Raw genomic sequence first — 144,179 nt, 5'->3', positions numbered from 1 at the left:
GACAAGAAGTGGGTATATTTCTTCCCTTAGAAAACTGTACAGCAGTAGAAAGAACCATTTCTTCCATCACTCAGGTCCTATCTGCCCAACATATTGTCAGATGTTCAAGATGAAAATCAGTATACTGAGTTATCTTTGTGTTTCATTAGTCAACAGTAGATGGTGTAACTGGTATTTCAGTTGAATGTGTTCTATCTTTTCCAGATGTCAGTAGCTCTTTTACTAAATCCTCCTTAATTCAGGGGAGTCCCATGAGAGGAGATATGCAGCTAACGCTGTCTGAATGATAGCTGGAAGGCCTTGAATTTCAACTTGTCACTGAGTTCAGACAGAACTCCTGAAGCCCAAGCCTCTCATAACTCTGGGGCTACATCTGCACTGTCCCACCGTGCTATCAGCCTTTGGTGGCTACTCAGTATTTGAAATGCGGCTGATCCCAACTGAGATGAGCTATAAGTGTAAGATGCCTACCAGATTTCTAAGACTTGGTATGAAAAAAAACCCAAACATCTCAATTTTTCATATTGATTATATATTGAAATAATACTTGGGATGTATTGAATAATATATACTATAAATACATTAGGTGCGGGGGCACCTGACTGGCTCGGTTGGAAGAGCATGCAACTCTTGATCTCGGGGTCATGAGTTTGAGCCCCATGTTGGACATAGAGACTACTTAAAAAAAAACTTTAATAAAATAAATAAATCTATTGGTTGTATAAGAATTATATATTGAATAAAATGTATTAGATAAAAATAAAATATATTATGAATATTAATTTCACCTGTCTCTTACTTTTTTAATGTGGCCACTAAGAAATTTGAAATTATATTTGTGGTTCACATTATATTTCTACAAAACAGTACTGATGAGTCATTTTGAACTGACGTTTGCAAAATTGGGTCTTTGTAAAAATGTCAAAAAAATAGCAGATGGTCTGTACCTCTCTGCTTAAAGCCCAGCCTGGCATGATAACATTCTCATGTTTTATGAATCAACTGAAATGTCTCTGACCTTTCACACCCAGACACCTAAGAGCTGTCGCCTTTCCAGTGATTTTGTCTTTTAAGAACCAGTGCAACATTGAGGCAGGTGAAGTTGTCCAAGTAGGCATAGGTATGCAAGGAGGCTTTGGGCAGAGACTGACATCATTCTGAGAGTCAGATGACATAACCCTGATCAGACAGGATCTCAGCTTTCCAGGGCAGGGGCTGTGTCTCCGCTTTCCTACTGCCTACTGGTCAGGAACAGAAGTATTTTTCTTTTTCCCCAGTTATATGTGTGCTCCCTGTAGCAGCTTGTGACTGAGGCTTAGCACTTCCTCCTAAATTTAGCTTTAAGTCCCCACAGGTGAGATCAGAGTACTGTGATTAGCAGCACATAGTCACTGTCAATCTGTAAAACCAAGGTGTGAAGCCCGTCCTCACTTTCAAGTAAAAATGGGGGAAATGTACCTTCCATCCCTAACTTTCATGTTGCAAGGATAACCAGATTAACCTGGACAAAGAGATTCTCGTACCTATTAAGAAATGGACTATGTATTCCCCGAGGTCTCTTCAAGCCACAAACAGTGATTCTCTTCCACTCTCCCAGTGCTCATTTACTCAGTAAGCGTATGCTTGCTCCACAGACATGCTGAAGAGCGTGGGGAGTGGAGATGGAGATGAGCTACAGGTGGGAGGGAGAATTCATCCATCCAGCCGGCCAAAACCTCTACCGGTCTTCTGATCAGCTTAAGACATATCAGCAGGAGAGAAAACTAGAATCGGGCGGAAGCCACAAACTAGTAACCCAGAGGTGAGTTCTTTTTGGCCTAAATAGCATTTTTAGCAATTTCGAATTCAGAGGCAATACTCAAATACCAGGAGATATTGCTTACAAATCCAAATTTTCACTTCTCTTGAAAAATCCCCAATCTGATAATAAAGTCTATATTTCTCGGTTGGAGCAGAAAAATATCTCCCCCTGTACCCTCACCCCCTCCAGAAGGGACATGTATCTTCCAGTCTGTGAGTTACTTCCTATTCTGCCTTATTCCTTATGCTATCTGTCTGGCCCTGGCTGATGTCTGAGTCTGCAACCCAGAGGAGCTCTTAAACCCTTGTGTAGTTCTTGGGTGCAGTGTCACCAGGGTCCTGTTAGACATGAGTCATTAGATTTTAACCAGTGTCCCTGAGGCTGTCTCAAAGGACATCAAAAGACCCCAGGGCACAGTCAGTGATAAGGGGAGGCTAGAATTGCCATGGCCACAAAGTAAGGGCTGAGCAGGCAAGCAGAATCCGACATTCAACAGCTCTTCCTAAGCAATTACAGTTCTTTGATGACCTAGTATGGCAGACCCCACACTTTTGCATCCATCTGGTAAACGAAACAAAGAGAAGGGAGATAGTGAGATGGGTCTGCCCAGAGGAGCTGCCTTTTGTCCCTGCCTGAAGATTCATTCTGTTTGTACACATTCCCTGTAATGGCTGGAAAAGAAAGTTGGGGAGAAATTCAGAAAGAGATGTCTAGGCTGGGATTGGTAGGGAAGCTTCCTCCCATTGTTCATGGGGCCCTTGCAGACTCAGGTCCCCACATCTACTATAATTACCCTGAAGCCTCCAATGGTGGACTGAGTCCTGCTAGGTTACTCTTTTGGTCAATTGCCAATACTTGTTTTTACCATTTTATGTATGAGGGCTCATGTGCAGCAATAGCAAGAGTATTCTCCTGCAACAAGAGATTTTGGAGGTGACAAGAAAAAAAAAAAAAAGATCACCATTCCCAGCCTCACTAAAAATTTAAAAGCAGAGAAGGTGTTGAAGAGAACAGTGGTTTTTGGATTTGTTTGCATCAGTTTGACTTCATGTATAAAGGAGGCAGCATAGGGGCGCCTGGGTGGCTCAGTTGGTTAAGCATCCAACTTCAGCTCAGGTCATGATCTCTCAGTTCATGAGTTCAAGCTCCACATCAGATTCTGTGCTGAGAGCTCAGAGCCTGGAGTCTGCTTCAGATTCTGTGCCTCCCTCTCTCTCTCTCTCTGCCCTCCCTACTCATTCTCTCTCTCTCTCTCTCTCTCTCAAAAATAAATAAATGTTAAAAAAAATTTAAAAGAGACAGCATAGTTTTGAAAAATTGATCTTTTAATGTCAATGCCCAATGGATACTGCTTGCATTACTGTTCAGATTTTGTCTTCGACAGAAGTTGATTTGTATAGAGAATACATCCCACTCTAGATTCAGAAAGTCATTGCTCTGACTCACTGAATGCTCTGCTTTTACCCTCCCCTTTTTAGTTCTCAGGCCTAACCTCTACCATTTGGTAGTACCTCCCATTCTAATCAGCTGTAAATGAAAATGGCTTAAACAATCTGTCGTGTAAAGAGGGCAGAAGTTTCCAAGTCGCCCTGCAAGCTTCTAACTTCTCACTGTCAGAAGAGCAGAAGGCAGGGAGAAGAATAATTAAGATCTACTTCTATCTTTTTGTCTTCCAACACTCCCAGAACACTTAACCCCTACTACCTAATAACAAATAAGCGCTCCCCACACCTCCCTCCACCCAAGTAAAAGCCTGTTCTAAAAATCCAAACTCTGGAACCAAGGAATTTAAGAACTGATAGACATCTCAAAGACTATCATTGAGTTCAACTCCCTTATTTTACTTTGAGAAAATAAGCCCAGAAAGGCAAGAGGTCTTTCCCCATGGTCACATAGCTATTAAGTGGCAGATTGGGACTAGAAGCCATATCTTCTATCTCCTCAGATACTAGTCTAGTTTGTACTCTTTCCATTGCATTACCCACTCCCCTGATTCTCCCCTCATTTGGAGGTGAAGTGGAAGCTGAAGTGGAGCAAGCAGGAGGAAGGATCACCTGAGGGACAAAGATCTCCTGCAGTGTAGGACACTTACTCTTTTTCAGGACTTGGCGACACTCAGGGGTGATGGGTGGAGCATTGGACTTCGACAGGGCATTTGAGAGGACCTCGATGATGCAGCGAGTCACCTGGGGGGAAACCCAAAAGCAGGTTGGCAAAAGCTGGTGTCACTGGGATGATGGCCTAACCCAAACCAGAGCTGCTGTAGAGAGAGGGTCGGCTCTGTGGCCTATACTGGTGTGGGATCCTTGGGGCAGAAATGTAGATTTACAGGACCATCATGAAATATCCCAGGCTTTTCCACAGAACACTGCACAATGGCACTGGGTCAAGATTACACAAGAGAAGAGAACTACCTCCCCCCACCCCCACCATTTCTTGCAGATCCAAAGGAAAATAGTGATGACAGCTATCCTCAGGAGCACTGAAGACACTGGGAAGGAAGTGAGATCCCAAGGCAGGAGGGACATCCTTTGCCCCCATTCCCTTAGGGATGAAAACCTGGCTTTGTAACACTATTTTGTAGGTTTTTTATTCTTGTTGTTTCTTTTGTTTGTTTGTTTGGTATGATAAGGAGTGGGAGAATCTAGAGTCTAGATCAAAGTCTACATTCTAGACTTCCATTTCAACTTACCATTTCTTCATTGTGGTTCCTGTTATCCACTGGCATAGAACTGACTGCTTTGAAGGAGAAAAAGAAAAGGGAAATGACTTGAGCTGATTTTTGGAAGCTGTGTGACCCCAAACTCACAAAATCACTCCCACTCCCTGCACATTACTTGGAAAGAGTGGCAGAGTCACAGCTGAGCAGAGTGGAGATAGCTGGGTAAGATTGGTCCAGGAGCCACAATTGCCCCAGTTGCTCATGTACACACACACACACGCACACACACACACACACACACACACACACACACACACACACACACCTGTTTTCCCTAGCAATGTCTTAAACATGATTTAGAAATGAATACTATCTTATATGCAGTATAAATCAAATCCAGACCACAGACAAGGAGAGCTTCTGAGATACTGGCAATGTTCTGTTTCTTGATTGCGGTACTGATTACGCAGATGTGCTCAATGAGAGAAAAATTCATTAATCCATATACTTATGATCTGTGCAGTTTTCTAATTGGATATTATACTTCAATAAAAAATTGAAAACCTACTTTAAATGAAACCAGGGTACCCTCCTCAACCCTTATGCCTACCCAAAATGGGCAAAGATTTGTGATTCCCTCTACCTATTGCTGTCCCCACCAAAATATCCTCCCCACAACTCATTTCATTTTTGAAGTCATGGTTGTGACTATTTTACATAACTAATTACCTTGTTTTTACCCCCAGTCCTTTTTCTGAACAAGCTTGTTTATGCATGTGTATCAGTGTTGTGTTTCCCTTTCCCCATGTTGGCTGTAAACAGCAGGGGAGGGATCTGATTCTAGTTAATAATATCATATATGAAATAGGTGTTTAAAACTGGCTTATCAGAATATTTTTAAACAGTAAATTTTAATTTATTTAAATTAAATTTCATAAGATTTTGCTTGTTTTGAACCAGCGATTAAAGTGTCTTTGTCTTCTTAGGAAATGCTTCAAGTGCTTTTAATTTTCCAATGTCATTTTTTTTTTCTTTCAAAGCTGCTTTGATTCTTTTATCTTTCGCATTGACTCTGTTCTGTCTAAGCCCTTTCCATTGGAGAAGCTCAAAGCATTTACATGTAGGCCCATCTCCACAGTTCTCCTGACACTCCCTGGAGTGGACAGCTGCCATTATGGCTGAAGAAGCTCAGTGCACAAAATTCTTCTAGGTCCCTGAGACAAGAAAAGAGCTAGCTGAAGGAAGAGCAAAACTCAGACATCAGAGATGAAAGCTACTCAAATGCAATTTATTTTTAACCAGCAATCTGACCTCTCCTCCCCAAATGTTTACTCTCCAAGTCTCTTTAACTACCTGTCTCTAATCAGTTACACATCATCCCAGGCTCAACCTAGGAATAAAACACCTATTTCATGTACTTACCTTACTTAATTTTCTTTTTTAAAGCATGACTTGGGATATACTTCAATTGTTTCAAGAAGTCCAAAGCTATCCAGCATATTAAAACCATTTGAAAAATGTTTGAGAAGTGCCTAACAAGGTAAAAAGACCCCACTATCTTTCTAAAACATAGTTCAGACAAGATCCAGATGTCCTACCTTTGGCACCCAGGGCCCAATATACTGGCTAGATCATTATTTTATCTCCCAAATGGTTGTTATTGGGAAACATTTTTACTTTGGCATTTATTCTTTGCACCCGAATCTGTAAAATTCTCTAGAAAGAAATGACTGAATTACTCCTCTAATAAACTAGAAGGTGCCTTTTTAAAATCTAGCATTACTACACCTTCTTTGGTAATGCAGTTTCTTGCTAATAACTTTTCTTTTTTTCTCCATATATGTAAAATAGGTGCTTTTATTAACTACTGGCATTGCCAAAGTATTAGCAGTTATCATATTTGGGAGGAGATAAATATTTTTCTTTTATCACTCTAAACAATTTTTGGTATATGTGCTGCTGAAGCGAGCACTCACTCTAAACAATTTATAGCTCATGTTTGTTATTGCAAACAGTCCTATTTCTCTGATTGAGGCTCTTCAGATTTATTTTTGATGGAAAGGAACTAAGGTCTCCTTATAAAAGTGCATTACGCACCTTGATGAGACACCTAAGTTCCACTGTATTTTTTCCAATGGAATCTGTAACAGCAAAGTGATAGTTAAACACACATTGATTCCCCTAAAGCAGTTTAACTTATTTTTGTATAAAGATTCAGGAGGCACCAAAGAAAACCCAATAATTATGATAAAAGTGAAGTAATCAGATGATAGAAAATCTTCAAATAATATTGTATGATAAACCTGAGAATAACTTGAAACGTATGATATTTCATAAGACTATCAAACTAAGGTTTGATTCCAGAATAAAAATACAGCTAAAATTTTTAAAAGTTAAGCAACTTCATCTGAATGAAGAAACCATTTTACCCAGTATAATATAGATATCATGTAGTAACTTCACTTATATTAATTTTTAGAGTGCACATGTAGCTACTATGGAAAGGTATGGATCTCCCTTCAGAAGCTCTTAAGGGGAGGAAATGAACCAAATGGTTTCCTGAGGTTTTCTTCATCCCTGTGATTTTGCTAAATAACAAACTTTGCTTGAAAGCTACCATGTTTCATTTCCAGGCATTTGTGGATGGCAGGAATGGGCACAGGGGTTTCTTTCTAGAGTAATGAAAAACTTCTGACATTTGATAGTGATTACACAATGTCAGAATATACTCAATTCTGCCCTTTAAAAATGTGGGTTTTATGGCATGTGAATTATAGCTCAATAATTTTTTTGAAGAATGTGATGTCTCCATTTTAGCTGATATTAAAATATGAACCCATCTTAAAATATTCTCTTGCATAGGAGAGCTCTAAGTGTTTTACCACTATAATAAAATAAATCTCTGTTTTGTTGTCTCTAGCACAATGTATATAGCATAGCAATAGCATTTTAAGCAATTTGTTTCTGAAAATATTTAAATTAAGAACATTTATAGGTAATTTATAAGAGTGACAAGAATGTTAGAAAATTTGAAATGCTTGTAGCTTGCAGTAAAATAAATTACCACTGGCTTTCATTTTATGTTTTTACATTTGGTATCCAACAATTGCTGTCAATGAAAGCTTTATATTCATGGATGGCAATACTTCAATTCCAGGTAGGAATCTCAATCTCAGATAAAGAACAATATCCTATGGAGTCATTAAAATAGCCACAGAAAACCTCCAGTTTAATCTGGTGGTGCATATTTACCTCCCAATGGTCTCAATACTCATAGAAATTTTACTTCAATACACATAAATACACACACACACACACACACACACACACACCCCACACATTTTTTCCAATCTCCAGAGATCATTTCTTCAAGATTCAAAGTAGTTTGAAAGATTAATCCTGCAGTCTTCCACACATAAAGAGACACTGTCAGATATCTACTACTTTAAGTTTCATCCTCCCAAATTGACTAAAATGATTTTTTTAACTTCTCCAAGGATATTTTGTGGTTATTTTATACTTGTTATTTTCCTGCAGTACAAAAGACAAAATATCTACTGCACTTTCCATTCATAACTTAAAAATGGATTAATTTGGGTATGAAATTACCTCTTCCCAGAAATGGAACTATAAAATAAAAAAAAATTACATTAAGTTTGTACATAACATATACATGAACACACACATATAGATGAACATGTTAATTAAAAGATATAAGAACACATACGAGACTTACTTTCATCTCATCATGTTTAAATAATAATAATAAAGGAAATTACACAGGTGCCAACTAATATATAATACATGGACTCTTGTGTCTCTGTAGTCCTCTGGCTTTAAAAAAAAACAAAGAAATACTCCATTCCAGTTACATATTAAGGCTTTAACAGCGTCTAGACAGGTACAGATAGAGTGACATTTTAGGAGGTAGCACAAAATGTGGGGTTTCCGCGGAGACACTGCACGTTTTCTTTCTATCTACAGGAAAACTCAGATATGAAAAGACTGAGACTCTTCTGGCTGGGCTAAGAAGACCTCTGGCTTTTTCCAAGTCAGACGATGAAGCGGGGAGTTGAAGGAAAATATCCAGCCAAGAGAAGAAATTAAGAATGTCAACCAAGATGGAAAAACCTTCCTTCCACTCAACCAACCCTTCCTCTCCCCCAGTGTCTACAAGCCAAGACTCCCGGAGCGCCCTGGAGGACCAAGGCTAGCGCTGTCCGCGGTGCTGAACAGCCCGCCGAGCCCACTCACCGGCCACCACTGTCGCTGCCAGGAGGCCCAGCAACACGGCCGGCCGCATGGCCCCGCTCTCCCGAATCTGCGCGGAGAAGAGGATGGCGACTGGACCGGTGAGTGGGATGCGAGCGGAAGGCGAGATAAAGATGCTCCGGGAAAGCAGCTGTGCGTCCAGGTCCCCGCGGTGTGGCGCGGTTGGCGCAGGCCCCGCTCTTTTAAAGGGCAAGCCAGGGCCGCAGGGCCGGGAGGGGCGGGAATCCAGGAGGCTGCGCCCCCTCCGCTCAGCGCTGACGTCAGGAGGCGGCCCCGGGGCCCGCGGCGCAAGTGGGAGGAAATCTACGCCAGTCCAGTCTCCCGGGTGCTCGAGGTCTGGAGCGGGTGTGGGAGTGAGGCGGACGTCGGAATGAAAGTTTGAGGGGAGGCAGTGCAAATCTGACGCGAGGGGAGAGGCAGAGGTCCCGCATAGATTGCCCCAGCTTGTTCCTCATCTCGCTCCACGCCACCTTCAATGAGGCTGTGTATCGTGTGCAGTTTTGTTGAGAGTGTATCTAGGACTAAGTCTGGTTTGTGTCGCCACTACCCAGTGAAGTATCAATAAGACTCCTGCTAACTAGAGAGTACTAAACGGTGGGGGACATGGAAGGAGCAATGATGGCTTTAAAAATAAAAGGTGCAGAGGGAGAATATGGAACCTGCTGTTCTTTTAAAATTTTAGTCTTAAATCTATCTACCCATTTTTCCATCTATCCGTATCTATCTACCTTTCTGCCTACCTACCTATGTACTATTTGTGATTATCTCTCTCTCTGAACACATAACATACACACACAGTGAAAAAAATTTTAAGTCACATGGCACAAAAGAGTTTACTAGAAACATCTCCCTTCTACTTCTATTTCCCCGCATTCCTAATTAACCCCCTGCAGAGTCTACTCTACCTAACCACTTTCTGTTGTTTAGGCTTAATTTATTTTGGAGCGTATATAGCTACATCTTCTTTCAGATGGCGGCACTATATTACATTGACTGTATTAACTGGAGTTTATTTAACCAGTTCCCTTTCTGATGGGCATTCATTTAGGTTATTACCCTTTGGCCTTTAATTACTCTTTTACAACAGAGCCCTAGTGTCAGGGGCAGGTAATGTAATAACCTGCTTGTAGAATCTAGTATATCTCATAAGCACTGTTCATCCTCTCTGGCTTTAAAATTGAAATAGGAAGGCATTCTGTTTTATGTGAGAGGAAGGTGAAAACATCTTCCAGGATATTTTTAATGTGACTTCTCTTAATCTAATGAGGAATCAGGAAAAAGAAGCAGGCATATGGGCACCAAAGAGAAACAGCTCAGAATCTTCTCTGATAACACAGGCTTTGAGGAATAGAGTGAACCATCATGTGGGGTCTTTTTTAGAGAAGGCAGATGTCTGCATGTACAACTAAAAGGAAGTTTCAGTGTCTTTTTCCTGAAAATCAATGAGGCTCAAATTCTTTATGCATGAACTACATCTTCCTGAAAAGGCTGGGAATGGTTTCCCCAGGACCATGGCTGCAGGATATTTAAGAGAATAGTCTTAAAAAGGATATTAGTGGAGCAGTTGGTAAAATTTGAATAAGATCTGTAGATTACATGATAAATATTGTGTCATTACAATACAATACAGTGTTAATTTCCTGATCTTGAGAATTGTTCTTGTGATTATGTAAGAGAATGTCTTTGTTTTTAGGAAAGGCATGTTGAAGTAGCTAGAGATAAAAGGTGTCATATATACAACTTACCCCCAAATGTTTTAGAAAAATATAGAGTTAGAAGGAGGAAAAGAAAGAAAGAATACTAAGGCAAGCAGGGCAACATTTGGGAAATTGGGGTGAAAGGTATATGGGAATTTTTAATACTATTTTTGCATTTTTCTGAAATCTGATATTATTTTCAAACAAACAGAAAAGAATATTCTTGGCACAAAAGAGTCTTATAAAACCTCTGTAAAGAAGTGGGTACAGAAAAAGAAGGTGTTGAGTAAAGGCCTTTCTTTGAGTGCTGATCTGGGGGAAATTCTTCTACTATTATTGAAATTATATAAGGGTTCCAACTGCTGTTTAAAATGCACTGATTGCCAATAGTACTTAAACATTGCCACCTTCCAGGAGCATCTACATTCCAGTATTTCATCAATTTCCCTTTTATCTTGCTTTCTCATAAAGTACAGGGTTAAAAATATTAATGTCATCTTGTGGCTTCTCAGACAGGGCTTGGGCTGAGTTTATTACTCATCAAGAAAAGTCTTTTCATTATTGTGAATTGGCCCACAGCCAGTTCCTATATTCAGACTTACCTTTCTTTGTTCTCATTATTTGACAAACTTTTTATTATTTTGCCTTTCACATTTAGATCTCGATGTACTAAGGAAAAAAAAAAACCACTTGGCAGGAGCGTTTCTAAGGAATTCTTTCAAAGCAGGATGACAGAGGAAAACATATTTTCCTTAGGAACCAGGGCTTACAATAAACATGGAATGAGATAGGGGTACAGTCACACTTTTTACTGCTTTGCCACTTAATTGTTCTGAGAATTTTTTTACTGACCATCCTTACCCACCTGCTGTTTAGTGTCACTGAACACACACACACACACACACACACACACACACACACACACACCACACACACACAACCCTAGAGTTCATCATCTCATTGGTCTATTTGTTTATGCTTGGAGAAGTATCACACTTTCTCTATCACCACAGCTTTTTAAGAAGTCTTGATATCTGGTGGAAAAGGTCTTCCCACCCTGTTTTTCTTCAGGAGAGTATCTGTTATTCTTGGCCTTCTGCATTTTCATGTAAATTTTAGAATCAGTTTTCTATCAATTGCATGAGAAAAATCTGTTAGGATTTTGATAGGAATTGCATCAAATCTATGGATCAATTTGGGAGCAGCTGACATCTTTACCATATTGGGCAGACTTAGCTTTTTGATTACTGATAATGTTCTGGATATAATCTTATCTCAAGTAGTATAAATACTGTTACCACAGGAAAAGAAAAGAACCCATGGGGAAGAGCATTTCTCAGGAATGCTCTCAAAGAAAAATAAGGGGGAAATATATATCTTTTAGGAACCAGTGTCTAGAATAAACCATGGTTTTATACATGGCTTCCGAAATAGGTTATCCATCAGGGTCCAGCCAGTAAAAAGAAATGACTAGAAGGAATTTATTTTGTTTATTTTTTTAGAGAAAGAGAGAGAGAGAAAGAGAGAGAGAGAGAGAATATGTGCACAGGGTGGGCAGGGGAGGGAGGAAGAGAGAGAGAAAGAGAGAGTATCTTAAGCAGGCTCCATGCCCAATGTGGAACCCACGTGGGGCTCAATCTCACTACCCTGAGATTATGACCTAAGCGGAAATCAAGAGCCAGATACTTAACCAACTGAGCCACCCAGGTACCCCTAGAAGGAATTTAATAAAGGAAATAATGCACAGGAATTAAAAAAGCTGAAATAGCAAATAGGGAAAGAAGAGGAAACCCAAAGATTGGTAAATACAGGCAGCTGCTACACCCCTCGGGAATGGCAGGATAAAAAAGAATGTGTCCACATGGAGCCCAGAAACATGAATCACTTGGTAAGAATGGAAAGTTCTACAGGCTAGGAAGGCAGAATTTGAGCCATGGAGGAAGGGTTGTCTGGTAAGAACTAGACCCACAGAAGAGAAGCAGCCTCTGCTACCCATGCATCCCCCTCTTCCAGTGGAGAGAAAGGGGGAGAACTATTTTGGCTTCTCTTTTCTTTCAGTGTATATGCCTCTTAGTGGCTGAACATACCTGGGTATGACTGACAGGGAAGCCTGAGCAACATAATTTTCAAGGAACAGTTCCTCTAGTGATACAGAACAGAGCATGGAATCAGAAAGCAGACAGACAAATGAATGGCATATAGGTCAAAACCACCTAGCAGTACAGTCACTGAATTTATGTTTTCCCTCAAAACTCATCAGTTAATTTTATTTGTGCATATATATCCTTACTACATGTCAAGCCCTGTGGTACATGCATATTACTTTGTCTATAACAAATTATGTGGTCAATCCCAACATTAATGGCAAAAGGAGATATATTCCATCCACTCTAGCAGAGTTCACCAGGCAGTCAAGGAAAAAAGGTGGGAGAGGTGTAGGGTAGACTCCAGGACTGCGGAGGAGGGTGAGAGAGCATGACATGCCAGGAAAATGGCACTACCATGGAGACTGCTGCCTTGCAAATGTACATCTCTAGAATTCTGAGATTTCCCCCAGACTCCCAGATCCCTCTGAGGTATGTGTTCCACACAGGCTCTGAGAGTTTCCTGGTGGGACTCAGCTTTAGTTACCCACAGTGGAAACTTCCTTGATAGCAAGCTCTTTACAGCTCTCTTTCTTTCCCTGTTTTACTTCTTGTCACTGTTTCCTGGAATTATCTCCAAAATAAATTATTTCCAGTCATATTTTTGTTTCAGGGTCAACTTTTGGAGGAAATTGAATGATGACGCATATATTCACAAACCCATTGCAGGCTGTTCAATAGAATTTTTCTTAGTATGTCCAACTTTTGGTTAATGCCTCAGAGTGAGAGAACATGGATTTTAAGTGCTCCCATGATCCAAAGAGAAGAGTCAGGCACCTCACTATGAGATTCACTAACACAGGCACAGTGAAGTGGCACAGTGACTGTCACAACGTCTGTGTGAAGGAGAACTAGAAATGCAAGAGGGACTGGTTGGAGAAGGAATCTATTTGCTACGGAGCCCTGTACTGTTTTATGATGGTTCTTCCTACCTTAGCCAGGTGAAAGACCCCTAGAAAATAGTTCACAAAAAATGGGGCTGTCTGAAGGAAGAGAGATGACATCTCATTTCCTGGCTGGATGCTTACTGAGCTGCAGCTATAATGCTACTAGAGGAGAGTGGGAAGGGACCATACGGCAATTTTAAATGAGAGTTCAAGAGTTAAGTGAAGATGGAGGCAGTGCGAGGTCAGCTGGAGCAGCTTGCAGTGGCAGGTTGGGGAGGACAGTGGTTGGAGCATCTGCATATCTAGAGCTCTTCCCTGGCAAGTGGACTACATGCACCCAAAAAGGCCCCTGCTTGCTGGAGCAAGGGAACTCCAGGTATGTACTGATTATGGTAGCTGAGAGGTGTTGTAAAAGGCCAGACAGGGAGCATCACCTCTGTCAGGAATTGGTGGAGTGAGGAGGTTGCCATGAGGACTCCAAAGAATTGATAAAGGTCTCTAATGAAAGGGCAAGGCAGCATCTGGACATCCTCTGGGGAACTACAGAGGACACTGGCAACCTCTGATCCCTTCTTGGACTTCTTTAATCTTCCACCCTGTTCCAAACCAGAAGGAGCTAGGTGGAGGGGGTGGAGGGTGGGGTGGTTATGATAGGAAAGAAAGAAACCAGGAGAACAAAAGAATGAGCCCATCCTTTCCCTCTTTTCCATGATTGGTTCTGAGTCAGGCAGCAGCTGGGCGCTGAAGGAGCTTTGAAGTGGGTGAAAAATAGAAGTCTGTACTGTTATAATGGTCCAGAGTTAATGAAAAGCTGTCGTTCCTGCCTAAGATATTGTTCAAGGACCAGGAAAGGAGATCTGACAGAGCATGCTTGAAGGCAGTTGTGAAAGAAGATTGAAGCTGTTTCCTGAGTGTACCTTCCAAGTTCAGCATGTTCAAAATGATATACGTGCAATATAAGATTGAAAAATGCTTCCACATTGTTTACATATATGAGTGCTGCAGTATAAGAGGGAATGCTCCTGCTGGGCCAGAAATCATGAGGAATCCCCAAAAGATGAAAGCAGATGGGTTCAGAGTGAAGGAGAAAATTCACATCCCCTAAAATAGAACTAATGCAAAAGATTGGAGTTGCTTTGAGGTTCCTCCAAGCCTAGAAGCAGGAGGGAATCTGTGAGTAACTGTTGAGGGGTATGAACGGAGTACCTGGTGGAAGCACATAGGTGGTGTGACCCTCCCGTCCTCCAGCACTTGTGCCAAGCAGTGGGTAGCAGAGATGTCAGGACCTGCCTCCTGTTCTGTTGAGTTCTTTCCACTCTTAGTAGCAACTTCTCTCCACCTTGATGCCTTGACGCCCACAGTCTCTTTGTCCTCTTCCCATCAGAAAGTCTTCTGTCTGTGGCACTCTTCATAGGCATTTTTGAAATTTGTTCTCAAAAATATGTATTTCGGTTTCTGGAATTTCCAGCACCAAGCCAGAAATGGTGGTCATAACCTTGAAGTCATACCACCCTCGGGCCAGCCTGGCTGTTACTGGACCAGTCCTTTGCAGGGTGTTTTAAGGTCTTACTCTTGTGCTGTCTGCTGCATTCCCCTGGCCCTTCTCTCTGCACTCATCCTCAGGAGTCATGAAATGTAGGTTGGTTCTGCCTCTGTGATTCTGAAAAATCTGGCAGACTTAATAAGCCTTCTTTGCACTGGGAGGAGTCATTCTTCTGCTGATGCTGAATTTTTAATTATTTATGGTGAAATTCGAGCACATCAACTCCCAGGCAGGTCTCTTCTCTACAAAAATGTATTCTGTGGATGTAAACTCTGGGAAAACTCCATGTAGGCTAATTTCGGTTTAACACCTATGAATATTTTATTTCCCAATAATTCATAATGGTCCTCCAGGAGCCATTACTATTAAGTTCATATATATAGTCCCAAACCTCCCAAGATGTAATTGTCCATGTTTTTCTTCTGGGTAACAAAGATATATATATATATATATATATATATATATATATATATATATAGTGGGTCACTTCTCATAGGTTTTATTAAAGGATTGCTCTTCACCTCTTTTTCACTCTCCCCTAGCTGCCTTTTCTTTCTTTTGTACTCAGTCATAAGGCAGAGAAAAGAGCACCAAATAGTGATGATGATGATGATGATGATGATAATAATAATAATAATACCATATAAACATGGTACTACCTGGAACTATAAAGTACCAGTGGATGAGCCACTCTCAACTCAAATCTTTTTGTTTTTCAGAAGGCATATTATCCTATCAGGTATGAAAATAAGCATTGGAACATTTACGGGATTTGGTCTTTTCCCCCTAGAAGTATAGTGAAGCAGACTTTATAGCTAATTTAGGAAAAGAGAAAGAACTTTTGCTGGAATATGACCTGAGGGACAGAGTAGTACCCTAAGTCCTGCACACTAAAGCAGAAGCCTCAGTTCATTGGACCTGCATCTCCTGGAACATGGGCCAGTTCTTGGCCTGGAGATGGAAGAGGAAATAAAAGGGCATCCAAAAGACCTCACTGAATCCATAGCCTAAGAAAATGTTGGAGAAAGGTCAGAGCAGCACAGGAGTTGCCTCAGGGGAGATGGTTTAGTCACTGAAAAGTGAACCTGAATCCTTCAACTCATGAATTCACCCAAGGACTTCATGAAATGGATAGACAACGTTCTTCAAAATCTAGAGCAATGGTTTGTTTGCATAATAATTCATTGTCTTATTATGATACTCTGGACACTGTTTTGACAGTGGGGATGTGGAGGGAGAAAAAACCCAGGAAGAATATATAAGAGGCAGAGTATCATATGCACAAGTTCCTACCCCTGCTCTAGGTAAACCCACATGGTGGCATTCTTGGATGCTGCTACTTCCTCATTTGGGGGAAAAGGGCACATTGGAGGTAACTCAAGCCTCAGAGCAGGCAACAAAATGCCAAGTCAGTCAATGGCCCCCAGTCCTCTCCTTTCCATACCCCTTTTCCATTTCTCCTTATCCCTCCAGATTAAAGAGAAAAACCAAAAGAACTTTGGGTGGCGAGGGGGAACTGACTCAGGCACCATGTTCTGTCTTCTTGTCATTCTGCTCTAGAGTAAGTAAGCATTCACATGGCTCAGCTTCCATCTTTTGTCTGTCTTTCCAGTACATGATTAACATCCTACCATACCAGATTTAAAATTGAAGAGGTAATTTGTACAAAATATTCTATTACAAAGTGCTAATGAATGCTGGGAGACTCCAAACCAGTATTACCCCTGGGGACATTTCAGAACAATTCGTCCCTTGGGCGCCTGGGTGGCTCAGTTGGTTAAGCATCCAATCCTTGATCTTAGCTCAGGTCTTGATTTCAGGGTCATGAGTTCAGACCTTGTGTGGGGCTCTGTGCTGAGCATGAAGCCTACTTAAAAAAAGACAAGAAAAGAAAAGAAAGAAAAGAAAAGAAAAAAGAAAAGAAAAGAAAAGAAGAACAACTCATCCCTGAAGACATCCAAGAGGAGGAAGTCTATGAGTGGAATTTCACCACAGTGCAGCGGTTCCCCAGAAACCCACTTCAGTTAAGAACCTTCTTGGGATCCCTTAGCTCATACATTACCTGTGAATCAAGGCCCACTCAGTGGACCAACTCTTCTCTTACTGACCATAAAAAAAAATAGCTCCCATGATAACATTCTTGGGATCGGGGGCTGCTGCTGAAGTGAACATTTATGTGAACACTGGTGGTTTGGAAGACTTTCCAGAACTCCTGGAAGGAGGGTGCAAGTCTTTTTTTTTTTTTTTTTTAAATCTCAGACCTTGACAGCATCTTGCCCAACCTTAGTGGGGTAAGGAGGTGTTGATCTTGAAGTGTCTTTTGACTGCCTGTTGCTCTCAGTCTACAAGTAACACGCTTTACCCTGTGCTCAACCTTGAGCATAGCTAACACACTTTACTCTGTGCCTATGGGCTCAACATTGCCTGAGTCTTTGGACCTCCCTTTGCCCCTATTAAGAGAGAAGCACAGAGTTCAGCATCAGGCCACATTTCTTGTTGGTCGAGCCCAATCTGGAGTCTGACTTCTTGTGACTGGTCTTGTTTCTGATTCATCTCTGACCTTCCTGAGCCACCTCTACTATAACCCAAGATTATCTAATGTATGATAAGAGTTTGGGACCTCATCCCAGTAAAGGATGTCTCTATACTTGCAGGTACTCAGCCACAAGCCTGAACATCACCCTTAACTCCTCTTTTCTCTTACATCCAACAGCTGATCTTTTGGAAAATCCTGAAGACTCAGACTTGAAAATATGTCCAGAATCTAACTGCTGATTTCCAACTCTAACTCCTACCACCACTGCTGCAAATCACCATCTTCTCTCAGCTAGATAAATGAATGGCCTCCTCACTGGTCTCCCTGCTTCTCCCCTGTCTCAATAGTCCATCCTCCATACTGCAGCCAGACAGTGAGACTAAAATGTCTATTCAGGTCATGTCGTATCTCTGTTCAAAATGCCCCAAGGTCTCTCAGCTCACGCACAAAGCCAGAATCTTACATTGGCCACCAGCCTTTTGTGATTTGGCTCCCTTTACCTCTCTCACTTTTCCTGCCATGCACCCCCATGCACTCTGCTCCAGCCATGCTAGTTTCTGTGTTGTTCTTAAAACATGCCAAGCATCCTTCTGCCTCAGGTCCTTTGCGTTTACTGTGTCCACATGGCAAAGGCTTGGCCTGTTTCCTTTTATACTCTATTCCTCGTACCCAGAACAATACCTGCATATAGTGGCTGCTCAGTGCATATTGTTGAATGAATGAATGAATGATGCATAACCAGATATGGAACCATTGTTAGGGAGGACATCCAACCAACAGGAGAGTAGGTGGTCTGCTTTTGGGGACACTAAAATGACATTGTTTAGTTCTGGGAAGGATACACTCAGTGCCTGCTGTGAGCATAGCAGTGAGAAAGACGAAACAAGATATAGGCCCTGACCCTTTCCCTCAATTTGACCATTGAGCAACTGCTGAGTCTAACATTGTGTGAGTTGCTGGGACTCACGGACGGTTAGGACAAACCATAACTTCCCCCAACGAGCCTATCAGGAGGTTTGTCCTAACTCAGGAGTTCAGAGGTGCAAATAAATAACTATAATACAGGGTTCTGAGTGCTTCCTTAGAGGAAATATAAAGTAGGGCCAATAAAGAATTCCAACAATTGGCAGGGGGGCCCCAAGGCTTCCACTAGAGCTGATTTTAAGCTGGCTTTTAAGTAAACATATGCCAGAGAAGCTTATTATTTCATAGGATGATGAATAACTTTAAAGACAAAACAGCAGTTACAAGGCACTGTGCCACTCATGCTGGAGCTAGCTTGTTCGGTTCATGAGGGGTGATTGTTAAATTTTCAGGAATTTCAAGAGAGTTGGCTGATATTACATTGGCAGCTTGAACTCAGCCACGGTGGGCATATTACAGCACAGAAACCATATGTATATATGATTTCTATATATATCTGGTCTCTGTCTCCCTCTGTATATCAGATCTTCCCTTCCCCAAGAGAGGTGGTTGCTAAACACCCAGGAACATACCAGCAGGCACAGAGCAGACACGACCCTAGGTTTCATATGAGGGGATGGCCATAGCAGCTGTCACAGTCAAGGACTGTGGTGATGGTAAATGAGCTAGGCCTTCACAGAGGATGAGATTTGGATGTGCCAAAGTGAATGTACTGGGTGAAATAATGTCCCCCCCCCATTCATTTCCACATGGAACCTCAGAATTTAACTTTATTTTGGAAATAGGGTGTTTGCAGATGTAGTTAGTTCAGTTACAGTGAGGTCATACTGAATTCAGGTGTGCCTGAAATCCAGTGACTGGTTTCTTTACAAGAGATAGGAGAGGGAGATTTGGGTATGGAGAGAAAAGACCTGGGAAGAAGGCATGTGAGGAGAGACACAGAAGTGGGGCAGATACAATTTAAGGAGTGCCAAAGATTGCTGTAAACCACTGGGAAGTAGGAAGAGGCAAGGAAAGAGTCTTCCCTACAGGATTCAGAGGGAGCATGGCCCTACTGACACCTTGATTTTGGACTCCTAGTTCCAGGACTGTGAGACAATAAATGCCTGTTGTCTTAAGCCACTAAGGTTATGGTAATCTGTTACCATATTAAGAACTAGGTTACCATATTGGGAAACTAATACAGAACTACATGAACAAAGAGAATGAGGTGGGATGTGCACGAGATATCTGAAGGAGAGGAAAAGTAAGAACTGTTGTCATTCATTTATTGAGGGCTTTATATGCTTCCTCCATTCCTACGGTCAGCATCATTTCTGTTAATCCTTAAAATAATCCTATGAGGTAGGGTTCATTATCCTCGTTTTGAAGATAAGAACTTCAAAATTCAGAGAAGTCAAGTTATTGCACAAGAGTACACAGAAATTAATAACAGAACTTAGACTTAAAAAGCAAGCTTGTCTGGGGCACTTGGGTGGTTCAGCCAGTTAAGCAACCAACTCTTGATTTCAGCGCAGGTCATGATCTCACAGTTGTGATATGGAGCCCCGTGTTGGGCTCTGTGTTCGGCATGGAGCCTGCTTAAGCTTCTCTTTTTCTCCCTCTCTCTCTGCCCCTCTCACCCTCTCATGCTTGCTCTCTCTCTCAAAAACAAAACAAAACAAAACAAACCCCAAAAAACAAGCTTGTCGAGCTTTTAATGCTCACCTTCATGTTCTCTCCCAAGTGGGCAAGAACCATCTCAACAATCATAAATGATGGAGACAGTGATAAGATATTAAAATCCTCATTATCTACATCAAGGAAGCAGGGCAAGGAGATTTTAGGATCCAAGTAGAGTTCAACACATTTTGCACTGTAAAAAGTATTGATCTGGTAGAAAGACCCAGATGTCATTTTTAAAATGGAATTTTAAATACAGACATGCTAAGAAAAATGCTATAAGAGAACTGAGACCCTTTATGTGGAAGGAAACCACCATCACAGTCAGAAGAGATCCAAGTGGCTGACATTTACATTGGTTAGAATCTTTTCTCCCCCCAAATCGTGCCTTTTATCTGGCATCATGGTTTGAACTTAAAGAAATAAAGATCTAGCTACTAGAAAAACAGTCAATAGTCACATAACATTCTACACATTTGTACACTTTAGACAAGCTTTGGTTTAAAAATAAAAATAAATCCAGGGGCACCTGGGTGGCTCAATCAGTTAAGTGTCAGACTCTTGGTTTTGGCTCAGGTCATGATTTCACAGTTTGTGGGTTTGAGCCCTATGTCAGGTTCTGTGCTGACAGCACAGAGACTGCTTGGGATTCTCTCTCTCCCTCTCTTTCTGCCCTTCCCCCACTCTCTCTCTCTCTCAAAAATAAATAAATGAACTTAAAAAAAATAATTCCACCAGCGTTTTAAGGGAAGATCACATTGAACAATTGCAGCTATATTACCAATGAGTCCCCTTCCCCCCACCTCAAGTAGATTCATGTAAAAATGTTTCTAGGTTATATAATACTAGGATTGTGTTTGAACTTGTATATTGATAAAGATAGTCAACCAGTTATCTAATAAAAGGGAACTTACTAACATAAGTGCAATAGTTGAATGGTGGAGAATATAATGGGTTCTATACATTACCTTGTTTACAAAAACACAGCCTTCATATGAGATATAATATTCTCATATGATTATTCAATTTATTAAAAGTCTAAGATTAAAAACGTCATTTTGCCTACTTGGTTTTTGAAAATTATTATTGCTTCTAAATTGTGGTTGGTTAGGATCTTTTATTGATTTATTTTTAATGTTTATTTATTTATTTTGAGAGAGAGAGAGTTTGCAAATTGGGAGAGGGGCACCTGGGTGGCTGGGTCAAGCGTAAGACTCTTGATTTCACCTCAGGTCATGATCTCACAGTTGTGAGATTGAGAACGACATCAGGCACTGTGCTGACAGCACAGAGCTTGCTTGATTAGGATCTTTTAATCTGTGACTTTAATTGTTGAGAGCTGAAGTCAGCCTAGCAACTGGAATTGATTTCCGTTAGGTCCATACTTCGTAAAAGGCTATGCCTGTATTTCACTGACTCTGCATTCTAGCCTTTGGGAAAATACTGTCCTCAGTCTTTTGAGGTGTGACTGCGAATGCAGGGTGCACCTACCCCAGGGACACTAGGCCCCACTGAAGCATTCAGTGCAGAGATCCCAAACTGGCAGAGCCTGGGCCTCAGTGGATGGTTTGACTTATACCAGTTGGTTGTTTTAAATATTTGAATTTGAATACTTTTATTTTCATTATTTTTTTTTAATGTTTATTTATTTTTGAGAGGGAGAGAGACAGAATGAGAGTGGGGGAAGGGCAGGAAGAAAGGGAGACAGAATCCAAAGCAGGCTCCAGGCTCTGAGCTGGCAGCAGAGTGAACTCGCAAACCGTGAGATCATGACCTGAGCCAAAGTCAGACGCTTAACCACTTACCTGACTGAGCCACCCAGGCTTCCCTGAATTCGAATACTTTTAATTGAGGCTTGCACTCTCCTGTTTGGCCACTCCCAGTCTCCACCACTTCTGGTTTAATTCTTAGCCCAGTTCCCACAGTTTATCACCTTTGTGTCCCTTGGAAGCATTTGCTTCTGTGATCCTTGGAAAGAATGCCTTGTACTATTTTTCCCACACTTGCAGAAAGTTTTCCATTCTCTTGATTGTGCTTCTAACCCCCATGGGAGATATATTAGTTCTTCACATCCCAGGATGAAATCGTTCAATCAGATTGCTTCCCTCCTGAAGCCTAACACCAACCCAGAGAGAATTGAAGTTTTGCTGGTGGGGAGTGTGTATCTTTGAAGCTTAAATGATATAGGAGAAAGGGCAGGTTTAGTGGGATCGGGTAGAAAGGGGCTGTGGGTAGTCAGAGGGTACAAGAGGTAGTACCCACTGAGGAGCTGCTAAGTAATGTTTCCATGAGGGAATTCCTTCCCAGAGTTTCTTAGACAATTTATATACTTTCCAAATAGAAATTGGGAAAACAGGAGACGGTATTACAATTCTCCTGTATGAATTAAAGCTTAACAATGAGCAGAGAGATATGACTGGTCTAAAGGGATCCACTGAAAGACCAGGAGCCACCAGAGCCCAGGAGTTGAAGGTTAATGTAAACATTTTTGGAGAATGTCACAGAGAAGTCACAGTTTGATGGGTCTGCCTGTGTGTAGCTGTTACTGTGTGTACTGTGTTCCTGGTCCTATCTGCTAACTGAGAGACACTCTTGCAAACAAAATAAATATCAATACCTTTATACTTATTATGGTGTACTTTATACAGATCCTAAGAAATAACAACTTTTGAAAGCAAAGTAAGCCCATAAATTAGTGATTTTGAATTGTGATTTTTGGGTGATGATGTCTATATTGCTGGATTACATTCAAATGTTAGATTATTTAAGAACTACTCAATTATGTTCACTGGCATTTTATAATGTTTGGATATTTGCTATGGGCTACAATTTTTTTTACATATATAAGCTGTGTATTTCTTATTTATTAAAAATATTTTAATAAATAGGAGTACCTGGCTGGCTAAGTCAGTAGAGCATGTGACTCTTGACCTTGGGGTCATGAGATCAAACCCCACGTTGGGCATAGAGTTTACTTTAATATATATATATATATATATTTTTTTTTTTTTTTAAATAAATCCATAATAATGAGTAAGGAATTTTGGATTTTTTACTTCCAAGTCCCCAGGATTCATATGTTTTTGAGAATTTAGAAACACTACAATGTTGAGGATTTTAAACGGTGGAGAGAGTCTGTTTTGAAATTCTGCCCAGGGCCAATCTTACTCCCGGAGGAAAAATAATGGTCGCCAAGAGGTAGAGGTTCGCAGGGAAGCAAAGTTATTTGGTAAATGTCACAGGCTACAGAAGCCACAGGGATTTGCTGTTGTTTGTCTTATCCCCCATGTTCTCGATTTCACCTAGAAACATCATTTCACTTTTGTCTTAGCTGACAAGTCCACTTATATGCCTAAGGAGGCTTAAATGAATGTGGCAACCTGAGGTGCAGTTTGGTAGTTTGGTCCAGAATCCGAGGTCTTTTAACTATTTAGCTATAGGTAAAGCACTCAACCACATAGCATCAGCCGTTTCCCTTGTCCCAACTGCTTGTGTTCCAACCAAGATCAGTTCAGGTTGAACCAGATGTGATCAAACCATGTCAAGTTATCGGCACTGATTGCTCTTTTGAGAAGTTATTCTGTATCACCCTGTTATAGACAATAGTGTCTGTACCAGATGAACCTCTGATTCTGGAGACTGGCAAGCAAAGAGAGGGCATGGATGAAATTCATCAGGCACAAGCTTAACTTCTCATTTCAGTCCAACTCAAAATGGAAGCCTCTTTGACTTCTACTAGCAGAAATCAAAGTTGTCCTTTGAAGCCAGGACAAAGCCAGTAAAGAGCTCATGCCTCTTATACTTTAAGGAGTGTGATCAGTAATGGTCGACCTCTGTTCCACTCACATTTTTGTATGTGGCCAGAGGAGGGGAGAATTAAAATTCTCATTCTGATGTAACAAATAAGCTCTGAGCTGCTAGTTAGATATACAGGTAGGTGTAGAAGTAAAAGATGTACGTCACATAGATGTAGATGTTGTATATGTTCAAGTAGGTGATGTTGATGTAGATATTGCAGATGCTGTGATGTGATGTAGCTGTCAGTGACACAGATATAAATGCAGATGTAGCTGATGTCAATATAAATATAGATGTACATAGAGTAGATGTCAATATAGATGTAGATGTGATTGGCATAGCTGTAAACATGGATGTAGTTGATGTGGATAATGTGGATTAGGGTTTCTCAACCTCAGCACTATTGTCATTTGGGGCTGAATAATTCTTTATTTTCAGGGACTGTCTTGTGCATCATAGGATGATTAGCAGCATCTCTGGCCTCTACTCACTAGATTCCAGGGGCACGCCTTTCCCGCCCAGAGTTGTGACAATCAAAAATGTTTCTGGATGTTGCCAAATGTCCCCTGGGTACAAAGCGGCTCTGGTTGAGAACCACCAATTTAGACAACGTAGATGTAAATCGAGGTAGACGTTGATGTGGATGTGAGCATAGATGTAGATGATGTAGACGATGAACAAGAAAGTGTAGCTGTAGGTAATATAGACACAAACATAGATGTTGGTAAAGAATATGTAAATACAGACAGAGGAGATGATGTAAGAGGAAATATAAATGCTATTGGTCTAAACATAGGTGTGGATGACATATTTGATATAGCTAATGTTGATGGTCTAAATGTAAATTTTATGATCTGGGCAGAAAAATGCTGGTGTTGATGATGCAGATGACATAGATTAGGTATAATGAAGAGTTTAGGTATATGAGATATATATCTAGATAGATCAATATAAAAAGAATGTTCCCAACATGAATTTAAAATTTTGAAGATGGGAATCATATCTATATATTCATATCTCCCAGAGTAATTTGGAGGTACTCATTAACGATCTGTTGATTGTTTCATTAGTTCTACCCCTTAGGAGCCATTGAAGTTATCTCTTATATTCAAGTATATTTTCAATTGTGAAAACAGATTGTCTTCAAGAAAGTTTGTGGTTATTTAAATCTCCAAGTTATAAATAAAAGTACGTGGGTAGACACTTAAATACTCAAAATATATCCTGCATATATTTTCCTAACATTTTGTTGTGAAAAATTTCAAACATACAGAAGACTTGATAAAAACTTACAAATAAGACCTTTATACCCACTGCTGAGACTTTACCATTAACATTTACTATACCATTAACATTTACTTTACTATACATATAACATTTACCATACATTTGCTCTACTATGTCTTGTGTCTTCTGTCTGTCCATCTATCCATCCATCATTCCATCTTATTTGTTGATGCATTTCAAAGCAAATCCTACATGTTTTTCACTGATTCTCTAGAAGACTAAATTTCCCCCAAATACCACTTTTGACTTCCTATAATTATATACTGTCATCTAGCGTAGGATGCTCATAGGTCACTGGGATGTTTTGCAGAATATCTCTTTGTAGGATTTAGGAGATCATCATGACATTTGTTAAAAACATGAAGCAAAAGTTCAAACAAAGATAAGCCCAGAGTTTATTAAGGAGAGACATTGAGAACAGGCGGCTGTGGCATTTCTCCCACTTTTCTTTCAAGAGAGTCTTCAGACCACACAGAAGCAGCATCCTGTCAGGAATGGTTTAAGTGTGATGTTGCCTGAAGGCAGAGAAACTGCCTCGTGATCTTTTAAGGTCCTTTCGATAGAGCCAGCTGATTCTGAGATCTCTCATTCTCTACTAAAGACTGATACTCAGATTGAAAAAAGAAAAAAAAATGATGAAAACCAGAAAGCCGTTACTTCAAGATATAGGTAGCTTCATTAGTACAAGATCACATGACAAGCCTCAGATGGTCTTGCAACTCAACTCATTCAGTAAACCACAGGAGGATGTTCATACACCAGACAACAAGTGAGTAAATGTTTCTGCTTTCCTGACGTCTTTGCCTTTCTCACAGACATTTCCAAGTTGCCAGCTCACAGCTGGCTGAACCACAGTTGAAGCAAGTGCTATTCATAGTCCTGAGGAACCTGACCTCTTTCCCTAGAAACGAGCAACATATATTCTTTAGAATCACAGTTCTTTTTTTTTTAATTTTTTTAAAAAATGTTTTTATTTATTTTTGAAGGAGAGAGAGACCGAGCGTGAGCAGGGAGGAGCAGAGAGAGAGGGAGACACAGAATTTGAAGCAGGCTCCAGGCTCTGAGCTGTCAGCACAGAGCCCGATGCGGGACTCAAACTCACAAACTGTGAGATCATGACCTGAGCCGAAGTCGGACGCTTAGCCGACTGAGCCACCCAGGCGCCCCTAGAATCACAGTTCTTTATACACCCCAAACTCATTATGTTTAGCAAATTGTAAATCTCTCCAAAACATCAAAGCTGACGAGAACCTACACAAAGTACATTGGCTGTGGACTGCCGTGATTCCAAGTATCCAAGAAGATGTTCACTGAATGGAAGGGTCAGTCTGTGAAGTTTGTTCAGTTGTTGCAGGGCCATGGTCAGTGTGAGCTGCTAACACGTTACCAGGCAGGGTTAAAGAGGACTAGATGCAGAATGACCCTGTGACATGTGTGGAGAGCTACCAAATAGCAAATGGTGAAATAAATAATCTGTACCAATTAGAAATTTGGTTTGGGGTGGCAGAGGAAGTGCATCCCCTGTTTGATTCTGGGAGAGTTTACTTTGGACTTTGAATTGGTGGGGAACAGAAAGTTTGCCCACAAGTCTGGAGGATGAGAGAACACAGAGTAGCAGATGCTGTAGATGCCCTGGCCCTATCTCCTTGGGCTTTGACGTTGCATGTATACCAGCCTAACTTCCAACGGCCAGCATCTGCCCTCTTTACTGGAGGGCTCTGTTGGGTGGCCAGGGTCTGCTCTGCCCATAGACACAGCAGGCCAGACATGCTGGAGATTTAATGCCTTCCTGGTTGCTGCCTTTTACCAAAGACTGATGGGAACTGGTGCTTACAGACCGCCCCCCCACTCTCTCTCTCTTCTGGCGCAGGATAACTGAGGCTTGCGTTCTGCCCTGGCCCCCTGAGTTCTGCGGTAGGATTGAGTTCCAGTTGTGCACAGTAGCAACTTGCTTGATAATGTACCACCTATTGGCTTGCTTTTCTCCCATCTCAGTTCCCCACTCCTCCACTCAAATAAACTACTTGCACTTGAATTTGTGCCCCAGAATCTGTTTCTGAGGGGATCTAAAACTAAGCCACATAGGCAGTGGACAAATGCTCTGAACGTCCCTCTGGCTCATTATTTTCCATCTTGTAATCCGTCAAGGCAATCAGAAAGCAGAGAAGATAGGGCCTGCCAAACACTCTTACCTCAGCCCAGAAAACTCAAGGGCATCTTTTCCTAGTAACAAAGAAATCCTGTGCCTTTGGGAACAGCTGTCACAGTGTCAGCTCTGGCTTCATATTACTTAACCACACACCACTGCTTCCCATTATGGAATTTGAAAGCTGTTAGAAATACTGAGGGAACAGAGGCAGAATCCTGGCTGTTGCCTGAACAAATCTCCTATGTCCCAGTTCATCTTTGCCCCAGTCTGATATGTAGCAGCATGGGATACTTTCAAGTGCAAGTCCAGTCACTAATGGAACTCGGAGAAGTTTTAATGCCCCTGGAAGCCACTGTGATTACATTGAGCATCTGAGTGAAAGTCGAGTGGACAGATTGGTCTTTGGCTTCCCCCCACCAGAGATTAGGCCAAGAGACAATCACTGAAACACCAAGGCACAGAAGAAACTGTTAACGTACCTCTTCAGTGAGGTTAAAGCCTTTACAAACTCGGTGCTTAAAAAAGTGCTGTTTCTCTGACAATGTAATCCATTTTGGAGGGTAGGAAATCTCTCCGTATTTTGTTGAAATAAAATAACTACTGTTGTCTATGTCTATATACTAACAGAAGTCCACATGGGGAGATGGGTGGGCCATTTGCTGTTTTCAGGGAATGCTTAGCATCCTAATTCCTTTCCTCTATGATGTGGCAAATGGTGAGAAGCAGGATTCACCCCCTACTATACAAGGGAGCCACACCTGATGACCCTTTCCCTGATCCCTGACTGCTAGAGGACAGTCACATGATCCAGCCTCAGCAAATCAGATGTTCCGACCCAGGGCTTAATTTAGACTCGGGCACAGTGCAGAATTTAGTGCAGCAGTGGCACCTAGGCTCCTGGCCACAGCTGCAGTCGTATCCAACAGCCAGAGTGGCAGCAGGGCCAGACTTAGGAACATTCCATCCAGTCTGTCCCTGAAGTATGACCTCAGCTGTGTTCCTGCTGCCCATCCTCCCTCAGATGCTGCCCATTTTCAAAACCTGATTATCCAGACTTCTGGTCAGTTCTGTTTGCCACCCATTAGCCAACCTTCTACTAAAGGCAGCTAGAGTCCACTTTTGTTGTGTGCAATCCAGAACTCTGACTGTACAGAAAGTGATATCTCTTAGTATACAGAGTCACCCCTGGAGGTCAGAGACCTGGGAGACTCTTGTCCAGGGGGCATTTAGATATCTAGATAACTAGACAAAGGGGTCTTTCTCTCCTTCCCTGCAAAGGGCTTGACTACATGATTGCTGAGTTTCCTTTGCTGTTCAAAGTCTATGATTTTTTAAAAATTTTTTTAATGTTTATTTTTGAGAGAGAAAGACAGAGTGTGAGCAGGGGAGGGGCACAGAGAGAGGGAGACAGAATCTGTAGTGGGCTTCAGGCTCTGAGCTGTCAGCACAGAGCCTGACGTGGGGCTCAAACTCATAACTGTGAGATCATGACCCAAGCCAGTCAGACACAACTGACTGAGCCACCCAGGCACCCCTCAAAGTCTATGATTCTAAGTGAAGTGTTGACCAGTAAAGAACCAAAGCTACTTGAGTTTCTGCATCCTTAGCGATAGGGAAAGTGTGTCTGGAAAAAGATGCCACTCTGAAACCCACAGATAGATCTGGTCCAAGTCAAATAATCAAAGAGTATCTCAAGCCACTATCCTGTATGCACAGGTCCCCAGAGAGGTGAATGTATCTGGTAAACACTGCTTTGGGCATGTCAAGGCAAAGAAAATCCATGGTTCACTTAACACTGTTCACAAGCGTCTCCCACTGGGGACAAAGAAAATCAGAGAGAAGACAGAGTGATTGACACTTTTGTGTATGCAGTAATCTAAATAATTTTGTAGCCATGAAAACAAGTCTGGGGCGTGGGAAAGGTGGTCATAACAATCCATAGCATAGATTATGGATTTTTAGGGGGAGAGCAGAGTTCATTTGTTTTGAAGCCCTTTTGCACTAAACAAATGCAGGAAAAAAACCATTTGAAACATTACGGGTCAGGAAAACTTTTGCATTTAATGATAAACCAATTTATTTGGATGGTAGTTCCAAATAGTTTTTATGAGAGAGGGAGGCTAGTGTAGATTGAAAGAGGTTTAAGAGATACAAATGCAGGGTGCCTGGGTGGCTCAGTTGGTTAAGCGTTTGATTCTTGATTTCAGCTCATGATTTCATGATTCATGGGATCATTTTTCTCTCCCTCTCTCTCTGTCCCTCCCCCCTTCTCAAAAGGAATAAACTTTAAAAAATTAAATTATAAAAAAAGATACAAATGCAATCGTAGATCCTTGTTTTAACCCAGATTCAAATGCTGTAAGAAGGCATTTTTGAGAAAGTTGGGAAACATTGAACACGGACTGAATATTAATGGTCATGTGATGCTTTGTTTTGTTTTGTTGAGTCCTTATCCATTAGTGACAGATGTTCAATTCACAGGTGAAATAAAAGAATGCCCTGGATTTGCTTTAAAATACTGTAGCGTAGGGGCACCTGGGTGGTTCAGTCAGTTGCATGGCTGATTCTTGATTTCGGCTTAGGTCATGGTCTCCGGGTCATAGGATGGAGCTGTGCATTGAGCTGAGCATGGAGACTGCTTGGGATTCTTTCTCTCTTTCCCTCTGCCCCTCTCCCCCACTTGCGCACATTCTCTCTCTCCTTAAAATAAAAATTAAAAGCAAAAACACTCTAGTGTAGTACTACTCAAGTTGTGGTCTGTGGATCAATGCCAGTTTGCAGATTGTGTGCTATTGGTCCGTGATAAGTGCAGACATTGACACTATGTATTTAGAAACTGTTACAACACTTTGTGTTGTCATAGCCATCCAAGCAGGGATTAGTGTCTCATTGGCCTGGGAAGAGCCCAGTCTGGGTATTGTTGAACTTGCATGGTGAGCTGCGTGTGCATGAGCACAAGCTGTGTGCTTGAGTGGTCCATGAGAGACTGGAAATTAAGCAAAAAGTCCTTTGCCATTGATAGCTTCTGCAATGCTTTAGCACACACACAAAAAGCAGGTGGAGGAGATTGATGAAAAAGAATGGCAGAAAGCTAATGGCTGTTGAAGCTAGGTGATGGGCACATAGCACAATTCTCTCTACTTTTGTGAAAGTTGGAAAATCTATATCATTTGATTTAATAAAAAGTTTTAAAAAATCTAGCCAAGGGAGATATTTTAAATATGTACATTTTCAATACATCTCATATACTTATATCTAAGCGTATATAGTACCTATACAATATGTATGTGTTTCAAATAAAATAATACGGAAATGACCCACAGAATACATAGTCTGCATAGGGATTATATGTAATGATTCAGGTCAAACTTTATTTTACAGAAGAAGTCGTGGGTAAACAAACAAAGCAATTTGCTAGATCATGAGCTTGGTGAGCTTTTATTATATAATAAATTCTGATTATATAATAAACTCCTTGAAGCCAAGGTTCCTGTGAGATACCACTCTGTGTCTCCACAGGATTCAACACAGGGTAAATGTTGAGTAAATGGTGCTTAATAAATACTGGCTGATAGGCTAAACTCAGGAAATAAATTGCTATGAAAAACAGTTTAACTCTCCATGCAGTCACGCCATACAGCTCAATCAATTTGAAAATCAGTTTCCCGAATCCACCCTTGTGGAGGTTTGTCACAGAATGTTTGAGCCTGAGAGGGACTTGGAGCTTTGCTAATGTCCTCATTTTGCAGATGGAAATGAGGCCTGGAGGAGTTTGAACTCCTGGAGGAGTTCCTTGTTAATGACAGCATTGTTGCCTCTGATGCCTACAACTGGACTCTCTCTCCAGCCATGATGTTTCCCAAAAGGGATAAAGCCACCTCCTATTCCCTGTCCTTTACTCCTGGTTTAAGATTATATGGTTTCAGTTGCAGGAAAGGGAAAGAGTTGTCAAGCTGGCTCTACCAGGAGGCTAAACAGAAGAGGAGACTACAGAACAAGCTCATTTCATAATCAGTATTTACCCAGGACTGGTCTGTGTCTAGTCCAGCTAAGAGAAGCTCCCTGACCTTTAGGAACTTCCCATCTCTTTTGGGAAAGAAGATGTATATATGTTAATAGCTACAGGGAGGTCCTACTGTGTAAGATTAAAGTATAAATGAGTGGTTGGGTAGAGCCGTCAGGGCTAGAGAAGGGATGGGATATTCTGGAGGCCATGGATCTTGGGTATAAGGTCTGAGGGCTGAGAAAAGGGCAGAACACCTAGGTTAGAATAGTATGGACCTGGTTTGTGCTTCACCCTGCTGGTATTAAGGGCCTTGGGAAGTTTCTGTGGGAGGTGGGATGGGATCCAGTGTTGACTAGATTTAGGAAGACCAATATGGTAGCAACAGTGTGGGGAACGGCTGAAAGCAGGAACTTTAAGGAGGTCCTTAAGGAGATGAAAGCTTGGAGCAGGCGATGGCAGTGAGAAGAGAAAGAAGAGGCAAATGTAAGAATTTCAATTTTTAAGCAACCCCTCACCCCCAAAAAACCAATGCTACCTGCTGGGTGCTATTCTAAATACCATAACAAATCTGAATTCATGTGAGTATCCTGAATTAGACATGATTGTTATTTCTGTTTTACAGATGAGGAAACTGAGGCACAGTTAGGTCAAGTAACATGCCCAAGGACACATGCTAATAAATGGTAGAAGCAAGATTCATATCCAGGCAGGGGAGCTCCCAGGTCTGTTCTTAACAACCACTGTGTGCTACAGTGGAATGTTTAGAAGTAAAAGTCATGATGAATCCAAAGTTTTTCAAGCCTGAATGACTTAGCATCAAATAGGAGTATTATTAGCCTGTGGGAAAGAAGATACCTTTGGTTTTTTAATACATTTTGTTTAAGGTGACAAGGATGCATCTGAGTAGAATGTTCCATGGTAAATTACAACAGGACAAGCTTGGGAAAGATATGGCTGCCAGTTTTTTTTTCTTTCAGCCCTTGAAAATGTTGTACCATCTCCTTCTGTCCTCCATGATTTCAGATGCAAAATCTGTTCTTATTTGAATTGGTGTTTGCCTATAATTAAGGCATGCATCATTTCTCTCTGATTGCTCTTAAGATTTTTTTTTGTTAGTTTCCAGAAGTTTAATTATGCTGTTTTGATGAGCATTTCTTTAGATTTATCTTAGTTCAAGTTCACATAGCCCTTGAATCTGTAGTTTTCATCTTTTGCCAAATGGAAGTTTTCAGCCATTATTTCTTTGAATATTTGTTTAGCCCCACAATCTTGCTCATCTCCTTCTGGGATTCTGGTGATAGCCATGTCACTATCTTTTATTACTGTTTCACAGATTCCTTTTCTTCCCCCCAGTCTCTTTCCTCTATGTTTGTCAGATTAGTACATTTGATTGATCAGTTCTCAGTTCAGTGATCCCATCTCTTGTCATCTCCACTCTACCACTGAACCCATCCAGTGAGGGTGTTTTTGTTTGTTTTTTGTGGTTGTGCTTTCAGTTCTGTAATTTCCACCTGGTTCTTTCTTATAACTTCTATTTCTTTGACGAGGTTTTATAATTTTTCATATGGTTCAAGGGATTTCATAATTATTTTAAAGCATTTTGAAATGCTTTAAAGTCTCAACCAGATAGGGTTCCCTGGGTGGCTCAGTCAGCTAAGCGTCTGATTTCAGCCCAGGCCATGATCTTGCAGTCTGTGGGTTCCAGGCCCGTGTAGGGATCTGTGCTGACAGCTCAGAGCCTGGAGCCTGCTTCAGATTCTGTGTCTCCCTCTCTCTCTACCCCTCCCCAGCTCATGCTCTGTCTCTCAAAAAAAAAAAATAAAAATGTGAAAAAATAAAATCTCTGCCAGATAGTTTCAACATCTGATTCAACTCACTGTTGGTGTCAGTTGACTATCTTGTCTCACTCGTATTGTGATTTTCCTGGTTCTTGGTAAGACAAGTGATTTTTTACTGTGTTCTGAACTTTTGCATATTACATTAGGAGACCCTTAATCTTTCTTTTTTTTTTCTTTTATTTTAGTGTTTATTTATTTTTGAAGGAGAGAGAGACAGAGGTGAGTGGGTGAGGGGCAGAGAGAGAGGGGGACACAGAATCCAAAGCAGACTCCAGGGTCTGCACTGTCAGCACAGAGCCCAATGCAGGGTTTGAACTCACAAGCCATGAGGTTATGACCTGAGCTGAAGTTGGACATTTAACTGACTGAGCCATCCAGGCATCCTAGGAGACTCTTAATCTTATATAAATCTTCTATTTTAGTCGGCAGCCACCCTGTTTTTGTTTTTAAGGTTTACTTTTGTAGTCTGTAGTTTCAGTGACAACTTTCTGAGCCCTTGCAATGCTGTTCTGGTCTACTATGGTCTGGCTTTGTTTAGGCTCCCACCAGATCCCTGCATGTGATGCCTACATGGGTATCCTTGGGCAGATGTAGGGGGTGCCCTAAGTCACCATCTATCATTGCATGGAGGGCTGGGAGACACTGGGCCTGAAGCCACTACTAGTGCAGCTGCATGTATCTATAGCATTCATTTTTTATTCTAGAATTTTATGATTTTTATCTTTTTACCTGAAAAAATTTGGGGGGGACACCTGGGTGGTTCAGTCAGTGAAGTGTCCAACATCAGCTCAGGTCATGATCTCGTGGCTTGCAAGTTTGAGCCCCGAGTCAGGCTCTGTGATGGCAGCTCAGCACAGCGAGATTCTGTGTCTCGCTCTCTGTCTCTCTCTCTCTCTGCCCCTCCCCAGCTCACACCCTCTCTCCCTCCCTCTCTCTCGGGGGGGGGGGGGGAGAGAGAGAGAGAGAGAGAGAGAGAGAGAGAGAGAGAGAATCCAAAGCAGGCTCCACACTGCCAGAGTAGAGCCCCATACAGGGCTCAAACCCATGAATCGTGCAATCATGACCTGAGCTAAAATCAAGAGTTGGAAGCTTAACCAACTGAGCCACTCAGGTGCCCCTTACTTTAAAATTTTAATCCACCTAAAATTCATTTGGATATCAAGAATGAGGCGAAGAATTTAGCCTTTTTTTTACTCTCCTCCCCCAGTTGGGGAGCCAATTATTCTAAAACCATTTGCTAAGGGGCACCTGGGTGGCTCAGTCAGTTTAGCATCCAACTTCGGCTCAGGTCATGATCTCGCGGCTCGTGAGTTCAAGCCCTGCATCGGCTCCCCACTGACAGTGCAGAGCCTGCTTGGGCTTCTCTCTCAGCCTCTCCCCGACTTGCATGCTCTCTTTCTCAAAATAATAAATAAATAAACTAAAAAAATAAATAAATAAATAAAACCATTTGCTAAAAACTCCACCTTCCCTTGCAAATTTGAAATGTTACCTTCATCAAATACTCCATTTACACATACATTTAGGTCTATGGGCTGAATGCTTTTTTCTTTGATTTGTCTACTTTGGTTTTGTTGTTGCTTTAGTTACTGTAAGTTAAAAACGTCTTCATATTTGACAAGGCTAGTCCCTTCTCTTTAATTTTCTGGCTATTCACATCTGTTTGCTTTTTAAAAGGGTTTGCAACACAGCTGCAGGGTAAAGAGAGGCAAAGGATAGGGCGCCTGGGTGGCTCAGTTGGTTAAGCAACCAGCTCTTGATTTTTATTAAGGTCATGATCTCACTGTTCATGGGATCGAGCCCTGAGTTGGGCTCTGCGCTGTGTGAGGAGCCTGCTTGGGATTCTCTTTGGGCCCCTTCCCTGATCATTCTTGCTCTCTCAATAAATAAACATTAAAAAAAACCTTAAAAACTAAATAGAAGCAAAGGAAGATGTGGGTTGACCTGATGGAAGCTTCCTGCAGTATTCCCGGAGAGAAACGGGGGATACAGAAGGTAGAATAGATTCTCTCTCCCCTTATATCCCAAATTTCAATCATTTCCTGGTATACCACCTTTATAATTTTTGACATATCTGTATATTGTCGACAGCATTAACTTTTTCACTAATTCACTTTAAAATTTTAAATATATTAGGCTTGTCCTACATGCTGTCTGTAAAAGCACAGATTCAACGTGGTAGTTATATATTTTTCTAACACATTAAACAAAATAGATAACCATGAAGATAAACATTGTTCGTCCATGTGGCACCTACAGTTATTTTGTATACTACCAGCAGCTCTGGAAACGAGTAGTTTGAGCAAACCATCCCCATCTGTTCTCCAGATGAAAATTCTCTCTCAGCAAGGAGCCACCTGGGCTGGCTGGTGATCTCCATATTGTCTTGTGCTAATTGCTGGTAATAAGATCTACAGCATGTGTTCTCACGTAGGTCATGTAAAGAAATGACTAGTGAAGTCATACACATACAAGACACTGGTAGCAGTTTCTCTTCTTTGGAGTTCTGATGTTCCTGCGAGCAAATCCTCCCTCGCAGAGACCTCTGAAAAGGGCCACAGATGATATCATAGGCCAGTGAGAATGTTCACGGGATGATAAGACGGTGAAGTGATCAGGAGGGCAGAGACAGACAATAATGCCAAAGGCCAGAGCCTTAACACCCTTATCTCTTAGTCTTTATTAAAGGTAAACAGGGATAAATGGAAAATGCCATCCCAACGTTGTGAAGAAGATCAAATTAGAGAGCGAGACTGCAGGGAATCAAATATCTTGTACTGACCTGTCACAAGCACTTACTCAGATACAAGCAAACACACACCACACTCTTTTTTTCCTCTTTTTTTTTTTTTTTTTCCTTCACCCTAAGGTGATTCTGGCTTCCAGGTTTCTAAATGCTCTGGTTTCAGGATCTACCTCTTTTTACTGAGCACCCTCAGCACTGATGATAATAAAGGTTACAAAATTACCAATACTAAAATCTCGGTGCCAAACAGAAGCGGCTGCTTCTGGCATGGAGATTGGAATAGCTTCCATCTTCTGTGTTATAAAAACAGTATAAAATAATCCGGTTTCCTTCTGTTGGTGGCCATGGAAACTAATCTCCAATATTCCTTTCAGTGAATGAATAATTCTGAAATCTACAGCATTCTTCAGTTGCGTCTATTAATTTGCTCCACCTTAAAAAACAATAAAACTACGGACCTTAAAATTCAACCTGCACATTTTCAATTGTAAGGCCCACTGGTTTACGAGTAATTTGGGGGTGTTGCATAGGAGAAGCTCCTGGGGAAAGACTCACATGATTGCTTGTCAGAGGAAAACGCAGAGTATTGTTTCCTTCAGTATCTCTCAAAGACCTCCCCATTTCCTAGTTCCTATCATTTAGGTCTCTTCCAAGGGGCTTCTGCACTGCAGTGTGAAACACTGTTTCTTACCTCTGCTCTTCCCGGCACTGGAAGCCTTGGTATGTAATCCCTGACCTTTCAAGCAAAATCCCCACTCTTGCTCGGAGAGTCCCCAAGAGACCTGCCTGAGAGGGCTCACTCACTCTTCATGCGCGCCTCGAGGCCGATCCGTTTGCAAACTCTGCTTTCTGGCAAGCTTATGGAGCCTTAGGCCAATGAAATTTCACCTCGAGTTTCTCAAAATCTAACTGCACAGTGTTGCCAGCCTCATCTTGTTGTTCCCCCAAACAAACGATAGCCCTCTTTCTGCCAACGTAATTTATTTCAAGGGCTGTCGAGGCAGGGATTAGCACGAGGCCTCCGGTTACAGCTTCCAAGAGCTCGGTGCCAGGTGACGTCATTCTACCACCCGAGTCTCAAAGGGGGTTTCAGGACACGGCCGTGGAGCAGGGCCTCTGCCGGCGCAAGCCGGCGCTGGCTATTTAAAGCCACTCCCTGGCGGAGCAAGGACGGGACAGGGGTGAGGGGCCAACTGTTCAGAGGGTGACAGAGGGTACAGGCAGAAGGCAAAAATGACAGGGAGGAGTCCACTTGGGCAAAGGATTCCTTACTCTCTTCCACCACAAACTGCCAAGGCCGCGTCCCGTCAGCCTCGCGGCGCGTCCTTCGGTAGGTGGCGCACATTTGTTTTCTTCACACCTTCCACACTGCCAATCTGGTGGAGACCGAGAGCCCCGCCCCCCCTTCTTTTCATTTGCAAATCTTAGCTCTTATTTTAGATGATCCAAATGTTCCTTCCACACCCTGTTAGAATGACAAAACAGGGAATTCTGGCTTTGGAGAGGCAAGGGTATGAGGAAGATGTGATGCACTTTTGGGAACCGTATTTAAATCTTTATGTTATTTTGGGAAATACATGCGCAGTCACATGGTCTCAGTTCTACAACTTGGTACAATTCTTATACTTGCTTTGGCGCAAAGCTTTAAATCCTTTAAAAAACTCATGTAACAAAGAAAGCCTGTTCCCTTAGGTTGGGTTCTCCCAGAAGTAGATTCTGAGTCAAGGATCCAGGTACAAGAGATATATTAAGGAAAGGCCCCTGGGAGACACCAGTAGATGAATGGGAGGACAGGGAAACGGCAGGTGCTGAGCAAGGGAGTGATTTCGTGTGAAGTCCCAGTCTTGGCCTGATCCAGAGGGGAGCTCTGGAGAATAATTTATGCCTCAGAGCATGTCCTTCCTTCCTTGGGGCAAGGAAGATGTGCTTCTGGGCTCCACAATCAGTCAGTCACTGGCCTTAAGTCAAAGGGAGTGGTAGGGTGGGGTGGGAGGTGGTATGGACACAGGGGCCAGACACACAGGGGGCTGGACACACAGAGCGGGCAAGAGGGGCTGGAGGGGAAGTGGGTGTGCACTAACAGCGTTGGCCACCGGACCACCCTCCACACTGCCTGCTCTTACCACCAGGCACTACTTAGAGGTCTTTCATCACATTCTGCTGCAAGAGGAAATGAATGATATCTTTTGAAAGTCCCGGGGTTGGCTTTTCATCATCCAGAGACACACTTCCTTCTCCCGATGGGTAGAAGTGGACATCCCTGGAATGCCTCTGTAAGACCGAGCAGCCATCCCGGTTGAAGATGACCCGGGCCATTTGGAAACTGCGGAGGGCATACTTTCGGCTCTCCTGGCCCTTCAGTTCGTTGATTTTCTGAGACAGGCACTGGCACACTGCTGCGGGGAGTGCATTTCCAGAGGCCGGCTGTGGACAGCCAAACACTTCATAGAATCTATCCAGGGATTTCCGAAGCCCATCATCCTCTGCCTTGGTCTTCACCTGGCCCTTCACAGAAGGGTCCAGCCAGAAGTTCTCAGAGGTCCAGGAATCATTTTGTTCGGAATTTAGGTTACTGGTATCTGCAAGACAAAACACATTCCAGTACTTGAACACACATTCAAAAAGGCCAGAAGCAGATGATGTCTCTTCAAGTCACCTGCTGCTCCTGGGTGACTGGTCTGGGCAGGACTGGCCGATTTTGGGATCGATCCCCACCATCCTGGGGGTTATGCCACTTGTTTGCTCCAAACAAGAACATCTTATGTGCATGTTTCAGGAGTTCTTATCTATGGTCTTTGTACAGAAGTTCAGGGTAGTTGTGAATTTGGGTAGGGAGAAAACTTGTATCTTTATTTTCACTACCCTCGATCAAAAATTAAGCATTCCCTTCCATAATAAATGTAAGCAACAAACCTACTAGCAGCAGTACGTATGACTTTGTTGCCAATAGCTCACAGCTATTTTCATACCACATTACAGTCTGCAGAAGATGTTTCAAAATATCATTTATGCCATCTCTATGCCCTGGACTGAAGTGTGGCCTCCAAAATTCACAGTTGAAGCCCTAGTCCCTAACGTGACTGGATCTGGAGATGGGGCATTTAGGAGGTTACTAAGGTTAAATGAGGTCATAAGGGGTGGGTGCCTAATCTGATAGGAGTGGTGGCCTTATAAAAAGAGGAAGAGATCTCTCTCGCTTTTTTTCTCTCTCTTGTCTGTCCAGGTGCAAGACTGGGGAAAGGCAATGAGAGGACACGATGAGAAGGTGGCCTTCTCTAAGCCAGGAAGCCCTTCCCAGACCTCAACCATGCTGGCACCATGATCTCAGACTTCCAGTCTCTGGAACTCTGAGAAAATAAATTTCTGTTGTTTAGGCCACCCGGTCTATGGTATTTTGTTATGGTGGCCCAAGTACACTAAGACACAGTTATTGGTCCTGATACTAGAACTTATTATTTAAACATTAATTAAAAAATATTCATTATAATATTGTAAATTTGTTCTTTAACTAACTTAATAACTACATTTCAATATTTTTCCCTTGATCATCCCATACATTTCAATTTTTTCACTTAAAACATTATCTAAGAAAGGGTGGGAAGGCTTCACCAGATGCCAAAAGGATCCATGGCACAGATACAGTAAAGACTCCTAATATAGACAGTGCTGGGCATTTACACAGTTCAGCCATTTTCTTTTTCTACTCCTTACAGTAATCCTATGGACTCTTTCTCTCTCAATTAAAATCACCACCTTTCTGTTTTTTAAAGGAGTAACAAATAAACTGATTTAATAATAGACAATAAGAAGCCAGAACTGGAGCCAAATCCTAGTCCGTGATCTAACTTTCTGTACCTCTTTGGGAACCTTAATTCTTTCTTTTTTTTATGTTTATTTATTTTTGAGAGAGAGAGAGAGCATACATGCACATGTGTGCAAGCATGAGCGGGGGAGGAGCAGAGAGAGAGGGAGACAGAGAATCCCAAGCTGACAATGTGTTCTAGAAAAGATTCCCCACAAATAATTTACAGAATTCCTTCTACACCAACCAGTTTTAATTTTTAAAATTGTATACATTAAATCAAAATATATTTTCCTTTTTTGCTCTGATATAAGCTTTAATAAATTACTAGCTTTAATTCCACACATACACCCCTCACTCCATTAACTCAACTAGTAGCTATGATAAAAATATTTGCACTCACTAACGATTAAAAAAGTTGTGTGATGCAGTGGATGGTTATAGAAAAAGAGAAGAGATTTACGGTTTTGACTCCAGTTTTGCTACCAGCTAGACACCATACCACCTTGCTGAGCTTTGGAGTTCTCATCTACAAGAGTTTTAGTAAATGATCTCTCTTCTAGAACTTCTATGGTAAGACAAGGAACAGAGGAGTAGTTAATCCAAAGCACCCAAGAAGGATGTGGACATATGGTGTGAGACACACGCAGCCCACACATGGACGAGCATTCACTGGTCCACCACACAAGTAGCCCAAAAACAGAGCACTCAGCCACCTTGAAGAATGGCGATTCCAGGCTGATTAAGGACAGTACAAGATGGGCCTGGTGCATCTTACTATCTAGAATGCTCAAATATTGATGGAGGCTTGTCAAGGGGGAGCAGAGGCCAGCTCCAAAGGGATCACCTGGCCACATCTGGAACAACTTAAGCATCAAAATAAATTATGAGAGTACCTGTAACTGATGGTAGCCCATTTATTAAAATATAAAACCTTAAATCCATAAAATAATTGCAAGTTTGCTGAGGAACAGTCTCAGAGCACTTCCCCATAAAATACTTACTAGTTACAAATGGGAAAAAAATAACTTCAGAGTGGAGAATCATGGCACATATCACCTTAATCAAGTGACCTAAGTGAGTATCACCAGTAATGGGACAAATCGAAACCCTGTTGACACCTGACCAGATGCAGGAGGAAGACCCAATACCACTTCTCTGATAGTCCTGCCGAAGGTGCAGCCCCTGAACCCAATTATGAGGGAGCGACAGATAAAACCAAACCGACAGATGTTCTACAAACTGACTGGCCTGTACTCTTCAGAAGTGCCATGGTCATGAAAACCCAGAAAAGACGGAGCAAAAGACGGTACACTGAAGAGTACCAAAGAGTCATGACAACTGAAAGCAACACATGATTTTCAACTAGATCTTTTTGCTATAAAGAACGTTACTGGGATTGCCTGAGTGGGGCCTGACGATTAGATGGTAGTAATGTACCCTGTGAACTTCCTCATTTTGATAGTTTCATTCGGTTATGTAGGAGAATGTCCTTGTTTATTGGAAAATCAGGGGTGGTGGGCATCAGGCTGGCAACTTACTCTCAAATAATTCCAGAAAATAAAAAATTCTTTGTATTATACTTGCAAATTTTCTATGAGTTTGAGATTCTTTCAAGAAAAATAATTAAATAATTACAGAATTATTTAATTAAGTCATTAAATTCCTCCTCTGGAAGAATAACTGTTAAAATTTCCTTTGGTGGCCTACTTTAATACTAACACAAACAAACAAAAGCCTTAGCCCAGGGCTTGGTGAACAGTACTTGCCTAATAAACGGTACTATTGGAGAACCAAGGGGAGAAGGGGGTGGGCAAGGGGTCCCACAATGGCTAGATGAGGTGTCCCTTCCCACTTGCTTCCACAAAGATGATCTGGTCCTGGGGAAGTAAGGCAGGAAGACAGGGGCTGAGAAAGGTCAATGGGAAGAGTGAAAGAGAGAGGGAAGGTCCTCAGCAGTAACACTGAAAAGGCTGGAGAGTTCCTGAAACTGCCCATCGAGGTAGCCATTTATACAGAACCCTCCAAGTAGCATAGCATGTACTTATTAAGGAACTGGTCAATAACTTTGATTTGAGCCTAAAGAGCCTAAAAAACTAGTGTGGCTCCTCTGTTTTTCATGTAAATATCAAGCAGGTTGCAACTCATCTTAAAGAAACCCTCCTTCCCTTTTCCAGAAAAGCAATGACAACATGGGTTGAGTTATTTACCATATCAGTTCTTTTGAACACTGTCTCCAGCTCATTTCAGTCTTTGATTTCCTTTTAAAGTCTGCTTTACCAACAACAACGAAGCCATCTCTCTAATCATGTGGCTGTTGTGGCCTTTCTGATACCTGGGATTTCTTTTCCAGCAAATAGAGCTAATCGCTTTTCTTTTCCTCATGAACCTACATGTGTACAGAATGATGATCTTTGATAACTCAGTTCCTGCTCAGTGGTGCATCCTCACAGTTATGTTCAAACTTCAATCTTACATTAATAGTTCAAACTTACATTAAAGTTCAAACTTTAATCTTACATTAATATAGGCCAGACTTGTAAGGCTCTCAACTTGGGATGGTAATATCTACTCTAGGGACAGTCTGGGGATGTTTTTGTGTTAGTGATTGGAAAATGGTTGTACTTAATGAGTGGGATCAAGGATGGAAACATCCTGTAATGCACAGAACAATCCCATACAACAAAGAGTCATCCTCCCCAAAATCACAATTATGCCTCCTATCCCTTGAGAGGAACAGTGGCTCAAAGGATGGATTCTGGAAAGAGTGGGAAGTGAATGGTGAATCCCACTGCATTGTAATATATTGAATTGCGTTGGGCTTCCCAAGGCACCTTTGCTATTGATCCCTGCACAATCAATGCCTTTCTTGCTGGCATCCATTTGTACCATGCATTCCTCCCTTCTCAGACCTCGAGATGGCATTTTATTTTTCTCAGCAAGGGCCCCAGTCCCAATCATTTTGGCATTGTCTAAATTGAGTGGAATTTCCCTTTTTGTTCCCTTTTTGTTCCAATTTCTTTAGGAATTGACAAGAAGAAAGGGAGGAAGGTGGCACTTGGTATGGCCATACTTTTGCATGCATTTTCAAGGTCACCTATCTACCAGAGCATCCATTTGTTAAATTCTCTTTTGATGAGAGAGAAAACAGATAACATAGATGTTTAAGATTCTTACAAATCTAAAGCCATTTTTATATGTTTAGGAGTCATAGATGGCAATTCTAGGCAATCAATTTGCATGAGGATTTGAGATGAATGGTTGCATTCTGTGAGATGCCATCAGCTTTTAGAAACCCAGATGTTTAATGGGGGTTTCTTCCAGAGAATCTTCCACGACTACTTCTGTGGTTGATAAATGCACAGCAGGATTTTATCTCTGTGAAACATTTAGCTTTCAACTTTAACAAGTTTTTTCCTAAATGGATTTGATATTTTGAATTCTGTCTCCCTCATGCATCAGCCTCAATAGCCGCCCACTCTGCCTTATTTGTTCAGACTCTCTTTTACTAGTGACTACTAATTGGGAGGATCTGTGGTTTCAAGGCTGCACAGAGCCAAAAGAAATCGAAGGCTTTATATTTAAAAAAAAGAGAATTATCAGGATTTAAGGAAAGAAGGAACATGTGGTTCATATAGTCTCCTTTCATGTTGCTCAAAGGGAAAGCAGCCCTTTTTCAGGGCAGTGCACCGTCTGCTAAGAGTGGTCCTTCTGCCTTGGTTTGTCTGTTGGAGGTTCCTTGGAGTCTGTGTGGCTCTAAGAAAGTCAGGGGTGTAAGAACAAGGTGAGTGGGGAAGGGGCGTGTCGTGGTTATTAGTGCTCACTGATTAGCACACTTTGGATTCACAGACTCATCTCCTTTATGACAGCAGTAAGACTTCAGAGGCCTCACAGGCTCTCTATGTGGGTGACACTATGATCTATAATATATGAGTGGCTAGTGCCCATGATCTGGAGCCCTGCTCTGCTAGGTTGCATCTCTCTGCCCAGATCTTTCTTTTCCTTCTTACCCTCGTCTGTCCCTATCACTCCTGCCATTCCACTCCATGCTCTGCAGAGATAAAAAGGAGTGGCAGCATCGCCGGGTGAACAAGACTAAGTCCTGTCTCCAGCCCCACAGGGTGCATGAAAATCTGACTGGTGCAATACCTCTGCATCATTGCCTTGAGAAGTCTGGCTTCGTTTCTGATCCTTGCAAGCTCCCTCTTCAGAAGCTTTGCACTTGCTGTTCCTCTGTGTGGAACATGCTTTCTCTACACATCTGTATGATTGGTTCCCTCACCTCCTCAGGTCTCTGTTCAGATGTTATCTTTTCAGTGAGGGCTTCTGTATCAGTCAGGTTATGCTACATAACAAGCGAGTGCCAAGTCTCAGGGGCATAAAAGAACAAAGGATTATTTCTCACTACTTACAGCTCTGTGTCATACAAGCAGGTCTGTATCATCCTTGCCTTCATGCCAGACCCTAGGCCAACGGAGCAGCCACTATCTCAACATTGCTTAGTGACTGCGGCAGAGGGAAAAGAGCATGACAGAGCAGGCGGTGACTGGGAGGGCTTTGTCACTTCTGTTCACATATCATTGGCCAATGCTAACTAATCTCAAGAGAATGAGGATGCAAAATTCTCCCGTAGGAGGCAGAGAGTATTGGTGAACAATAATTCAGTCTACCAAACCATCCCTGAGCATACAACTAAAAATTGCATTTCCCTACAAATCAAAACCACAATGAGATACAACCTCACACCTGTCAGAATGGCTAACATGAACAACTCAGGCAACAACAGATGTTGGAGAGGATGCGGAGAAAGAGGATCTCTTTTGCACTGCTGGTGGGAATGCAAACTGGCGCAGCCACTCTGGAAAACAGTATGGAGGTTCCTTCCTCAAAAAATTAAAAATAGAACTACCCTACGACCCAGCAATTGCACTACCAGGTATCCAAGGGATACAGGTGTGCTGTTTCAAAGGGGCACAAGCACCCCAATGTTTACAGCAGCACTATCAACAATAGCCAAAGTATGGAAAGAGCCCAAATGTCCATTGACGGATGAATGGATATATATACACAATGGAGTATTACTCAGCAATCAAAAAGAATGAAATCTTGCCATTTGCAACTACGTGGATGGAACTAGAGGGTATTATGCTAAGTGAAACTAGTCAGAGAAAGACAAATATCATATGACTTTACTCATATGAGGAATTTAAGATACAAAACAGATGAACAGAAGGGAAGGGAAGCAAAAATAATAGAGAAACAGGGAAGGAGACAAAACATAAAAGACTTAAATTTAGAGAACAAACAGAGGGTTGTGGAGGGGTTGTGGGGGGGGGGATGGGCTAAATGGGTAAATGGGTAAAGGGCATTAAGGAATCTACTCCTGAAATCATTGTTGCACTATATGCTAACTAATTTGGATGTAAATTAAAAAGTAAATTATTGATAAAAAAAGAAAAGAAAGAAAGAAAATTCTATTTCCCTTACTCCCCTAGGCCCTGGCTGTCCCTGTCTCCCTTATCTGCCTTATATTTCCATATAAACATACCAACATCTAATAACATGTGATTTGTTTATTGTCTAGCTTCTGCTCATGGATTTTTGTTTCTCTTGATACCTGTTGTACCCTCAGGGCCTAAAACAGTGCTAGCACATGGTAGATGCATTTAAATTTTTTTGATGTTTTATTATTTAATGAATTTCATTTTCTTTTCTTTTAAAAAATTTATTTTATTATTATTTTTAAATGTTTATTCATATTTGAGAGATAGAGACAGAGTGCAAGCAGGAGAGAGGCAGAGACAGAAACAGAATCTGAAGCAGGCTCCAGGCTCTGAGCTGTCAGCACAGAGCCCAATGTGAAGCTTGAACCCACAAACCGTGAGATCATGAGCTGAACCAAAGTTGGACACTTAACCAGTTGAGCCATCCAGGTGCCCCTAAAGATTTTATTTTTAAGTAATCTCTACACCCAACATGGGGCTTGAATTCACAACACCGAGATCAAGAGTCACATGCTGCACCGACCGAACCAGACAGGCACCCCTGATGAGTTTCATTTACAAAGATGTAAATGTGCATGATTACTGGGTGACCAGTACTCACTAGGGTGACTAGGAGGTTTGCCCAGGACGACCCCAGTTTATGCCTGTTGTCCCAACTAATTATTAATAGCACCTTCTTTCACTCTCAAAAGGGCCCTGATCACATAATTCATTACATGTATACGTGTATCATGATACATCACATATAAGTTCCTGTCATACATCCCTATGTCACAGGAGGGCTGAGTTTTGATGCCAGAAATAATCTGGTCTGTGGGTTAATAATAAGATGCCTACACACTTTTGTTTTTCTCCTATTTTTTTTTAAATTTTATTTATCTTTTTTGAGACAGAGAGTGAGTACAAAAAGGGAAGGGGCAGAGAAAGAGGGAGACACAATCCCAAGCAGGCTCCATGCTGTCAGTGCAGAGCCCAATGTGGGACTTGATCTCAGGAACCAAGAGATGATGACCTGAGCCAAAATCAAGGGCGGGCTGGTTAACCAACTGGGCCACCCAGGTACCCCCCTAAACTTTCTATTCTCCTGTCCTCCGAGACAGTCCTCCTTTCCTTTCCCTCTGCTTCCACAGGAATCATTTTTCACCTACCCCCTGGCTGGGCAAGGACCTTTTGGTTTCGGCCCTGCGAGTGATACGGGCCTCAATTTACTTCATCCCATCAGTAATTCACTTTGATATCTTTCTCTGGTTTTATCTGGCTTTCCACCACTGTACAGTAACAGCAGCCCTAGAGTTCTAAGGTACCTTACTCTCTGTCTTATTAATAACATAAAATTAATGACAAAAAAAAAAAATCAGTAAGCTTACGCCTCCTTTAGCCAGATAGCAGCCTGCCATCTGCGGTTTGTGCATTTTAGAATCTGCAACTGTTCCTTTAAAGGACAAAACCCACAGACTCACAAAGGGGTGTGGGCGGGGTGTGGATATCAAGATATTTAACCCAAATGAACACTTCAAAAGATGGATGATACTGTCAGGTGTTTCCGAAACCTCAGCCTAAGTCTGTACTTGTTTATATCTGAAAGCTAATCCAGATGAATCACCCTGAGAGGAGGTGGCCTATGCTGTCACCCTTCATCCTAATGACGAACAGATGCAATGGGAAAAAGCTAGGGTCCTCTAAAAGGCAACTGCTGAGAAAGAAAATAATGCTGGGGGAAAAAACCCAAAAATTTGTGTGATCGGCAAAAAGCCCTAAAATTAAGTGCTCAGGGCAATTAAGAAGGCTCATCTTTGCTGTCTGATCTGTCAGCTGCCTTACTTTTACCTTGGCATTTTATATTTGTCTTAAGAAATTAAAATGTGCTGAAAATTACACAGGAACTGGAATATCCAAATTCACGCCTTTAACATATTGTCATATTTGCTTCAAGTCTCTTTTCTTATTAAAGAAGGAAACATTTTAGGGATGGGGTTTAAGGAGTGCATTTGTGATGAGCACTGGGTGACATAAGGAGTAGCTGAATCACTATATTGCACACCTGAAATGAATATAATACTGTAAGTGAACCATACTGGAATTACTTTTTTTAATATAATTTATTGTCAAGTTGGTTTCCATACAATACCCAGTACTCATCCCAAGTGCCCTCCTCAATGCCCATCACCCATTTTCCCCTCTCCCCTACCCCCCATCAACCCTCAGTTTGTTCTCTGTATTTAAGAGTCTCTTATGGTTTGCCTCCCTTCCTCTTTGTAACTTTTCCCCCCCTTCCATTCCCCCATGGTTCTGTTAAGTTTCTCAGGATCCACATATGAGTGAAAACATATGATATCTGTCTTTCTCTGACTGACCTATTTCACTTAGCACAATACCCTCCAGTTCCATCCACATTGCTGCAAATGGCCAGATTTCATTCTTTCTCATTGCCAAGTAGTATTCCATTGTATATATAAACCACATCTTCTTTATCCATTCATCAGTTGATGGACATTTAGGCTCTTTCCATAACTGGGCTATTGTTGAAAGCACCACTGTAAACATTGGGGTACATGTGCCCCTATGCATCAGCACTCCTGTATCCCGTGAGTAAACTGCTAGCAGTGCTAATTGCTGGGTCGTAGGGTAGTTCATTTTTAATTTTTTGAGGAACCTCCACACTGTTTTCCAGAGTGGCTGCACCAGTTTGCATTCCCACCAACAGTGCAAGAGGGTTCCCGTTTCTCCACATCCTTGCCAGCATCTATAGTCTCCTGACTTGTTCATTTTAGCCACTCTGACCGGCATGAGGTGGTATCAGTGTGGCTTTGATTGTATTTCCCTGATGATGAGTGACATTGAGTATCTTTTCATGTGTCTGTTGGCCATCTGGATGTCTTCTTTGAAAAAGTGTCTATTCATGTCTTCTGCCTATTTCTTCACTGGATTGTTTTTCAGATGTGGAGTTTGGTGAGTTCTTTATAGATTGAACCATACTGGAATTAAAATAAAAACAAACAACAAAAAAAGAAGTAAATCTTTTAATTAAAATTGACCATTTCTATATAGAAATTTATTCCTTCATCCCATGTTTAAAATGTTTTAATAATTTTTTAAAGACTTTATTTTATTTTTTAAAGTGTTTTTTAGTGTTTATTTATTTATTTTGAGAGAGAGACAGAAAGCATGCACAGGGGAGGGGCAGAGAGAGAGGAAGAGAGAATCCCAAGCAGGCTCTGCATTGTCAGTACAGAGCCCGGCATGGGGCTCCATCCCACAAACTGCGAGATCACGACCTGAGCCAAAATCAAGACTTCGATGCTCAACCGACTGAGCTACCCTGGTGCCCCTTAAGATTTTATTTTTAAGTAATTTCTACACCCAACGTGGGGCTTGAACTCATGACCCCAAGATCAAGAATCGCATGCTCCACCAACTGAGCCGGCCAGGCACCCCTTCTGGCACATTTTTATACTTTATACCAATGTTCCCATAATACATGTGTGAGTATCATCTTAATTTTACTTCCCATATACAAAGTTTTGCATTTTTTCACTTAACTTTGACTTTTTACTTCAGCCATTGTTGATATTATGTATGAATCTGCTTTACAATATTCTAATATAAGAACATACTGCATTGGGGCATCTGGGTGGCTCAGTGGGTTAAGCATCTGATCATGTCATGATCTTGCGGTTTGTGAGACTGAGCCCCACCCTGGGCTCTGTGCTGACAGCACACAGCTTGCTTGGAATTCTCTCTCACTCTCTCTCTGCCCTTCCTCATCACTGTCTCTCTCAAAATAAATAAATAAACTTTAAAAAAAAAAAAAGAACATACTGCATTATTTTTCATCTATTGCATTCTCTTGCTGGTAGACACGTAGATTGTGTCTGATTTTTTCCCCATCACAAACAAGGCCTCAGTGAACCCCCAGTGCCTGCCTCCCGGTGTACTTGCAGAGACACTCTCTGGAATTACATCCAGTAGCGGAACTGCTTAGTCCAAGGGAACGTGGGTGTTCAATTTCACCAGAACCTGCCAAATCGCTCTCCAACTGGCTGTGGCAATCCCCCCAGCAGTATCTGTTGTATTTTCCTGTTTCTCCACAGCCTTGCCAAACTCTGATACTGTCAGGCATTTTAAATGGTATCTCCTTACTCAGATTCACATTTCCCTTAACACTCAATGTGGCTAAGCTGCTTTTCATACGCTTCGTGCCCACTTCTTTGCCATTCATATTCATATTCTTTACCATTTTTCTACTGGGCTTTGTCCCTTTTCTATCTTCTTTTTATTTTATTTTAAAAAAATTTTTAATGCTTATTTATTTTTAACAGAGAGAGACAGAACACCAGTGGGGGAGAGGCAGAGAGAGAGGGAGACACAGCATCTGAAGCAGGCTCCAGGCTCCGAGCTGTCAGCACAGAGACCAATGTGGGGCTCGAACCCAGGAACTGTGAGATCACGACCTGAGCCAGTCGGATGCTTAACTGACTGAGCCACCCAGGCGCCCCTCTACCTTCTTTTTAATGGCACACAAAATAAATTACAGAGAAAACAATATCTTTGTTTGACTTTTCTCCACTTGATCTCATGACTAGATTATCCCTGTCTGAGGCTGGACAAAAGATCTTGAGGTTTGTTTTTGCTTTAATGGCAGATCTCAAGTAAAACAACTTTCACAGTGTCGCTTCCAAAAATAATACTGTGTCTCCACTCCATTTAGTAAAAAAAAAAGTCACGCACCAAGCTGGATCCAGGGGCAGGGAAAACATCTGGCTTCCGGAGTCTCATTTGCCAGGCAAGAAAATTGAGACAAAGACCAAGTCTCCAGAATCACTTCATGAAGGGCCTGGAAAATAGACCATGGAAAAGGCTAATCTGCTTATTAATTTTCTTAATTAAAATGCTCTTCATGTGGCTAACATTTGCCATAATTAGGAACAATGATAGCTTTACATGTTGGCCGTGAGGAGCCAGTCAGGGGAGTTCGAGGGCCTCCCTAGATGATTCAGGTAATACAAATTTAGGAATCACAGGCCTGGATCTTAAAAATGCTTAACAATTCTCTTCTTTCCTAGAAGATTAAGGCTTAGCCCGAGGCTTGATTTAAAACAGCTTGGTTTTGCATTTTGTTAAGTAATAACCAAATTAAAGGATCAGAACCTGAGCCCCCCTTTACAGTAGAAAAGCCATGGGGAATTATCTAGACTTTGAGGACCACAGTCTGATAGCTAGAACTGGAACAAGAACGGCGATCCCCCGACCCTGTCCAGGTTCTGGGGTACTTCACCACCCAGAACCGCAAGAGGGGACTGAGTGGTGAGGCTGTCAGACAAGGGAACCTGAGAGAGAATCTCCTTCAGGAGCCACTGGGAATTAGGAGCTTCCTGTAACACTTAAAGCAATCATTTAAAAATGTTTTCCCCCCTAAATGTTTTCTTTTAAATCTCATTTTACACGGGATGTTTCTGCGGATTTGTCTCACATCATGGCCTAGATAGTAAGGTACAATCGTGAGCAGAAAAGAAAATCAAACGATTCTGATCTAGGTTGCTATGGTAACATTGCTATTTTGAATACGACTGTTTACTTTGGCAGAGTTAAGTTGAATGCGAGCAGCTAATTAAGATGAGGCTTGAAACTTTAACCTTAACCTTCACTGTAAGAAAAAAAAAAGCACTTTAAAAATGATGCTTGAAGTGTTGCTGGAGACATTTTTAGCAGCGGGATCATCTCCCTTTGCTGTGGAAGCAGCAAACTGATTTTTTTCCTGAAGAAGAATGGGGGCCTACTCACAATCTGTCCAAATCCACAAGTTAGTATTTCCTAATTTGAAGATATAAAGAGGAACAGAATCCTATCAAAACAGAGCCAGTTCCAGTGTTGACATCAGCAGAGTTTATAAGATTGTGATAGACAAGGAAAGTCTGATGTCTTTCTAAACACAGTAGTATTTTCCTTAAATGCATATTTGTATAAACAGACTTCACATCAAATCAATTTATCTAAGAAGTAACAGATTGAACTGTAAACAAATACAGCAGAATGTGAATATATAGCTGAGTGCTCTCCCCTTCAAACTAATCATCCTGGGAGGCCAAGCTCTCATTTTCAAAATGCTGACATCACTGAGAACATGCTGGAGCCTCCTAGGAAGTGTCTCCACTCCCCCTGAAAGCTTCTTCTGAATGTCCTCATTGGTGGCAAATCTCCATCCTCAGAGGACAGAATTACCTTTTTGGAAATTGTCAAAAGGTATTAGGAGTAAAATCTGATAAATAATGTAGGTGATCAAGTAGGGTAACATGGAATGGAATAAAAAGCAAAGTTTATCTCCAAAAAGAAATCGCTTGGGGCGCCTGGGTGGCTCAGTCGGTTGGGCATCCAACTTTGGCTCACGTCATAATCTTGGGGTAAGTTCAAGCCCTGCGTCGGGCTCTGTGCTGACAGCTCGGAGCCTGGAGCCTGCTTTGGATTCTGTGTCTCCCTCTCTCTCTGCCCCTCCCCTGCTCATGCACTGTCTCTGTCTCTCTCTCTCAAAAATAAATAATAAAATAGTTAAAAATTTGTTTTTCTTATGTTTCACACACTGGCTCTGAAAGCAGTTCTTACAAAGGACTCCAAAACCAATGGTGCATAATGGCAGGCAGCATGGTGTTATACACTTTCAAATTTGTTACTTTAAAGGACATAACTGGTTGCAACAGCCTCTCCTCTGCTGTCCTGCCTGCCGCTCCCTGGAGGTATATTCAATGAATTTCTATCTTTTTTATAAATAAATATATAAGTAAGAAAGTAAGTAAGTAAAGGACAGAATTAACGTGAATTTAAGTTCTGGCTTCTGTAAAACAGCTCATAGTCATAGATCAGAAATCTGACTGTTTCTGTCCTGATAGATGAAATGCTTACGAGCACGGGCTGGGTTTGGAAGGCTTGCGTTTGAGTCCCAGCATGGCCACTTACTGGCTGTGTGACCTTGGGCAAGTCACTTAACATCTCTGAATCATCATGTCCTCATCTGTAAAATGAGGATGATAATGGTCATGCCTTGCAGGACAGTTGTGAGAATTAATGATTTATTAGCATAAAGCCTAGCTCACGGTTCACACTCAGGAAATAAAAGCTACTTGGTAATTATTATCATAGTGACAAGAGCAGCACCAGCAGCAGTGATGTTACATGTAAATATTTAAGAAATTTGTCATTTAACATCCAAGGTTTTAAGAAGTGAATTGTAAATGCTCTTGTATGTCTCCGTGCAGTGGCAGATACATATCACAAGGAAAGTCCAGATAAACAAGCGTTCATTCCTGACTGGAAGGAACATCACCTTTATCAACAGCCTGTGCCTCATCCTGGTATCAGAGTTGCTGGGATGAATCACAGTAAACAGTACCCATCTCACGGTTAGGACTGACTACGGAGAGGTCCCAAGTGCATACTCTACAAAGCAAATATGATCCCAGTGTGGGTGGAAACAGCAGGTTCCTCAGTGTGGGGGAGTGTCAAACACAGAAGCCCAGACTGGGGGGGGGGGCGCCTCCAGCTGTCCCCCGACATGTCTCCCCAAGGGGGACCAGCACCAGGGTGTGGGTGGGATTGTAGTGACTCAACCTCCAGGGGCCTGATGGCAGTGGTGGTTTCATAGTTGATAGAAACTATGAATCAAGTGAAAAGCTTCAGGGAAAAGTTTAGGTTAGTAAATATATTGAAGAAGGAGAAACAGACTGCATCAAAAAAATTAAAAAAAAAGAGATCGGGAAGTTAGGCAGAAAAGATCTAATGTTCACAGAATGACTGCTGGCTGAGTCAGAATTGTAGGGCTAAGTTAAAGTTTAAAAGGCAAGGTAAGACTGGGAAATACACTGAAAACAGTCATAGGAGTTAATCTTTCCCTTTCCCCCTGCACTCCCCCATTTACCGTTGAAGTTGAAGAAGGGCAAAGCTTTGAGCCCTCTTTTCTGGAGCAAATAACATCAGAAAACATAGAAAGCTCAGAAACTGGGGAAGCCATAGGGGGCGTCTGTGTGGCTCAGTCAATTAGACTCTCGGTTTTGGCTCAGGTCATGATCTCATAGTTTTGTGAGTTCAAGGCCTGCATCAGGCTCTGAGCATGCTTGGGATTTTCTCTCTCCCTCTCTGCCCCTTCCCCACTCGGTCTCTCAAAATAAACAAATAAACTTAAAAAAATTAAAAGAAAAAAAAAAGAAGAAACTGGGGAAGCCATAAACACTTAAAAACAGCATGACTGGAGTGCCTGGGTGGCTCAGTTGGTTGAGCATTTGACTTCGGCTCAGGTCATGATCTCATTGCTTGTGAGTTCGAGCCCCTCATAGGGCTCTCTGCTGTCAGTGCAGAGCCTGCTTCACATCTTCTGTCCCCGTCTCTCTCTCTGCCCCACCCCCGCTGGTTTTCTTTCTGTCTCTCTCAAAATAATTTAATTTAATTTAAAAAAAACCAGCTGTGATACAACCTATGCAGAAAAGGTCTTATAGACAGTAGAGAAGTAAAAGCTGGGGCTGACTGAATGACAAAAATATTAGACATGAGGGGTTTAGGATGTATTTGTGTTGAAAATGTTTCTAGCATGAATTATTAAGAGCTAGTAGTGGAGGCAAATATGGAATTGAATTTCTATCTTTACAAGGACATCTCTAGTAGGACTGCAGAGATAGTTACATATTTTTGACTAAAAAAAATGTGGTGGTAACAAAATCCTTCTTGTTACCAAATATCTAAAAATTCTGGGTAAATTTTCTTTTTAATCTTTTAAAATGCATGACTGAGCTGGAATAAAGTAAAGGAAATCCTCAGAGACCAAAAGTCAAGATGGGGTGCTTGAAAGGACATCACTGCATAAAGCTGAGAGCCCTGAAGTCACACACTTGGAGAAAAGATGAACTAGGAAAAAAAAAAAAAAAAGCTTTGCAAAGGGTCCCAATAGGAAACTTGTTTGTCTTGGCTTTGGCCCTGGGTAGAGAAAACTAAAAAAAAAAAACAACAACAACAAACATCTTTCTGGAGATTTAACTATGAGCCAGACCTCACATGTGTTTGTGGCCTAAATTGGACTATTTTTGTGGTCTAAAGACCTCCAAGTCAGGAATTTATTTTAGTATATTTCCAGAATAATGTGCCATTATATGTTTAGAAAAGCAGATGAGAATCCTCTCCAGAGGAATGTACCTTCACTCAAGTGTCATAAGAAACCCCTCAAATAAAATTCCACTGAATAGGAGCTCACAATAAAAACGGTACTCACAAAATACACACTGAAAACAAGGCACTGGAGCCAGCCTCAGATTGAGACTCACAGAAACTTTGGATACCAGTTAATGGTCACAGAATATAAAACAAGTACGTTTACTATGTCAAAGAAATAAAATAGGGGGGCCCCTGGGTGGCTCAGTCAGTTGAGCGTCCGACTTTGACTCAGGTCATGATCTCGCGGTTTGTGAGTTCGAGCCCTGTGTCGGGCTCTGTGCTGACAGCTCAGAGCCTGGAGTCTGCTTCAGATTCTGTGTCTCCGTCTCTCTCTGCCCCTCCCCTGCTCATGCTCTGCTCTGCTCTCTCTCTCTCTCTCTCTCTGTCAAAAATAAACATTAAAAAAAAAAAAGAAAATAGGAAATAGAAAGTTTGAGTTAAGAACAAGAGACTACAAAAAAATAAGCAGGTAAATTAGAAAAAGAAACAAAAATAACTTAGAAAACTAGAAAATTATAATAATAGGTATTTATCCCTCTGTAGATGGGTAAAACAGATTAAACACCAGTGGAAAGAGAATTAGAGAATAGAAATCAGATTTGAAGATATTACTCAGAATTTAGCAGAGAGAGACAAAGAAATGGAGAAAACAAAACAATTAAGAGATACATAAGTCAAAGTGAAATGGTCCAACATGCACCTAATTCGAATTTCAGAGATAAGAGAGGGAATGGGGGAAAGACAATGCACAATGAGTTAATGGGTGAAGATGTTCTACAACTGGTGAAAGCATGAATTGTCCAGTTTAGCAATCACAGGGTTTTGCAAGCAGGATAAATAAAAAGAACCTTATTGCTAGGCATGAGATAAAACTGCAGATTATCAAAGGCAAAAACAAAAATTCTAAAATCACCCAGTAAGAAAAGACAGATTGCCTATAAATGAATGACAATTAAGTTGATGGTTGATGTCTCGACAGCAGCAATAGAAACAAGAAGGCAGGGGAAGTTCTAACCTAGGGTCACTAAGGAAATGGTGAGGAAATTAAGACATTCTCTTACCTGGCCAGATCAACAGAATAATAAATGTCATAGCCAGACTGCCTTCCTGTCCAAAGTTTATTCTTTTAAGAATGCTCAAAATGGACAATATTCATATCACCTAAGTCAATTTATGGAGATTTTTCCTGAAGGCAGAGAAATGAGCTACATAGAATCTTCATGTTTTCTATTCCTTTGGTGATGGGAGTCTATTTAATTCACTAATAGGGTCCCAGCTATCCTTGAAACAGGGTCCCAATGCTAGACCTTGATCCCAAATCACACGTGATCACCTTAAAAGTATAATTCATGTCCACCTTATATTTTGTTTCTGAAAGTTTCATTCTGTAATGAGCCAATTATGCAAAACAATTCAACATCAAAGTTGTTCTAGTTGGTTTTATAAAAAAAGGCAGATGCTCTCAATGTTTTGCTGATGACATTTTCTCTCTCTGTAATCAACTATTTCCATTTGCTTTTCATATAATTACTAACTTTATCTTCCTAACTCAGCTCATGCCTGCTGCTCTAGTGGCCTCAGCCTTGCAATTTTAATTATGCAGTCATTGGCTCCAAACACTCTTTTGAAAAAAAAGGAAAATAATTATTTTTACTTTCATGATATTCACTCTCTTGGAAGAGATCACATGAAAGAAGCTGTATAGGTTAGTTTTAAGAAAGCAGTTAAGCTTTCTTTTAGTAAAAAAACTGTGCCAATCACTTATAAGAAGATAAACAGAGTCAGAGGTTTTGAATCACAAAGTTACCACTGATAATATTTACTGCCTTATTGATATTTTGCGATTTTCTCTTATTTAATTAAGTGAAATTAATTTCACTTCATGTATAAACGAAATCGTTTTCTGCCATAAATCTAGAAAGGACAACAAACTTGTAGAGGACTATGAAAAATAAAAGGGAAAAGTAACCTGATTATACTGATTATTCCAGAGGACTAAATTTTTTTTGACCTCTGAGTGGCAAAATCTCAAATGCATTTGAAACTTCAGCTTCTAAAAAAAGCTCCCTCAAATCCATACACACAATAAATCTTTCATGAACACTTCTGTTTCTCTGTATCTTGACCTGGGTAGTGGTTAATTGGGTGTATACATATGGAAAAATCCACCAAGCTATAACACATAAAATTTGTGTACTTTACTTTATGAAAATAATATCTCAATTAAGAAAATATCTACACACACACACTCCCTGTCTCCAGTAAGTCCCAGAGGTGGCACAGAAATTAAGTTTTTTAAAAAATGTTCTCAGATAGGGGCACCTGGGTGGCTCAGTCGGTTAAGCATCCGACTCTTGATTCCAGCTCAAGTCATGATCTCATGTTTCTTGGTTTCAAGTCCCAAGTCGGGTTCTGTGCTGACAGCACCGAGCCTGCTTGGGATTTGCTCTCCCTCTCTCTCTGCCCCTCCCCACTTCACATGCTCTTTCTCTCTCAAAACTAAATAAACATTAGGGGCATCTGGGTGGCTCAGTCGGTTAAGCGTCCGACTTCGGCTCAGGTCATGATCTCGCTGTCCGTGAGTTCCAGCCCTGCGCCAGGCTCTGTGCTGACAGTTCAGAGCCTGGAGCCTGCTTCAGATTCTGTGTCTCCCTCTCTCTCTGCCCCTCTCCCACTCACACTCTGTCTCTTGCTCTCAAAAAATAAATAAATAAAAAAAAAGATTCCCAGAAGGTTCTAATGTTCAGTTAGGTTGGTAACCACTATCCTAGGGCAGCTGGGGCAAACTCTTGATTAGCATAGACTTTCAGCAAATATTTGTTTCAATGAATGTATGAATAAATAAATGAATGAATGAATGAATGAACGAACCAACAAGCTAATAAATATCTGGTTATTATGGTTGTAGGTGTACCATTGACTAGGGCCAGAAAAAGTCCTAGGCATGTTTAAAAAAGAAAAAGCACACCAGATGTTCTAAACACTGTAAATGCTTTCTTATTAACTCAACAACTCGATAAGGTAAGTGGACCGTTCTTACTCTTCAGGTGCAGCCGATGTAAATCACTTTGGCTACTTAAGAAGTATAGCAGGGGCGCCTGGGTGTCTCAGTTGGTTAAGCGACCGACTTCGGTTTAGGTCATGATCTTGCAGTTTGAGCCCCGTGTCGGGCTCTGTGCTGACAGCCAGAGCCTGGAGCCTGCTTCGGATTCTGTGTCTCCCCCTCTCTCTACCACTCCCCTGCTCATGCTCTGTGTCTCTGTCTCTCAATAATAAATAAACATTTTTAAAAAATGAAAAAAAAAAGTATACCATAGTATATATTGCTGTTGGAAGGGCTGCACAAATGGACTCTAGGCTGAGCTTTTACAAATTACTACTCAAATCAGCCAAAGAGGCTGCTGGCTCTATCATTATTTGAAAGCTAAACAATTAGAGAGCTGCTACAGATGCTGCTCCAAGTTAGTTTCTGCTACAACCTGGAAGCTTCCCAATCAGGAAGCCATCACTAAAGTTGCTAGTTCCAGACCATGCTGCCTCTGCCATTACCCACCCCAGCCAAAAATGAATGTCCCATGCCCCATCCCTCTTCCCACATAATCTAGGTCTGAATCCACATGTTTATGGGAATGCATTTGATTAGCAGATCTAACTCACATCCAGAATACTAGCTATAAGAGATTCTGAAAGGGGGAACTTCCATACTCTGTAAGAAGAGGAGGCTGGAATAGGCATTGAGTGAGCTAACTGATACACTCATGAAGAATGACACTGAGGCATGAAGATTAAGAAACTTGGTCAAAGACACAGAGCTAGTAAGGAGCAAGATCAGGATTCAAACTCAGGAAGTATGGCCCCAAACACTAAGAAGGCACATAAGAGGATAATGATATGGTGCACAGGCAAGCTCATGGCTGTGGGGCCTCCAGTCTTGACGTACAAATTTTCGTGCTTATGTCACAACGAGCAACTTTCGATCGACTGTACTCATTGATCCTGACATCGCCTCTAGAATTTTAGGTCTCACAGTTTCTCATCTTCAAAATTCAAAAATATATTAATTTCCTTGACCATTTTATTTTTGGTTTGGGAAGTGTTCTCAAGTGTTGACAAGGGAGGGTTGTCGAAAAGTTTCTATGACCAAATAGTGACCTACGACATCCATACCCAGGCTTCAATAACCAGGCTTCCAGCTGCAGCTCCTCACATTAGTTCCATGGTACAAATTAAAAGAACATCTACAAGTATCCTGAAGTTATTTCAGGACTTTCTAATGGAACATCTTGTTAATTCCACTTTCATCATAAAGTCTGGGAAACTATGTTGATGTCATAGAATGATGGTTATTTAGCCTCTTCTTGGAAAGCTACTACATAGCTCTTATGAAGTGGAAATCTTAAGACTAAAGCTTGTGATGTGTTCTCTGTTATCTGAAACTGTATTTCCACACACGCTTAGTACAGTTTGGCCTCTCAGTCTATCTACCTATTTATCTATCTATCTACCTACCTATCTATCATCTTTCATCTATCTCTCTATCCATCCATCCCTCCCTCCCCCTACTCACCCATTGCTCTATGCAAATGACCCAGATAACAGAATAAAAACATTAAACTGTATCCAAAATAAATATATCAATAAATACAAAGATTGAGAGGAGTGAGAAGGGTCAGTTCCAAATAAGATGGAAATGTTGAAAGCTCCCCACAAAGACAATGTGTCAGCTATTTTTAAATGATTATAATTTTGAACAGAGATCCTTCTAGGAGCAGGGGAAAGAGAAAATGCTTCATTTGACATGACAAGCTATAAATTGCAAATCTGCCAGTTTGGGAAAGGTAAATATTTGCTGAAGATTAAGTGCATGGCAGAGGGATGTCATTAAACCTACAGTAATTAAAAAGTTCAATTTAGTGCCACGTGCATCTACTCCAGTTTTAATGAGCATACAGCCGCAACAACCCCGAGCCATAGTCCAATCTACCTCCATGGTGTAGAAAGAAATGATAAATGTCTTCAGCATGACTTCCAACAAAGTGAGTCTGAGTTAATTACTCTGTGTGCAAGTGAAAATGGACTTGGTTAAACAAATGGGCCTACCAGCCAAGGACATCAGCCACATGCTGGACTAAATTTCATATTAATCAAATACACATCAAACTCTATCAGAGACATGTGCACAGCCAGAGGGCTGCTTGAAGCTTATATTTTAATTCCTAACTAATTTTTGGTTATCAAAGTAATATATGCTCATAGCTTTCAAAAGTCAGATGAGGCTAAAAGTCTTACAATGAACAATAGTGCTCTGTCTCCCCCAGCCTCCTTCCCATTCCTCAGTCTACGTCTCAACTTGCTATTCCCTCTCGTTTTAAAAATTCTGTATATCTAATTAATATAACAATAATGTAGTTTATCGGTTTTAGACGTCCTATGTTCATATCCACATTCTATGTTCATATCCTCAGGCCTCAGGTGCACACTCATACACGCACACGTACACAGAGGCTTACCTTCCCCCATTCTCTAAATACAGTTATGTTGATTTTTTATTAAAGCCACAGTCAGTGTTTATGTTATTATAACTATATAAAGTTGATCACTGCTAAATGTAGTAAGAGAATGTTTCCTTTATTGTACAATATTATTGTTTTTGTAGTTAATAGTTCTTTTTTTCTGCATTTGCTTGATTGGCTTTGTAACCATCTCTAACTCTACCCACACCCTCAAAGAGCCTCTTGGTATCATTTTTCCTGTGTCAAACTGGCAGGACAGCCTCTTGATTCCCCAGCACTCCTGGTCACCTCCCCCTGACAGCCCTCCACCTTTCTGCTGCCATTGACTAGGTTGCTCTCCAGGCCTGCTCCCCAGCTATTGGCTTAGGTGTCCCCTCTGTCACTCTCACTCTCCTGAATTACTTGTATTATTTCCATGATGATTTCCTCTGCCCCATTTTCTGTTTTGTGCATGTGTACATGTGTGGGTGTACGTATTTCTTCTGTTTCATCATTGTCTCTGTTTCTTCCAAGTTCTTCATTTCTTATTAGTCTGAGTCTCTATGTGTTGTGATGGAGGATTCCTGCAAATATCTGGTGATTTTTGGCTATGTGTTCATAATTTCAGGGTGTGGCATGAAAATCTAATGTCCAGCTTATAGGTTGGTGGGCTTTGTATAAGATGACTGATAATTCATTCAGGTTTTCCAGAGAGGGATCCCCTCATCTCCAAACTGGCCAGAACAATGAATGAAGACACTGTTTTGTTTTTTAACTTTTTAAAGTTTTATTTATTTTGAGAGAGAGCGAGCATGAGCAGGGGAGGGGCACAGAGAAAGGGAGAGAGAGAGAATCCTAAGCAGTCTCTGCACCGTCAGCACAGAGCTTGACGTGCGGCCAAACCCATGAACCATGGGATCATGACCCGAGCCAAAACCAGGAGTTGGACACTCAACCGACTGAGCCACCTGGGCGCTCTGAAGATCCTGTTTTAGACAGGAAGGTCCAGAAAGTCCTCTTGGAAGAGGTGGCGTTTAACAAGAGCCATGAATGCAACAAGGAAGGAAGCAATGCCAGTATCTGAGCAGCTAAGTTCCAGACAGAGGAAACAGAAGATCCCTGAGATGGAAACAGGTTTAACAAGGATAAGAACCAACCAGGAAGCCAATGGGGCCGGAGCCCATGAGCAAAGAGGAGACAGAAGGAACCATGTGCATTTATAATGTATGGAAACAATTTTCCACATAGACCTTGTTGCAGACTTTAAAAGCCTAATATTAAAATATTTAGCGATATCTTATAAAAATGAATTTGAATCATTTTTACAGTATTTGACATCAAACAAAAAAAATCACTATGACTTGCCTTTTGTGTTTAATCAGGCAGGCTAACGGTTATGTGAAATTATTTATCACTTTTCAACCCTGTGAAGACTGTGGAAAACAAAAAAAATCTATACCTCATAAACACGCTAGAGACTCTGAATAAGATAGAAATCTGTGCACAAGTCTGAGCTAAATCAAAGGAAGCAGCTCATGTTGTTGAGAGAAATCAAAAGCATAAAAAAAAAAAAACCAAGGAGTTGCCAAGGCAACGAAAAAATCATTCGACAGAAAATACAGTTTCCATCTTAAGCACATTCACACTGAGAAGCCAAGTACCTTCTGGCCCTGCTTTGGGGGTTTTATGTAACCTTTATCCAGTCATTTGTGGAGATGGGGCAAGACTTGAGAAGCCACCGCACTGGGACCTTGGTCAAAGCTGGACAGGCGGGCAACTCACCAGTAAAAAGCCAGTCAGGAGAGTGATGGTAAACCCAGTGGTTCGCAGACTAAGGCACGAGAACCCTTTTCTTCTCTTGAAATCATTCTGTCACTTTTCCTATATCCTCCAATTTTACAGAGCTCCCATTTATGAGCTAGACCCAATGGTTATTGAGAGACTAGAAGGTCACAGATCTGGCTGGAGGGCTTCCAAATCCTTCCCCCTGAATTTCTGTAATTTCAAAGAGTGACTCAGAGCTGACTTTAAACACCATCTGTGCTCCTCACTGGGCATCCTGCTCAAAGCCTGGCCACTTGCACACTGCCAAATATGGTCTCAACTCTCCCTTGGCTGGCCTTCTCTACCTGGAGACTCCACTGCTCCTGGGGGACCCTGTGCCCATGCCCCTCCCCGCTGTTCCCCAGGTGGAGCTGGCTGGGCCCTCCCCCAGGGCCCACAGTGCTCAGGACATGGTATTCGGCGTCTCCTTCCTTGCACTACTAAAAGCTTGTGTGTGGCTGTTTTCATGTCCGATTGTGACTTCCTAGACATGGGGTCCCTGTCCTATCTTTAGTGGGACACCAGGGCTGAGGCAACTGGTTTTAGTGAACCAGAAAAAATGAATTAATATCCTGCTCTCGGTTTTAATGTGGAAGGACGCATTAAATCACCATCAACACAACTAGCATGAAGCATCTGAAAGCTGGTAGGTGGTAGAGGGAGGCAGCGTGTCTGGTCCCAGTTCAGGCCCTTGCTGGTGAGACCACTGACCTCTCCTTTTCCGAATAGTATCTGCAGAACACCACCTGCGTCCTGAGAGATGGCAGCAGGTGTTCATGAAAAGGGGTACTTGGTTTTCAATAAGTTCAAGATGGGAGGGTTGAAACATTAACCGGATTTATTTTGCCATAGACCTTTGCACAGTGGTACCTCACCCACAGAACTAGAGGAGGATGAAATGAAGCAAAATGGGGAAGCACGACTGAGTGCTTGATAAATGCTAACTGTTGTTTTCATTATTGTTACCCTTCTCATCCATCTATACTCAGTAGATTTTTCTTCATAATGACTACACATTACTTTTAATTTAAAAATGAGAAAGCCAAAAAAAAAAAAACCCCAAGAAAGCTATTTTACTCAAAGAATTAGTCAAATTAGAACACAACCCAGCTGGATAAGTCTGTAATATATATATATATATATATATATATATATATATATATATATATATATTTTTTTTTTTTCTGTATCATGATAGAAATGATCCCGTTCCCAGTTATTCCTCTGTATAAAAGTTATAAACTGTTAATTTCTCCATCAAAAAATTTTTTTTAACTTCAGAAACTCATGTTTGAAGAAAAGGACTCACAGGATAGGAGAACCACTCACCCAGAGGCAGAAAGGCTCCACCATACATACACCTCCCTCCTGGCAGGCAGCTTGGTTCTGGGCCTCCAAGAGAAGGCTCGGACATGGGTGGGAATTGCCCATTTGCTTTCCCAAACGTTGAGCACTGCCTTTCCAATACGAACACAAACATCACGTCTTGAACGTGAACTTGCCCTCAGCAGGTATCTGCATTCCAAGGGTCACCAACTTGAAGGGTATCAAGTATAAACACATGTGAAGTCCTGTCTCCTCAAGGCCGAGGACAGCAGGGGCATCTAATAGGAGGATTATAGAGCCACTTCAGGTAACTGAACATAGGCCAAGAGTCAGTCAAGATGGAAACGGTAAAGGTGCAAATCCAAACTATGCCCATTCTCTTCTCTTTTCTATAACTATTTTGGTAACTAGATTTTCTAAAATTATTCTCTCTCTCTCTGTTTCCTGTCTCTGTCTCTCTGTCACACATGCACACTATAGAGCAGGGGACTCCCTTTAGATGGATTCTGATCAGGACAATCATTTATAGCAACACAGTTAAGTACAGGCTTAGATATAATGCAAATGTCACATGGAGACCAACCAGAGCAGAGCTGAACAAACAAAACAATGTGCCTATTAAGCTGTTTTAAAGGTCAAGAGAAACAGACTGTCAGTATTATGGGGGTGATTTTTCTTCTTACCAATGAATAATCTCATTTAAATGAGTATTATTTAAATACTTCAGGATTCTAAAGAGAAACTAGGGACAAAGCTTTGAGGAGTCTGGAGGAAAAGCCGGAAGTCAAGAAGGAGAGAAGCACAGGAGTCTATTTTAGGAGAAAAAGCAAGAGTGCAAACACCACATGGCGTGTGTACCCGGGGAACATGACAGATGGGGAGCTCCAGGTCATGACAAGGAAGACAGGCGTGTCAGCCACACAGAGCTGATGGAGGGAAGGTGATCACCCTCTGGTTCCAGAAACAGAAAGAACAGCTCAGCCCAGGACAAAAGCCCAGAAATGGCTACCTGGAGAGGCAACTCTTTTGTTCAGATTCTCAGGCAGAGAAATAGGATTCATGGGATTTTCAGGGTCTGAGAGATGTTGAAGTCTAAGACATTTAAAAGCTCTCATCCTGCTTTTGGGATGAGATTGAGGGCAGTAATATTAGTAAACATAATAGTTCTATCCTGGAAAAAACTCTAAGTTCTTTTTAGAGATTTGGAGTATAATGCATGCACCAGCCAAGCTAATCTAAAAAGCTTAAGCAGGGGATAAGAGAAGCCTGAGTTACATCTTCTGTTATATTATTCTGTAGCAAGGCATGAGAGCCCGGCTCTTAAGCTAAGTCACACTTTCATATATGGAGAGTAAGGAAAACTGAGGCAGTAACACACCTAGTTTCTAACCTACCTGAGTACCCTTTAAAAATGTGAAGCAGTAAAAAAAAAAAAAAAAAAAGTGGAGCAGTTTCTATCCTGGATTCACTCCCATCCCTCTCCAGAAATGAAAGAAAGCAGCGGGGAGGGGAGGGAGCATGAAAGCAATGGCATTATAGCAAAAGCAAAAGAAAAAACACAGCAGAACAGTAAAAGAGTTTTTCTTCGGAGTAGGAAGTATTATGGGTGTTTCTCTTTTACTTCTGTGTGCTTTTTCATAATTTCCAACCATGTAAACAAGAAAATGTTAAAGAGAGAGAAAAAGATATCAAAGGGATTTGAGAAATCAAATTGAGATGATTCAAAGCAACACAATTATTGCCACTTAATCTACCCCCAAAACCAAGAGCACACGGTACACACTGTATGTTAGCCAATTTGACAATAAATTATATTTAAAAAAAAAAAAAAGCAAATGCTTGCTCTGCCTTAGGCAGAGCCTCTGTTCATCTTCTTGTGTCTTCAAGAGCAATGGTCATTTGTCAGATATTTATCAAAGGTCCACAAATGCCTGACCCCGGATGGAGAAATGAAAGGTGGAGCTGGTGGCCTTGATAAACTCGCAGTCAAGAAAGAATCAAAAGAAACAAAACGCCTAGAGTACTATTGACTTCTAACCCAGTTCCAATGGTGGCTGTGATCAGAGCTTATAAGAGAACAGAGGTCAGAGGTGCCATAAAGATTTCCCTGAACTGGAACACCAGAGCTGGCCCCTAAAGGAACTGGGGGTTTGGATAAGCTCCCATGGTTCTCTGCAAACAAAATCATGGCTAGGTTGAAGTGTCCCATTCATTTGGTTTCATTTGGTAGATAATATGGTTCTGCCTAAAGACAGTGCAGTACAGGACTTGTGTGCCCTTGAACCTTTGTCAGAGTTGCACTGTATACTGTGCCTTTCTAATGAGTCAGCTTGGAAAATTACAGCAATGTCCAATTTGCAAGTTGATATATTTGTAACTTTTTATTAAATTATAATATCATATAAAAAAGTGCCTAAATAATGGCTCTGCTACTTTTCACAAACTGAACAGACCCAGTTTAACCAGCACCCAGATTACGAAACAGAGCAGTGCCAGAAGCCCAGGAGCCCTTCTCGTGTCCCCCTTCCGGCAACTACCCTTCCAACAGTTACTGCCTTTTTGACCTCTAACACCTAGATTGCTTTGTCTGTTTTCTGCTGCAAGCAGATGGAATTATACAGTGGGTACTCTTTGGCATCTGACTTCTTCCACTCAACCCTATATTTTTGTGAGACTCATCTCACTGTTATATAGGGTAGCAGTTTGTTCATTTTCAACGATGTATGGTATTCCACCACATGAATACATAACCACTTATTTCTCCATTCTACCGATGATGGGCATTTGGGTAGGAACTAATTATGGCTGTTATAACTGGCACCACTATGACTGTTTCAGGGCACGTCTTTCCATGAACATAAGAATGCATTTCTGTTAGGTATGTTATCTGGGAGCAGAAATGCTGGATTGCAGGATATCAATGTTTGGCTTTTGGAGATATTGCTTATCTGAGTATTAAGGGCCCATCACTGCTTTTGCCTGTTTCTGGCTCTAATTAGGATGTTCTATATCAAACCTGGTCCAAATCTGACCTTCTGTCATGTAAGATTGAGAGCTCCCAAACCATTTTATTTTCATCACCTTAAAAATATTATCTTCAGGGGTGCTTGGGTGGCTCAGTCGGTTGAGCATCTGACTCTTGATTTCAGCTCAGGTCATGATCTCAAGGCCATGAAATCAAGCTCTATGCTGTTAGCGCAGAGCCTGCTTGGGATTCTGTCTCCTTTCTCTCTGCCCCTCCCCCTGCTCATGCTCTCTCTCTCTCAAAATAAATAAATAAATAAATTTTAAAAAATTATCTTCAAGATATTGCCTATGCGTATTTTTTTCCTAAAGTAAAGGCTGATAACCAGAAGGGTGGAAGAAATTATATTGTAGTTAAAGGCAAATTATATTATGAAGGACAAGCTGTCTAGTAAAACACAACTTAGAACTGCAACTATCTTCAAAATAAATCAATCATTTATATAAAACCAACCACTCACTGGTAAATTAATGAAAAATATAACAGTGTTGAGCTTTTAATTGCTTCTGTCACAAAACCCCCAAACTTAAACGTCCATTATCAGGCAGAAAAGAGGCAACTAGTTTACAACAGAAGCATCAGTAAAACCTGTTACAACATGGCCCCACAGTTAATATTCTCCAAGTTTATGAAGTACATCTGTCCAATTTTTTCAGGTTTTCACTTTAGACAATCCAACTTAGTCCCTCTAAAACTAACCGCTTTTTTTTTTTTTTAATCAGGATCTTTTTCTAATATCTCCAGTATATAAGCTTTGTAAAGAGTCCTGTTATCTCAAACCTCAAGTTTAATTTCCTCTCCAGGACATTTTTTTTTTCAGAATATTAAACGTCAGAAAAACGGCAGATGAAAAGATTACTGAGCAATGATAGAGCTTAAATAAATTAAGGCTCCCAGGCTGTGTTGCTACTTCCCGTTTCCAAAAAGTAATCTTTTTTGAGGATATTAAACATCATCATTTGTGACCTTTAAAGAGAACTCCCTGAAGTCATTCATTGATAATAAAATCTGGTTAGACTGTCACAATAGTCAATAAGATAAAATGATGCCAATTTTCAATTACAAGACTTGATAATGCCCTATGACACATTTTCAAGAATAGGTTTGAAATGGCCCAAATAACAATCAAATATATTTTATTTGGCACCATCAGATTAATAAACTACAAATAAACACAATCAGGGGAGAAATGAGAAATAGGATAATTTCAGAAAAAACAATTCCCCCAAACACATTATATTCCCTATGGAGTTTGAAGGAAAAGGGAATTTGCCCTTGGTACAAGACTGCTCCTGTACAAGTGGAAAGGGTGGCTGCTGTAATGATGAGGGGGGAGGATCATAAAGAAATGACCCCTTCGAGGCACAAGAAATGACTTGAAGGGTATGAAACTAGAATCCCCACTCTGCTGGACTCTTGAAGTTATGACATGTCATGGGTATTATGACCAACACATTTATTCATTCAACAAACATTTGTGAAGGATCTAGTGTGTACCATATACTGTTCTAAGGTTTGGAGATGTTGTGAAGAACAACACAGATATGGTCCCTGTCCTCATGGACCTAAAGATCTAGAAGATCTAGAAGGAATAAATGACTACAAAGATAAATTCTAAACAGTGACGTATAGGGTGCCCCCAAAGAATATGACAGCAACTAAAGCTGGATGCGGGGACAGGGGGTCAGAGAGTGACTTGGTTATGCACAACATATGATACAGTTAGCCAGTGTTAAATATGTTGAATCCAGGGGTGACTGGTGGCTCAGTCAGTCAAGCGTCTGACTCTGGATTTTGACTCAGGCCATAATCTCACACTTCCATGGGATCGAGCCCCATGTCAGTCTCTGCATTGAGAGCACAGAGCTGTCCCTCTCCAGCTCGTGGGTGCTCTCCCTCTCTCTCTCTCAAAAATAAAGAAACTTAAAGAATTAAAAAAAAATCTGAATCCATTATTCATAACACCACCTTTAGCCGCGTTAAGTGGTATTTATTGCATCTTTCCAACTAGTCGTTTCAATGCAATTGACTTTTTGAGCATTTTTATTTCAACCACTTGGAGGCACCACAAAGGAATGCAGAGAAGAGTATGGCACAGTCTCTCCTCAAAGAAAGGGTGATCTAGGGGCACCTGGGTGGCTCAGTCGGTTGAGCGTCCCACTTCGGCTCAGGGCATGATCTCACAGTCCATGAGTTCGAGCCCCACATCAGGTTCTGTGCCGACAGCTCAGAGCCTGGAGCCTGCTTCACATTCTGTGTCTCCCTGTCTCTCGGCCCCTCCCCTGCTCATGCTCTGTCTCTCTCTGCCTCTCGATAATAAACATTGAAAAAATCTTTTTTAATAAAAAAAAAGAGAGGGTGATCTAGTCTACAGAGGAGGCAGTCCCACAGGTAAGGCTCTAAAGCACATGCAGTGCAGCAGGGATACATGCAGAGCCAGCCTAACAGGCAACCTAACAGGAGGCAGTGAAGACTGCAGAGAGCAAGGGTATCTGGACTGGATACTGTAAGCATGCTGCACTTCTCCAGGCCTAGAAGGAGGGAAGGGCACCCTGTGACAAGTTGAAGAGCGGCACAGAGGTCGGGTGTGTTTGCTGAGCCGCCTGCAGACTGGCCATGTGGCAGGGTTAGAGACCACAGCGGTAGGTACCGGGCAGAGCTCCACGAGGGGCGATGTATGAAGGCCAGACCACCGGGGGCCATGACTCTAGCTGAGTGGGGGCCGCAGACCAGGGCCTCAGGGCAGTAGGCTGGTATTTTCCCCCTCTCCTCTGGTCTAAATCCACTCTCCAGCTGGCTCTGCCCTGCTCTGCCCTGCTCTGCCCTGGGAGGTGACTCCATGCACTGCAGGCACGGATGAGTGTCTTTGCTCTCCGTCTTGGAGCTGAGAACCAGGGGGTGGCGCTTGGCAGGAGAATCAAGGAGAGAAAAAGGTGAGGTCAGATTCCTTACCTCCCTGCTTGTCTTCCAGGGCGGTTGCCATGGGCTGGCTGCATCCTTCTACCAAGCTCGCTGGCCCCTGCCAGGCAGCCCTCTCCACACAGCTCCTGTGAGCATGCTCTCTCGGGGTTGCCAAGGCCTGGGCATTGTGCTTCCCCTGTGGTCTCCTCATGCATGCTCACACCTTTGCCCGTGCCCTCTTTATTAAGCTTTCCTCAAATTACCTGGTTGGACAGTGTTATCTGTGCCGCCCCTAGGACCTGAACAGAAACAGTCCCGCAGCGAAGATTTCAGGGAGGAGGTGCTGGTGGAAGCATGAGAGGTAAATGCAGACAGGGAGTTGCCTGTGGGAGAGATGGGGAAGGGAGTGCGGAAGGTCATGGTGATGGGGGAGGTGGTGTGACAGACTAGCCACAGACTACAGCACTTATGAGAAACCTACCCCGTGCCAGGCGCCATTCCACAGGCTTTAACATAACTCACTGAACTCTTGAAACTTTCTTGTGAAGCATCCCCTTGAATGGGTGAGGAAAATGAGGCCCAGAGAGGCCCAGTGAGTTTCTCAAGGTTCCAGCTACTTATGTGGTGGAGCTCAGATTCAAACCCAGGGAGGTCTAGTACCAGAGTCCAGTTCTCAGCCTCTGTGCTAGACTGACCACTCTGGCTGGGGCAAAGAAGGGGCCTTCAGCATTTACGACTTTGCAGAAGGCAAGACACTGGTGATGAAATTCTTGGGACAGACACATGTGTAGATTGCTGAAGTAAAGCTGTTTGAAGAAAATCTTGCTACCCTACACAAACTCTGCCTCAGTGACAATGCAGAATCATGTAAAGGTATCAGAATGGAAGAAATCCTAAAAAAAAAAAAACCAAAAAACAAAAACCAAAAAACATACCCAAACAAATTACAGTCACTCATGCTATAAAATTACACTTATATTCCTAAGAAACATTATCAAAAAACATATACAAATAGTTACTTCAAGATGGGAAAAGGAGGGCTATGGTTACAGAGGATTGATAAAGCTAAATAATTTTCCTGTAGGAGCTTTGATAACAAAGAGTTTAATTACTTTTTGTCGCCATCTGAAAATAATAAATGGCTTGATCACAGACCAACAAAAGAGAACCGTGAACAGCACAGAAACATAACCTGCTGTCAAGTTCACACCCACTGACGATAAAGAAAAGCCCAGGGCTCCCTCCGATGGTGCCTAAATCACAACCCCTAGTGGCCCAGAAAATGCAAACCATGCTTCCCACATGGACAGGTGCATAATAACCAGTTCTTGAGATGAAAGGTTCTGCCACAAGGAAAATATCCATCAGTGATGTTTGTACAAGGTCTCTTGCAGCAGATAAGATCATGAAAAGCACAGTGTTCTGGAAAATGAGGAGGAAAATGAGAGACAGGTGACAACAGCACGTGCCTCCGTTATGGTTTTAAATGGCACCTCACCTTCCTAACTGAGGCTGTCTGTCTTCCTTTGGCCAGCCAAGCCAGGCCATCATGTTCCTATGAATATCAGAAATAGCTTCCACAGCAATCACTTTCCTTTCCTTCAGAAGAAAGACAGGAAGGGAAACGCTCCCTGAGTCAGACTCCTATATTTTTCATTTGCACTGTGGGCTGCCAAGCGTGCCAGCCCTGCCGAGGCTGTATTGAGGAATCCGATAACAAGCTCCTAAAACACCGGCTGGGGGCCTGCAGCCACATGGGGGGGGGGGTGTTGCATAACAGCTAGAACTGTACTGACCAGCCCCTGCCTTATTCCGTTCTTCCTGAATATCCTCTTGCTGGGTCCCACGCATGGTAGAGACAGGACTACAGAGAATGGTTCATTTCCACAGTTGGTCACTCCACATCCAGGGCAGGCTGCCGTGATTGTGTGAACGCTCAGCTTTTCCATGCAAGAGGGGTGGCCGGAGATGACACTTGTTAATCAGTGACGTTCCATCCATTCGTACAACAGGAGCCAAGAAAAGCTGGCGCTATGGCGAGTATTTATCCTTTCATTTGTTTTAAAGGAGTGCACCCTCTCTTTTGGGTACAGCAGAAGGAGAGATTTGATGAAGCACTTTGGAAGGGACGTGGCTTAGCTAAATGTGCTGTTAATTTTTGTAAGTTCCCATTTTTCTGATGCCTCAACATCCCCCCACAAGCATGCTGTGAGCACCTGCCCAGGCAACCAGGTACACCAGTGTGATAAGGCTGGTCCCTGCTACAGCTCCTCTTCTTTCTCCCCCCTGACTCTGACCAAGTGACACTCAAACACACCAGTAAAATGCCCTCCCACCTTTGCTGGTCGACCCCTCCGTGACCACCACAAAGGCACTTGCCCTGGGGTGTGCTCCCCCACAGCCTGGTTGAGTCTTCTCCCTGGCTGCTCCTCCCACGTGGCTCCCCTTCCTCTAGGCCCGGAGAGTACAATAGACCCTTTCATCTCTGTAATTTCTGTGGCTGTGCTGGAATCATCCTTAAAGACCCCATAAGGGAGAGGAGCCTGGGTGACTCAGTCAGCTGAGCATCTGTCTGGCATCTGTCTGACTCTTGATTTTGGCTCAGGTGACGATCGTAGGGTCATGGGATCGAGCCCCAAGTTAAGCTCGTATTGGGCTGCATGCTGAGCACAGAGCCTGATTAAGATTCTCTCTCTACATCTGCCCCTCTCCCCTGCTCATACGTGCTCTTTCTCTCTTTCTCAAATAATAATAGTAATAATAGTAATAATAAAAAGATCCACAATGGGAGACTTACTCCCCCACTTAGTCCAGTGGTTTTGGAAAGGAAGCTAAGGCCTCTGATGACCGTGAAGATGGAGATATGTATACAGGCCACAGGGATTGATCCACAATTTTTGGTTTGAAAAATGCAATCTGAACATTAGGATTTGGAAAAGGCAATCTAAATTTTAGGATCTTCAAATAAAATTGGAAAGACACAAGCTCCAGTCCACATTGCAGAAAACTGGAGATTTCATCAGAAAATTGTTCCTGGATACTAGATACATTTTTCCCTTAAAAAATGCAAACTTCATGGGGCACCTGGGGGGCTCAGTTGGTTAAGCCTCTGACTCTTGATCTCAGCTCAGGTCTTGATCTCAAGGTCCTGAGTTCAAGCCCTGCGTTGGGCTACTAAAAAAAAAAAAAAATGCAACCTTCATGACAACTGATGAACCAGCTGCACTGATATATTAGGTGCAAGTTGTAAAGCAAAATAGCTATGTGTTGTGCTTGGTTAACAAATGTATAATTGTAGCCCTTTCGCGTGATCGAATTCAAGCTGTTTATAAAAAACAAAAAATGCTAGTGGAGAAAACTGCCTTCCTGATAGAAATATAGAATAGCAAGGTTGATGGATATCACAAATAAAGAATCCAATTCTTTACATAAAAACAAAAAAAGCAGCTTTCATCTTCTGAAGTCAAGATCGGAAGCCAGCCGCCGAAAGCACCTTTGCTGGTCTGCTCTGCCCTCCCGCTAGACAAAGAGCAGCCCTGCCCCTGCGGGCTGGGCCTGCGCTATTCATAGCCGCCGTGTTCTTTACATTCTTCGGTTAAGGTTCCCGTGGAGGAGAGCGTGCATTCACATCCGGCCCCATTGAACTGCGCGTAGTGGCTCTGAAATAGTTCCCTCTTCCCCCTCACATTGCTCTACCTGTTCCCCCACCCCCAATCCTGTGTCCCCTTCTCTGAGCACACAGCTAGGCTGCATTGCCAGCCTCCTTTGCTGCCAAGTGTGGCCACATGACTTAAGTTCGTAACAGCAGTGGTGGAGTGTATGTGGGGGCGGGGGTGGGGTGGAGGTGGTGGTCAGTGGGGAGCGGGGAGTGGGGAGGGGAGGCACTAGCCTGGCTGGGGGGGATTGGAGAGGAATTGGGAAGGAAAGAAGGGAGAGAGTGAGTATGGACAAATTAGACACATCTTTCACAGCCCTTTGCTGGAAAAAGGAACAGAGAAGTGGGGCAGGAGCCCAAGAGCAATATGGGGTCAAGGGAGGACTTCTTTTTTTAAGATGAGGGACATTGCAGCATGTTTTGTGTTGCTAAGAATAAGCCAGTCAAGAGGGGAAAATCAATAATGCAGGAGAGAGGAGATAAGTGGAGGTGTGATATACGTGACTGGGAGAGAGGAGATGGGGACAGCATACCTTAGGAGGGACCAGCCTTAAATAGGAGCAGAGACAATGTACTCGCTCTAACAGATGGGGGCCTATGGGGACAGGGGCAGGTGTCAGGGCCATGAGAAAGTTCTTTTTCTGTTGCTTGAATTTCCTGGTAAAATAAGCAAGAAGCAAGGTTTGGGGCTCATGGGGTGCTCCTGAGAAGAGGTAGAAACAGGGGCGCCTGCGGGGTTCAGTTGGTCAAGTGTCCAGCTCTTGGTTTTGGCTCAGGTCATGATCTCAAGGTTTGTGGTTCAAGCCTCACATCGGGCTCCATGCCAACAGCACAGAGCCTGCTTGGGATTCTCTCCCTTTCTCTTTCTCTCTGTCTCTCTGCCCCTTCCCATCTGTCTGTTTGTTTCTCTCTCTCTCAAAATAAATAAAAAACCTCAAAATCAATTAAAAAAAACAAAGAGGTAGAAACAACCCAGTTTCCTCTAGGCCTGGGCAACAAGCAGCTTCGGGCTGGACCAGTGGGGGCACCAAAGCTCACCCTGAGGCCTGCTGAGCCATTTTTTCTTTCCTTCTCTCTTTCTCTCTTTTTTCAAAAATTATTTATTTACATATCGTCACTGCAGGGCACATTCATGTCGTAAACTGTGACTTAGTTTCAGCAAAACAATATAATGCATAACATTAAATTAATGCTGTTAATTTACTAGTTTTGTTGTTTACTGTCTTGGCTTTATAGCTGTATAAGCACCATAAGCCTAGGGCATTTTTTGATCTTAAGTGTTCTCAACACACACACACACACACACACACACACACGAGTTAACTACTTAAGGTGATGGATGTGTTAATTACTTTGATCTTGGTAATTATTTTACAACAAATCATCCTGTTGTACACTTTAGATACATACAATTTTGTCAATTGTTCTTCAGTAAAGCTGTAAAAAAAAAAAATACTGAGCCCATTTCTAAGGAGAGGAAACAGTTGGGAGATCGCAGCTTAGAAACCAGGAGGGGATAAAAGAAGGCAAATCTCTCCAGAATCAAGACTAGGCAGAGAAAACCCACCAATCTTAACAGTGCTTAAAAAACGAAAAATCCTTGATCCAGTCACTCTCAACTTTCCTAGGAAACTCTTCCCACTCCATGAGAAAAAGACTAATGTCCCGATAGGAAATATAGGCTGAGGACATTTTAAAAGAATTGATAGGTGAAGAAATGTGAATGGCCAATACATATGAAAATATTGCATTTCATCCATACAGGCAGAAAATAGAATGTGGATGCCGGGGGCTGGGGAAAGAGGTATGGGGAGTTAGCATCTGATGGGGACAGAGTTTCAGTTTGGGAAGATAGAAAAGTTCTGGAGATGGATGGTGGTGATGCCTACGCAATACGTAAATGTAGTCTAATGCCACTGGTAAATATGGTAAATTTTATGTAATATGTGTATATTGCCACAGCTTTTAAAATATTACATTTCAGGGGCACCTGGGTGGCTCAGTCAGTTAAGCGGCCGACTTCAGCTCAGGTCATGATCTCGCGGTCCGTGAGTTCAAGCCCCGCGTCGGGCTCTGTGCTGACAGCTCAGAGCCTGGAGCCTGTTTCACATTCTGTGTCTCCCTCTCTCTGACCCTCCCCCATTCATGCTCTGTCTCTCTCTGTCTCAAAAATAAATAAACGTTAAAAAAAAATTTTAAAAAAATATTACATTTCATTATAAATTATTTGCAAATAAATGCAAATTAAAACAATGAGATGACACTTTGAACCCATAGGGTATTCTCAGTGAGGACACACAGTGGGCATCAGTACTGGTGGAATGAGTAAATATTACCAGGATGTGGGGAGATGAGCCCCTTCCCAGCCTGCTGGGTGGGGGATAAGCAGGTGTCATTTTCCCAGAGGGCCAAGGGACTCAGATACTTTAATCCTGTAATTTATCTGCCAGGAGTCTATTCTCAAGAAAGAATCAGCAGACAGGCTCAGAATCCCCAAGTGCACACCTGTCAATCCACTACATGCTGGAAGGCGAGGAGGGCACCTCCAGTGGACAACTTGCAGGAAGGCCAGCTAGAGCATGAAACCCAAAGGTGCCACATACCCACACTCCACCCAGCTGAAAGAAGGTGGCTCACAAAAAGTGAGTTTCCCAGCAGAAACCTGAAATGATCCTACAGTCAGAAACATGAGGAGGTGGAAGGAGAAAGGGTGGGGAAAGGGGCTGGTAGGAGGTGACATCTGGCTGGGTGTCATTTAAAGGGATTAGAACAGTTGAGCCTGGTTGCTCCCTAACACATAGCACAAACCTGCCTCTTCTCAGAATTGTCAGCTCTGGTGTGTGTGTGAGCAGGGTGCAACACAAAACACATGGGACATTTATGTTCACAGTGGCACTGTTTGTAAGATGTGCATGTGACATGTGCATGCCCTTCAAAGCAGGCATTCCACTTCTAGGACCCTATTCTACATAGGGAAAAAGAGGCAGCATGCAAAACCATACAGAGAGTATGATCTTTCTTTGGTGAACAATAAAAAGCTACAAGTAAATCACAAAAATGGGAACAATGATTAATGATTACCTCCAGGTTTTAAACAGGAGACTGTGTTCTCCTCTGCATTGCTTTTTAAAAATATATGAAGGGGCACCTGGGTGGCCCAGTGGGTTAAACGACAGATTCTCCGTTTCGGCTCAGGTCATGATCTCACGGTTCTGTGAGTTTGAGCCCTGCGTTGGGCTCTGTACTGATGGTGCAGAGCCTGCTTGGGATTCTCTCTTTCCCTCTCTCTCAAAATAAATAAATAAACTTAAAAAAAAAAACATATGAAATATCCAAATGAGCAGGAAACAATCAAAGCAAATACAGCAAACCAACCAGAGTAAACTAACATGAAGTTTTAAGACAGTATATCATTAGATATATTTGAACACCATCCCAACTTCTTTCCACCCTTTTCCTTCTAGAGTTTCTTCTTCCTAAGCTTTCTTCTTGAAGTTTTTCTGTATTTACAATGAAAACCTATTATCCTCATTACAACCATAACCCTTTGGAAAAAGCATTGAGTGCAAACAGGCAGATAGCTTGCACATTGCTCAGGATGTCCAAAAGGTTCTGGTAATTCCCCCTGACTACTTGTTATTGTAGAAACTGCTATTATCAGGTACCTCCCCTCGCATGCCATAAGACTGGCTCATTTAAGGCTCTGAGTTGAAATAAAAGGCCGTTTGGGAACCAGTAGCTTTCACATTTGAATGCCCAGGTGATTCTTCATTGGAACAATAGCTGGTAAAATGCCAGTTGCAACATGACTTAGCCACGTACTGTACTCATTACCTTTCTTTCTAGTCCTACCACTTTGGTACTGTTACAGAATTTAATACAGAGCAAGCATGTGACTTGCTCAAGACCAGACCTCAGGTCTCCTATGGGGGAGAATAAAGGAAGGGCTCCACGAACAAGATGGTACTGGGTCCCTTTCTTTCCCTTTTGGAAAATGAGCACTGAAAGGAGCACAGACCATGGCCTGGAGAAGGTGTTTCCAGGATGTTGCACTGAAGAAAGGTTCCCTCCTCAGATTTCCTACAACTTAAGCCTAGTCAGTGCCCCCATCAGTGAACAAAACAGATGGGGCTTCTCCTTTGTACTGGATCACTGGTCTTATTCAGGTTGAGATTTATTCACGCAAACTCGAAAGTCTTTTGGTGATCAATTCCTGCCTCTCAGGTGTCAGCTCTTTGGCCCTATAATATGACAAGGAATTGTACAATTGGCTGAGACTTAGGGACATACACACACACACACACAACCCCATGGCTCTGGGTTTTCACTTTTATATCTCTCAAGAAGATACAACCAACATGATAGACTTTTAAATGGAACTTTGCTGAACTGTGGCACACAGTAGGTGCTCACTGAATATTGGAATTTACTTTCCATCTTAACATAGCCCATGTGGTAGCCAGCCTCCAAGATGGCTCCCAAGGATGGCCCTCTCCTGATATGCACACTCTTGTGTAGTCTCCTCCCATGCTGTAGTGGGATTGGTCTGTGTGACCCATAGAATAGGCAGACGTGATGGTCTGTCACTTCTCAGATTAGGTTTTGAAAGGCACTGTGGCTTCTGTTTTGAACCCCTCCCCCTCCAAGTCTCTCTCCTCACTCAGGCAGAAGTCAGCTGTCATGTCTTGAGGACACAAGCCTGTGTCCCGTGAAGAGGCCCATGTGGACAGCCACAAACTCCAGCCAAGAGTCCCATGAGTGAATCTTCTTGGAAGCAGATTCTCTAGCTCTAGTCAAGGCTTCAGCTTGATTGCAACCTCATGAGACCCTGAACCAGAACCCTCCGGCTAAGCCACCCAGACTTCTGCCCCCAGAAGCTATGAGATAATAAATGTTTATTGTTTTAAGCCACTGAGTCGTGGGGTAATTTGTTATTACTCCCGATAGATACCTAAGCTCCCTACCCATCAATATCCAGCATGTTATAACAGTAACTATAGTTTTAGTAAACTGTATTTTAGAGGTTAAAAAATGTTGGCTACAGATTTTCAATAAATTTTAAAGCCCCTTACTTAATATATTCATAATTAATGGATTTTTCAGTTTTCTCTGTTGATTGAACTCAGATAGTAAAAGAATTTTCAAAGGCCTACAAATTGCTGCCATAACATCCAATACCCAAGCAAATTGTGTATTTCAAAGAAGGATTAGGAAGGTCTTTATTTTACGAGGCTTTAGGGAAGCTGCCTTCCCAGCAGGCTCTCCCTGAGCACCTGCTGAAATCCTCTGTGCGGCTCTCAGACTGCTCCGATCTAGGACAACACAGGGGCTTTTAGGTAAGGCCTGGCAGGCTTTGTCATCCCTGGTCTCTTTCTCTAGAACACTGTAAATCAAAGGCTCTGGCTAAAGCTTATACATCAAACATGGAGATGAAAAGAAGACAAGACCAAAAGAGACATAAATAAAACCTTTCCCTGTGAAACAGTATGGCAGCTGGCTAAGCTATCACTGAATGTCAGCCTCAAGTAACATTTTCCCTTCTTTATTTTATGAACTTAGCCTGATCTTTCACAACTATTCTTTTTTAAGCCTACCCATGACAAACAACTCCAAGTTTGCCTAGTAAAAATACCACTGTAGGAGAATGTCTTCTAATGGGAACGTTTCAGAGGCTGATTTCTTGGGTTTTCTATTGCTAGAGGGTAAGTTCCAAGATAGAAGAGACCGTATCTAGCTCACACTTCATTTCCAGGAATTAGCACAGTGCCTGGCACACAGAAGGTGCTCACTGAATATTGGAATTTACTTGCCATCTCTGAAGGCCTATCAATCAATCAAAGGGTATCTGTTGAGTGGCTATGGGTATAGCACAGTGCAAGGAGCTGTAAGGACCACGAACTTAACATAACATATACATACCTGAAGCACTTAAAGAGACTATCAAGTCCTCATTGTGTATCCACTGGAATCCAGTAGTTCTTTACATATAAACACAAAGCTCTGACTTTCTTAACAAGTTACATGACGTTTTAAATATTCTATGTAGTTCCTGTGGTATCTGAAATCAATAACATTCACTGGGTACTCACTGATGAAAGCGAAGGTGAGTATTTCAGTTAATAAGCCAAGTTTGGGACTGGAAATAATTATACGTATAAGGGTGAGAGTATAGATGGCTTTTTTTTTTCCCTTCTAATGTTCTGTATATTCAGTATCTCCTACAATTAACATGTATTAGTTTAAAGTCAGAGGAAAATAAATGTACTCTTAAAGGGGTGGAATGAGGTGGAAGGAGGAAAAACATCAGGCAAATCAACAAGTCAGGGAAAGGCAATCTGTGATGAAGAGCACAGGCTTTGGAGTCTGCAGATCTGGGTTCAAGTCTCAGCACTGCTGCAGTCTCAGCTGTGTCTCTGGGCGGAGAAGAGCCTTTCTGAGCCTCAGTTTCCTAATCTGTCAAATAAGGATAATAGTGTCTTTTTTGGGTAGAGCACGAAGATAAATGAGATAATACATTGAAAGCTCTCAGCAAAATGGTAAGGATGGAGCCAATGGTGGCTATTATTTCTATATTGTCATGAGTGACAGTGAGTGATATCTGAGGCAACTCTTGGGGTAACTGTAGAAGCCCCAATTTCTACCCCGAAAGACAGCTAAAGAACTTTCCTCTCCCCGCGCTTCGACCACTGTCCTGTTTTACCCTTTCTTCTCTTTTCTCCACTGCTTTGGTCTCTGCCTGTAACACCCACTGGCATGTGTCGGTCTGCAGGTGGGATCTAGGTTAGTGAGGCAAGGTTGAGTCATGTGATCCAGGATCCTGCCATCCTACCAACTCTGCGTGTGATTTCAAGCCTCTTAAGCACTCTTGGCAACTCTGTGTCATCTAACCTATAAAATGGTGACAGGACCCCTGCCTTTACTTACTGTAGAAAAATATTAGAAGGAAAAAATCCAAGTAAACAGTCTCCAGCAATGATACAGTAACTGGTACCAGACTTGCCCTTCTGCTGTAAAACAACTGGAAAGCTGGACAAAACAACGTTTTTCAGTTATTGAACACAGGGAGTTCAGGAGAGAGAAGGGAAGCAAGTAAAATGTGCCTACGACTGCCCCAACTTTCTGCGTGGAGTCACTGTAGGGACCACAGTGCAAGGAGGGGGAATCCAAGCAGGGCACAGAGATTGGAATTTGAGGTGCCTGAAATTTATGAAGCCAAGTCCTGTAGAGGAGGGAGCCGCACAGAGATAAAACTCCAGAAATAAGCATAGAGATTATTCTTTTGAGTCTTTCACTGGACACTAAGCTGTACATTAAAAAAAATTTTTTTTAATGTTTATTTTTGGCAGAGAGACAGAGCATGAGTGGGGGAGGGGCAGAGAGAGAGGGAGACACAGAATCTGAAGCAGGCTCCAGGCTCTGAGCTGTCAGCACAGAGCCCAACCCGGGGCTCAAACTCACGGACTGTGAGATCATGACCTGAGCCAAAGTCGGACACTTAACCGACTAAGCCACCCAGGTGCCCCTAAGCTGTGCATATTTAGAGCAAAAGTCTATAAAGCCAGGCAAAGCCAGGGCCGTTATGACCTGGCCACCTTTTAGAACTCACACAGGGCTGGGGGACACAGCCAGAGTTTTGACAGCCAGAGTGGAGAGTCCTTGTTGAACAACTGGGGTATTCAATAAGAGAGCCAGAAAGGGACACACCTCGGTAGGAAGCCAGACTAGCGATACGTAAAGGCTGCCCTAAAATCTCCCTAACAAGCTTACAAACAAGCCTTGAAAGGATCAAGTTTACCAGCAAGTAATCTACCAGTTACGCCATTACTTTTATATAAAATAAATTCCTGAGTATAGGAAAAAAAGTGGTGCCTGGGTCCTATAAAGTGGGATATTACTAAGAAGGGATTTTTCAGTGGTTATAGGGAGCTTTATCAAAAGTCCTTTTAGAGCAGGAGTCAGCAAATTTTTTTCCTGTAAAGGGCCAAAAGGCTATGCAAAATCAGCCCTTGGGTCAGATTTGTCTGGCAACCTCTGCTCTACAGTCTTACTCAGGTGTCCCTGGTCTTTGCACGTCATACTCGACTGAATTAGAATCTGCACTTTAACCAGATCCCTGAGTGACTGATACACACATTACATTTTGAAAAGCGCTGCACTAAAGCAGGGGTTTTTAAAGCTTGGCTGCATATGAGAACCACCTAGGGAGCTTTTGAAAAATTCTGATTTCCCCAGGCTGCCCTCCTTACTTATTAAATCAGAGCTTCTAGAGGTGGGTCCTAGACATCAGTATCATTAAAACTCCGTCCAAGTGATTCCAATGTGCAGCTAAGGCTAAGAATCAAGGTTGAAAAGGCTTACTTAGTACAGTCAAACTGTCAAGCTCATCTGCTAGCAGAGAAAGCAGCCTCCCTCTTAGAGACAGATGGATTCCAGAATCACAGAAACTCCCAAGGAGCATGAGTGGTGAAAAAGAACATTAGAGCTAATGCTTTTTTTTCTTTTTTTTTTTTTAAAGTTCATTTGTTTATTTTGGGGGAGAGAGAGAGAGTGAGCAGGGCAGGGGCAGAGAGAGAGGGAAAGATTCACTTAACTGACTGAGCCACCCAGGAGCCCCAGATACTTTTTTTTTTTTAATTGAAGTATAGTTGACATACAATGTTACATTAGTTTCAGATGTACAACATAGTGATTCCACAATTCTATACCTTATGCTATGCTCACCACAAGTGTAGCTGTTGTTACCATACAACCTATTAGAGCTAGTTCTGGATGTCTCTTTCCAGTCCTCTGGTGGTGAGTGCCACTAAAAAAACATAATCTTAGAGGGGTGCCTGGGCGGCTCAGTCAGTTAAGAGTCCGACTTTGGTTCAGGTCACGATCTCACAGCTCATAGGTTTGAGCCCTGCATCAGGCTCTGTGCTGACAGCTCAGAGCCTGGAGCCCGCTTCAGATTCTGTGTCTCCCTCTCCCCTCCCCCACTCACGCTCTATCTCTCAAAAATAAATAAACATTAAAATTTAAAAAAAAGTAATCTTGGAAGTGCATAACATATTTAAAAAGATGTTACCAATTTCAGTCTCAAAAGTTAAACATTTAGCTAAAAGTAGACAACTTACTAATCTTTTTTGACTTTGGGATTATGTTAAGGAATCAATTCTAGAGGGCTGAGTTTAGAGGCATTTTAAATTCAGTAATGTTTAAGAGAAAATATACAGATATTCCTAAATAAACCACCAATGAGTGTTCAGTACTTTTCTTCAAGATTCTTGGGTCCCAAACAACAATTTCACAGATGAGACTTACTTTTTCCAGTGTTAATAAATATTTAACACCTTTAAAGATGCTTTCTGGATCAATACTCAGGATGCCACGAAAGAGAGGCAGTAATAGGTGTTTTGAGAAAAGCTGGCTCATTTCTTGGTATAAAGTCCAAAACAACCATTTGACTCAGTTCTTTTTGTTTGTTTCTCTGCCTTTTCCTCTTCTGAGGAAATAGTGTCGTAAATATATGATTCTCTTTCCAACTGCTCTTTTACAATATTTGCATTTTCTCCCACCCATAGGAAAGTACAGAAGCTCTTTATCCCATAATTACAAGCTTATAAGCAAGAAAAATGTATTAATTTACTCCATTAATACTAAAATTCTTCCAGACTCTCCTCACAAGTCACCTATCCAAGAGGTCTTTCCTGGCCATGGTGCTTAAATCACACCCCCATCTCTTACATTTCATCCCCTTTCTTCATAGCACCAGCTGATAGATTATTTGTTTTGTTATCTCTCTACCCCTTGTGTACCCCCTCCAATCATGAGGGCAGTAACTAGAGTAAAAGCTCCTTGAAGGCAAGACCTTTATCTGTTTTGTTCACTGTGTATCCCCAGGGTCAAGCACGGGGCTTGGCACATAGTAGGTACTCAAAAATCATTTCTTGAATGAACAAACAACATCCACTGCATTTTTAAAGAGCCTAGTCCTCAGGGGTTCAGGTAAACAACCCAATTCAACATGGAGAGAACTGAAAGAACTCAGTATATTGCTGAGGGATAATGCCTGGTGAGAGTGACGCATAGGGCATCGTTGCCTCCCATCGGTGTAATGATTTACTCTGAAAGGCAGAGAAACGGTGTAACTGAGCTTGAAGCTTGGTATAATCTACTAAAAATATGATCCATAAGCTCTACAAAAATCTCTCCACCAAAGGAAACTTTTAATACACAGAAAAGAATAGCCTTGCTGTCTTACAAGAGGCCATCCATTCACTTGTTCAATGATACCAGAATTTTCAGAAATGGAAGGAAGGGCTCTTAAATTTCATGCAGCAGCATCTCTAAGCAATAGTTATGATTCATACTACTACCATTTTCCAGTTGCCTGTTAAGCATCAGGGAACTGTAAACAGTGCTTTCTGTACTATGTATGCCAAGCATCCCAAGCACTGGCCTCTGACTCATGGTAGGCCATGATGAAATTCTCACCAGTCCATGGCCAAGTGAGAAAACTAGCAACCACATGAGGCTGATCTTTATTTGGGGATTAGGTCCTCCTTCTATTTTGGAAATTAAATTAGCTTTTCTTTTATGAAATGAAGGTAGATTTGTGGAATCAGTGGTATAGGCTGCTTTCAACGTGTTTCCTTGGCAAAATAAAAGTGGGGCCAATCTATGTTGGTCCTCAAAAAAGGAGGGGAGGGAGAAGGAGGAGGAGAAGGGGAACCAAAAATGTATCCAAACATTGCCAAACATCTCTAGGGTGAGGAGGGTAAAATCATCCCTGGTTGAGAAATGTGGTGTAAATACTTGAGTTACCTACACAAAAGAGGGAGGATGGATGCAGTTGCTATCAAACATGATAGTGGTAGTTAGAAAACTTGTCCGGGCTGTGGCTGCCAATGCCAAGGGCCAATGGCACTGACTCATACTTGCTGGAAGAATGGCACTCCACTCAGGTGTATGCTGAGCTGTGGAACCGGGGACCCACTCACACAAGGCAAACAGCATTTGCTACATGGATGATGGCAATCAGACACCTGATCACATGCATGTACCTTTAAAGGGAAATAGGGGGCGCCTGGGTGGCTCAGTCGGCTAAGTGTCCAACTTCGGTCTAGGTCATGATCTCACCATTCCCGAGTTTGAGCCCCATGCCGGGCTCTGTGCTGACAGCTCAGAGCCCAGAGCCTGTTTCAGATTCTGTGTCTTCCTCTCTCTCTCTGCCCCTCCCCAGCTTGCACTCTGTCTCTATCTCTTGCAAATAAATAAACATTAAAAAAAATTTTAAGGGAAATAGGGAGGGGCGCCTGGATGCCTCAGCCGGTTAAGCGTCTAACTCTTGGTTCCAGCTCAGGTCATGATCTCACAGTTTGTGAGTTCAAGCCCCACATTGGGCTCCATGCTGACAGTGCAGAGCCTGCTTGGGATTCTCTCTCTCCCTCGCTCTTTGCCCCTCCTCCACTCTCTCTCTCTGTCTCTCTCAAAATAAATAAACTTAAAAAAAAATTTTAATAAAAAAAAAAAAAAAAAGAGGGGCGCCTGGGTGGCTCAGTCGGTTAAGTGTCCGACTTCGGCTCAGGTCACGAACTCGCAGTCTGTGAGTTCGAGCCCCGTGTCAGGCTCTGGGCTGACAGCTCAGAGCCTGAAGCCTGTTTCAGATTCTGTGTCTCCCTCTCTTTTCTGACCCTCCCCCATTCATGCTATGTCTCTCTCTGTCTCATAAATAAATAAACATTAAAAAATTTTTTTTTAAATAAAGAGAAATAGGGATTTAACTGTGAATTCAGAGCAAATCAATCTAAGAATCTACTTACAGAGAGCTATATCTGTTAATGCCAGCAAGATGGACTCTAACCAGTAAATATTCATTTCATGGAATCAAAATGGATTGCCTATTTTTGTGCAAACATGAACATTCAGATCCTTTCTATTAGGCATACATCTAGTTCTTTGATGACTTTTTAAAAGCTGTCATTTTAATCACTTATGAAAACTGTTTTATAAAGAAAAATCCACCCCCAAAATTTCTCACCTCCTCTTATGAGAAATTATTCTGTTTTAATTCCACCTATGGAAGCATATTCTAAGGATGTATGTGTCACAGTGCTGTATCTGCCACTATGGCAACTCGTTAAAAAATGCCACCCCCTTAAATTCCTTCATGGCGTATTAATTTGATGTTCTAAAACAAATATCTTATCATGAATTAATTCCTAGTGAATAATAAGATTAACCTAACTAAACTGGCTTCTATAACACTTCCACTATTTGTAAATGTGTTTCTTGCACTTTTTAAAAAATATTTTTTAATGTTTATTTATTTCTGAGAGAGAGAGACAGAACGTGAACGCTGGGAGGGGTGGGGGCAGAGAGAGAGGGGGAGACACAGAATCCGAAGCAGGCTCCAGGCTCCAAGCGGTCAGCATAGAGCCCAAGGCAGGGCTCGAACCCATGAACCGTGAGATCATGACCTAAGCCAAAATTGGATGCTCAACTGACTGAGCCCCCCAGGCGCCCCTCTTGGACTTTTTTAAGGAGATTTTTTGCCAGGCTTCATTATAAATATTCTCTGCTAAAATCTACTAAATCACTAATACAGGTATCCCCTACTTTTCCAAAGTTCATGTCTCACCACTTTGCTTTTACAAAAGACCTTCATTAGTACCTATTTTCACTAACCAAAAGAAATCCAAAGAGGGTTTTCACTTTGATCAAAAATGGCAAAATAGCATTCACTGCTTATATACCGAGGCAGCTGTACCTGAGAAGCCAGAGTGGCCCCACCAAGCTCCTTCCTGGGAACTACACTCATAATCTCTGCGTCGAGCCACCATAACTTTGACCTGTGTCTGTGGACATCTGTACTTCATCTCAATTTATTATGTGCATCTGTTAACAAGGTGTGTCCTAAGGTGTCAGAAATGCCTAAAAGAGGTTATTTTTGGAGTCTGGGAAAGCTCAAAAAATTTTCCATATAAATTAATGATAATTGCATCTTCACTTTATGCCATTTTGGCTGATGAAAGCTTTCACAGGAACACTCTACTTATGTATATAGCACAAGAAACCTATACTTAAAATATAGCAATATAGTTCTCAAGATGTGATTCAACTGAGAGTATGCATTCACCAAATGCACTGGGTAAGATATCACTGAGAAAACCCACTACAAGATTGTTTGTGAGACTAAAAGAGTAGGAACCACCTCAACATCCATCAATAGACACCACATTAAATAAATTATGGTCCGACCATACAACAGAATATGACGTAGCCACTAAAAATATGAGATCTGCGTGTACTAATATGGCAAGATGCCTTGATATAGCATTAAGTGAAAAGAGTAAGATACAAAATGGTAGGTACAATAAAATTCCATTTGCATTTCTAAAAAACAGATACATGTGCTGTTTTGTGTGTGCAATATATGTGTATATGTACGTATGTGTATGTATAGCTATATCAATATTTATGCTTATAATTGCATAGAAAATATCTAGGAAGATACACAAAAGTTATTCACAATTACCTCTAGGGAGAAGCACTGAGGAGACACAAGACTTTTATATTTTATTGTGTACCTTCTGTACTATTTATTTTCCCAAACTTTTCTTTTAAAAGGATCACTACTGGGGCGCCTGGGTGGCTCAGTCTGTTGAGTGTCTGACTTCGGCTCAGGTCATGATCTCAGTTTGTAGGTTCGAGCCCCATGTCAGGCTCTGTGCTGACAGCTCAGAGCCTGGAGCCTGCTTCAGATTCTGTGTCTCCCTCTCTCTCTCTGCCCCTCCCCTGCTTGTGCTCTGTCTCTGTCTCTGTCTCTCTCTCAAAAATAAATAAACATTTAAAACAATTAAAAAAAAAAAGGATCACTATTGCCTTCATCACAAGGGGACCTGCCTTCAAAGACAAGTTGCAGTAAGTATTCAACAAAAAGAAAGATATGGTTTGGATTTATTCTCTATAGCTCTTTGCCTGAAATCCCTAATGGCTTCTAGGGAACATGAATCCTGAAGCCTACAAAGAAAGGCTATATCCTCAAAAAGGAAGTCTAAGGGGAGCCTCTTTTCCAGCAATGTTAAAATAATTCTAGGGCATGTGACTTGCCAAAATGGGAACATTCCACAAAAATAGGACTCTAACTTACAAAGCTGCTTTGAATAATGCAGTGTTTTATATATATAGGGATATATAGGGATGGATATTATTTTCGGAAATATTTTCGGAAGTCAAGAGTTTATATTATATTTCTGGATTAAAAATTTTTTTAAACCAATGATATCATCGTGCCAGTTTTGAATCACAGTTCAAGCACAATCAAATGTGGCCAAGAGCTGCCCTCGGCCCAGCAGAGGAGAGGGACAGGAGGCAAAGCCTGACTGATGAGAGGCACAGCCCCATGGGGCTCCAGCTGAGAGAGGTGGGCACTGTCCTGGCACGCAGCTGCCAGCCAGTGGATTCCTAAGCCAGTGTGTTCACGAGCAAAATGAGAACTCTGGACAGAAAATCACCGGGAATGGTTACAAGACCACTTACTCTCAGACACTAAAAGCAAGTCTTGTAACAGAAAGATACAATAGGGGCGCCTGGATGGCTCAGTCAGTTTAGCGTCTGACTTCAGCTCAGGTGACGATCTCGTGGTTCATGAGTTCGAGTCCCACGTCAGGCTCTGTGCTGACAGCTCAGAGCCTGCAGCCTGCTTTGGACTCTGTTTCTCTCTCACACAAACACAAAAATAAACATTACCAAAAAAAAATTAAAAAAAAAAAAAAAAAAAAGAAAGATACATGTGGCAACCATCACAGCCACCACTCTGCACCCTCCCCTGCCCCAGGTTACCTCGTTCACATGTCCTGCTCACACCAAAACACAAGCACGGGCTGTGACAAGGCATGTTGGTATCCGGACTCAGCAGCATGTCACGGGCAGGCCAACTCTCCCATCATTCTGCAGTGACAGGGAGACGCTGAATCTCCCCGTCCATGGCCAGAAGCAGAGGCCAGTAATCTCAACCAGTCCCTGGGACAATGCCACGCTTCTCCTAATCTAACTCCTTCAGCACTTGGGAAGTAGTTTACCAAAACTGCCTGCCTGACTGTAAGAGTGGAAACAGACTGGGGCACTTATTGCAGAGAATCTGTTTCCTCACAGTAATACAGGAAATGATCACTGCTTCTTAATCATCATAAGGGATGGGATATAGGAATGGAAGAAGAGGCAAATTTTTTCATTTCCAACGGGGAGGAAGAAGATATAATCCGTAAGTGCATACATCATAGACCACCGAGCCTGATGCTTAAAGAGTTTAAAGTGTGGGGTGGGACTGTCATGTGTGACACCTTTGTGTGCCCAACTCCCTTGGGTAGGTATCGTTATCCCCACAAAACAGATTTTAAAACTGAGGCTCAGACAAGTTCTTTAACACACCTAGGGACACCAAGTAAAAAGTCGCAAAGCCCTTCAAACCCCAAAGGCTGTACTCTCTCCCCGTTCGACTGAGAAACCGAGGCCACCCAGGCCCAGCCATGAGTCCTACCATGTTAGACCCACCTCTGTCTGATCACAAATTTATTAGAAAGTTCAAGTACTTACATCCCTATTTTGTTGTCTGTCCCAAATAATCTACCTTTTACCCTTTTTTTTAAGGAATTGAACGGATGTTACCTAGACTTCTTACGGTGATCATTTTGCAGTGGATACATATACTGAATCATTATGTTGTACATCTGAAACTACTATAACCTTATATGTCAATCACATCTCAATTTTTAGAAAGGTTTACATAAAGGGGCGCCTGAGTGGCGTTAGGCGTCCAACTCTTGATTTCGGCTCAGGTTATGATCTCCTGCTTTGTGAGATCGAGCCCCACAACGGGCTCTGCACTGACCGCATGGAGCCTGCTGGCTTTCCCTCTCTCTCTGCCCCTCCCCTGCTTGCACTCATTCGTGCTCCCTCTCTCTCTCAAAATAAATAAACTTTTTTTTTAAAAAAAAGATACTACATAAAAAAGAAAGTGATGCAATGTACTGCTGTAGAAGGGCCTAACATCTTAAACAATGCAAAAGGGGGCCTGGGGCACTGGTTGATAAAGAAGAGAATGAAGGGGAAACACCATTACCACCCTGCAGCTTCATGACAATTAGACCCAACGTTAGGCACTAAGGTGCAGCTTTCTGAGCTTGGGACAATACTATGTTCCCGGAGGGAGCAAGGGCATTCGGGGTTTGCGTTGTTAACATTTTGGTTTTTCTCTCCGCAGATCACCGGAGCATCGCCTGGGTTCCCACTGCCAGGACTCCACCAAGATCCCCCCGCGGGGCACAGGCTTTAGCTCGCCACCAGCACGCAGCCCTCTCCAGCAAACAAACTGCCAAGGAGTCTTTGAGTAAGTGGGAACTCTTGGGTTGTTTGTTGTCATTTGCCCCACGCCTGCAAACACTTCCAGAAGTCAACAGGAAACCTCTTGTGCCAAACTGAACAAAACCCTGCTTCTCGACACAAATTCCTGTTCGATGCACCAGCAGGTGTTTCCATGCCAGTCACAAAGCGTCAAGTGGCACCGGGAGACAGGACTAGGTGACAGGGATGGCTGATGGGCACCTTCATCCTGGGCAACTCCCCCCATGACATTCCTGGGGTACCCCTTATGTCAGGCCGAGACTGACATGTTCTCGTGCAGCCACAGATCAGCTCTAACAAAGCGAAAGGTTATGGACCTGGAGCAAACAAGCTGGCCTGCAGGAACTGTTGAAGTCACATAAAAATTACAAAGGAGACGGTATAAACTGGTCATTTTTTTTTCTTGCTCTGTGCTAATGTTTTGCATTAATTTTATCAATCCAGCACGGAGGCCAACAGCGTCCTCTTTTGACTGAGGAGGCAGGAGACAGGCTCCCAACACCCCAACGGCAAGCCCACCACCACCTGCTCTCGGGATTCTTGTTTTATTCCTTTAAATGTTAAATTTGAGGCCCAGGCTTCTAGGGAGTTTCCCTGAAACCATGCCACATTTGAAGCTCCCTACCTTTTTTTTTTTTTCCCCCTGGGGAAAGCTTTTTATTCTATCAGATTCTCAAAGAGATCTGCAGTTGAACCAAGGTAAAGCAAAAATGCCTTCAAGCTTTCAAGAATGTTGTATTAAAATACAGCCCCTCTTGGGGCCCCTGGGTGGCTCAGTTGGTTAAGTGTCCGACTTTGGCTCAGGTCATGATCTCACGGTTCATGAGTTTGAGCCCCACATTGGGCTCTGTGCTGATAGCTTGGAACCTGGAGCCTGCTTCAGATTCTGTGTCTCCCTTTCTCTGCCTGCCTCTCTCTCTCTCTCTCTCTCTCTCTCTCTCTCTCTCAAAAATAAACATTTACAAAGATTTTTAAAACATTTTTTTTAATAAAATAAAATACAGCCCCTTTTGAGTTGCAAGTGTTATGGGCTTATGGAGTATGTGCTGAGGACGAATAAATCTGCAAAGTGAGAAGGAATGGCCAGGGCTGGTAAACAGGCCAAATGGGAGCTTGAGCAAAATGTAACCCAATTCACGTTGTTTTGGCATGGGCCCTGGCCCTGTAGCATGCTGACAGAGAATTTTAAAGGAATCACCCAGTTAAGCAGGGAACAATGTTGCAAGTGGTGATCACTGATCAAGCTCAGGAGAAAGGATGCCTACTCCTACCACAGCCTCAGTTAAATAACCTAACTGGGACTCAGTTTTCTCAACTGTAAAATGGGGCTAAAAATAGTATCCTCCCCCCTTCCCCACCTTTGCTTACTGGGATAAGGCCAAGTAAACAGTAAATGTCAGGGATCATGACTGCTAGTTAGAGGAGAGGTTACACTCCTTTTGTAATCATTTTCATGTGTGACCTTTGCAGTGAACCCTTCCTCAGGGTGAGAGATTTATTGTCATCTCTGTGTTAATTCTTCCCTTTAAGAACGTGTGGTCACATGTTTTAAAAGCATATTCTCAGCTCTGCCACTTGACTCTTTCACAACTTCTCTCTTGAAAGGACCAAAGCAAATGTATCTCCTCCACATTTTCCGTACATTCTATTTTCTGTAAATATCACATGAAGTCTACAATGATTTGAACATTTCTAAGCTCAACAGACAAAATTACAGAGTGGATTTTCCAATCTCTGCCACTTACTGACTAAAAACGTCTTGTGTGTGTGATGCTTTGAACCTCTTCCAGCGCTTTCATAACTACTCTTTATTTTATTTATGTGCTTCTTTATTTATTAATACCTGTACCTCTTCCCATCAAGGACTGAAGGTGGCTTCAAGGACACACAAAAGTTGACAAGTTGGCATAAAATAAAGGCAGAGCCAAGGAAAAAAGAAAACCAAAACCCCTGGGAAAGGGGAAGAAAAAGGCATTATTTCTGTTTCACAGAGAAGGAAACCAGGGCACAGAGCCATGTAATCCTTTTTGAAGCAATGTGGGTTAAAAGCTAGAAATAAGCTGACACGAAGCCAGCCCTACAAATGATATCCTGGGACTCTGAGGCACTGGAAAATTGACTCAAAACAAAACCCACCAAATCAGAAAGACCACCATGCAGCTCAGCGAAAGTGGGCAGAGAGATGGGGACCCCTCCCGGGAGAAGCCCTGGGAGCTGGATGGGAACAGAGCTTGGAGGAAATGTGGCACTGACAGCAACGATGATGACCCATAGCACGGATCAGGTATTACTAAGGGCCAGGCACCATTCAAGAACTGTCACAATGTCACCTCATTCACTACTCACCACAGGGTCTTACGACATAGGCTAGTATTACTCAAGTTTTGCAAAGGAGGCCCAGAAAGCTTAAGTAGGTAACTTGCTCAAAGTCATAGAGTGGGTGGAAGATTTGGACCCAGGTGGTCTGACTCCAGAATGCACTTCTAACCCCTGTCCCCAGAGACCTGATGCAGGCAGAGGCCATCAAAGGAAAGTTGGGTGACCAGCTGAGAGAGTGGGAGAGTGAGGAAAGCAGTCATGGTGGGTGGGTCAAGGAGGCTGCAAGGAAAAACGAGGACTCGGCTAGGAAACCAAGGAAGCCAGGATCTAAATCCCCGTGGTGGACATGCCTTTTATTTTGATGCTGGCAGCTTGATGGAGGTATTCCTGAGTGACCTCATGAGGAGCCAGGACACTGCCTTGCTTCCAAAACCAACCTGATCTATGAGACAGGATAACAGGGTGCTGTTGTTGTTGATGTGGATGCTGCTAAAGATATATGATTATTTAGGAATCCTTTCATCAACAACAATAGCGTCTGCTTTAGCGTTGCCATTCAATTCAGCTAATATTCGCTGAGCACATACCATGTACCAGGCACTGTAGTAGGCATAGTGATTTTGAACACAGGACTTTATAGACTTTATGTAATTTCCATAGCACATCAGGTATTTTTAAGCATTAAAAAATTTCTAAATTTTAAAATAGAGCCTTCCTGATTTCTCTGTTTCCAGGATATGAGTGGCTGCCAGCCTCCTAGGCTATTCCTATCACAGCTCTAGTTAATTACTTGCTTTACTGTACAGGGTCCCCTCCCCCTCCCTATACCTTCAGGAGCCACTACTTCCTCCGGTTTTCCTTGGTGCACACTTTGAGCTGTAGCTTCTTCCCTCTGTCAGATCCCTTCCGTCCATGTTGGCCTTTGAGGGGGGTCAGTAAACCTATATGCCAAATATTTTTAATTTTTCCGCTCCAGGCACTTACAGGATTGCTCTTCTTGGTTCCTTTGTGGAAATGGGGCCATGTCAATAGTTCTGGCAATGAGTTGTGAGCAGAAGGGGTTCTTGGGGCTTGTCCCTTTAAACTGCCAGGGCGACGCCCTCCAGAGTTCTCTTTCTTCCTCCACATGACCAGGGCAACTTTTGAGAAAGGCTGCCAACCATCCTGACCACCCGAATGAACATGCAGCATCAATGAGAAATCAACTGTGCACTCTCCAATCACTTAGACTGGGGGCTCTGTTACCACGGCATAACCTCACCCCTTCTGGCTGATACAGCCTTTCAAAAAGGCTCAGTATTTCTGGCCCATAGTGACCACCCCTACTTTTCCAGAAGATAGAGAGAGATAGAGCGATAAAGACAGAGATAGAGATAGTGATGGAGATGGAAATAGAGATAGAGACATAGACACAGACGGATATAGACACAGATGTAATTTTTTCTTGTCAGTTCTTGAAAGTTTGAGGGGAAAGAAAGGTAGGATGTGTGGACTACCAGCCACTTTGTTCCAGTCTCTGTATATAAATTATTTACATACAAAAGTAAACAGAAGTTGCAGCGGGGCACCTGGCTGGCTCAGAGGAGCATGAGATCTTGGCATCTTGAGTCTGAACCCCGCGTTGGGTGTAGAGATTACTAAAAAAAGAATTAAATGAACTTAAAAATAAGAATAAGTTGCAGCTTTTGAGAGCCTTTAGAGAAATCTCACAATTTGAATCTGGAAATATATAGATACGAAATTTCTTCACAAGATGAAAGGCACAAATGATGCCTTGGAGTATAAAAAGCAGTGCACTCTGTATGAACTTACAAGGCAGTCTAGGAAGAACCTTTGCTCCAGCTCAGGGTTTCTTAGCCTCAGGACTATTGACATTTGGGGCCAGAAAATTCTTTGTTGTGAAAGATGGCTGTCCTATACGTTGTAGGATGTTTACTGTCGTCTGGTTTCTACTCACCAGATGGCAGTAGCACTGCCTCACATCCCAGTTGCGAAAACCAAAAATGCCTCTAGGCGTTGCCACACATCCCCTGGGGACAGGACACCTTCAGTTGAGAATTACTGAGCTAGCTATAATCACAAATGGACTTAAACTTTCTCCCACAGAACTGGATATCAATTTTCCTTCCTTGAAGATTAGTGTCATGTTTATATACTGACACAAGTGTTGCCCCAGTGCCACAGAACTGGATCCAAGACAAATCGGTCTGGGTTCCGAAGGTTAGGCCACCTTTTCCAGAATTACTTCCAGGGCATGAACCTTGAGCCTGTGAGTGTCCTTTTAAGAGACTTAGACTCGGGGCATCTGGGTGGCTCAGTCTGTTAAACATCTGACTCTTGGTCTCAGCTTAGGTCATGATCTCACAGTCGTGGGATCAAGCCCAGTGTTGGGGCTCTGCGCTGTCAGCTTGGGATTCTCTCTCTCCCTCTCTCTCTCTGCCCTCACCCTGCCCTGTCTCTCTCTCAAAATAAATAAACATTAAAAAAATTCTCTCCCTCTGCCCTTCCCCCACTCACTCTCATTCTCTCTCTCTAAAATAAAAATAAATAAATGATCTCTTTTAGTTAATAACGAAATAATAACTAAATAACTGAAGACTTAGTTAAGTCTTTTAGTTAATTATTTTATTTATTACTTAACTTCAGTTAAGACAAATTTAAAGGAATGTGGTATTTACTCTATAGTAAGATGGCCACGCATTAACCCCGTCCTCTCCTTGTGTGCACGTACCATTCTTGCATTAAGGGTGGAATCGATTCCTTCACCCCTTGAATCTGAGCTGGTCTGTGACTGCTTTGACCTACAGAGTAAACCAGAAGTGAGGCAAGCCTTTAAAAGACTAACAGTTTCTGCTTTTCTTCTTTTGGAAGGCTCCCTCTTGGGATCCTCCCTTTAGGAATTCAGCCACCATGCTGTGAGAAGCCTGGGTCATGAAGAGGCCACATGGAGGTGTTCCAGTAGACAGCCCAGCTGAACTTCTGGCTGATGGCTAGCATCCACTGTCAGCGATGTGAATAAGATCTTGAACATTTCAGACAACTCAAGCTCCCATGTGATTGCAACCCCAGCCAACATCACACTGGGCATAAGAACTACCCAGCGGAATCAAGTCAACCCGCACAACTGTGAGAGTTAATAAAATGGTTGTTGTTTCAAGTCACTATGTTTTGGAGGAGTTAGGCTGCAACAGATAACCCAAACACAATCTCAGAGAGAACCACTGTTGGTGACAGCGGCCAGAAGGGGCAAATGTTGGGGCGCCTGGCTGGCTCAGTCAGAAGAACGTGCAACTCTTGATCTCAGGGTAGTGAGTTCGAGCCCCACGTGGGGTATAGAGATAAATAAAAAACTTAAATAAATAAAAAAACTTAACAACAATAACAAAAGAAGAGTCCAATGTACATGTGTGACACGCCAAGAATCCAAGCAGTAGCCCAGGAAACAGGGAGCAGAGAGGTCTCTGACAATGGCAGAGTCTTGTCACATGGCCAGGGGTGTATAATTCCAGAGAGGTCAGTGATATCAAGTCATTGTAAGTTCATGAGTAACAAAGTCATTGTAACGTGACTTCTTAAACAAATGTAGATGTGCCTTCAGTCAAATACTGTTTCCTGGAACATACAATTTTACATGATCATCATGGCAGATACTATTAATAGTGTGTTTAGTGTGCATGAACATGGTGCTCGGTACTTTCCATGCATTGTCCTTATTCCTCAAAACAGTCTTGAAAAATAAGAATATTTATCTCTCCCCCCCAACCCTCTTTCCTTCCCTCTCTTCTTTCCTGCTTCCTTCTTTCATCAGAAAAGGTAGTTTAAATTTTTTCTAAATCACATCATACATTGTTAGATGTAAGAAAGCTTCCTGTTAAACTTTGAGCAAAAAATAGAATCCAGAGCTGTTTTTTTTTTCCTTCCCAGTTCTTTCTTTTTTAAATTCCAATATAATTAACGTACAGTATTGGACTAGTTTCAGGTGTACAATGTAGTGATTCAGCAATTCTATACATTACTCAGTGCTCATCATGATACACATACTCTTAATCCCCTTCACCTATTTCACCCCTCCCCTCCTCCTCTCTGGTAACCATCAGTTTGTTCTCTATAGTTAAGGGTCTGTTCATTTCTCTCTTTTTTTATTTTGCTCGTTTGTTTTGTTTCTTAAATTCCACGTATGAGTGAAATCATGTGGTGTCTTCCTCTGACTTACTTATTTCACTTAATATACTCTAATAATATACTATAATACTAGTATATTATACTAATATTATATTATAGTATATTATACTATAGTATATTATAATTATATAATATACTACTATAATATACTAGTATATTATACTAATAGTATATTACATAATTATAATATAATAATATACTATAATATACTCTAATAATATACTCTAATACTCTAAGCATAATATACTCTAGCTCCATCCATTTTGTTGCAAATGGCAAGATTGCATTCTTTTTTATGGCTGTTTCTTCCCAGTTCTTAATATGCTGAAATGAATTCAATATCCTTCCTACTTCCTGGCTAGTTGCAAACAACTTCAACTTCTCACGCCTGTTGAAGGTTGAGTTAATATTTGAAAAGTGATATGTAGGTTTACAGCCTACTACCGGCAGAGACCAGTAACCTTTCAGTTCACCTCCCATGTTCTAACACCCTGGAAATGTTTACGGAGTGTCCACCTCATGGGTAAATGCCACGTTACCTCCTCGGTAGATGAAATCAGAAACAGATTACAAGTAGGAAGATTCTACCTGGATGGACATACTGGCAGTAGGAAACTCATTTCCTTTCCACCATTCTGTAAGGCACCTGGATAGCCAACAGCAGGCACGGTATTCAAAACAGAGCATGCACTTACTCAACGCTTACTGGATGAATAAAAAACATTAAATAGAGAGTAATATGAATGTCTGAAAATAATGTTAAACAGTGTTCACTGTGTAAAATAAGTAAGGTAGGATTATCTGATATTATTGGTTCATACTGAGCCCGCAAAATGCATCAAATGCATTTGAATGCATTAAAAAATTCTCATTTACAGCATTATGTAGATAATTCCAAATTTGTTTTTCCCAATTTCTAAATCTTGCCATTTCATACTTTTGCTCAGGCTGCTATTGCCTTGGACCTGTAGGAAGTTACCACATAATCTATATTCATGAAGTCCAGATTTGAAAGACAACATATTTCAATCAACTCATTCTTTGAAGAAAGAAGGCACAGACTTGGTCACAAAGACCAATGATCTTCTCATCTTCACAAAGTAGCTCAAATTCAAATTTAGGCAATTAGCTGAGAATTTATAGCCAGAGATAAAGCAGTGGGAAACTGTAGGGTACTTCTCAGATGCATCATGAAAGGAAAAATTCCACAGGCACCAGCTGAAATCACAAATGAGCAACTCCCTGTTTCTTATTATGACTATTTCTCTATATCTCATTAATAATATATTAATAATGTTATTAATAACTATGGCTGACAGAGCAACTTTAAAGCATAATTTAAAACTCTACAGGTTTAAAAGTACTGACAATAAATAAGGAAACTCTGAGGTCTAGTAATAAATGGTTATAAAAAATGTTTCCTCCAAGATCTGATTAAATTTTGTATTATTGTTCTTCTCTGGGGAACTGTAAATGTAAAATAACATGTTAATTTCTATTCCTTAAGTAATATTTCTCTAGCATCCTCAGAATGTAATAGCTTCAACAGCTACTCTTTTCATAGAGAATTCTGACATGGGAAATAAGATATCTGCTCTTTCCTGAAGAGATGTTATTTTCTTAAATGAGTTTGTTCATTCTATTTATTTGTTCTGTGAAGCTATGATACCTACCCTGCCTGATTTTGTTCCTCTTATTTTAAGTTTGCATATTTTATTTTCCCAACTAGCCTCAACTCCCTGCATACAGAAATCATGTGCTCCCACACGATTTCATGTTTTATGTCACCCTCAACCTAGAGCATGGTGATAGATGCAAAGAGGACAATAAAAAAATGTTTCACTGACTGGTTGGATAGACCTCTAACAAACATGCCATAAAGGCGCCTGGCTGGCTCAGTCGGTAGAGCATGCAGCTCTTGATCTCAGGGTTGTGAGTTTGAGCCCCACATTGGGTGTAGAGATTACTTAAAAATAAAACCTTTAAAAAAAAAAAGCATGCCATAAAACACATTCTCACAGACGTGCTCTGCTTAAAGCCACCTGAAATTAATGGGGATCCTTCACCATAAGATGATTTGTGGAAACTGCACGGAAGCCTCTTCAAATGCAAATCAAAGCACTTTGCAAATGAGAAGGCATCCGTTGACATCTACATTTGCAATGAAGAGATTGTATGAGAACAGGGTTAGATAATTTGCCTACAACTATACGCTGAGTTAGCAGAAAACATCTATACTAACAGCAAATTCTAGGAAGTAATTCTGTGGATACTTTGGGTCAGTATGAATCAGAATAACTTCCCTGTAAAGGCTCTGTGCCAGTACAAATCTTTTTTTTTTTTTTTTTTTTTTTTTTTTTTTTTGCCCCTTACTGAGCACCATAAAGGGTAAGGCTTATAGTTGCTTCTTGAAAGGAGTTCAACAAAGAAGTAGAAGTCTAGAAACATCCACAGGGGCACTACTAGCTATAACAGCAGCAACAGTAATGACCACTAGCCTTTACTAAATGTTCTAAGCTCTGTTGCCTCATTCAGTTGTCATGACAACCTAAGAAGCAGGCAATATTATCATTTTCATTCTACAGATGAAGAAATTGAACAACGCAAAGTGTAGCAACTTGCTCCAGGTCAGAATCAAGGTCAAACCCAAACCAGTCTAGCTCCAAAACCAAAAATAAGAATGCAGAATATGATCTTTTTTTTTTTTTTTAAACATTTATTCGTCCTTGAGAGACAGAGAGAGGCAGAGCATGAGCAGGGGACGGGGAGAGAGAGAGACACACACAGAATCCGAAGCAGGTTCCAGGCTCTGAGCTGTTTGTTAGCACAGAGCCCGATGCGGGGCTCGAACCCACGAACTGCGAGACCATGACCTGAGCCAAAGTCGGACGCTCAACCGACTGAGCCACCCAGGTGCCCCAGAATATGATCTTTTTAAGTGAAAATGATACAATTAAATAAGTAGCTTTAAGACAACTGGCTCCCATTGAGAAAATAATAAAGCTATCACCCTGCCTCACATTCTACACCAAGAAACACATTTCAAAATTAAAAAAAAAAAAATTTAAACTGTAAAATTACCAGGAGATACCTAATTTATATAATCTTGGGAGGGAATGATTTTCTAAACATTATACCAAAGCAGAAGCATTGATGGATAAAATTAACTATGTAAGAATTTAAAATCTGTACAACAACAACAACAACAACAACAACAACGAAACAACACATTTACTTGTAGTAGCCAAAACTGGGACACAAACTAATGGCCATTAACAGGGGGACAGTGAAAAAGATTATAGTGTATTTGTACTCCAGAATACTACACAGACCTTTGGTTGAGCTATTAACATCTAAAGATGATTGTGATAGAACATGGAATTTTAAAAGGTGAGTTGGAGGGGTGCCTGGGTGGCTCAGTTGATTAAGTGTCTGACTTCAGCTCAGGTCAACATCCCACAGTTCGTGAGTTCGAGCCCTGTGTGGGGCTCTGTGCTGACAGCTCAGAGCCTGGAGCCTGCTTCGGATTCTGTCTCCCTCTTTCTCTCTGCCCTGCCCCGCTCATTCTCTCTCTCAAACATAAACATTTAAAAACAATAAAAATAAATAAATTTTTAAGAAGGTAAGTTGGAAAACAGTATGTTTTTGTTAGAGATTTCTGGTTTGCTAAAATCAAACACAAACAGAGACCAGACTTGAAAATTCCCTGAATGGACACAACCAGTTAGTCATACATGTAAAGTAAAGCTTAATTTAGTTTACTTTGCAAGATAAGAGAGGCTAACTTGACCTGGGACACTTCTTGGTTATGTGTCTGAAAATCATAAGCAAAACTTAAATTGTTCCCCCAAATTCATAGGAGGTAACCACTAACCAAACCCTTACATTTAAGAAAATTCTAATATTGTAACCAATTACTGCAAAAGCCAGTCACTGCCTCCACACTACATAAGCTGCTTTATAACAATATACCTCTGAGCTTCATTCTGTGATTTGGTTTGACCACTCCCAATTTGCAAAGTGTCTTTTTAGTGTATGCACAATAAACTAATTACTACTTCAGTGATTCATTGGTTTTACTTCTGTTTTCTTTTTTTTTTTTTCCTGAACTTTGACAGGTTAAAAGCTATGCATAATCAACCGTACTAAAATACACACATTTACATGCACAGTTTACCAACACTGAGATATATATATTTACGGTACACTTCCCTAAAAATATACACAACACTACTGGTTACCACCAGGAAGTAGAAAGGGAGGGGAAGAATAGAGAATGTTCTTTTTGCTTCCTTTTCATCTGTGGTATTTTACTTTTTTTTTTTTAATGTCTATTTATTTTTGAGAAAGATAGAGAGAGGGCACAAGTGGAGGAGGGATGTAGAGATGGAGAGGCAGACACAGAACCTGAAACAGGCTCCAGGGTCTGAGCTGTCAGCACAGAGCCCAATGCGGGGCTTGAACTCATGAATGATGAGATCACAACCTGAGCTGAAGTTGGAGGCTTAACCAACTGAGCCACCCAGGCGCTACCTATTTTACCTTTTTTAAAGTACCCATTACTTTGGTCATTTTAGAGAAAACAAATTTCAATCAGAGAGTGTATAAAAATTAAAAGGCAAAACTGGGATGAATTATTGCAAAAAATGCTAAAGAGTTAGTATTCTTGATGTATAAAGTACTCTTACGAATTAGTAAGAAAAGATGACAATTTTAATAGAAACCAGGCAATTCATAAAAAAGAAAATGTCCAAGAAAACACAGTATTTCTTTACACTATAATCAGAGAAATGCATATTAAAACAAAAGTCTTTTTCCCCCCCATAATTAGCAAAGTTTCAAAAAATTATAATATTAGTGTTGAGAAGAGCCTTGGAAAAAATGGTTTTCTTCCCTTTTCTGGAAGGACAAACTAGTAATACATGTCAAAAAAAAGTTTTAATGTGATAGAGCAATTTTTCTTATAGGAATTTAGCTTGAAGAATAATTTAAGATAAATACATGGGCTTAACCAGAGCAATTTTTCTTATAGGAATTTAGCTTGAAGAATAATTTAAGGTAAATACAAGGGCTTAACCAGAAGGATGTTGAACACAGCCCTTTATAACAACAACACATTAGAAACAATGAAAACGATCAAAGCTAGGGAATTGTTTATTGGTATAGCAATTTTTACAGTTGTTTCAGAGAAAAATGCAACTATTTCAGAGAAACACAAGAAAAAAAAAGAAAACAAAGAAAAGGTGAGCTTACAAGCATTTAAAGAAAAAGGGCCAGGATTTTTATGATGCCCAACAGATTTTTTGGTTGAAAATTTTCTTGAGATATTTAAGACTCCCATGCTGTGCTAGAGATCAATGCAGACAAATCCTGTGAACATTTCCCTACTTTCCCTCAATGTACTTCCAACTACAGAATACTGGCATTGATAAATCCAACAATCTTATTCCGATTTCTCCAGTTTACTTGTATGCATTTATGTATGTCTCTACAATTTTATCACGCATCTGGGTTCACCCATCCATGACCACAGTCAAGATACAGAACATTTTCATCATAAGGATCCCACGCATTGCCCTTTTAGAACCACAGCCACCTCCCTTCTGCCCACCCCAACTCCAAACCCTGACATCTACTAGTCTGTTCTCCAATTTCTAAAAATGTTTGCACTTCAAAAATAATGTGTAATGGACGACAGTACGTCAAGTTTTGGAATTCACTTTTTTCCCCATGAGCTGAATTCCCTGGGAGATTCATTCATCCAAGTTGTGTATCTGGATGGTTCATTACTCTACTGCTGAGCGGTATTCACTGGCCATACCAGTGATGCACCACAATCTACTTAACGATCTCCTGATGAAGGATATCTGGGACATTCGAGTTTTCGGGTGTTAAGACGAGACCTGCTACGAACGTTCATGTATAGGCTTTTGCACGAATGTGACTCTTCATTTGCCAGATAAATGTCCAAGAGTATAAATGCCAGGTGGTCATATGGTAATTCCATGTTTAGTTTTACAAGAAACTACTAAACCGTTTCCCAGAGTAGCTGTGCCATTTTACACTCGCAGCAGCAATGCGTGAGTGGTCCGGCTTCTCTACCCCTTTACCAGCATTTGGTGGTGTTATCCTAGCCATTTCTGTAGGTATCGTTATTGTTTTAATTTGTACTTTCCTGATGGCTCCTGATGTTGGACATACTTTCACGTGCTTATCTGCCATCTGGATACCCTCTTCAGAGAAATGTCTCTTCATGTCTTTTGCCCATTTTCTATTTGAAGTGTTTACTTTTCTGCAGCTGAATTTTGACAGCTCTTTTATACTCAACATACTAGTCCTCTGTCAGATAACAGAATTGCAAGTATTTTCTCCTGGTGTGTACCTTATCTTTTCATCCTTTTTATGTGGGCTTTCAGAGACCAAATTTAAAAAAAAAATTTTTTTTAATGTTTATTTATTTTTGAGAGAGAAAGACAGAGAGAGAGAGAGACAGAGACAGAGCGTGAACAGGGGAGGGGCACAGAATCTGAAGCAGGCTTCAGGCTCTGTCAGCACAGAGCCTGATGTGGGGCTCGAACCCACGAGTGGTGAGATCATGACCTGACTCAAAGTCAGAAGCTTAACCAACTGAGCCACCCAGGCGCCCCACAAATTTAATAAATTTTGATGAAGTCCAATTTATCAATTTTTTGGCTATGGTCTATTTCATTTCCATCATTTCCATTTAGGTTTTTTTATAACTTGTATTTCTTTACTGAGTTTTCTATTTTTTCATTTGTTTCAACAGAATTTATAACTGATTGCTGAAGTGCTTTTATGGTGATTGCTTTAAAATCCTTAGCAAATTCTAGTGTCTGATTCATCTCAGGATTGGTGTCTGTGACTGTTTTCATTCATGTTGTGATTTTTGGTTCTTGGTATGACGAGTGACCTTGGCGCTATTTAAGTCCTGTACTTTAGCACACATCCATCCTGTTCAGGTTTAGCACGCAGGTTGTGGCCTACTTTTGCATGGTTCCAATGACAGTTTAATTTTCAGAGCCTCTGCTGCTTATCTTGGTCTCCTTGGTTTATCAGGTACTGTTGAGGCTCCCATAGCACCCTGCTGGAACTGCCTGCAGGACTGACCCAGCCCGTGGGTGTCTCTTGGTAGGGGGTTGATCTCAGGCCCCCTGGGAAGAGGAGGTTTTCCAGATGGGCTGCTTGTTGTTGTGGGATTTCCCTTTTCCAGTGCCTCCAGCTGCCCCAGTGAATGTAAGAAGGTAGGGAGCAAGGGGAATCTCACGCCCACAAAGACAAAGGGGATTCTCGGCCCAGGTCACTACTTGAGTTGGCAGAATCCCCTCACTTGTGCTTGCGGGCCGCCTGGGTCTGGTTTAGCAGAGGAGTGAAGTCTCTGGCCCAATGGAGGAGAGTGCTTCCTCTCGCCGCTTACTATGATGGGTTTTGCTATAGATGCCCCCTTGTTGGGTGCTGGGCTCTCCTAGTGATGTGGGATGACCCACTGGTCAGTACTGTGGAGAAATGAGCCTACCCAGGCCCCTTCTTGTTGCTAGGTTGCAGGCTGAAATGCACCAAGTTCTGGTCACCTTCTTCTGGTGGGTGGGAGAACAGAAGACACTTTGCCTCTGTGTTGTTCCTTCAGTCCTGGGGCCTGAAACCAATTCCTCTTCTTTCCACTGCCCACTATTCCTTGATCACCTCTCATGTTTCCATGGTTTATAGTTGTACTTAGCAGAGAGTCATGGGTATGCCATCTTATCAGATCAGAAATCCCGAAAGATTTTTAAAATCTCATTACCCTTTAATGCTACTATAATTTCATCAAATAAAGCAAATTTAAATCCTTTGGTCTTATCTTTGCAGAAGAATGCAACTTTTTCTTGGCAAATGCACACACAAAAAATCAGATATTATTTTTATGTTTACATTTTCACCTGCAATCAATCAAGCAACATAAATGAAAAGGTGTCCTCAAATTATATAATGCACTTGCAGTAACTAGACTTAACACTGGTGGCCTTAAGACAAGTTAGCGTCTCAGATTTCGAGTAAAAAAATCTCTAATAACTTAAAGTTTTATATCTAGTAGGCACAAAAGTTCTGCAAAGGATGAATTATAAAGGCTTAACACATCTGGTACACTGAAATTCTTGTTCTCAGTAACGCTCAGGAATATGTAAAAAATAGTCACTAGAGGGCAGTAGACTCGAACGCTGCCCCATGGCAAGCAATTGCCAAGCACCATCTCCAGGATCTAGACCCGGAGCAGCTGTTTGGGTTTTGCTGGCTGAAAACACAGAATATTATTTTAACCCATTCTCCCTCAAACTCATGTTCTAAAATGGCATTGGCCCACGGGTAACTTCTTCATGTTTTCACTTGCACTGCGCTTAACATTCCCTAATGTTTTCGAAGAGTTCTTTACAGAAGAAAATTCTGGATCTAACGACTGAATATATTGTGAAGAAACAGGGTTAAATCTCTTGGCTTGTTTGTCGGTTTTTAGAATTTATTTAAAATTTCCACTCAATTCCATTATTTTGCGAGCAGGAAAATTCAGAATGCTATAAAATGTGATAAGAGTATAGTTTTCTTGGGGCACCTGGCTGGCTCAGTCAGAAGACCATGTGGCTCTCGATTTGGGCTCAGGTCATGACCTCATGGTTATGAGATCAAGCCCCGCATTGGGCTCCGCACTGAGCATGAAGCCTGTTTGCGATTCTCTCTCTCTCTGCCCCTCCCCTCCCCTCTCAAAATAAATACATGAACACTAAAATTTAAAAAACCCTGTGACTATAGGCAAAGTACACAGAAGTAAACAAGTCTCTTCTCCCATAGCAGGTGTTCTTGAAACTCAAAAGTGAGGAGCAATGAGAGATGTCACAGATGGCAAATAGCATTCTTGAGCCTTTGAAAAGAACTCTCCTCTTAAACTACTATCTCTAACGACTATTTAAGGTTATCTACAATTTGGCAGTCTAAACTAGAGAAGAATATTCTTCTATTTTCAGAAAAGGGATAGAAAAGTCACAGTTAGAAGTAGTCTGTAGAGAGGGCCACCTAAAAATAGAAGTTACCAGGTTGCTACGTGACCTTGGGTGATTTTCTTCATTATCCTGGGTTTTGACACTCTCTTGCAGAAAATGACACATCTGGGTGAGCTTGACAATTTTCAAACTGTTTGGCCCTGACATCCTTTCTTCCAATGACTGCTCATCTAGAAGCCTATGATGCAAATAAGTTGATATGGAGAGCAAGAGTGGAGAGTCCAGGGCCCCCATAAGTTCAGTCCTGACCTTATAGCATCTAAAGGGATGCTTAGAACACAGTTTGAAAACCACCGGCCCAGGGGCTGTAACATTCTGTAATTCTGTGGGCCTTAGTCATATACACGGAGAGTTTATCCTTCACTGCTTGGGCCACACAATTAGGACGCACTGCTTCCTTCCAATAGTAGCAAGCAAAGAATTCAACATCCTGTTTTGGACCTGAAAATGAAGCCTACAATGGCTGAATCTGTAGAACTCACCCCAATGAGTGGTAACAAATCAGAAATGCACTGGCATGCAGGACACTCAAACTTTCCAAATAAAACCCATCAACTGGACATGGGATAGTAAGCACCAGATTTTGTTCTCTGATTTCTCAGAGAATTAGTTCCTCAATCTCCTTCTTTCCCTTCCTCCCTATATCTCAGGTCAGGTTTAAAGGGTGCTGGGTCATTAGCTGCTAGGATGGATGTTACTTCTAGGTTGGATGTCACCTCTAAGAAAAATGTCTTTACCATTATTTACATGTGTAGAATATATCCTGACTCCTATTTAAGATGGCAACACCACATTCAGAATTCTATAATTATTATATATAAATTCTATTTTGAAATTTTAGATTTAAGAGCTTAAAGTTTCTTTTTTATAATTTTTTTTTATTAACGTTTATTTATTTTTGAGACAGAGAGAGACAGAGCACGAACGGGGGAGGGTCAGAGAGAGAGGGAGACACAGAATCGGAAGCAGGCTCCAGGCTCTGAGCCATCAGCCCAGAGCCCGACGCGGGGCTCAAACTCACGGACCACGAGATCGTGACCTGAGCTGAAGTCGGACGCTTAACCAACTGAGCCACCCAGGCGCCCCAAGAGCTTAAAGTTTCTTATGGAAATAAAATTTTCCAGAATTACAAATAGATACCATAGGAATCATAGAAAGGAAAAAGGACACATTTATCTATTCTTAAATCGCAAATTCCTTGGATGAAATGCCTATATATTTATATAGGTTACAAAATGGTCTTTGAAGATTGGGATTTTGACAGATTCCAGAAGAAAAAAAAGGAGACATTAAATCACTATTTACTTTAGACATACAACTAGGGCTACCAGCTAGGGCTTTTAATCATCAAGACTTAATCATCAAACATTCAGTTTGTTGTTCACATGCAACCGGTTTTCTCAACAAATGCTCTTAGAAGTCAAAGTTTGAGGAAAGGGCTCAAAAAGAAACATTTACCAACTCCATATTGCAACGTCTAAGCCAAACAACTCCAGAGCAACTCTTTGTCCTGTATTAGAAGGCATCTAATAGAATGCATCTCCAGAACAGAGGCTGCAGAGGGCCCTGATGAGACCAGCCACCGATCTCAGACTTTTCTCAACCTATAGCAGTACACACAGAACTTCACTCCAGGAAACCCTGGTGACCTTGTTTTTGAGGGGTTTATCCGAGACCACTGACCATCTCACTTGGCACTTGCATTCTGTTTATGCTTTTCTCCAGCCCAGTAACAAAAGAGAAAGGAAACAAGTATCTAAGAGGCAGGGAATCCAAGCCCATCGCTAAGTGTGTATGGGGGACTAATTGACGGACTCAGCTCAACAGTTTCTGGAGTGGCCTGGAGCTGACCAGGAAGGAAGGAGCACATTTCAAGGACAGGAACAATGCAGCTGAGGCATTAAGGCCTGACTCAGCATAAAAACAAGCCCAACAGGAGTAGCAGGCCTGTGCTAATGAGTAGTTAGACACCAGGAGGGGCCTGCATTCGGCTGGCATGCACCTGTATGTTACCTGGTGCCTTGCCAGTTACTAAAATATTGCAAATACTGCTGAACTGGCTGTTAAATATCTTGAACAGGGGTGCCTGGGCGGCTCAGTCAGTTAAGCGTCCGACTTTGGCTCAGATCATGATCTCGCAGTTCATGGGTTCAAGCCCCGCATTAGGCTCTGTGTTGATAGCTCAGAGCCTGGAGCCTGCTTCAGATACTATGTCTCCCTCTCTCTCTCTCTCTCTCTGCCCTTCCCCCACTCACACTCTGTCTCTCTCTCTGTCTCAAAAGCAAATGAACATTAAAATAATTTTTTTTTTAATCTTGAACAAATGCTTTGGACATGAGATTATGCAGAGCCCTGACAAGGAGGCACAGGAGCCTTGTTTGGAGTTGGAAGGAAAGTGGGGGTGTACAATGATATCTCAAAGGGATTTAAATAGAGGAACGTGATGGAAATGCTGTTTCAGGAAGACCTCTTTGGCAGTGTGGCTCTTCTGTCAGATCTCACCAGGAAGAGAAGGGAGGGAGTTCTGCACTCCTATGCCTGGCTTAGGTGACAAGTTGTTGTTTGTTTTACTGTTACTTCATAAGAAGTAGCTAGACAATGCTTGCTCAAGACACCAGTTCGAGACAGAGGAGCGGTGTTTATCTAGAGAGACACAGCCCAGACTCACCCGCTTTTGGGTACCCAGACTGAAATGACCAAGGCTTTGAGGTTTTCCTGACTAATACTCTCCGATTCTTATCAACTCATTTCCTAGAAAGTGCTCTGAACTCTCATGTCCCTTGCTGCTAATATCCTCCTCCAGGGCATGAACAGTGATATGGCAGTTGGGCATACGAGATTAGGGCAGAGAAGTGTCCATTAGGTTTAGCTCCTGGGCAAAATCACCAGCATCTGAGCAAGGGCGGGCTTAGTCTAGTGGGTAGTAGGGGTGAAGGACATGTGCCCAGAATTGAAGAACAATCATAAGAGGAAGTAGAATGGAATATGGGCAACCCCTTCAAAAAGCCTGGCTGGGAAGAACAGGTCAGTGATGGGCAAAGCCAGAGGCAGCTACATGGTGAAATGGGGGATCCTTTACAAAAGTTAGGCGTCAGCCCAGGTCCCTGCCCTTAAAACCTGGTTTTTCCAGTGGTCTCTGCCATCTCCTAAAATTGAGGCCACTCGTCCCTTGCCTGCTATTCTTCCAGAGGTTACAACTGTGATGCTGTCTCCGACCTTGAAGTTGGGACCTTCCCACTCACTGACAAGCCACCTGCACACTGCCTGCCACTTGCTGGGATTTCTGGGTACTCTCGTTGCATTACCTGCTGCAGGGCTGTGCTCTGCTACCAGTAGGCTATTCTATACCATCACCGTGGACCCCATCTCCTTGCTAACTGTGTGTCTGAATTTTAACCATAGGTTTTGACAACTGGGCTAATTTGACTAAATCTTAAGGGTCTTAAGGGTCAGCTCCTGGCTCCTATTTCACCCAGTAGCTAGAGAAGCCAGGTCCTGGGTTCACCCTCAGACCTCTGTAAGCAACCTGCCATACTCCATCAGTTCTTGAGGTACTCAACCATATTCTGAGGTAAGCACAGGCTATCTAAGTGCAACCAACAGTAAGGGAGTACCAGGGCTGGGTGCAGCCCAATGCTGAGATACCTTGGGTGACTATCAGCTGGAAAACTTTGACTGTGTTCACCAATCTCTAGAAGATCAACTTCCTTACAAAACACAACAGCAAACAAGCAAGCCAAGAATGCAAGTTGGCTTGGGAGCTGGATATGTTAAAAAGCAGAGCTAGAATAGTAGCCATCAGAACACCAACGGAGACCAATGTAAAGGTAGGCCATGTCTCTGAGCAAACAACAGATCCAGAGTTATCAGAACTAGATTAAAATGTGGGCAAAATCTGCTGAAGGGCTGTGGGGGAGAGAATCTGTAATTATAACTACCTATGAGCATGCAGTGAAGGGAAGGAAAGTGGATCTTACTTATACATACTTCTTTAAATTTTAGTTTTTAAATGTTTATTTATTTTTGAGAGAGAGAGAGAGGGAGAGCCAGGCAGAGGCAGAGAGAGAGGGAGAAAGAATCCCAAGCAGGCTCCATGCTGACAGTGCAGAGCCCAACACGGGGCTCTAGCCCATGACAAACCATGAGATCATGACCTGAGCCAAAATCAAGGGTCGGCCCCGTAACTGAATGAGTCACCCAGGTGCCCCGGATCCAATTTATTTATTTATTTATTTATTTATTTATTTATTTATTTAAGATTTTATGTATTTTTTTATTTTTTTTAATGTTTATTTTTGAGAGCAAGAGAGACAGAGCATGAGCGGGAGAGGGGCAGAGAGAGGGAGACACAGAATCCGAAGCAGGCTCCAGGCTCCGAGCTGTCAGCACAGAGCCCGATGCAGGGCTCGAACCCACAGACCGTGAGATCATGACCTGAGCCAAAATCGCGGCTCAACTGACCGAGCCACCCAGGCACCCCCCCACCCCGGGTCCTCCTTATAAATAGAAAATCAAAACTCAAGACCATAGACAGTTTTGAGAAACTGGAGGTGCAAGATGGTCAGCCAAGAGCAAATCAGGCTGGGTGGTTAGGGCAGTGATTTCCCCCACAGTGTAGGACCGTCCACCTCAGCCATTTCACTGGCTGGTAATGGTCGGATTACCAGTGACAATCTCTCCTAAATTTACTTAGTAAAAATCTCTTTCTCACAAAAGGCAACTCTGAAATGTTTACAACAAAATAAATAGCTTCCCATGCTGTGTAAATTTCACTTAGTGAGATCAGAATTAAGTTCCTTTTGTGGTGGATACACCTGAGTGCATTTATTCCTGCCTACCATAAGCTATCCGCTACAAAGCTACTAAATATAAAGGTGGCTGCCTTCCATTGGATCCTAGTGTAATCCCTGCTCCCATCATGATATCTTTCGGATATCATTTCCACTCAGTTCTTGGGAAGCTCTAGGTGATCTGGTTCAATTTTACTTTATTTTATTTTATTTTTTAATTTTTTTTGAATATTTATTTTTACTTTCAAGAGAGAGAAAAAAGGAGTGCAAGCGGGGGAGGGGGAGAGAGAGAGAGAGAGAGAGAGAGAGGCACAGAATCCAAAGCAGGCTCTAGACTCTGAGCTGTCAGCACAGAGTCTGACGCAGGGCCAGACTCACAAACTGCAAGATCATGACCTGAGCCGAAGTCAGACACGTGACTGACTGAGCCACCCAGATGCCCCGATCTGGTCCAATTTTAAGCAACCATAACAAGTATCGTGAGTAATAAATGGTATAGCATACAAAAGTACTGCAGAATGGTGGACTGCACCACAAAATTAAGATTGCTTTTAAATATGTAAGTCTGAATAAAATAGTATCAAAAACTTAATATTCCTCCCTAAAACTGCCCCCCTCCAAAAATGAGTTGTTTGCTGTGTCAAGCGAACAAACTTGCCTAGATTCATTTCTGAGCAATTTCTTATCTCAGTGATATCCACTTGGTTGTTTTCCAGGTTAGAAAAAGCAACTTTTTTCCAATAAAAATGTGATTGAAAACAGTGCCTTTGGGCTCAGCCCAGCTCCGCCATTTATTAAGTAACACTGGGCAGGCTTCCTAATGTCTCCACATCTACATTTCCTTATTTATAAAATAGGGTTGCTTTCTACTTCTCAGGTTTGTGGTAAGAATTAAAAGTAGCAATCTTTGTGAACCACTTAGCATGGAGCCCAACAACAAAAAACCTGACAGGCAGCCAGGCTGCCATAAATGGGAGTGATCATTATTCCTGTATTCTAAGACATTCCGATGTCTAGCTCTGCAGGGAAAAGTAACCACAGAACCTTCGTTGGGGTAGTATATGCAAACCAACATTAGTGTTTTAAACACATGCTGCAGATCAGGAGGCATGGCCACAGGGAAGAAGGAGGAGATAAGACTCCCGGATGCTAGGAATGGCTCCATTTGGAAAGGTCAAATTGGGGGGTAGGGTGCAGAGGGGGGGTGTGAGAATGTGTAGGGGTGAAAAGCATAAATAGGATGCATTTTAGGAACATCAGACAGACAGAGTTTCCCAATCTCTCTTCTACCTATCCTCGATTCCTGAAATTAAACCATTCTTTAAGGTTAAGGCTAGGTATTCTTAAATGAAGACCATCCCGGAAAAGCTGACACTTGAAGCTATTTGTCTCTGAGTCCAAGTTTCAAATCGTCTTTTGGGGATGCTCTGAAGGGTGACATATGAAGCCCCAGGGCACGTAGGAATGGGGTGGAGGCCCAAGCAAGGAGAAGACAAAGTGAGAACTGGGCCTCCAGTTGGACTGGACCCACTTGGGTTTGGGGTGCATGTGTTCTATCCTAGCAGAAGTGGCTCAGGATTTATATCACTGCACAATAGTTGATAACGCACTTTGCACACGTTAATGGCTGACAGTTGGGCCATGTCTCCATCAATTACACATTTTGACTTTTCTTCTGGGAGGCAGATGCAATCTGACAATCTCCTCCAACACGGATTGTGCTATGGGGCTAAATTCAGGCTTCACCTGATTCAGTGCTGCCTATGACTCCCACTCCTTATACATGGAACTTTCCAAAGTTACTCCTAACCAGCCTTAAGCTACATGTGTGGGCAGTGGAGAGGGGACCAGAGATGTTTTTACGTTGGGATCAGCTTCAGCCCTACCTCCATACAAGAATATCTCTTAATGAAATACCAATAGCAGTTAACATTCACCCATTCATTCCTCATACAAGTATTTATTGAGTACCTGCTATCCTGGAATTTCCTGGAAATTATCCTGGAATATTCCAGGAGATGAATCAATTAAAGTCAAATCTAGGGTGCCCAGTGGCATTCCTGCCGAGGCAAAGAATAAAGCCAGGGAAAGGTACAACAAAGAACGTCAGCAGGGAGGAGGGTGGCTGGCTCTTAGAGGTGGGAGGCAGAGGCCCCGCCCAGTGAGGACAAGAACAGCAGGAGGTCAGGGCAGAGACGTGGCAGACCCAGGGCCCAGAGGGCATGGGTGCCATAGGACTTTGGCTTTTGCTCTGAGACAGATGAGAAGCCATGGGAGTTTTGCACCAAGGACTCACATGATCTGATTTGCATTTTTAAAAGGATCTTCTGGTAGATGTGTTGAGAAGAGAGTGTAGGAGGTCAAGGGCAGGTATGGAAAGAGCTGGTTAGGAGTTTGTAACAATAATCCAGAAGACAGGCAATAGTGGCAGCAGAGGGGGTGGCAAAACGGTTTAGATTCTAGATCTTACTCTGGCAGTAAAGCTGACAGTGATAGACTGGATGTGAGAGAGGTTGAGGATGACTCCAAAGTTTGGGCCTAAGTGAATGGATGGGTAAAAATGCTTTTTAGAGATGAGAAAGGGTCAACGAACAGGTGTGTATATACAAGGGGAAATGGACTGGGGAGAGGGTGGAGGAATTAGCAATTTGATTTAGGATATATCAAATTCCAGAAGTCTAACAGAAATCTAAGTGATGATGTCAAGTACACAGAGCTCAGAGACATTAAGAAACATGCCCCAAGTCCCAGAGCCAGTAAGTGGGAGAGCTTTGGGCCCAGGTCTGTGGACCTCCAGGTCTGGACTGGGCAAAGAATGGGAAAGACAAGGGCTTTACAACCAGAGATGGTCAGTAACTACGTCAACAATCATCATTAAGCTTAAATAATAAACTTTTTGGCAATTCAGTCAGGGAAACTTGTAGAAAAGTTGTTCCCCAAATGCAGAGTATACTCTATACGAGGAATACTGAGTGCCCTACTACTGTCACCTGTAACATTTAACAGGCCCACATTACTGCATTCTGAAGTTTTAGTTTTTATTTTATTTTTTAATTTATTTATTTATTCTAGAGAGAGAGAGTGTGCATGTGCTCATGCGAGTGTATGCAGGGGAGGTTCAGAGAGAGAGGGAGAGAGAAAATCCCAAGCAGGCTCCATGCTGTCAGCACAGAGCCCAACGTGGGGCTCGAACTCACAAACCATGAGATCATGACCTGAGCTGTAATCAAGAGTCAGATGCTTAATCCACTGAGCCACCCAGGCACCCCAACTTTCTGAAGTTTTAAAAGAACAAAACAAAATTCAATTCCACCCTCTCCCTGTTGAGCCTCTGAATGCAGTTGGATGGAGATGAGAAAGGTCCTCAGACAAAAAGGCCTCCAGGAAATAGCTCCTTGTGGTTACACCAGGGAGCTTGTCCTTTGAAGTCTCTCCCCACAGTTGTGCTTAGATAAGATGTTTTTCTACCCGAGACAATGAATCATTCCTCAGAGAGGTGCTATTGGAAAAGAGAGAAACAAACAACCACATACCTGTATGTATGGGGGGGGGGGGGGCGTGGGGGTGTCAGTGTTAGCTTGTTTTAAACCCTGTTTCTTACCTGGATCTGCATCAGAAGAGCAAGGACTAGAAAGGGCTTCTACAGAACTAAAAGCCTCACTGTCGGCCTCTTGGTGGGGTCTCTGCAGCACATAATCTCTTATGTCATAAACTGTTGGCAAATCCAAGGCACTGCTCTCCTCAGACTGGCTGCCTGGAGTCGCTTCCTGGGTCGCCATAGTCCTGCTGTGGAAAAAATAATTCAACACAAGAGGCATTGCCTAAGAGGACGCCCCCATTTCAGTCACAGCTTGAAGGACTAAAGTCCCAGCGCCTTAAAGGCCAAACAATACTTTGGCCAGAATACTTTCCCATCAGTAACAGTCTTCCTTGTGCTTACTTTAGACCCACTATTTGTTTACCATGTTTCTTCATCATGAGAAACAAACACTCTCGACACAGAAAGATTAACAATTTCAGCTGGAGAATAAACCGCATGTCTGATAAGGATGAAGCACTGTGCAACACGATAATCCAAGGACTACAAGAATATGTAATGAGAAGAGAGACTGTCTATGATGCATTACGTGGAAACAAGATTTTTAAACAATAGGTAGGGTTTGATCCAGACTTTATAAAATGCAGAATCATGTGTGGGGTGTGTGTGTGTGTGTGTGTGTGTGTGTGTGTGTGTGTAAGTGAGAAATACACATATCTATAGCTAGAAAAAAAGCATCTGGAAGGATAAATCCCAAATAAACTTCAATGGTAATTAATTCAGTGGTTTAATTGCTGACTAGTGAGATGATGGGTGACTTGTATTTTTATCTGTGGCCTAGTCAAACATGCATTCAGTCAATGATTTAACACGCCAGGCCCTGGGTATACAAAGGTGAATGTAATAGACCCTTCCTTCAAGTTGCTCACAGTTTGGGATGATGCAAACGCACCAACATACCATGTAAACACAACGACAAGACAGAGAAGAACCCAGAAAGCAACAGTAAGTTTTCTGGAGAAGGTCGTCTCCAAGCATGGGGCAGGCCAGGCCAATACCTGGGGGACAGCGCAAATGCAAGTAGAACCAGCTTGGGCAACCCAAGTGCCATGGGTGCTGGGAGTTTAAAGTGAGAGTCAAAGAACAATCGCACATGGGTAACTGGGGAGAGACAAACCTTGTGGTTTCAGCTGGATGGCCGTGGGGCTCTTCTGTTCCCAGCTCTGGAAAGGACAGCGAGGCTTGGCTGTTGATAGCCACTTGGATGCACAAACGCTCCGGCTGAGCTTTCGAGACCACAAAGGTGCTTTATTGGGTTCATCACTTGGACATTTCTTGTCACATTGGTGTTCCTAAAAAAAAAATAAAATAAATTAAAATTAGGTGTTCCTCATCCTCCCTCCCCAGGTAGACCCCGATTTACTTGTGGGTACTGGATTCTCTGTTGGAAGGTTCTTTACAGTGCATTCAGCTCTGCCCACCTCTCTATAAAATAACTACGGGCCTGGGGAGAGCCTAAACCCTCTGCAACTCTCTGCCTCATAAATTTCTGTCATCAATAAATCATATTGTAGCCAACACTACGCGTCATGACTGCCGTGGGCCGCCACGTGCCATGCAGAGGAGTTTACACGGTCAGATCTGCAGATTTGGCAGCTGGATGGGAAATGACTTTATAGGGCTTCAGCCCAGTGGCCAGCAATCTTAGAAGCAACAGGAATTCATTCAGCTGCCATGGTCCTCGTGAGAGACAAGGAGCATGTGAACTAGGGTAGGGTAATCAAGAGCAGGGGGCAGATTAAGAACATATGTAGGAACTAAAATGAGAGTAGAACTTCATCACTGAACAGGTAAAGGGGCTAAAGAGAAAGAGAGTCAATGAGGAATGGCAGCTTTAATGACTGGGTTGCTTTATCTAACTGCGTTAGAGAAGGAATAGTTTTCGGAGGGGGTGGTATTCCAAATTATGGAATACTGTACAGCTGTTAAGATGACAGTTGGAACCTGAAAGATCTCAAAGACATATGTTTGAATGAAACAAGCAATTTCAGAATAACAGGAACAGTATAATAATAAGGGTAGATAACATTTATCCAGTGCTTGTTGGGTGTCAAGCACTGTGTGAAGAGCTTCATCGGCAATAGCCCCATGAAGCAGGCAATCCTACCACGACCCTCATTTACAATCAGACAGTCAGACACAGAGAGAAGTCGAGTAACTTGCCCAAAGAAACTTCATCTAGAAAATGCCAATCTGGAATGAACCCACCTCCCAGACCTCCCAGCCTCCTGTGTCTGCACAGCCCAAAGGACCACCCTATCAGGCAAAGATAGGGTGTGTATAAAAACATATCAACAGAGAAGCCTGGCAAGCTTCTTCTTGTTTGAGGACAACGGTCGCATGCTGTTGTGGACATTCACCCATGCAGAGAGTGAGCCAAGAGAGCAAGCAGCTGATTGCTTCTGAAAGAAGCAGAGGGATCAAGGTTCCCAAAGAAGCAAGAACATCCTGTCTCTTCACACATATTACATTAGCCAACCAAGCCTGAAGTTTCATCAAACACCTCCGCCACAGGCATCTGTGTCTCTTCCTTCTCCCCTCGTGTTAACAAACACTGCTCTGGAGGCTTCTGGAAGGGAAAAAATAGTTCAGTGAAGGACAGCAGTACATCCTGCCTGCCTGAAAAGGAGCCTTGACATTGACCATCAAGCAAGAGTGTCATTAGTGATACAAGCAGCAGATTGATGTGATATGTCTTTCCTTTTAGAAATCACTGGTATTAAATGTCAAATATATTCCAAACTGGGCATTTGAACAAAACAAAACAAAACAAAACAAAACAAAACAAAACAAAAAAGGAAGAAAGGAAGGAAAGAAGGAAGGAAGAAAGAAAAAAGAAAGTCTACTGAAAGGCAGAATCTGGTTTATTGCAAAGTAAGAAACTGTGCATGCAAAACATTCTTTGGAATTCTGAAGTTGCCCAGGAGAAAGCAAGTAATAGGTACAGATGAGACCCTTCCTATGGCCTGTAACCACCTAAGCTGACAAGTACGATGCAATGATTATCTCTGCCCTAAAACTTTTAACATGGGGTTCCACTTTCTTCTCCAGAAGAGCTTATTTTCCTCTCTTAAAAGTACTTGGGGTGCCTGGCTGGCTCAGTCAAGAGAGCATGTGGCTCTTGATCTCAAGGTTGTGAGTTTGAGCCCCACATTGTGTGTAGAGATTCCTTAAAAGGATCTTTCAAAAAAAAAAAAAAAAGTGCCGAGGCACCTGGGTGGCTCAGTCTGTTAAGGCCTCCAACTCTTGGTTTCGGCTCAGGTCATGATCTCATGGTTTCATGGGTTCAAGCCCCCATCGGGCTCTGCGTTGGCAGTGTGGAGCCTGCTTTGGATTCTCTCTGCCCTTTCCCTACTTGCCCTGTCTCTGTCTCTCTCAAAATAAATAAATAAAACTTAAAAAAACAAAAAAGGCTTTAATTATACAATCTAAGTGTTCTTTTCCAATACCATAGGGGCACAGGCACAAGACGTCTCCCGGTACATCAAAACCTGCTTACCGAGAGAAGACAGCCATTCTCCCATGACTACAGATTCTTACCAACCTGTAAATCCAACCTATAAATCCAGTCAGGGTCCTCAGATAAAAAGCTGTTTAGCTTCATCTCTTTTTTCAGCCAAAGGTCTTCCCTCCCTTCATGTTTTTACAGTGAAAAGTTTCAAACATAAAGAAAACTGGAAAGAATTATCTGATGAACATTCCTATAGCTACCGTCTAGATTTCACAATTAACATCATACTATGATTTTCTTTATCATAAAACTATCCACCTGTCCAAGTCTTTATTCATCTGTTAATTCTTCTTTTTTTACCTATTTCCAGTGACCTGTAATGAAAGGTTCTGAGTTAGTGCCCGGCACAATCAATTTGCATTTCCAAATGCTCACACTGTTAGCTAAGTGAAGCGTGAGTCAGAGGAGGGTCAAAGTGGAGCAAGGAGCACAGCTGGGAAGCTCTGCAGAGCAGTCCAGAGATACGCAGGGTCTCTGAAGTTAGAGACTCACTTTTTAGCTGTGTCACCTTGGGCAAGTCACTAACGTCTGTTTCCTCTATCGATAAAAATGGCTTGATGCCTGTGCTTACCTCATAGGGTTGTCATAGGAATTATATGAAATTAATGGATGGAAAATACTCAGTAGAGAATGCAAGCTCAATAATATCTAGATCCAATAAGTCAAATAGTAATAATTAGAAAACAATTTACAGGCTTCCATCTTCCCAGTCTACCTCCTATCCATTTGCCCTTCTATTTCCCATTCAGTAGCCATCTTACTTCTTTCATTCTTATCCAGTGTATTTTATAGTCCATTATCTTGTCAGTACCCTAAACTTCCCTTCCCGAACCATTGTGTTCTTTTATCACACCCGTTTGGCAAAACCCTCGCCTAGATGAACTCAGTTTATCTCCCCCCTCTGCAGGGCTAGACATGAGTCACTGAATAGAGCAAGCTGGCTCACTCTGACTGAATAAACATCAACTAGAAATGGGCTGTTTGGCCACATGAATCTTGAGATGTTTATCTCATTACTTCCTCTTCCCCTCTCCTTGACTCTTGTGCTTTCTCCTGTCTTCTTCAACTCAGACGCTTCCCATCTGTCACATGCCTTCCTGCTCTTTTCAGTAGATCTGCTCACTTCCTAACTGACAAAGGAAACAGAATCCAGCAGAGAGGAACTTCCTCCACCATCCGTCAAGCAGAACAAAGTCTCCAACGTCTGCACACTGCTTCACTCCTCTTCACAACACAGAGCTGTCCCTCCTGTGGCAAAGCCCAACCCCTCCACCTGCACCTTAAATCCTGCTCTCTAGACCCTTCAACAAGCCCTCAGTGACAACAACCCCTTCTCTCACTTCTCTCCCACTGGATCTTCACTTAGATTTTTCAATATGCCCACATTGCTCCCATTTTCAACAAAACCTAGTATGTAAGAGAATGTCCTTGTTCTTTGGAAATGCCACTCAAACATTAATTGGTAGGGGGAAAGGTGTGTACAACACACTCTCAAATAGTGCTGTGTGTGTGTGTGTGTGTGTGTGTGTGCGCGCGCACGTGTGTGTGTGTGTGTATGAGAGAGAATGGTAAAGTAAATTGATGGGGCAAGTATAGACAGCTGGTGAATCTGGAAAATGCTATTTGGGAGTTCCTTGTACAAGTCTTGCAATTTTTTGAAGGTATAAAATCATATCAACATTAAAAGTTGTCAAGAAGTGGTGCCTGGGTGGCTCAGTTGGTTATAGCGTCTGTCCAACTTACAGCTCAGATCACGATCTCATGGTTTGTGAGTTCGAGCCCTGCATGGAGTTCTCTGCTGTCAGCACAGAACCTGCTTTGGATCCTCTGTCCCTCTCTCTCTCTCTTTCTCTGCCCCTCTCCCACTCCTTCTCTCTCCCCCTCTCTCTCTCAAAATTAAATAAACTTTTTTTTAAAAGTTGTCAAGAAAGTGGGGTGCCTGGGTGGCTCAGCTGGTCAAGCAACAGACTCTTGACTTCAGCTCTGGTCATGATCTCATGGTTCATGAGTTGAGACCCACATTGGGCTCCACGTTGCTTGCTTGGGATTCTTTCTCTCCCTCTCTCTCTGCCCCTCCCTGGCTCCCATGTGCAAGCACACGCTCTCTCTCTCTCTCTCTCAAAAAAAGGTTGTCAAGAAAGAAAGAAAAGTGAAAAGGAAATCTTTGACACCTGCACTCCCCACAGCCAGTCTCCTCTCCTATCCACAAAATTCTCAAAAGTCTAAATTGGTTCATTTCCTCATCTCCACCAACTCAATCACTCTAGCATATGACTTCTAGAAACTCCTTCTTCTGCCATCCTTTGTTTGCTTTCCAGGGAACCACTCTCCTGTCTTCCCATCTCTTTGCCTTTGTTCCTTTCATCCTGCTCTGTGGCTCATCCTCCATCCGCAACTGGACTTTCTCCATGTTTAGCCCAAAGCTCTCTCCTCTTCTTTCCTCCTCTGAGACATTAATCACCATCCAGAAATTTCTCTCTAGCCCAGATCCTCCAATGCCAGGCCCCACTGCTTTCCAGGCTTCAAGCATAATGGCTTTTCTTCAGGTTCTCCAATAAGCCCCACTTCCTCCCACTACACGTGTCATTCCCTTCCCTAAATAACTCTTCTAAAAAATGGAAGAGGAGCAAACACTTCCCAGTTTAGTCTAAGCTCAGCATCAGCCTGATACTAAATCAAGACAAAGGCACCACAAAAAAGCTACAGACCAATACTATGAATACAGACACAAAAATCCTTGACAGAATACGAACAAACCAAACCCAGCAAAATACAAAAAGGATTAGACTCCATGGCCAAGTGGAACTTACCTTAGGAATTCAAAGTTGTTCTAACATCTCAAGATGAATCAATGTAATATACTATATTAGAATAATGGACAAAAAGAATAAGGGACAAAAACCACAACACACACACACACACACACACACACACACACACACACACAGCATTTGATAAAGTCAAACAGTCTTTCATGATCAAACCACTCAACAACTAGAAATAGAAAGGAACTTCCTCAGTCTGATAAAGGGTATTTTTTGGGAAAAAAAATGCATAGCTAGCAGCATATTTTGTGGTAAAATGTTTTCCCCCTAAGATCAGGAACAAGACAATGATGTCTTCTCTGATCACTTCTACTCAACATTATACTGGAGGTTTTAGCTAGCACAATTGCAAGAAAATGAAACAAAAGTCTTCTATATTAGAGAGAAGTAAAACTATTTCTATTAGCAGAAGGTGTGATCTTGTGGGTAGAAAATCTCAAGGAATCCACTTAAAAAACGGGTAGAACCATGAAACAAGTTAAACAAGATTACTGGATACAAGATCAATATAGTAAAATTATATGCAAATGATTTTACACTGCCAATAAAAAATATCTAAAAATACTGTGTAAATATTTACATACACTAGCAATAAATAATCCTAAAATTAAATTAAGAACATAACTCCACTTACAATAGCATCAAAAAAGATTAAGGGGCGTCTGTGTAGCTCAGTTGGTTGAGTGTCCGACTCTTCATTTCGACTCTGTCATGATCTCACAGTTTGTGGGACTGAGGGCCTCAAGGGGCTCTGTGCTGACAGTGCGGAGCTTGCTTGGGATTCTTTCTCTCCCTCTCTCTCTGCCCCTCCCATACTCACACTCTCCCCCAAAAATAATACACTTAAGAAAAAAAACAGCATCAAAAAAGAATAAAATACTTAGGAATATAGTTAATAAAAATATGTGAGACAGGCACAATGAAAACTGAAAAAAAAAAAAATTTTGAAAGAGGGGCTCCTGGCTGGTTCAGTCAGTGGAGCATATGACTCATGATCTCGGGGTTATAAGTTTGAGTTCCACGTTGGATGTAGAGATTACTTAAAAATAAAATCTTTTTAAAAAGAGTTGAAAGAAATTAAAAATCTAAATGAATGGAAACACATCTAATATTTTAATATTTTAAGATGGCAATATGGCTTGGATTGATCTATAGATCAATGTAATTCTTAGTTGCATCTCAGTTGTGTGTGTGTTTTTTTCTATTTGCAGACATTGACAAAAGTACTTAAAAAATTCATACAGAAATTCAAGGGACCCAAAATAGCTAAAACAATCCTGGAAAAGAACAAAGTTGGAGGACTCATTTTTTTTTTTTTTTTTAATTTCAAAAGTTAGTAAAAAGCCACACTAATCAAGACTGTGAGTACTGGCATAAGGATGGACATATAGATCAATGGAATAGAACTGAGAATCCAGAAGTAAAATGTACAGTTATGGTCAATTGATTTTCCACAGGGTGCCAAGACATAGGAAGAGGAAAGGGCAGTCTTTTCACTGAGACAAGTGGATATCCACATACAAAGTTGCCAGCACTTTGGAAAACAGTTTGGTAGTTCTTCAAAAGGTTAAACGAGGTTACACTTGGACCTGGGAAGTCCACTGCTAGGCATATGCTCAAGAGACATACAAACATATATCCAGGGGCATCTGGGTGGCTCAGTTGGTTAAGCATCCAACTTTGGCTCGGGTCATGATCTCATGGTTCATGAGTTCAAGCGCTGCATCGGGCTCTGTGCTGACAGCTCAGAGCCTGGAGCCTGCTTCAGATTCTGTGTCTCTCTCTCTCTCTCTGCTCCTCCCCTGCTTGCACTCTGTCTCTCTTTCTCAAAAATAAATAAACATTAAAAAAAAAATTAAAAAAAACATATGTTCACACGAACTTTACACAAATGTTCACAGCAGCCTTTTTTTAAAAATTTTTTTTTTAATGTTTGTTTATTTTTGAGAGAGAAACAGTGTGAGCAGGGGAGGGGCAGGGAGAGAGGGAGACACAGAATCGGAAGCAGGCTCCAGGCTACGAGCTGTCAGCACAGAGCCCAAGGCAGGGCTCGAACCCATGAACCATGAGATCATTGAACTGAGCCCGAGTTGGACGCTTAACCAACTGAGCCACTCAGGCACCCCTCAGCAGCTTTATCCACAATAGACAATAAATGGAAACAATCCAAATGTCCACCAATTGATAAATGGATGAATAAAATGTAGTATATGCACACATGGAATATTTTTCAGCTTTATAAAAGAATTAAGTTCGAATACATGCCACATGTATACTTAGTGATAAAAACCTAGTGTTAAAAAACAAGACAGCAGATCCAAAATGGTTTTGCTTGTGCTAAACCCCACAACCAATCAGGAATCGCCTCATCAGCACTAGCTGGGTAATCTGCCAGATAGAACCTTGCCATCCCCTAAAGAGGAGTAACCATGCGATAACCAACCTGCTTTTTTGGCCTAGTATCACTTTCTTGTTCCTGCTCCCTTCTGCCTATAAGTCTCTCATTTTGTTCAACTCCTCAGAGCTCCTTTCTATCTGCTAGACTGGATCCTGCCCAATTCAAATTGCTTTTTGTCTCAAATTAACTTAGAATTTTAAATATGCCTCAGTTTATCTTTTAACACTAGTAAAGAAAGACCACATGTTGTATGATTTTATTTGTATCAAATGTCCAAATTGACAAATCTATAGAAAGTAGACTAGTAACTGCCTAGAACTGGAAGGTCAAAGTGAATGGAGACTGCTAAGGGGCATTTCTTTGGGGTGATGGAAATGTTCTAAAATTAGATTGGGGTGGGGGGGGGGTGTGCCTGGGTGGCTAAGTCAGTTAAGCATCCGCTCTTGATTCTGGTTCAGGACTCAGGTCATATACAGGTCATGATCTCACGGTTCATGGGCTGGAACCCCTGATGGGCTTTGCAATGACAGTACAGAGCCTGCTTGGGATTCTCTCTCTGCTCCTGCCCTCCTTGACCGTGCACTCTCTCTCTCGCTCTCTCTCTCTCTCATTCTCTCCAAATAAATAAACTTTAAAAAATAAAGATAAAAATAGATTGTAGGGATGGCTGCACAATTCTGGGAATATATGAAAAACCACTGAATTTTACATCTTAAACAGGCGAATTTTATGATATGTATTTATTGCTTTAAAAAGCTGCTTTTTAAAAAGGAGAAGAACCCAAGGGCATCCGGTCACACTGCCTGCAAATTTACGGGGTTTCCCCAAAGAGGTGTCTGCAGAGGCCATGTGTTGTTGGGGTGGAGGAGGGGTGGTAGGGGAAATTGGAAGTGTGCCAGGGGAAGCCGCCATAACTTCCCAACTATGAGACTGATCTGATACATTGCCTAGACCCCCTGCCGATTCCCAATCCCAGGGCACTCCTTGTTCCACGGAGACAACTGATAGAGAAAAACTGCAAAATCCCGTTTACACTCACCGACCGGCAACAGCAGCACATCCAAATCCGGAAGCGGAGGCGCCATATTTGTTATGGGAAAAGAGGGTTTGAAAGGAAGTCACTGGAGCCACCTTTGCTGAGGGCAAGTAAGGGCAATAGAATGTAGCTACCGCCATCTTGACTAAGGGCATTGGCCAAGCCAGTGAAATTTTGCGCCCTTGACTGAACTTTACCAAAGGCTTATTGGTAAATGCTCTTGGTGGACGTTGAAGAGAACAGGAAATATTTTTAATTTTAAAAATTTAAATGCCTACGTTTTAAAAAACATAAAGAGTAGAGAGAAATTGACAAAGAGAATGAAAATATTTTAGTATGTTGCATGCGACTTAGCCATACACCAGGGCCAGAATTGCAGGACCACAGAAAGGAGACTGAAGGTCATTGTCCCATTTCACCATCTTCTTGAAAGAGTCCTGTACACTCATATCCTCCTACAGATTCCTATCTTAGAATAGAATCCCATAATTTAGGGAGTCCTTCACTTGAGAAGAATTTTTTAAATAATGCTGAGGTTTGGCCAACCACATGCTGAATTTGAAGGCAAATAAAAATAGAAGCAGAAGTAAAAACATATTCAGACAAACCTAACACAGCAACTGTAAATTTCATTTTTTCTTCCAGCATTGCTAGTCAAAGTGTATAGATTCAATTTTCACCCTTTCTCATGTAATATATCTTATAAAATATTATTATTATTATTATTATTATTTGAGAGAGAGAGAGAATGTGTGAGCTGGGAAGTGGGAGAGGGAAAGGGAGAAAATCTTGAGCAGGCTCCACGCTAAGTGTGGAGGTTGTGGGGAGAACTCCATCCCAGGACCCTGGGATATGACCTGAGCTGAAATCAAGAGTCGTCGCTCAACCAAATGAGCCACCCAGGTGCCCTAAAAACATTCTTCTAAAGTAACACAAATTGTGATTAGAGAAAGCCTGGAATAATACTAAGTTACTTTCCTGTTTGTTTCATAAAATGACAAACTCAAATATAATTAAATGAAATTATCTGGATTATTATACAACCATTAAAGATGATAGAAAATACAGCAAAAAAAAAAAAAATCTGAGATCATGCATTGCATTCTCAGTTTCCATGTTTCTTTGGTCTCCTCGAATGTCCATTCCTCAGTCTTTTTTGTATTTCTTGGTGTTGATGTTTTTTAAGATTCCAGGTCACTTATTTTGTGGAATGTCCCTCAACTGGAGTTTGTCTGATGCTTCAGCCTGGTTTCCAATGGCATTGAGCACTGTTGATCACGCCTTCCCTCTGGAAAATGTTTTTTCCTGGGTTTCCCTGATACCACCTTCCTATTTTTCTTTTTCCTCTTTAAAAAATTCATTTAAATCTCCTTTATAAGCTCTTCTCTCTCTTCGTTGTGGGCCTTTCTCAGGATTCTGTCTTGAATCTTCTCCTTCCCATCTATGCTCATGATTCCCAAACCTCTAAGCCTCCTGAGAGGCTCCTCCTGAGATTCAAATCAACATATCCTTCAGTCACCTTTATTTCAAACTTCTCCCACCTCTCAGTCAACCTGCTCCTACCCCAGTGTCTCCTGTCTCAGTGAGTTGGACTATTTAGTTGCCAAAGACAGAACGTTTTTTTTCCTCCTTTTCAGCATGTCCTGTATACAACCATAACCCTGCTGATTCTTTCTCTTAGAGATCTACTGACTATCTCTTAATTCTCTCCATCCACACAGCAACTTTCTGAGTATAGCTCACTGTTATCTGCCACCTGGATGACAACAGCTTTCCAACTCTCTTGCAGCCAGTTGTTTGTTTTGTTTTGTTTTGTTTTGTTTTAATGAAGTTTAAGCACACCACTCCTTTACGCTGGGGCTAAAGCTCAAACTTCCTTACTAGATTTAGAGGACCCTTATCCCTTATCTCCCACCACTATCCTCCAACCCTCCACCTGTACACTCTTTTCTTTTCCTTAAATACTCTGTGCTTGCCTGCTTTCGCCCCTGAGCTTTTTACGTAGACAGTTTCCTTCCTTAGGGACACTCTTCTTTGGTCTTTCTCATCTTTCAGATCTCAGCTTTAGGGAATTCTTCCAGGAAACCTCTGACTTTTCAAATGAAAGTTAGTTATCCCTCCTAAGAATCCCTGCATTCCTCCATTTACCATGATTAAATTCCTTTGCCCTTTCTGTTTCTCCCACTAACTGTAACTGCCTTGAAGGCAAGGACTGTGTCTATTTCATATTTGTAGTCCAGATCCCAGCCCAGTGACTCAAAAGCATTTTTATATGCATGAATTAATAAGTCTCTTCCCAGGTGTCCTGCATTCCCCACTGCCATCTGACTCAACCATTATATTCTCCAAGAAGTCTCAAAAACATACCTTCTTCCTGACCTGTTATCAGTGAAACAAACCTTGGAACATTTTGCCATTGTCACCCTTTCCTTGAAAAACACATTTGTTAGGGCGCCTGGGTGGCTCAGTCCGTTAAACGTCCGACTTCAGCTCAGGTCATGATCCCACGGCTCATGGGTTCCAGCCCCGTGTCGGGCTGTGCTGACAGCTTGGAGCCTGAAACCTGCTTCGGATTATGTGTCTCCCTCTCCTCTCTGCCCCTCCCCTGCTTATGCTCTCTCTCTCTCTCTCAAAAATAAATAAACAAAAAAATAATAATAATAAAAGAAAAAACATACTTGTTTGCTTATAAACTAATTCTTCTTTATTCTCCTGTGGCCTTTCCATAATAAGTTTTATCTTTCTGATGGGCTTCCTGGAGCAAATTTCTGAATTCTGAAATGACTTGTCTTTGCCATATAGCATGCCTCTGACCATCCTTTCTTACCACTTTCAATTGGTTAGTGCATAAGAAATGAAAACTAATTGAAGTCATCATCAAAACAAAATAGGGACTTTAAATCTGTGGAGACAGCAAAATAGAGATTTTATTGCATTCCAAAAGTAAGGTATAAGTTATTTTGGTCCCCCTGCTGTTTTGCCATTGATTATATAATGGCTGTAAAAAACTGGGTTATGTCACAATCTTATGAAACCTTTATATTTCATGGTTGATTTTTCTGCCATCAGCTAAGCTAGCTGCTGCCAAATCTCTTTCAGCAGAAAGAAGTCACTTTAGGTGAAAGACCAGAATAGCTCTTTCAACGTGGGATGATTATGTTTGCAGTTACCTTATCTGTCTTTATTATTCTGAACCTTGATCTAATTACTCACCCATCTGGGGATTTAGCTTTAAGAAGAAAGAAAGAAAACCTTACAAAAGTTCAAGGGTTAAGTAATTGATGAGTCTCAAGGCATCCTATTGCTTTTCATTCATGCAATATTATAAACCCATAATTAAGCAACAAATAGATGCCCAAGGAAAAAAAATACGTATCAGATAGACTGTAAGCTCCTAGACTGGACCGGAAGATCCATGAAAGTGAAGATGTGGGTTTTATTTGCCAATAGATACCCAGCACTTGGACCGTGTATATTTATCATGAACATAAGCTTGGCCCTTAATTTCTAGAGTCAGTACTAGCACAATGGTAAAGACTGTCTGACCTATAACCCAAAGCCACTCTGGACTATCTATACTCAGAGGTGAAGAAACAAGATCTTTTAGTGTAGAGTCAGGAGGCTGAGCTTCAGTCCTAGCTCTCAATAACCAATTATGTGGCTGTAGCCCTTTAATCTCTGTGAGCCTCAACTTCCTTGCCTGTGAAAAGGGAACAATAAATGCCTTCCAGGACTACTTAGAAAAAAAACCAAAATTGCTTGATGGCATCATTGACAGACTGATGGCTAGCAATTCTAAATTCACTTTCCTTGCAAACGAGTGATTTGAAGAACACCAGGTATAATGAAAGTATGATGTCAGCAGGGAACAAAGGCAGTTTGTAGAGACCGTAGATGAAAACATTGATGATATTTATAAATACTAAAGAAATAATTTGATTCCTATACCTTTATTGGAATGTGATGTCTGAGGTCTTAGTAGTTATTGCAAAGCTTTGAAATCATCAGATATAATAGGGTGATGAAGATTTTTATGTGTTTATATTCTTCCTACCTCCAAGAACTTTTAAAGGAAGTGAATGAGCATTTTACCTGGGGACAATACATAATATATTCTATTTACTATGGCTGCATGATAAATTACCCCAAAACTTTGAGGCTTAAAATAACACTTGATCTTTTATTATCTCTTATGCTTTCTGTGCTTCCGTTATTTGGCAGTGGTTTGACTAGATGGTTCTGGCTGGGCGTCTCTCATGAGGATACGGGCTGATAGCAGGTAAGGCTGAAATCTTTTGAAGGCTGAACTGGAGTTGAAGACTCCGTTTCCCTGCTGATTCACTCATGACGAGGAAGTTTGTGTTGGCTCTGGATGGGAGGCCTCAGTTCCTCTCCATATTGGCCTTTTCATAGGACCACCTGAGGCCCAGGGCACTCCAGATAAGTGTGTTCACAGCAAGCTGCCTGCATTCCTCAGATCTGGGGTGGCAAACTTTTTCTGTAAAGGACCAGACAGCAAATATTTTAAGCCCTGTGGGCCACCTCCAGTCTGCCACATATTCTCCCCTTTTTAATAAACTCTATTTTAGGAGTACCTGGGTGGCTCAGTTCGTTGAGTGTCCAACTCTTGATTTCGGCTCAGGTCATGATCCCAGGGTCATGGGATCAAGCCCCACATTGGGCTCCGTGCTGAGCCTGGAGCCTGCTTAAGATTTCCTCTCCCCCTGCCCCTCTACCCAGTGCACACGCTCTCTCTCTCTCTAAAAAAAAATAATAATAATAATAATAAAATTTTAAAAACCGTATTTGATTTTTTGTTTTTAAGTTTATTTATTTATTTTGTAAGACAGAGAGAGACAGCATGAGCCAGAGAAGGGGAAGTGAGAGTGGGAGGGAGAGAATCCCAAGCAGGCTTTGTGCTGTCAGTGCAGAACCTGATGTGGGGCTCTGACTCATGAACCGTGAGACTAAAGACCTGAGCTGAAGCCAGGAGTCAGATGCTCAACCAACTGAGCTACCCAGGTGCCCCTAGAAAACTATTTTAAAAATAGGAGGGGAGCCTGGGTGGCTCAGTCAGTTAAGCGTCTGACTTCAGCTGAGGTCATGAGTTTGAGCCCCACCTCTGGCTCTGTGCTGACAGCTCAGAGCCTGGAGCCTGCTTCACATTCTGTGTCTCCCTCTCTCTCTGCCCTTCCCCTGCTCACGATCTCTCTCTCTGTCTCTCAAAAATGAATAAATGTTAAAAAAGAATTTTTTTTTTTTAAATAAGAAAGCCAATCTTCGCTCACAGGCATGCAAAAACAATTTGCAGGCTGGGTTTTGCCCATTAGCCCTAATTCCAGTCCTTGTCCTAGGGTAAGCAATCCAAGAGACCAAGATGGAAGCTGCCATATCTTCAAAAACTTAGACTGCCAAGTCACACACTATCCCCTCCCATGTGTTCTATTAGTCATTCAGGGCTTGATTCATTGTGGGAGAGGAGTACACAAAGGCATGGAGCATCGGAGGACACTGCTACACAGTGCCTTTAAAAATAATATGTCTGAGCAGCACACCAATTGATTAACATGATAGAGCACACAGAGAATTGTCCTTATCTCAAAATATAAGATATTCTACTCCTAATTGCCTGGTATTTTTCTAAATTATTCCCTAAAAAGTCTAGAAAATAGGAAGAATATAAATAACTAGATTATGGGTGGAGACTATCTTTTTATCTTCAAAAATCCCACACAACTCCTAACAAAATTATTTTGAAAGAGTGGGCCTCATATTTTTCACCTAGTTCTGCTGACTTTACATAGACACAGTATGTGTTTACTAAGAAAAAAAGAAAAATGTAAGAAAAACATGAGTAGCGAAATATTTATGGAAATACCTCACTGTCGAAGATATAGTAATCACTCAAAATTTTTTTTCTTTTTAAATATCCACTTGTCTTTTTGGAAAATACCTTTGAGTCATGTTCTCAAAGATAGTGTCTCAATGCCTGGATTGCAGAATGCGGAGAACTTGACAGAACTTGCCAAGAGCTGCTGGCTTCAGCTGGCTTTGTTGGTAATTTTTGAGTCTCCAAATGATTTTGCTGTTATGATCTTTGACAACAACCTTCTGAAATGAAATAAGGTAAAGCCACTTTCTTACACTCCATGCTGCTTAAATCACAGGTTAAACTACATCGAGCACCAAATTACTGACTTCTCCCCCCCATTCTTTCCACACCATGACCTCTAAAAAGCCTGCAGGTGCCACGAAGAGGCTGTGCAGATTGGAAGATGTCTTCATTCCTGTATTTCTCATCTTTAACTGAAGGTAGCATTGTCCATGACACATAAAAGCAGTTCAGTCTTTGAACTTCTCCAGTAAAAAGCAAAATACACTCACACTAATGTGTAATGTATCTTCCAAAATTTCTCTTGAATTGTGCAAGTCTTTGTTTTCCAGTTCTGGGAAGTGTATTTCTAAATGCTGGTCCCTGAGAAGGTCTTCCTACACATTGTACATACCCCAGAAGGTGTAAGGAAAGAGCAAGGATTTGACTGCACAGAAATGTGCAAAGCTGACCTAAACACATATCAGAGCCACAGACAAATCAGGTGAGGAGCTAATACCCATCTTATGTAAAGAGGGGCCTCCAGGGAACCTGCTCTGGAAGGATGTCCATGGCCAGTTGCTAGATGGCAAGCAAAGTTCTAAGAGCGCAGAGAAAAACTGCAGTCGATATACAGTGGCTATCTCTAGAAAGTAGGACCGGGTAGGGCTGGTGAAGAGTGGACACAATTACTCTTTACTTTATAAACCTCCAAATTCTTTGGATTTTTTTTTTTTTTACAACAACCCACATTACTTCTGTAATTCAAAATAATTATAATATGCTAACAATAGCTAAGTTTGGTAGAGCACTCTAGACGGTGCTAAGGGCATTAATGACATGAATTTCTTCATGTAATTTTAGTAATAATGCTGTGGGTAAGGTACTATTATTATGTCTGTTTCACAGATGAGGAAACTGAGACACAGAGACAAAGCTCATAAATGGCTAAGAGGATTTTAAAATATATAAACTGTAAAGAATACAATTATCCTAAAAAGAATCAGTGGTACTATTCCTAGCTTTAGAAAATAAGTCAAAAATAATTTATAATTTAGGGAATGATCTAAGTTTTCATTTAAACTAATGAACCAGAGCACATTGAACTCATACATTATTTTTTAAGAGCATTATTAAAATAGAGCAGACACAGCCTTATACTGGATATCTGTGACCTAAATCCTTTGTGTGTTTTAGAAATATCCTTTGTGTGTGCTATAAAAACCCCATGTCAGAATGCATGGTTGCTAAACTGGCTTGTTTAAAGGCCAAGAGAGGGCAAATCACTAGCAAAAGCATAAACGAGGAGAAATGTGTAATTACAAAGCTCAAATGCTCCAAACCAATTGATGTAGAAAATAAAAATGTGAAGACAGCCCCTTCGTTGGGTTTATTATCTTAAATTGGCTGCCTCCTTTGTTGTGGTTAGCCAGGCAGACTCATGAGAGAGGCAGAGTGCTCACTTCATGTCTGTGGTGACACTCTGAGAGTTCGCAGCCTCAGCTCCTGGGGTTCCTAATATTCCTGTTCTATAAAAGAAGGTAGTAAAATCCACCTCCCCGCCATACCTGAAGACAGCATGTAAACGTACTCTCCCTTTGCTATCAAAGTGATGAGAAAAGCACTTACCTACTGTCCACTGATAATATCAAGTTATAAATACCCGTTATCAGTAAGTCCTTGGAGTGAACTGAAATCCACTAACCTTTGAGAAAGACAATGAGCCAGATGTTTCTGAAGTTCCAAAGGGCAGAGCCAACCTCTCAAGAGGGTAAACTAGGAGGCTACCTAGTCGATCATTTGAACAGCACAAGGTAGAGCATCCTGGCCGAAAACATCTTTGGACACTTTATGTACCTGAAGTTCCACCATTAGATATTCATTCCTTTGTATTGTTAGAGTCTTCCTTCAGAATGAAAGTATCTTCACATCACCTTGCCACATGGGCAGTTAGTTCAAAGTTGGGTCATTGGGAGTAACACCTAGAAGGTCAATCAGTCCTCAAGTTAGGAGGTTAGGAGGGGCCTGCCCAGGAGAGAGACACAAAAAGACGTTAATATAAACAAACTGCAAAGAATGTGATTATTCTAAAAGGAATCAGAGTTACTATTCCCAGCTTTGACCACCCCTAGGACTAAAGGAGCTCTAGTCCTTCCCAGGTCAGTATGTCCCACATAAACAGGGCCAGGCTGGTAATCTAGTTTCCAACTGCACAAATGCCTCCAGCTTTGGCTAGGTTCCCTCTGAAGTCACCTTCCCAGCAAATAGCTAGACTTGGTGACTCACTGGCGTTATTTCTCTCTTGTGCTTTGAGACTCTGTAGACACACAGAGCCGGGCTATGGGCAGTGCCTAGATGCAGACACGATCTTTCCAAGATGGATTCCTGACCCCCAGAAAACTGGCTTTTTTGTTTTTGTTTTTAAATTATATTGTCATCATGGATTTTGTAATCCTTTCCATGGAGAATGAGTCTGTATTCTGCTCTGATTAAGGATCTCAAGGTCCTAGACAGGAATGCTTCCCGCCCCCTCCCCTCTGCAAAAGGAACTCACTACACTCACATTCTTTCTCTTAGCATATAACCTACCATCCCCTGAGTGCCAGCAACACTAAACTAAGGGCCATTCCCACCAGCCCTGGCTGTGAAGAGGTTGTCATAACAGAAAACTCTTAATGTCTATTTAATCTGCAGACAGCATGGAACTGGGGGGAGGGAGGAGTGGCAAGCAAGGAGGAAGGAGCTAGCAAATCGCAGAGACAGACACACCCTTTGTACCATCCCCTTCATAGAACCATCTCAGAAATTAACTCGAGGAAGTGTTAGGACTTTGAGCTCTGAGCAAGGGTTTCGTCACTCATCCACAAAACAAAATGCAGTGAGAGCAAGCTCTGAATTAAGGTGATAAGATAAACTTACCACTAGTCTTCTTCTAACAGTTGTCCTTAACATTTCTCTCAGAATCTTCTGAATTTCTCTGCCTCTCTCCAGGTCTCACATTGCTCACTGTTTTACTTGACAAACTCAATGAGTTAGTCAAAATATTTTTCATATAAGTTAAACTGCTTCTTTCTGAGCCTCCCTTCATTTCCTCCCTCTTCCTGGATCTGTAGGAAAAAAATTCCCAGGATGATAGAGTGGAATCAGGAGGAAGTCCTTGCCCCAAGAAGACAATAAAAAGTCAAATAACTCAGCTCTCAAGGACTGCCAGGGAAAAGCCACTCATGGGGCACAATGGCTCCTTTGTAAGTTCACCTTCGCCAAGTGCACTCATTCAACAGGCTTTGGTCTTTCTGGGCATTTCTCTGGTCAGTGCAGGCTCCTGCCCTCCACCATGATTATTTTAAATTTCTCTCCTCTCTCTCTCAGCTGCTAACTGGCTTCCTAATGTTATTAAACATCTAGCCACATCCAGATTATCTTCCTGTCGATTTAACACAGAAGTTGCTGGCAGTCCCTTTTTGTCTTTCTATGCCCTATCCTCCGTCCTGGACTGTTCACAGGACACTCACACTATTGATCTTCTCTTCCTCTTCCCTTCCCTTCCCTTCCCTTCCCTTCCCTTCCCTTCTCTTCGCTTCCCCTTTCTTCTCTGGCCAATTATTCCCTCTCCACTGGTTCTTTATATTTATATCTATATCTATATATCTATTGCTTTACCGGTAATACGCATAATATATATAATGCATGAGGCAAATATTTACCCCAAGAAGACAAAAGTTTGTCATTTGCCTTTTAACTTTGTTTATTTTTTTTTAATTTGTTTGCCTCCTTACTGTGTTTTGTGTTGTTCTTTTTTTTTTTTTTTTTGGCATGCAAAGGTTTCTTTCTAAATAATAACATTTATCAAACACTTCTTTCATTGTATCTGGATTTTGAGTTAAAAATACCTTTCCCTTACTAAATACATACATACATACGTACATACATACATACATATATACGTATATACATACATAAAAGGGGTGCCTAGCTGGCTCAGTCAGAAGAGCATGTGACTCTTGATCTCAGGGTTTTGAGTTTGAGCCCCACATTGGGTATAGAGATTACTAAAAACAAGCAAACAAACAAACAAACAAACAAAAGCCTTACCCCACCCTCAAGATATCAAGGAATTCACACGTTTTCTTCTAGAATTGTATGGTTTCATTTTTACATTTACAGATCCAATTCATTTGGAATTTACTCATATATGATATGAGATATAGATCCAATTTTAGAATGTCCAAATGGCTATTCAGGCATCCCAACACCATTTCATAAAAAGTCTTAGCCCCAGAGATTTGAGATGCCACTTTTATTATGTTCTAAATTTCTGTGTGTATTTGAATCAATTTATGGATTTTTTATTTATGAATCTACCATAAAGAGAAACAAAAAAGCCCTCAAGCCCACATCCTTCTCTAGCTTTTGCCCTAGTTCTCTCTTCCACTTTGCAGTCAAACTTTTCAAAATAATTATCTATACTCTGCCTCCATTTCTGTACCTCCATTTACTCCTCAATTCCCTCCAGACTGGCTTTCACTCTTGTCATTCCATCAAAACATTTTGAACTTGAATCGTCACCATGACACTGGATTCCCCAGGCAGATTTTGGGCCACATCTTATTCATTCTCCCAGCAGCTTTTGACATTGTTGAACGTTCCTTGAAATGTTTTCTTTGAGGCACTTGGGTGGCTCAGTCAGTTAAGCATCTGACTCTTGATTTTGGTTCAGGTCATGATCTCACAGTTTGTGAGTTTGAGCCCCACATTGGGCTCCACTCCCAATCACAAAGCCTACTTGTGACTCTCTCTCTCTCTCTCTCTCTCTCTGTCTCTCTCTCAAAATAAATAAATAAACTTAAATAAAATGAAAACAATGCTCTCCTGACTGGCCTACAAGTCTCTACCATCTCCGGCTTTTCCTCCTTTTCCTTAGCCAATTCCTACCTGGGCTCCTGCTGCCCTACCTGGCCACCCAGCCCTGGTGTTTCTCCACTCACTCCCCACCCCCTGCCCCCTTAATGCCCCCACACTGCCTGGGTTGTCTCATCCCTGCCTGTAGCTTCAGTTTGAACCGACCCACAGGTAACTCATCATCCCTCTCTCCCACCCAGGTCCCACTCCTAAGTGAATCTAGACCCATTTTTTGACCCCCTTCATGACATTTTCACTTGAGTATTTCAAGGGCATCTTAAAGTCAGCATGTCCAAAACTGGACTCAAGAAAGACCTGTTTCATTTTGCCCTCATCCCCAAATCTGGTTCGTGTTCTTCCCTGAATAATAGCATCATCCATCAGGTGAAGAAACCCAAACTCCCAAGTGTCCTCCTTGACTTCTCTTTACTCACATCCCAGCTCCAAACTATTGCTAAGTCCTCCTGAAGACTTCTCCTATCAGTCTCTCTCCCCCCACAGCACACCCTTGTCCAGGCTATTCTCACCTCACAGATGCATTCCCGTCATGGCCACCAAACTGGTCTCCCTGCTTCCTACTCTTTCCTCATCCCCGTATTTCTCTCTTCACTTGGCAGCCCGAGGGATCTGTTTGAAAGCAAACCACTTCACTTGCCTCCTGTTGCTCTTAAAATAAGCCAAAGTTGTAATGTGGTCTACAGGAGCCTCTGCAGTCTGGCGCCTACTTACCTCTCCCATCTCCTCTTACACCACGTTCACTTCCCCTTGCTCTCTGAGCTCCAGGAAGTGAGCCAACTCTCAGTGTCTTTGTTATTCTCTCCTGTTAATGGGCCTTTCCTCATGCCTTTGCTAGGCTACCTCCCCTCCCCAGCCCACCCCCTGCCATGTTTTTCCTGTCTAGGACCAACACTCCATCATATCCTCTCTGGACCTCCCTTTGGAAATGTTTTCATCACAGTTAGCACTTGATGTTTACATGGGAGATTTATTTTTAATATCTGTGAGGACAAGACCACATCAGTCATTTGTTTCAATTTTATCTCAACATCTACCTCGGGCCCTGACACTGGGAAACAAATGAATAAACTTAAATCAACTCCTACTTCTTTCACAGCCCTTGTTTTCTTTTTTTAAACTTTTAAACAAATTAAAAAAAATTTTTTTAAGATGGTTTTATGAAACTTGGAATCATGGCTTAGGGTGGAGTCTGATACAAGGACCAGAATATTGGGAATCAGGAAATTTTAGTTCTAAATCCAGTCTTACAAACCACAATGGGAAATTTAGGAAAATATTTCAAATATTGCCTACTTCTCCAAAACATGCAAAATATGGCTACATCACTTCTAATTTCATTATTTTAGTTACTTTCATATTCTTCTCTTGTGCTGGGTGGTCAAGTTCTTGATGGGATACCACACTGATTTTTGTGTCTCTGTGAAGTCCATCACTTCAAAGTACATAGAAAGTGTTCAAATCAATGTTGAATAAATGAGTTAATAAATGTGTAACACAGGATGGCATGATTTTTTTTTTTTTTTTGTAGCACGGTGAAAATAATGCAATACTAAAAATAGTTGAGTAAGAATTGAGAGTATTTCCCCTTAGGTTTAATCAGAAGTAAAATATAAACAGAAGTGCCCAAATGTGGTAAGTCTTTGGTCAGAGATTTGAATAAGGAGAGCTGATGCCAGGTCAAAGCATGTAGTAGGTGTTCAAAAAAGACCTTAGAAGAAACTTAAAAAGGGAGTTGAGAAATATATAGGCATCTGGAGTTGACAGAATATCAGTGTAGGTGAGGCTCTTCAAGAGAGCAGTGAGTATGGAAATTTAGAATTAGTTTCATTTATATAAAACAGAAAATGTACTTAAATGTGATAGAATATTTTTCTTCATGTAAATGACTTTTGGCTAGTAGCTAGTCCAGTGCTGATATATTGGCTCCGTGATCATTTGGGACCAAGATCCCTTCTATCTTGTTGCTTTGCCATTTAAATGTGTAGCTTCTCCCTCATAACCAAAAATAGTTGCTTGGGTTCAAGCCATTATATCTGCATTCCAACCAGAGAGAAACAGGAAGAGAGAAAGATGGCCATGCCTAGTCCTTTAGGGACACTTACTGGCACTCATATCCCATTGGTCAGTATTTAGTCAAGTGGCCACAACTAGCTGCAAGAGAAGCTTGTGAATGCAGTCTTTGATCGTGAAAGCCACATGCCCAGTAAAACTTAATAATCAGAAAAATTAAAAGAAGAGTTTGTGTTGCAGGAAATGAAGTTAGGAGGAAATCCATGGAGTAAGCCAGTATTCACATTGCTAGTTCGTACACATAGACTGCCAAGTGCTACACAGCTGGCACAGGTAGTGGCCAGATGAGTGATCATCAAACCTCAGATGGATCTCAGCATCCCAGTGAATCCCACACTGGTGCCCGGTCAGCTCCCTCCTTCACGCCCATAGAGCCTGTTCCAAAGCTTTGCTACTCTTTTAAAGCCTGTCTTCTGCCTCTTGGATCTCTGACAACCCAGAGGAAATGGATGCTGTCAAGCCTGGGTACCTCAGTTTCCCACTCCCATATCTACAACCTTGTCTCTCTCATTCACCCCCACAACGCCTACCCTCTAGTTTTGTGTTTGTTTTCTTTCATTCTGTGTGTTATGGCGTCCTTTCCCCTGATTAAAAGAAACCCTGCCTCTCAAGAAACAAGTCCCAGTGGATATTATGGCTTTTCTTAATATCCTCCCTATCCCAACACTTTCTAAACATTTTCAAGCCTCCCCTATCTTGAAAGACAAAAAGAAGGTTCAGGCCTCCCTTGACTGTGTGGTTTCATCAAGCTACCACCCCGCCCCCTCTCCCTCTATTTGCTTACACAGCCCAGACTCCCAGGAAAAACAGTCTACTTCCCACCTGCTGCTTACTCTTCAACCCATTGTAATCCTATTGCAACCTGACCTCTGGGCCCTCCTGTCTCCCGAAACTGCTCTGGTCAAGATCTCTGATGACCAATCATTAATTGCCAAATCCAACATTCTCTTTTCAGATTTCATCTTTCCTAATATTTCCTTGGCACATGGCACTGTTGATACTTTTCTTCTGGAAATTGCTCTTATGAGCTCTATGTCCATTTCTTTTCCACCTCTCACTGGTGCTTCTGAGGTGCCCCAAGGCGATCTCATCCCTTTTCACAACTTCAAATATGTACTCCCTCTACGCTGATAACTCCTGCATCCCGATCTGCAGCTTCAGATCAAAAAGTTCAGGTACAGGGCACCTGAGCGGCTCAATTGGTAGAAGTGTCTGACTCTTGATTTCGGCTCAGGTCATGATCCCAGAGTTGTGGGGTTGAGCCCCAAGTCCTGCTCCATGCTGACAGTGAAGAGCCTGCTTAGGATTCTGTCTCTCTCTTTCTCTCTCCCTCTGCCCCTTTCCCCTGCTTGCTCTCTCTCTCTAAAATAAAAATTAAAAAAATTAAAATTAATTTTTTTTAAGTTCAGGTAGTTCCTGGGATGTTTTCACCAGGATATTAATTTGCTCATATTTCTTTGAATAGCATTTTGGGCTGGATTCAACTGGGCAATTCTGCTGATCTCACCAGAGTTCACTCATGCAGCTATAGTCTCTGGTGGTTCATCTTGGCCTAAAAGGGCTTCATGCATCTGGTGGTTGATACTAGCTCCTGGCTGGGGCACTTCAGTTCTCCTCTAAAGGCTTATGCACATCATGGTCTCAGTGTTCCTCCTCTGGTTGAAAGAGATCAGGCTTCCATGTATAAGTGCTTTTCAGGGCCCTGCTTGTGTTACCCTTGCTAATGTCCCATGCACCAAAGCAAGTCCCACAGCCAAACCCCAACTCAAAGGGTGGAGAAGTAAATTCTACTTCTTGATGGTACAAATAGCAGTCTAGGGATGCCTGGGTGGCTCAGTCAGTTAAGCGTCTGACTGGCTCAGGTCATGATCACACAGGTCTGTGAATTTGAGCCTCATGTCAGGCTCTGTGCTGACAGCTCAGAGCCTGAAGCCTGCTTCTGATTCTGTGTCTCCCTCTCTGCCCCTCCTTGCTGTCTCTCTCTCTAAAATAAATAAAAACATTTTAAAAAGTAGCAGTCTCATAACAAAGAGCTATATATACAACAGTGGATAGAATTATTGCAGTAGGCAATCTACCCTAATGTCCTTCCCATTCCAAACTTGTTTCTTCCCACCATGTTCCTATCCTACAGAATAGTGCCAGACTCCCCATATTAGCTGAAGCCAGAGTCAGTCTAGTTTACTCCTTCCTCCCTTACAGATGCTGTAGATTGGAGGACTTAATACCAACTTCCAAACCTCTTTCTCTGCCATGGAGATGCCAATGATAAACGTTTTTTCACACTACTTTGTAGCTATAGGTGGTCATGGGGTGCAGTTCTGGCCAATAACTAGAAGTCTCTGAATGATTTTACAAACGCTTTTGCTCCAGGCCCTGAGCGGTCAGCACAGAGCCCAAGGCAGGGCTCAAATTCAAGAACCAGGAGATCATGACCTGAGCCGAAGCCAGACACTTAACCGACTGAGCCACCCAGGCGCCCCACTTTTGCTATTTTATTGAAAGGAACAGACCCTGTGTTTCTTATTAGCTCCTTCCATCCCTGAATGCAAGCAAGACATCTGGAACTGCAGCAGCTATCTTGTGACCATGAGGTGACAACTATTAAGAAAAGGCCAAGAGAAGTAGAGAGACAGCAGCCTTGATATTGTTGAATCATGAAACAAAGGCAGCATTTGCCTCGGTCTAGACTTCTTGCTATGGGGAAAAATTAACTCCTCCGTTTAAACCACTCTAAATTGGGATTTTTTTTGCTACTTCCAGTCAAAAGAATTCCTGGCACACCTTCATCCCTAATCCAATCAGTCATCACATCCTATACACTCTTCCTCCTGTGGTTTTCCCACCGGTACTTCCCTCATTTCATCTCTGCAACCTCTGCCTTTGTTCACACTCCCATGGAGCTACCTCAACAACCTTCCATCTGGTTGCCTTCTAATCTTTTCTCCAACCTAATCCTGCTTATTGCCAGAACTTGATCCACCCAGAGTCGAAAAATTTCTGATTTCCCATCATCTAAGGTCTTAGTTACTTAGAATGGCCCACAATGGCTCTCTCAATCTAACCCCTACACATCTCTCCATGATTCAGCAGGTCTAGGGTGGGACCCAGGAATTTGTACTCCTAACAAGCTCTCTGATGGTGATGCTACCAATAGTGGGTAAACCACTTTTTGAGTAGCATTGGTACAGAGTTCTTTGCCTTCAGAGCATTTGCCTTCACTTGTAACGATAGGTTCCTTCATTCCTTAATTTAGTGGTTCTCAAACATGAGCCTGCATCAGAGTCCCCTGGGGGGCTTGTTAAAACACAGAACGCTGGCTTCTACCCCCCAGAATTTCTGATTCAGTAGGTTTAGGGTAGGGCCTAAGAACTTGCATCTCTAACGAGTTCCCAGATGACGTTGATGCTGCCTGTCAGGAGCCATACTTTGAGAATCACTGTCTTACTACAGGGTTTATCAACCAGGGCACTATTGACATCTTGGGCCAGATAATTCTTTACTGTGGAGGAGTTGTTCTGCACGTCACAGCACATTTAGCAGCATCCCTGGCGTCTACTCAATAGATGCCAGGAACAACTCCTCCAGTTGTGACAAAAACATCTCCAGGAGTTCTCAGATGGCCCCTAGTTGAGAACCACCATCTTGGACTGACTCTTTGATCTCTAACCATCTTTTTCTTTAATCTCTATGTTTCATAAAAGCAGGAGGCTGGTTTTTTTTGTATTCCCAATGCCTGTTACAGCCACTCAACAGATATTTGTTCCACAAATGAATCTAATTCCAAACGGATTTAAGGTCCTTTAATGCTTCCTTCTCCAATCCCTTTCTGGTATCTCCCTCTGATCACCAAAAAGCATTAAGAAAAAAAAAATCTTTCTGCTGCCACCCTACCCTGAACAGCAAGGTAACGACGACATTTCCAGTCTTTTTTCTGTATTTTATAGGACATCTGTGCCTTAGCAGTGATATTCTAGAAATAATAGCTTAACCAGAAGAACAACCTGATAATGAGAATTTATGAATTGAGACAGGCTGGCAGATAGGGGATACTTTTGCTCCCTCAATAGCAGTATCATATGGGGAGCAGCCTATGACACCCACACATTAGGTGTTCCAGGAAGTAAAGACAAGAAAGCTGAGGACTCAGAACCCTGGCAGGCAGTAAGTAGGGACCGGGGAGTTTGCAGAACTGGTGTCACAGTGTGTTCCTGTTCAAGCGTATTTGACTTTCTCCAACTTCCTCCTCCTACCACCAATCTCTAGATCGGGGCTCCCTGGTGAGCTTGTGCTGATCCAGGAGAGTAATTAGGGAATAAATTGTTCCTTTCTGGGTTGTCTTGGACCACAAACACCTCGCTGTATGTGCCAAGCAGGTCTTTAGGCCAGATTTTGTAAATGCCCGAGGGTGGTTGAAGCTTTGTTCATTCACCTGTGGGGGATTAACAATCATTGTGCTTTCAAGCCTTCAAGAAGGAAATTCTCACAGGGAGTGTAGTGGAGCAGAGCTTTCTGGTTCGCTGAGAGTGTGAGTGTAATTTTACGATGATTTGCTGGGTTAATTGATTCTTTGATGGTATGTTATAGAAGTTACTTGAGCTACCTTGAGAGACAATGGAGAATTTATACCTATATTGTACCCATATCGGTATAATTCACAGAGCAGGAGCCAGGTGTAGGAGGGTTTTAGGAAGGATCTGGATCAAGAAGCCACATCTCTTCTCTGATTCTCAGGGCCATTCTCTCTCTCTCTCTCTCTCTCTCTCTCTCCCCTGCCTCCTTGTACCACCCCTCTGCCCCGTCCTGCAGACTGGCATTCTCTGCTTCCCTTACCTGTTGGTACACTTGCAAAGCTCCTGAGTTCACATGTGAGAGCCCTAGCCTCCTGCACACACTGACCTATATCCTCTCTGTTCCAATACAAGATTCCAGGGAAGGAGAAGCTGACGGGTATAGCTTGGGTCCAGCTAGCTATGGGAAGTACAAGCAAGCTTGCAGGGGTCCACCCTGAAGATGGGGTAGTTCCCAGATATCATGCTCTCTCAGATCGGATCCCCTGAAGCAGACTCTAAATCAAGGATTTGAGTACTAGTTTATTTAGGAGGATATCGGAAGAACATATACTCCCACCTCACCCTTCTTACTCCCTTTGGTCACCCATTGGACACCTCTGCCAAAGTCTCAAGCCAGAAGGCAAGGAAGCCAGGGAGCCTATTGAATTGGCCCATGTTGGCCCAGCCTTCCAGGGCACAGAGCAGGGTGAAGAAGAGTATCAAGTAAATCTGAAGGGGCAAATGAAGACATGATTCAGACAATTCTCAAGAGAATCATGTTATTTAGTGGGTGGCTCGGTCGGTTAAATGTCCGACTTCAGCTCAGGTCATGACCTCGAGGTTTGTGAGTTCGAGCCCCGTGTCAGACTCTGTGCTGACAGCTCAGAGCCTGAAACCTGCTTCAGATTCTGTGTCTCCCTCTCCCTCTCTTCCCCTCCCCCACTCATACTCTATCTCTCTCTCAAAAATAAACATTAAATTAAAAAAAAAAAAAAAAAACAGGGGGTGCCCGGGTGGCTCAGTCAGTTAAGCGTCCGACTTTGGCTCAGGTCATGATCTCACAGGTCTGTGAGTTTCAACCGCATGTGGGCTCTGTGCTGACAGCTCAGAGCCTAGAGCCTGCTTCGGATTCTATGCCTCGCTCTCTACCTTTCTCCTGCTCACGCTCTGTCTCTCTCTCTCTCAAAAATAAACATTAAAAACATTTTAAAAGAGAGAATCGTGTTATTTATGTACCCTAACAAAGATATGAAAAAATAAACTATTCCATTCTGTAATCAGGTAATTGTAGCAGTTAGCCATGTCTAATTTCATAGCATTACTCATGAGACTTGAATAGTCTATTGATACTTGGCATTTATCACTGTTTCATACAACCTGGGATCAGAAGTATCAATAATTTTCTAGACAAATTTTAAGCACATTTACATTTACATAAATATGATCCTGGATTGTCATAACAAACTTAATCAGTTAAATACAGTATGTTTGAAGATAATATGTTAAATACATATTTCAAATACAATATGTTTATGTTATACTCCATATAAATAGTTGTGTCCTAAGCAAGAGAAAAGTTGTTTTTAGAACAGTGATATCAGGGATGCCTGGGTGGCTCAGTCATTTAAGCATCTGACTCTTGATATTGGCTCAGGTCACTATGGGCTCAGGTCGTGATCTTGAGGTTCATGAGATCAAGCCCCGTGTTGGGCTCCACGCTGAGTGTGGAGCCTGTTTAGGATTCTCTCTCTCCCACTCTCTGCCCCTCCCCCGCTCATGCTCATTCTCAAAATAAATAAATAAACATTACAAAAAGAGAACCATGATATCAAATTTTGTTCTTCTCTGTATCTTCCTGTGTAGCTTCTGGAAGCTACTGTTCAAGGCTTCATTCAAACTCCTTCCATATTGATTCAAACTCAGTCCATGCAGATTTGTAGAAACATTTCTTCCCCAAGCAGCTTTCACCAAAAGCCTCCTGTCATTTCTGAAACAAATGACAACAAGAAAAATAAGTTGTCTATCTGTATTAGTTACCTACTGCTGCTATAACAAATTATCCCAAATTAGTGGTTTAAAACAAAACACGTTTATTATTTTATAGCTTTGGATATCAGAAGTCCAAAATGGGTCTCAGGATTGGATTTCTTCTGGAGGCTCTCAGGAAGAATCTGTTTTCTTGCCTTTTTTAGTTTCAAGAGACTACCTGCATTCCTTGGTTTGTGGCCCCTCCGACATCTTCCAGCAGTTTAGCATCTTCAACTTTCTCTCTCTATCTCTTCTTCTCTCTCTTTCTCTCTCTCTTTGACCTCTTCATCCATCATCATATCTCCTTCTTGGATTCTGACCCTCCTGTCTCACTCTTATAAGGACACTTGTGATTACATTGGTCCCAACCAGATAATCCAGGATAATCTCTCCATCTCTAGATCTTTCACTTAATCACCCCTGCAAAGTCCCTTTTGCCATGTAAGGTAACATACTCAGAGGTCTCAGGGATAAGGACATAGATATCTTTGAGGGGCCATAATTCTGCCTACCACATTGCTATTAGGGCCATTCCCTTCATACTGCAGTTTATAAATCTCCCAAAGTAATTAAGAAGGAGGACTTCTATCACTCTACACATTTTCAGGTGATGGTAGAAATATCCTAGTGTTTAAGGGAGAATCTCAAGTCTACCAGCAGAAACTTGAAAAAAAAAATTTTAAGTTTATTTATTTTGAGAAAGAGAGAGGGGAAGGGAGGGACAGAGAGAGGAAGAGTCCCAAGCATGCTCTGCACTGCCTGCACAGAGCTGATGCGGGCTTGATCTCAGGAGAACCAGGAGATGATGACCTGAGCTGAAATCAAGGGTCCCTTAACCAACTGAGCTAGGTAGGCACCCCCAGCAGAAATTTATAATACAGAAATGCAGTGGAGCGAAAAAGTGCTCTCTCCCAGCAATTCACCAGAAGTACGTGCATTTTTGGAGGTGAGATTGAACTTGGGATAATGTTGGATGCCAGAGAAAGCAGGAGAAGAAAAAGATGAAGGAGAAATAGGGGCAGAGAAACCTCTCTGGGTTGGCTGCAAAGAGCAGTTGCATTGAGCCTTCTAAACACCAAATTTGGTTCTGGGAGGGATGAAAGGATGTTAGACGTAACCACCACATTAAACTCAAGGATTCATTTGCTAGTTTGGTGTTGATTCTCCAGAGAGACTCCTTGCTTCACTGATAGTTGGCTTTACCAAGTTGGGTTTTTTTTTCTCCCAGCTTCTCTCCAAGGCTTCTGTTGATCCTGATCAACCATCTTCTCCCACTCACCCTAACGCTCTTGGCTTAGTTTTAGTATATTCTTGGGTTTCAAGGAGAACTCATGATTATCAATTAATCCCACTTTCTCTATCTGGTTTGTGTTATTTTCCCTCCTTACCAGTCTACAGAGAAAAGGACATGATTAATTGTGTTCAAACTAGATTCAAGGGCCATAGAGAACTTTATTCTCCACACTACCATATGAGAAAAATTAAAATATATTTTATGCCCAATGTGGCACCTTGTAGTCTGCAAAGATGGCCACAATATCTCCCTTCTCTCTCTTCTTAACTGGCACTCAGTATAACTGACATGGGAATATGTAGCCTATATTCTCTCCCTTTTAATCTGGGTGGGTTTGAGACTATGGTGGAATTGACACTATGTGTGACTTCCAAGTCTTGATCATAAAAGACAGCACAGCTTCACCCACGTCATCGTGGGATGCTCACTCTTAGAACCCAGCCACTTTGCGGTGAGGGAGC

The 144,179-nt window shown here is 42.0% G+C and overlaps 2 protein-coding genes across 10 annotated transcripts in view; both read right to left on the bottom strand.

Annotated features, from left to right (window-relative positions):
- Window positions 1–8,873, bottom strand: part of CHGB (chromogranin B) — a 12,878-nt gene extending 4,005 nt beyond the window's left edge. The window contains exons 1-3 of the mRNA XM_015535263.2: window positions 8,718–8,873; window positions 4,494–4,540; window positions 3,894–3,987 (exon numbers count right to left, since the gene is read on the bottom strand). Of these exons, the coding sequence (XP_015390749.2) occupies window positions 3,894–3,987; window positions 4,494–4,540; window positions 8,718–8,766 (190 nt within the window). The 5' untranslated portion in view covers window positions 8,767–8,873. The remainder of the gene's footprint in view (window positions 1–3,893; window positions 3,988–4,493; window positions 4,541–8,717) is intronic.
- A 26,837-nt stretch (window positions 8,874–35,710) lies between these two features.
- Window positions 35,711–131,959, bottom strand: SHLD1 (shieldin complex subunit 1). 9 transcript variants are annotated; one of them, XM_042980884.1, is made up of 6 exons: window positions 131,776–131,959; window positions 130,562–130,881; window positions 128,719–128,876; window positions 114,113–114,287; window positions 112,999–113,183; window positions 35,711–38,531 (listed from the first exon to the last, which is right to left on the bottom strand). In XM_042980884.1, the coding sequence occupies exons 5-6, from the start codon at window positions 113,174–113,176 to the stop codon at window positions 38,089–38,091; spliced, it is 621 nt and encodes a 206-aa protein (XP_042836818.1). In that variant the 5' UTR covers window positions 113,177–113,183; window positions 114,113–114,287; window positions 128,719–128,876; window positions 130,562–130,881; window positions 131,776–131,959; the 3' UTR covers window positions 35,711–38,088. The 9 variants fall into 9 exon arrangements, with proteins under 9 accessions (XP_042836818.1, XP_042836816.1, XP_007073299.1 ...); XM_042980882.1 differs by lacking the exons at window positions 128,719–128,876; window positions 130,562–130,881; window positions 131,776–131,959 and adding exons at window positions 115,465–115,564; window positions 122,769–122,803; XM_007073237.2 differs by lacking the exons at window positions 128,719–128,876; window positions 130,562–130,881; window positions 131,776–131,959 and adding an exon at window positions 122,769–122,829.
- Window positions 131,960–144,179: the final 12,220 nt, after the last annotated feature.

This window comes from Panthera tigris, chromosome A3 (genome assembly GCF_018350195.1).
Source record: "Panthera tigris isolate Pti1 chromosome A3, P.tigris_Pti1_mat1.1, whole genome shotgun sequence".
Lineage (NCBI taxonomy): Eukaryota > Metazoa > Chordata > Mammalia > Carnivora > Felidae > Panthera > Panthera tigris.
This window is presented reverse-complemented; position numbering and strand designations above follow the sequence as displayed.

Coding starts and splice junctions, on each gene's coding strand:
- SHLD1 (XM_042980884.1), bottom strand. CDS start 113,176: ATGGCGACCCAGGAAGCGACTCCAGGCAGCCAGTCTGAGGAGAGCAGT. Junction 38,532..112,998: donor CTCTTCTGATGCAGATCCAG/GTAAGAAACAGG, acceptor TTTGTCTTGCAG/ATACCAGTAACCTAAATTCC.